Source organism: Palaemon carinicauda, chromosome 28 (genome assembly GCF_036898095.1).
Source record: "Palaemon carinicauda isolate YSFRI2023 chromosome 28, ASM3689809v2, whole genome shotgun sequence".
NCBI classification, from domain to species: domain Eukaryota; kingdom Metazoa; phylum Arthropoda; class Malacostraca; order Decapoda; family Palaemonidae; genus Palaemon; species Palaemon carinicauda.
The window spans coordinates 42,958,681-43,080,065 of record NC_090752.1 but is presented as its reverse complement, the minus strand read 5'-3'; the positions used below and the strand labels follow the sequence as shown (position 1 = coordinate 43,080,065).

Sequence of the window (121,385 nt, the reverse complement as noted above, 5' to 3'; positions counted from 1 at the left end):
AATTCGATTTTCTCGAATTTGAGAAATATACACGCAGACTAGAGAGAGATAGGGTAAGGAGAAGTTCTTCTAGGTCGGTAGATTTTTCCTCTCCACATGCCCCTGAACCTAATCCTTCCCCTGTAGTGGTTGTTCCTAACCCCCCTCCTAGCACTCAGGAACCATCGATGCAAGACATGATGCGTGCTATCCATGCCTTGGGGGAGAGAGTTGAGGCCCTAGCAAGTGACCGGAATCAACTCATGGCGGACGTAAAGGAACTAAAGTGCCAAAGTGCCGCGGCGGAAAGTATTAAAGTGCCTAGTGTTTCTCAAAGTGTTGTGAACAGTGTTGCGCTTGAGGGTTCGTCTGTTCGTGCCTGTCGTCCTCCTAGTCCGGGACCTCTTGCAAGCTCCCAAGCCCAGGGGAGAAGCAATGTCGTACAACTCATGGGTTCGAGAGGCCTTGATCAGCGAACAGACGTTCCCTCTATGGTATCAGGCGTATCTCCCCAAGATCGCCCCTACCAACGTAAGACAAGAGAGCCCATTTTTACCTCGTCGTCCGAAGGTGTTTCTCGTAAGAAACCTTGGACCAAGGTCTCCAGACCTTTGAAACGTAAGTCGGTCCCTTCAGGACAAGTCCAACGTCCCGGTTGTAGCCACTGGGACAGTTCGGACTCGTTGCCGTCATCTGATGACTGCTCGCCGCCTAAGAGAGGTAAAGTTGTGCCGCCTCAGTCGCTCACCCCGTCTGTTGCCGCACCTGCTTCCGTAGACCCTAAATGGGTGTTACTGCAGGACATGCAGTCCAAGCTTGCGTCCTTGATGGAGGACTTCAATGCGGAGAAGGTTGCTGCTGAACCTTCTGGCCAACAACCATCCAAGCGGTCTGTTGTGCGTTCTGTTGACATTGAGGTAGCTTTCTCGCGTCAACCAGTTGCGGTAGTACCTCCACCGATGCGACCCAGTGTGGGTTGCCAGCCGCACGTTGACGTTAGGCAACGCACGGAGGTGGTTGTTGACGTTCATCAACCATCAGAGGTGACTTGTTTTGACGCGGTGCGTCAACCTCCGCAACCCGGTATGGTGTTGACTGCACAACCCAGACGGTCTAAACAGTCTCGGGTGGACGCTGCGCGTCCTCGCGCACCCATGGTTGTTGACAGTTCCCAGACTGTGCAGCAGTTCCATGACGCTGCGTCCGGCTCCGTCACGCATGCACCAGTGCGACCGGACTCGGCGAGTCAAACGTTGCCCACTCCTTTGCCGTTTTCTCATCAGTTATCGGATGAGGAACTGTCAGATGAGGACGTTGCTGAACCACAAGAGGATCAACCTTCAGAACTTGATGAGCCTAAGGCAGCTCAACCATCTTTAGACTTTAGAAAAGTCATGGCTGTGTTTAAGGAGTTGTTCCCTGACCACTTTGTTTCTGTGGCTCCTCGTTCGCCGCCGTCGGAGTTTGTATTAGGCGTTCCTGCTACCGTGCCTGCCTTTACTAAACTCGTTCTCTCTCGCTCATCCAAGAGAGCTTTGCGGCTGTTGGGCGATTGGTTAGAGACCAAGAAGAGTTTAGGGAAGACAGCATTTGCCTTCCCCCCATCTAAACTCTCGTCTAGATCGAGCGTCTGGTATGCCACGGGAGAAGTTCTCGGCCTGGGAGTTCCTGCCTCTGCCCAGGGCGACTTCTCAAGTCTTGTAGACTCTCCCCGCCGCCTTGCCATGAGACGCTCGAAGATTTGTTGGTCACCATCGGACCTGGACCACCTTCTTAAAGGTATATTTAGGGCTTTCGAAGTCTAACTTCCTAGACTGGTGTTTAGGAGCCCTGAGTAGGAAAATCTCTTCTGCAGATAAGGATGTTTCCTTACTCATTATGTCCTGCATGGACAAGGCCGTCCGTGATGGGTCCCACGAACTTGCCGCTTCATTCACGGCCGGAGTCCTGAAGAAGCGAGAGTCTCTATGTTCTTTCCTGTCTGCTGGAGTGACGCCATGCCAAAGATCTGAGCTACTCTTTGCGCCCTTGTCCAAGTGCCTGTTTCCTGAAGTCCTGGTTAAGGAAATTGCCTTGTCTTTAGTACAGAAGGACACTCACGATCTAGTTGTGTCCTCGGCTCGCAAAGCTCCCCCTTTGCCTACATTGTCTGCTAGACCGAGGATAGACACTCCAGCGTCTCGGTTTATCCCGCCCTTTCGTGGCAGAGCCTCCAGCAGGGGAGGTGCTCGTGCCGAAGGGAAGCGAGGGAAGAGGAAAGGATCCAAGTCCTCTAAGGGCAGAGTCTGACTGCCCGCAACTTCAGACAGCAGTAGGAGCCAGACTCAAGAACTTCTGGCAAGCCTGGGAGAAGAGAGGCGCAGATCAACAATCTGTGAAGTTGCTCAGAGAGGGGTACAAAATCCCTTTTGTACGCAAACCCCCTCTAGCGACGTCCCCCATCGATCTCTCTCCCAGGTACAGAGAGGAAGAAAAGAGACAAGCCCTGAAACTGGAAGTGTCTCTTTGGCTAGAGAAGGGAGCGGTGGTCAAAGTCTTGGACCTTCAATCACCGGGGTTTTACAACCGTCTCCTAGTATCAAAGAAGACAGGAGGTTGGAGACCGGTGCTAGACGTCAGTGCTCTGAATGTCTTTGTCACAAAGACGAAGTTTTCCATGGAGACCACAAAGTCAGTCTTAGCAGCGGTCAGAAAGGAAGACTGGATGGTCTCTCTAGACCTAAGGGACGCCTACTTCCACATCCCCATTCACTCAAGACTCCCAACCTTTTCTGAGATTCGTCTTCGAAGATGTGGTTTACCAGTTTCGGGCCCTGTGCTTTGGCCTAAGCACAGCTCCTCTCGTATTTACGAGGCTGATGAGGAATGTGGCGAAATTCCTCCACTTATCGGACATCCGAGCCTCCCTTTATTTGGACGACTGGCTTCTCAGAGCCTCTCCCAGTTGTCGCTGTCTGAAGGATCTCAAGTGGACTCTAGATCTGACCAAGGAATTGGGACTCCTAGTCAATTTGGAAAAGTCGCAGCTGGTCCCATCCCAAACTATTCTGTATTTAGGGATGGAGATTCACAGTCAAGCTTTTCGGGCTTTTCCGTCGGCCCCCAGAATAGATCAAGCCCTGCTCTCCATCCAGAAGATGCTGAAGAAAGAACGCTGCTCAGTCAGGCTGTGGATGAGTCTGGTAGGGACGCTGTCATCCCTGGAGCAATTTGTATCACTAGGAAGACTACACCTCCGTCCTCTTCAATTCCATCTGGCTTTTCACTGGAAAAAGGACAAGACGCTAGAGGCGGTCTCGATCCCGATTTCCGAAAAGATAAAGTCTTGTCTGACTTGGTGGAAGGACAATATCAACCTAATAGAGGGTCTTCCCCTGGCAGTTCAGATACCCAACCACGTTCTCTTCTCGGACGCATCGGACTTGGGCTGGGGCGCGACGCTGGACGGTCGGGAATGCTCAGGTCTGTGGAACTCGAGTCAGAGGAGCATGCATATCAACTGCAAGGAGCTTTTGGCAGTTCATCTGGCCTTGAGAAGCTTCGAGTATCTCCTTCGAGGCAAAGTGGTGGAAGTAAACTCGGACAACACCACGGCCTTGGCGTACATCTCCAAACAGGGAGGTACCCACTCACTGACGTTGTACGAGATCGCAAGGGACCTGCTCATCTGGTCAAAAGATCGAGGCATCTCCCTAGTAACGAGGTTCATCCAGGGTGACTTGAACGTCCTAGCAGATTGTCTCAGTCGGAAAGGTCAAGTAATTCCAACCGAATGGACCCTCCACAAGGATGTGTGCAAGAGACTTTGGGCCACTTGGGGTCAACCCACCATAGATCTCTTTGCAACCTCGCTGACCAAGAGGCTTCCAATCTATTGCTCTCCAGTCCCGGACCCAGCAGCAATACATATAGATGCCTTCCTCCTAGATTGGTCACATCTGGATCTTTACGCATTCCCACCATTCAAGATTGTCAACAAGGTACTGCAGAAGTTCGCTTCTCACGAAGGGACAAGGTTGACGTTAGTTGCTCCCCTCTGGCCCGCGAGAGAATGGTTCACCGAGGTACTTCGATGGTTAGTAGACGTTCCCAGAAGTCTTCCTCTAAGAGTAGACCTTCTACGTCAGCCACACGTAAAGAAGGTACACCAAAGCCTCCACGCTCTTCGTCTGACTTTCCTTCAGACTATCGAAAGACTCTCGAGAGGTAGAGGCTTTTCGAAGGAGGCAGCCAGTGCGATTGCTAGAGCAAGGAGAGCGTCTACCATTAGAGTCTACCAATCGAAGTGGGAAGTCTTCCGAGACTGGTGCAAGTCAGTTTCTGTATCCTCGACCAGTACCTCTGTAGCCCAAATAGCTGATTTTCTCTTATACTGTACCTGAGAAAAGGACGATCCCTTTCAGCTCCCACTATCAAGGGCTACAGAAGCATGTTGGCATCGGTCTTCCGGCATAGAGGCTTAGATCTTTCCAACAATAAAGATCTGCAAGACCTCCTTAAGTCTTTCGAGACCACTAAGGAGTGTCGTTTGGCTACTCCTGGGTGGAATTTAGACGTGGTCCTAAGATTCCTCATGTCAGACAGGTTTGAGCCTTTACAGTCAGCCTCCCTGAAAGATCTCACTCTTAAGACTCTTTTCCTGGTATGCTTACCCTCGGCTAAAAGAGTCAGTGAGATTCATGCCTTCAGCAAGAACATCGGATTTTCGTCAGAAAAAGCTACTTGTTCGCTGCAACTTGGTTTTCTAGCCAAAAATGAGCTACCTTCTCGTCCTTGGCCTAAATCTTTCGATATTCCCAGCTTATCGGAGATCGTAGGCAATGAACTAGAAAGAGTCTTATGCCCTGTTAGAGCTCTTAAGTTCTACTTAGCTCGTACTAAACCTTTACGAGGCCAATCCGAAGCTTTATGGTGTTCGGTTAAGAAACCATCTTTGCCTATGTCAAAGAATGCTTTGTCATACTTTATCAGATTGTTAATACGAGAAGCTCATTCACACCTGAGTGAGGAAGACCGATCTTTGCTTAAGGTTAAGACGCACGAGGTTAGAGCTGTAGCAACTTCCGTGGCCTTTAAGCAAAATAGATCTCTGCAAAGTAGAATGGACGCAACCTATTGGAGAAGCAAGTCAGTGTTCGCGTCATTTTACTTGAAAGATGTCCAGTCTCTTTACGAGAATTTGCAACACAATGGGACCATTCGTAGCAGCGAGTGCAGTAGTGGGTGAGGGCTCAACCACTACAATTCCCTAATTCCATATCCTTTTAATCTGTCTCTTGAAATGTTTTAATGTTGTTTTTATGGGTTGTCCAGAAGGCTAAGAAGCCTTTCGCATCCTGGTTGATTTGGCGGGTGGTCAAAGTCATTTCTTGAGAGCGCCCAGATTAGGGGTTTGATGAGGTCCTGTTGTATGGGTTGCAGCCCTTGATACTTCAGCTCCTAGGGGTCTGTCAGCATCCTAAGAGGATCGCGGGGCTCCGTAAGGAAGACGTACTTACAAGGCAGAGTAATCGTCTAAGTCGACTTCCTTACCAGGTACCTATTTATTTTGGTTTTGTTATATTGATAACTGTCAAAATGAAATAAAAAAATCTTAGCTTATACAATGTAAACATATTTAACTGGTCTCTACCCACCTCCTTGGGTGTGAATCAGCTATTATATATTCACCGGCTAAGTTAAATATTTAAAAATGATATTTTAATCATAAAATAAATTTTTGAATATACTTACCCTGTGAATATATAAATTAAACGACCCTCCCTTCCTCCCCAATAGAGACGCAGTGGGATGAGAAGAAATTGAGTCTTTGTTTACATCGAGAGTGGTATCTGACCGACAGTTGGCGCTGGTGGGCACACCCGCAACCTGTATTGCGATCGCTGGCGAGTTTTTACTGTTTTTCGTCTGTCGAGCAACAGAGTTGCAGCTATTATATATTCACCGGGTAAGTATATTCAAAAATTTATTTTATAATTAAAATATCATTTTTCACTATTTTAAAGATGAAGTTAAAGCAAATCGATGGATTTTTGCAAAATTTCGACCACAGATAATCTTAGGCCATTGACGACTTCAATAACCTTTGGCGGAGGTCAGAAATCTCTGATTGCTCTTATTCTATCTAAACAAAGTAGAAAGACCATTGAGTTAGTAGAGACATAGCTACTAATTTGGAAAAACGAAAAACAGTTGGTGGGTATTAGTGTTTCAATGTCAATCATATGTGAAAAGGCAAAGCAAATACTTTCGAACATCAAAAACACCAGGAAAAAGTAATAATGCCTATTATAAGGAAAATTTTAGGGTTAGCCTTGCTTTGACAAATTTAAAAATGGAAGCTGCATCATAGCGTTGTAAGGTATGGTTTGGGGAGGCTGATAGTTCAGACAAACCAGCTTCTAAGAAGTATACATAATGGTTATGCATTAAGTCATATCAGAAACATCTTGAGAAGGAGACAGCGACAAACCTCTCTTGATCAGTTTTTATTTGTGGCATAAAAGAGGGAGCATTCCAGAAGGGCAGTTCCCCAACATGTTTTCTGGAAAAGGGTCCCCTTCCAGATAACATTACTTCCACCACCATCCACTGCCTTTACTGCTTGTAAAGTGAACTTTAGTGTTCATTTATTATAATGCCTATTAAGAAAGTCTTAGGATATTTGGTGATCAATCTATCTTGAAGAATAGTTTTGGTTTATTCATTCTGCTTTGTTTAGTGCACCATATATGGAAGAGATCTTGATGAAGGGTAGATGGAGATAGTTTGGGCATGCTCTTTGCACTCTTCAGAAGAAATTAGTTCACCAAACGTTCAGTCGGGCTCCACAAGGCACAAGAAGAGTTGGAAGACCCAGGCCTACATGGCTGAGGACTATGAAGTGTGAAGTAGGAGATGATGAATGGAGAAGTATTGAATTAAAAGCTCACGATAGAGACGACTGGCGAAATCTAACCGAGGCCCTTTGCGTCAATAGACGTAGGAGGAGATAGTGATGATTGTTCTCCTGTCGGGTCTTCAGCTGCTGAAACTCGTCCTAATTTGTTGAACAGAAACTTAGGGCTATCAGATTTCTTATTTCTGATCTAGATATCAGTCTCTGGCACCAATGTTCAATTCGTTCCAGATGGATTTTGCATAAGATTTTTCTTAATTCTGACCATCCTTTGCATTCTGAGATCCCCGGACAGTACCATCCTGTTTATAATACAAGAAGCTGTATGCAGTTAATTCTAATAGTTTCGCCTTCTCCATCATGGGACTCAATACTGCACTGTATTCTAGAAGTTTTATTCCTGCTGTGACCAAGTGAAATAATCTTCCTAATCAGGTATGTAGTCTAATCAGTGGAACTTCAGAATTACAGACTTGCAGTGAATGCTTTTATGTTTAACAAGCTGACATGAGTCTCTTTTCATAGTTTGTTTATGAAAAATCTATTTTGTTGTTACTGTTTCCAAGATATACTATTTTAATTGTTCATTACTTCTCATGCAGTTTATCAATTTCCTTATTTCCTTTTCTCACATGGCTATTTTTCCCTGTTGGAACCCTTGGGTTTATAGCAGCATGCTTTTCAACTAGGGTGTTAGCTTTGATAGTAATGATGATGATAACCATATTTTTTGATAAACTTTTATCTATACTATATTTTAATTTTGTCAACTTTCTTTATGCCGACACAAGACAAACCTACGCTATTTAATAGGGATTATCTTTTGGCGGAGCTAGAAGATTACCCATTAAGACTTTAATGCGAGGGGGCAACTCACTCAACCACTAGCTAGTGGGAGGGTGGAATGGGTATCCCTGATAACCGGATACCCCCACTCACTGACTTGGTGGTAATCTTTCCCCACTTTTTCATTTCCAGGGAATCTGAGTCCACCACCCAGCAAATCCTTACCAGCATGAGGGTTATCAATGGGTTGTCTAACCCAGGAATAGTTCCTCCTGAAGGTAGAGACACGGTCCTGGACCAGAAACCTTTTAAGATCAGTTTAGTCATGCCCTGGTCTAAAGGTTTGTCAGCAGCAAGGAAGAATGCTATTTCTCAGGTTGCTGGCTCCTCTAGCTCCCTTCAGGCTGGTTCATCATCTTGTCTCCTTCCACCTCCCTTTGTCCAACAGAGGGATGAACCTGTGTCGGCCTTGACATTGGACCACACTCTGAAGATCTTAATATAGGTGTTCTGATTGAAAGGCTTGTTGGGCTTTCATGCACCTCCTCCGCCTCTGAGCTCATTAACATGGGAAAGGCCGCGAAGTATGCCATGGTCTTGGCTCTCATCAGGTGATGAATTAAATACAATGATCAGCATTTCAGTGCTCCTCAAGGATCGAGAGCATCCTCGAATTGCTACTGTCGGAACTTCAGTGCAGTGTTACACAAGGTTAATTCTGAGATCTCTGGTCAACGGAATTCCTTACACACTTGAGACAATAAAATAGGATCCTGCTTTCTGTGCTATCTGCAGATTCTCCCCTCAGCCAATCGAACCAGTAGAGTCAACACTGACAGCAGAGACCCCAATGAAGAGAGACTAGCAGGAAATTCTCAACACCGAGTCTGATACCATGGCAGGTGCATCCATTACCGGCCTCCAAACATCATCATGGTTCAAACACTGGCTAGTTGCAGTCACTGTACTTTTGTCATGACTCAGTACTTGGTGAGCCTTGAAATGAGGTAAAAGTACTCTTGAGTTGATCCTGTAAGGCAATAAGACCAAGGCTTTCCTGGTTCACCAGTCAGCTAACTAGTAGGCCAACCGAATCTTAAAGAGAAGGATTTCCATAGCCTCCTGCTTTGCTAAGCAGATGAGACAGGAGGGCATGGAGAAGTGAAAAAAGTCAAGACAGGACTCCCTCTTCCATAAAACCTTAAGGGTCCAGGCCTTTCAAAAGCAACTTTGGGGAACCCTATCACACCTTTAAGCTGGTGCTTTAGACAACTGCAAACCTATTGGTCCAGTTCTACATCTCCAATTTCTTCCTCCCCTTTAGAAAGGCACTGACAATGTTTTGCTCTCAACTTATCCATTCTAGGGAAGGGGGTAGGGGAAGGAAAGGGAAAGGTTCTGTCAAGACATTGAGCAAACAACACCAACATTGAGCCGAGACAGAAACTCCACCCTCCCCTGGTGATTGCCAGACTGAGATTCGAGTCCCAATCAAACTCGTTAGTTCCTTTGGCCGCTGCAACTTCACTGTCCTTGTGAGCTAAGGATGGGGGTTTGGGGAAGCCTGTAGTTCTATCTTCCGAGTCATCAGCAGCCATTACCTGGCCCTCCTTGGTCCTAATTTGGATGGAGAGGGGGCCTGGGCACTGATCATATGTATATATGGTTAGTCTCTAGGGTATTGTCCTGCTTGATTGGGGAATGTCACTGTCCCTTGCCTCTGCCATTCACGAGTGGCCTTTAAACCTTTAAACCTTCTAACCTTCTGATATTGCCAGAACTTGCTCTAGTGGCAAAAGTGGAAGCTACAGAAGAACACACTTGAAGTCGTCAGAGTCAATTCTCTGTTAGGGTTGAGGAATTCAAAGGTGAACTGGAGACCAGTTATTTTTCTGTTTTTTCCAAACACCATTCAAAATGGAGACAAGAAGTAGCATATGGTCCATTATAAGAAAGAAGATGTCTTTGTTCCTGTGGACCTGAAGGATGCATATCTTCAGTTCTACAGTTTTCTCAAGCCAGTCTAAGGGAAGTAATGCATCGGTTCAAAGACCTGTGCTTGGGCCTAACTACAGCTCTTTAAGTGTTCAGGTTAGTCTCTTCTTGAGCACTTATGAACATCATTCGTTGATTGAATTATCTTGATGATTACCACACATTCGTTTACTAATTATCTTGATTACTATATTCGACCCTCCTATAAGAGAATAGCCTCGGCATTGAGTAAGACTTCTTCTGTGTCATAATCTATAGATCATGGATATCAGAGTAGGACCTGTTGGACTCCCAAGCAAAGGATGGTCCTCCTCTAGGAGAAATTCTTTAGGATTGACACAGACTTACTTCCTTTTGCCATGATCTATGGATCATGTGCTATACTGCATACTGTAGGATGGAGCCACATGGAACATATCTCCAAGTCCTTAGGTCTTTCAAGCGAACCAGCTCAAGCCTGTGATATGAGAGGTAGATAGGCCTAACACTCGATACTTTCTCTACTAGCCTTAGCCTCGATGAAGCGAGTAGGAGAACTGCATAGCTTTTCCCTTGTCACTAATTCTGAAGGATAGGTGGTGGTCTCCCTCACCTTGGCTCAGGAGTTCGTGACTTGGATCTGAAAGTCAGCAGTTCTCGGTCTCTAGTCCTTCATTTCTTTACCAGAAGTGACTATCAAGGATTAACATGACTTGCCTCCCTGTCCTGGGAGGACACTACAACTCGTCCTACAGCAACTGAATGGATAAGAAGGTAGATCTAAGAATACAGTTTCTTTCTGACTTTATGGAACAATCCAGTGTGTTTTTCCTGCAATTGAGGAGACAGAAGGACTATCCAGGATTAGAGTACAGTACAAGAATTCAGAAGTATTAGGTCTATCCTAACTCTTGGGTAGAACCTGTCCGTGGCGCCAGTCTTGAAGACAGGTGTCGTGTAACTCCAGACATCCTTCGCTTCCCACTGCCTATGGGTGTACTGTATACCTAGAAGTACCTGGATATCTTTATCCTTGGCCCAGTGGTAGTTGCTCATCAAATTCTGTAGAAAACCTAGCTCCTTTTTGAATCAAGAAAAATCTCATCTAAGATAATTGTCGCAACATAATACTAGGTATGCAGTCACTTAATAGTCATGCCTTCTCCATCATAAGGCTCAATACTACACAGTATTGTAGTTTTTATTCCTGCTATGACCAAGTTTTAGAATGATCTTTCTAATCAGGCTGTTGAATTGGTGAAACTTAAAGTTCAAACTTGCAGCAAATGTTATGTTGAACAGGCTGACACATTTCTCTCTCTATATACAGTAGTTCATAAATATAAAAGATCTTTGTTCCGTAACTGGAATACAAACCATGCTATTTGATAGGGGTATTACTTTCGGCGTAGCTGAAATGACGAGCCATTAATTTTTAACGAGGGTTTACTACCCACACCGCTAGTTAGCATGGGTAGGGTAGGGTAGGGTAGCTTGCTACCCTCCCCTCTCACACACCTGTACTTGAGCTCACTTTGCTCTCGGGTCGGATGTTGGTCGGACATGTCCGCTCTCATCCTCGCCGTCATATTGGCAGCCATTTAATTGCTTATTCTTTCTTTTTCTAGTTACTGTGTTTGTGAAGTTAGCCTCTACGACCATGCACACCTGCCCTGGTTTTCCCGACCGCCCCTGTGGAACGTTCATGTCAGCAGTCGAGACTGATCCTCACGCCCTTTCCCTTCTTGTAGGGGCCAACGGTGTGATAGGGTCAACAAGTGTAGGGAGTGGTCTGCCTCCCAGTGGGAGAGGTTTTCGCGACGACGGAAGAAGTCCAAGGCCACTTCTTCCGTTGCTCCCACTCGGTCGGTCTCTTTCTAACCAACCTCGGGTTTCGAGAGATGACGTTGCTTCCCCAACCGAAGCAGCTCCACCTCTCCCCCTTGGGGAAGACATGTCACTAACCTCCCTTTTTGAGCTTTGGTCCTCCTTGGGGCTTATGGGTTCGCCCTCCAAGGAGGTTTTGCTTGATTACATCCGATTGGGTGCTGCTGTCAAGCAATTGTCGTCACTGTCAGAGGTTGATCCTCTGTCTCTTGTCGACATTGAGGTATCCAATGCGGTTTCACCCATCTCCTCTTCCACTCCAAACTCTATGGTAGCTGACGGCTTGGTTTCCCCCGTTCCTGATCATCCTACGAGCGGAAAACTAAGTCCATCGTCAGTCTCTCCTGCTAGTGTTTCTCCCCCTTGGGGCCTTGGGGGAGTTCACTTGTAGAGACTCCTCTTCGGAGAACTGCTGAAGGTCAGCTTGCTGATCCAACGGCCCCCAGAGGGCGCATCCGTCAGAAGGCTCGCCTTCCTTCACCTGCGGTGAGAAGCGCCTCTTTGGTTCAATGTCTTCTATGCAGTCCCCCGCAGAGGAGCCTCTAGACCGATCATCCATCACTGCACCTGCATTGGTCCTGGACCTCTCTGCAGATCGTTCGCGATCTCCTTCGATGGAAGGTCGTCCTTTTAAAGGACACGTCGACCTTCCACCCGACAGACCTGCCGACCTGCCGACCTGCCATCGCCATTCCTGCATGGGCCTAACAAGGCTCCACCTGAACGTCCTATTGCGCGCTAACAGTCTACACGTGACGCGCCCACGAAACCTGACAAGCGCTCATCAGTAGCTCGTCAGGTCCCATCACTACAGCACGCTGATCATCCTTCTCACCCTAACACAGGCCATCATCAAGTGGGTATGCGCCAACATGCGCATACACGCCAACAAGAGCATAGCTCCACCACGCGCGCCCTCATGCGCACATGCGCCAATGATCTCCTGTGCACTTTGCGCTTACGCGCCAACGATCTCCTATGCGCCAGCGCCCACCTGCGTTCCAGCACTCACCTACTCACCTGCGCGCCAACGTTCTCCTGCTCGCAAATTACCTGCGCGCCATCGTTCTCCTGCGCAACAGCGATCTCCTGCACACCAGCATTCTCCTACGCGCCAGCGCTCTCCCGCGCGCCAATATTTTCCTGCACGTGCGCATATGCACCCTACATTATACTCTCCTGCGCGCCATGCTGCACAACATCCTACGCGCTAGGTAAAACCTGCGCGCCAACTTTCTCCTGTTAGCAGGCCTACAGATGAGTCAATCATGCTGGCTCCACCCGCGCGCCATCCCTTACCAACGCGCCAGCCTTCTCGTGCGCGCATCCACAAGGATATACTTGCGCGCCATGTGCACGCTCGCCTACCCTCTCTTAGGGATGCGCGCCAACATGAATCTACTCCGCGCTAGGGGACATTCCCTAGCGCACGCACCCCAAGTCTTTAGCAGATGCGTGCGAACACACTCCCGCGCGCCTGTTCCGCCATTCCCCGGGGCGCGAGGGCCGCCATTTTCCTGCGCGCGAGCCTACGTGTCACATTGAACGACGTCCGGAAAGGTCGCCATCGCCTCATTCCCCTCCCCGCATTGTGGGAGAAGGGAAACTTCCAGAGGGATTCAGGATCCCAAAGCTACCACAGGCGAGCCCACCTATTCTAGTGACTTCTCCCAGGGATCCTTCAGTCCCTTTCCCTTCAAGGGGTATGTCTGACAGTGCATCTGTCAGCCAACAGCCCTGGTTCGGTGCCCTCCATGGAGGGGTCTGTTCTTTTCGAGCCTAAGGATGTGGAACAGGGGTTCCCAACCGGTGGGTCGCGACCCCCTGGGGGGTCGCGAAGCCTTGGCAGGGGGGTCGCAGAGCCTTGTTAGAAGTAGCTTGGGATAGCATTAATTCCATTTCATCTTGCTCTGTATCATCGTCTCCATTGAAAAGTAAGTGATGATTATTATTCTCTTGTTTATCATGTTTAAACATTTCTTTTTTTTCTTATGTTTGTGTATTTTGTTTGACGTTTTTTATGTTGTTTCTTAAACGATGGATTAGATTTTTTCCGTCATTTACGGAGTAGATTATTTCACTTTCCCACTTGTGACTTGAATATTGAAGACAAACTTGATTATTCTGACAGTTTTAGTTTTCTCTTTGATTTTTAAGTGACCACAGATTTACTATAAATTTGATGCCTATCTTTATGTGAGTTATTGTTATTTTAGTTCTTGTATGATTTTCTGTTTTTTTGTTAGACAAAATTCATAAAAAGAAGTTATTCCTGCAAAACCTTCGAATAACAATCTTTTAATGTAGAGCTGTTAGCAAAAGTAAGAGCAAAGTTATCAAGAGATAGATGAAAAAGCTGTCTGAATTTTCTATATTTTTTGGTGGACATAACTACTGAAATTTATAGAAAAGAACTTATTCCTACAACACCTTCGAGTAACAACCTTTTGCTGATTACACTTCTTTTTCGCTCTTCTGACAATATGTTTCACGTGTATCTATTTGTTCTTAGTCATGCTTTTTTTCTTTTTTTTTTTTATTTACGTGTCTATTGTATGCATTAAGAAATTTATACCCGGTTCGTAAATTACTCACCACCAGTCAGTGTTCCAAAGCGTGCGTTATTCAACATTTTTACTTTATTTTAACAAGGAGATAAGTAAGCAGTAGAGGTGAGTTGTGTCTGGCAAGCATATTGTTGTGATATGACATTTTGATTGGAAACATGTTTTTATTTAAGTTTCTTGTTTATTTTCTAATTGAATATACAGTGAACCCTCGTTTATCGCGGTAGATAGGTTCCAGACGCGGGCGCGATAGGTGAAAATTCGCGAAGTAGTGACATATTTACCTATTTATTTAACATGTATATTCGGACTTTTAAAACCTTCCCTTGTACGTAGTACTGTTAACAAACCACCCTTTAATGTACAGAACACTTAATGCATGTACTACAGCACCCTAAACTAAAACAGGCACAAATATTAAAGGCGATTTTATATCATGTGTTTCCTAAACACCTAAAAAGCACGATAAAAAATGGCAACCAATGTTTTGTTTACGTTCATCTCTGATCATAATGAAGAAACAAACTCATTTAGTGTACACATATATGTATAGGTTAGTTTTTGCATCGATTATATTGATTATACAGTACTGTATGTTGATTTTTTTATTACCAATGTTTTAGTTTACGTATTTTTCTTAGGACTTCCAAATGAAATCTTTTTCTTTATGACGCCGCCTGAAACGACGGCGTGTACGCTCAGTAAACAACCACGCTCAGAACAAACAAGGCATTTAACGCGCATGATGATAGTGATAAATAATGATACAGTACATACAGTATTTACAGTAAAAGCATTTACAAAATATGTTACCTTACAAATATAAATTATACAGTATTGTACGTAGCAAAGCAGGAAAACAATTTACGAGAGAGAGAGAGAGAGAGAGAGAGAGAGAGAGAGAGAGAGAGAGAGAGAGAGAGAGAGAGAGATTGTTTTACGTACGTAAATGTAAATTTTAAACAAAAAAAATATGATAGGTTACAACATGTAGACTTTTAAAACCTTCCCTTTAACTTAATGCATACAGTACGTACATTACTAAACTATAAAACAGGCAGTAAGAATATTAAAGTAAAAAATAAAGATTGTTACTGTACTCACCACGAAAGAAGTTGAAGAAAAACTTGAATGGTGATGGCGATGAATTTGCTGCACAGTAGAAATGATGATGATGAAGCTGATGATGTGTTCTACTGTGCAGTCGATGATAGTATTTTACGTCTCTTCAGACGGAGGTGTCTTTTCCTGGGACACCTCTTCAACTTCTTCAATTTCTTCCGAAGGCGTACTAGCAGGAGGAACTGGCTCTTTTTTGCGAGGCTGGAAGAACATTGTGATCGGAAGTTGTTGCCGCTGCTTCTTTTTTCGATCCAAGAGCATCCTGTAGGGAGTCATGATGTCATCGACCTTGTTGGAGAATTGCATCGAGCGAACCATATCCTCGTCCCACTCTTGTAACATTTCTTTCGCCTCCTTGATATGATTGCAGAACTTGGCAAGCCGTTCTAATGTTAAGCCCGTTTCTTCGACATTTTCTTGGGTCTCTTCCTGGGTATCACTCTCTTCCTGACTTGCCGATTTCGTCAGGTCTTCGAGGTCTGCGTCAGTTAGGGGCTGGGAATGGCAGTCCAACAACTCGTCGACGTCTTCAGTCGTCATGTCGCCAAACCCGTCACCTCCAATTATGGCAGCCAACTGCACAGATTTCCGTATTGCAGAGTGTTGGATTTCCGACGGAGTAAATCCCTTGTCGTCGTAAACAATATCGGGCCACAACTTCTTCCAGCTCGCATTCACGGTTGCAGGTTTCATCTCTTGAAGTGCCTTCTGAATATTCTGCAGGCACGTGGCTATGGTGTACTGCCACCAGTACGCCTTCAAGTTGAAATCTTCATCCTCGTCATCTTGGGCAGCATCCACACACGCAACGAGGTCCGCCAAGGTATTCTTCGTGTAGAGGGCCTTGAACGCCCTGATAACCCCCTGGTTCATCGGTTGAATTAATGACGTGGTGTTGGGTGGCAGGAACTCAACCTGAACGCCCTCACGCGACAGGTCAGTTGCGTGTCCACCAGCGTTATCCATAAGGAGAAGGATCTTGAATGGCAAGCCCTTCTCTAAGAGATATTGACTGACTTGCGGGATGAAACACTGGTGGAACCAGTTGGAGGTCAGCATCTTCGTAATCCATGCTTTTGGATTATGCATCCAGTACACGGGAAGGAGATTCTTATTTTTATTTTTCAAAGCGCAAGGATTTTTCGACTTATAAATAAGCCCCGGCTTTAACAAAAATCCAGCAGCATTGCCACACATCACGAGGGTAACGCGATCCTTGAATGCCTTAAAGCCAGAGGCTTTGGCTTCCTCTTTGAACAGGAAAGTTCGCGACGGCATTCTCTTCCAAAACAAGCCAGTCTCATCCATATTAAAGACTTGTTCCGGCTTGTATCCACCTTCGGCGATAATATTCTTGAACGTCTGGTTCACGTAAGTTTCAGCAGCGGCAGTGTCAGCGGAAGCAGACTCCCCATGCAGGGAAACGCTTTTCAGGGCGAAGCGTTTCTGAAACTAAGCGAACCATCCTTTGCTTGCGGAAAAACGTTTCTGAGGCTGGGAATCAGTGGATGTCCCTGGTTGAGGATCATCTGCATCATCATCATCTTCAGCATGGTTGCCGTCGTCGTCTTTAGGTTCCTTTGCAGCAAAATTCTCATATAAACTCAAAGCCTTTGTTTGGATGGTGTTCGTATCCAATGCTATGTTCTTCTTCCGGCAGTCGGCAATCCACACAGCTAAAGCACCTTCCATGCGTACGATCGTTTTATTACGCGTTGTAACGACTCGCTTCGCTGATCTGCTAAAGGTGATTGCAGCCGTCTTTCTAATGTTCGCCTCGTCCTTTTTGACATAGCGAACGGTGGATTCGTTGATGCCAAAATGGCGGCCGGCGGCCGCGTAACTTCTACCATCTTTTAACATGTCGAGAAGCGTAACCTTCTCAGCTATCGTCATCATCCTTCGGTGGCGTTTAGGCTCACTACCAGCCTTAAGAGAAGCAGAACGCTTGGGAGCCATTACAGTAGGATTTACGTACAGTACTGTAACAAAAAGTTCAACTTAAAAAGGTCGCACACAGCACAGATTAAACTTCACAAACTTAAGAACGTCTACTCAGCGATACGCGGTAACAGAGAGTGGACGATCCAGCCCCGCGAGAACTTTGATGCTGCGGGTAGGAGATGCGGGCAAAACACCAATCACAGGCTAGATAACAAAACTTGAGTTCTGATTCGTCATCTATCAGCGCTTGAACCAATCACAACCCGTCTTACAGTACTATGATGCGTTGGTTACTCATAGAAGATGCCCCGCGCATACTGAACGTACGTAGATTAAGTACAATACCGTAATAATAATAAATAATGATAATAATACTGTACAGTAATAATAATAATAATAATGATAATAATAACAATAATAATTTTATTAACAACAACAACAATAATAATAATAATAACAATAATAATAAAAATTTACGTACGCTATTTTACGCCTCTCTCTCTCTCTCTCTCTCTCTCTCTCTCTCTCTCTCTCTCTCTCTCTCTCTCTCTCTCTCTCTCGTACGCTTATTCGAAATGTGATTTTTGCAACAAAGAATATTATTGGATGCAGTACTGTACTACGTACGTATACATACAAAAGATTCATGGAAAAGAAGCACATCCATTACAGTACACACCATTCTAATATGGTATGACTGCATCTGATTTGCGTTTCATGTTCGATTTAATTTTACTACGTACTGAATTATCGTATGATCACATTCTCTTTTCGTGTTTTATTTCTTTCTGTGCTGAATTATATATCATATGTAATGCAATGAACAATCAGTAAGAGCAGATATTACTAATTACAGTATTAATGGAATTACAGGTAACAAAATATCGTATTTGGGGGTCTTCAGATTTCGCGGTATTTTCGAATTTTCCGGAAAATCCGCGATATGTATATATATATGGGTTATGGAAAAACCCCGCGAAGTGGTAAATCCGCGATTGTCGAACCGCGAAGTAGCGAGGGTTCACTGTATTCCTAATATCATTTTTATTCTATTCACGGCATTGAGAAACCACAGTGTGTTTTGTGCCATACTATCCCAAGTGCAGAGTCATTGAAACCATCAAAACTCGAGCGTCATCTCGAGACGAAGCATCCAAAACACGCAAAGAAGGATTTGGATTTCTTCAAACGGCATGAACGGTGTCTTAAAAGCCAAAGATTCGATAGAAGTTGGTCGTTTCACCAGCAGAGGGCAACCGTATTGGAAGCCTCATATGAGATTGCATTCGAAATTGCTAAACAAAAAAAGCCTCACACGATTGGAGAAACACTTATTAAACCCTGCACGATGAAAGCAGTAAATCTTATTCTTGGAGAAGCCAGTGCAAAAAAGATGCAGCAAGTATCCCTGTCAAATAATACTATACAGAGGCGCATTTCTAAAATGTCTATGGATGTGAAGGAACAGGTTTTGACTGAAATTAAGGGTTCCCCTTTGTTCCTTTCAGTTCGATGAGTCAACAGATGTAAGTTCATGTTCTCAGTTGCTTGTCTTCGTGAGATACATTAATTCAGGTGACATTAAAGCGAATTCTTATTCTGCAGTGCACTTGAAACCACAACAAAAGCTGATGCTGTCATGGAAAAAGTTTCAAATTTTTTCCAAGAGGAAGATCTTCAATGGGAAAACGTGTGTGGGGTTTGTACGGATGGGGCACCGGCTATGCTGGGATCGAAATCAGGATTCCAATCGAGAGTGAAAAAGCTAGCACCTCAAGCAAAGGGCATCCACTGCATGATTCACCGATATGCTCTCGCCAGTAAGACTCTCCCTGCTTCTCTGCAGGAAGTGCTTGAATCTTTAATAAAAATTGTAAATTATATCAAGACTAAAGCACTTAACACTCGCCTATTCAAAGAACTATGCAGACATGAATGCTGACCTCTTCTACACAGCAGTACGTTGGTTGTCGAAAGGAAACGTTATTAATCGTGTCTTTGAAATGAAAGATGAAATAAAAGCTATTCCTGGAGACTCAAGAAAGGAAAGATCTTGTTGTCCACTTCGAAGATGAAGCATGGAATAAAAGGGTTGCGTACCTAGCCGACATTTTTGACCAACTGAACAAGCTCAATTTGAAGCTTCAAGGAAGGGAAACACATGTTCTCCTTTTTCAAGATAGTTTTCGGGCCTTTGTTTCCAAACTGCAAAACTGGCGTCGGAAAACCAATCTTGGAAACATCGCTATGTTTGAAAAACTTTGTGGAGTGATAGATGAGTCTCACATCCAACTGGATCAGTTCCTCAAGGATGAGATTACCAAACATCTTCAGTCTCTAGAAAAGGAAGTTAAGCGTTACTTCCCTGAGCTTTCACAGGAACAGGAGGCCCTGGTAAGAAACCCATTTTGTACTGAACTTGATGTATCCAGCATCCCAAATGGAATCCAAGATGAATATCTGGATCTAAGGAACGACTCTTCAGCTCGTGATCTCCACAAGGTGAAATCCGTGACTCAGTTCTGGTGCGGTATGTATCAGTCATACTAAAAAATCAGCATGATAGCCTTACGTGTCCTTGTTCCATTTGCTTCTACCTACTTGTGTGAAGCAGGATTTTCCACTCTTGTCAATATGAAAACAAAGAATAGGAACAGATTGGATGTTGGAGATGACATGAGACTGGCTCTAACAAACGTTCGGCCACGAATTTCAAAGCTTGCTGCTGAAATGCAACATCAGGCATCCCACTAGCTGGGTTGGATAGCTGTTCAAACCTCTATTTTAAGAAATATATGTTCTCTTTGTGAATTCAGGTTGGAGCAATGTGATTTAATTTGCTAATAAATAATTACAGCAATTTTAAATGTTTTCTTAGATGTTTCTTTCCCTCTCCTTAACTTAACAGAAAATAAAAGGAAAATTAAGCTGATGATAGTAAGCCCTAAGTAGGGGGTCGCATGGGTTTCAGATTTTTAGCAAAGGGGTCGCGAGTGCAAAAAGGTTGGGAACCCCTGATGTGGAACATGCCGCTGAGAGGTGGAGGAAGTCTCATCAAGACTCCCATCTTCATAGGGCTTTAACATCCAAGCCCTTTAAGCCTCCAGCACCACAGCAGTCCCGTCCAGCCAAGACCACTACGACGACAACAGAGGCGAAGACTATGGTGTCTAAGCCCTTTCCTGTCAAAGAAAGGGAAGGCAAAAAGTCCTCCAGGGGAGGCAAAAATCCTAGAGGGAGCAGCCGAGGCGGCAAAGGCTAGGATAGGCAGTCCCCTTGCATTTCCACCAGTGGGGGGGATGTCTACAAAGTTGCTTAAACAGGTGGAAGCAACTCGGGGGCCGATTCCTGGACAATCTCCAAGATCAGTCAAGGATATCGCATTCTGTTCATAACATCTCTACCTCCCCTGATGACGAATCCAGTGTCATTGAACTCCCTTGCCATGGGATTGGCAAGGGGGCAAGCCCTTCGGGCAGAAGTCCAGACCTGTTGAAGAAGGGCGCTTTCCAGGTCCTCCTCGACGGATCCCCAGGCTTCTTCATTAGACACTTTCTTGTAAAGAAGGCCTCTGGAGGCTGGAGACCAGTCATCGACCTCTCAGCTCTGAACAAGTTTGTCAAACAAACTCCGTTCAGCATGGAGACGGCAGACACAGTCAAACTAGCAGTAAGACTGCAAGACTTCATGTGCACACTGGACCTAAAGGACACGTACTTCCAAATCCCAGTCCATCCGTCTTCAAGGAAGTACTTAAGATTCAGCTTGGACAACAGAAAATACCAGTTCAAGGTGCTGTGCTTCAGTCTTTCCACAGCACCACAAGTCTTCACCAGAGTGTTCACCCTAGTATCATCTTGGGCACACAGGATTGGCTTCTGTCTCCTCCGTCATGTGGACGACTGGTTAATCCTAGCAGACTCGGTGTCAACCCTTCTTCAACACCGAGACAAACTTCTGAGTCTTTGCCAAGATCTGGGGATCATGGTAAATCTCGAGAAGTCTTCCCTGCTTCCCACTCAAAGACTGGTATACAGTACTTGGGCATGATTATAGACACCACTCTCCACAAAGCCATCAGACGACAGGATAGCAAGGCTGAGGAAGGTCGCAAGACCTTTTCTCAGACGAGAAGAACTTCCAGCCCAATCGTGGTTACGTCTCCTCGGTCACCTTTCATCGCTGGCCTGTCTAGTTCCCAATGGTCGCCTCAGGATGAGATCCCTCCAGTGGCAACTCAAGTCCCGGTGGAATCAAGCTTACAACTCCCCGGACATCCAGATCCCCATGGGACCTGCGGAAGTGATGGACCTCCAGTGGTGGGTGGCAGACGAGAACCTACGAAAGGGAGTGGATCTTCTCCCGGATTTGATGCTGTTTTCAGACACTTCAAAAAAAGGGTGGGGGGCCCACCTGCTGCACCACACGACCTCAGGCCTCTGGTCAGAGTCAGAAAAGTACCTCCACATAAATATCCTAGAGATGAAGGCCATCTTTCTAGCCCTTCAACAGTTCCAACAGTACCTGGCAAGTCACTTTGTGGTGGTGATGAGCGACAACACCACAGTAGTGGCCTACATCAACAAACAAGGAGGTACTTTTTCGCAGCAATTATCCCATCTAGCAGTAGATATGAGATGGGCCGAAATCCACTCGATACCACTATTGGCATGCTTCATTCCGGGCAAAAGGAATGTGCTCGCCAACTTGAGCAGAGCATCTCAGATAGTGAGTACCGAGTGGTCTTTGGATCATCTAGTAGCCAACAAAGTCCGGACTTTTTGGGGTTCTCCGACTGTGGACCTCTTGGCAACGGCCCTGAACTTCAGGCTCCCGCTGTACTTTTCCTCAGTCCCAGACAACGATGGGACAACATCGACGTTTATGCCTTTCCCCCGTTCTGTCTGATGAGGAGGGTACTCAACAAGATCAGAACATCGGTCAATCTTTCAATGACCCTCATAGTTCCGCTATGGCATCACGCAGAATGGTTCCCGGACCTTCTGCAACTCCTAACAGAGCCGCCAAGAGAACTCCCTCCACGACACAATCTACTCAAACAACCACACGCCAACATCTTCCACAAAGCCGTAGCTTCACTAAGACTTCATGCCTGGAGACTATCCAGCATCTCTCTGAGAGAGGATTTTTGCAACAGGTTGCGATCAGGATGTCTGGACACCTGCAGAAGTCATCAGCAGCAGACTACCAGGCAAAGTGGAAAGTCTTCTGTGGTTGGTGTCGTGGAAGGGGTATCTCTCCACTCAATGCCACTATTCCAGCAATAGCGGAGTTCCTTGTGTATTTGCGTGAAGAAATGCGCCTATCAATCTCAGCAGTGAAAGGCTATCGCTCAGCCTTAAGCCTTGCCTTAAGGCTGAAAGTAATGGACATTTCTTCATCGCTAGAACTTTCTCTACTCATACTGAGTTATGAACTTACCTGCCCTCAGTCGGAAGTGAGACCTCCCCCATGGAACATGGTTTGAGTTTTCAGGTCTCTTAAGAGACCTCCCTATGAACCATTACACTAGGCATCAGATCGCCACCTAACTTGGAAGACGGTGTTCCTGCTAGCTTTGGCCTTGGCCAAGTGAGTCAGCAAACTTCATGGTCTCTCGTATGACATCGCCCATTCAAGGGGATGGGGGGAGGTAACATTCAGCTTCGTCCCCGAGTTTATTACTAAGACTCAGAACACGGGAGTAGCGGATCCTCGATTCGACTCCTTCCGGATTTCTAGTCTCTGTATTGTAACAGATGAACCAGACTGTCTCTTACTATGCCCAGTAAGGAGCTTGAGGCTGTACCTCAAGAGAACAGCCGCAGCCCGTCCTCGTGTTCCAGCACAGGAAGGACTAAGAGGAGGGTCACCAAGAACACCATCTCTGCATGGATTCGCAGGGTCATTGACTTGGCATTGCAAGACCATTTCTTTTGAGAAGTCATACATTCAGACAACATATCCTACACACGGATATAGAGGTTCTTCTTTGACCATCCACTAGTCTCTAGTAGTGATCTAGCCTAACACCTGCTACATCTTCATACCGAGGTCATTAGGAGGTTGCCCGGAGTCTTCACTTTCGCTCTTTCACTGTACCAAAGTGCTTTGACATTTCCCGGGTAAAGAAAACCAGCCTGTTACCAAAGAACAAATCACTATTTTCATAATTTTTCTTTTTTTAAATCTTGCAACCCAAGTCTTTTAAATCAATCACATCTCAGCCACAGGGCACGTCCTAGTTTCAGGTAACTACCACTTTCTTGTTATAAATTCTACAGTCATATCCAGCTTTTCTAATAATATACTCCTATCTAATAAACGAGTCAGGTTATCATGGGTAGAATAAATATTATGGGTTCTTTTAAAAATAATTTTTTTTTTCTTTTTTAGCCATTGGATTAGGTTTCCCCATGTCTTTTAAAAAATCAAATGTTTTAAAAAGCCTCATAAGTTTTTATACATGTTAAATTCACAACTAGAACATAAATTTTAATATCTTTTACTAATGTAAAAACAAATTACTCTTCAGTGTACTGTACACTTAGTGATAAGAAAGAAATTGTAAATTTTCAAAGATATATTTACAAACATACAATAACATCATAGAGCAATTCGTACTTACAGGAAATCAAGCTTCATTCTTGAATTCAGATTTATCATTCAGTAACTTAATTAAAAACATGGCAGCACCTTTACAATAAATTTATTAACCCTTAGCCACAAGCCGCAGAAGCGCAAGGTTCAAATATAGAAGAGTCCATGTTTCAGGTTGTGCTTTTTAAAATACTGTACATTTGGCATTTTCATAACTGCTCTTTAGGTAAATTATAGCTAAAAGTTATAACCTGGGATACAAATGTTCATGAATGGATTCATGAATGCTTTTCAAAAATTCCAGATAATTACTGTGCAAACTTCTTGAAACTGAATAAGCTATTCAACACCATTTTTGTTCACTGTACCACAGATGATAACGCTCAGAGTTCAAGTACATTAGGCTATTTTTTTTTTTTCTAAGAAAGAGCACATTACTAATTACCACAAAACTGGATAATTTTACATTGACATCAATATAACATTTTATTTTAAAAACTTTTAATACACAAATGAGCAAACTGCACATATATATCATGAAAGCTATTTTTAACCACTACCATATTACAATACTAATGCTAATAAAAATTGTAAAATCTGCACCCATCAATACTAGATGTGTACTGGTTGACTTTTTTGGCAAAATCCACAAATTGTTTGATTGCAATATTCATTCAATTTGGTTTTGGACCCATATTGTTATTAGCTACCCTTTTTTATTGGATTTGAATTTTCTAAAGAACCATCATACATTATTTTAAAGCAGTACTTTGCTGTCAATGCTGTATGAAAGATATGGGCACATTCCTACTCTGAACTTTAATAATATATTATTTTAAAGCCTCAGAAGTCATACAAATAAGCATCATCCCTAACTTTTAACTTTCAGAACCAATATACTACTCCAATTTATGTCTTACCATTCCTCTTTTCTCAATTTAATGCAATGTTGACAGTATGGTATATGTATTTAAAGAGACTAAACCCATGTATGCCTAACTTTGTCTGCACTAAACAGAAAGCCCTTAATCTTGTTGCTTTTTGGTGTTTTTCTATCAAACTCATTGCTTCTTAAATTTCATTAGTCTAGCAATTGTACCAATTCTCCCATTTTTTTGCATGTTTATCAAATATTCACTTCATTGTATTTAAATGATATTCTTCTAACTTAAAAATTTGTCATTTTTATAACATCAAAACCTATTTTTAATATACAGTATTGTGATATAAAAATTTATCAATCTCTCACGATTAAAATGTTATTTTCTACAAGGTATAAATGTCTAAAAAATACAAATAATTAGTAAGCCTCATTTATGACAAAAAAATTTCAGCTAAGTTTATCATATTTTCAGGAGGCAATTATTAATGCTATTACAGCCTTAGAATACATCTATAATAATGACACTGTCATGAAACACTGCAAGGACCTATCACTTATGGATTAATGAGTACAGTTACCAATACATTATTGAAGTCAAGAGAAAAGGGACATTTGAAAAATATCAGCCCTTACAAATTTCTATACGTACTATAATCATTCAGCCTTTAACTGCAACCCCCTATTAGCCTCCTACTTTCTTTTTTCTCCACCTTGCTATTCCACTTTTACTTTATAGTTCAATTACAGAAATTTTGTCATTTGCATTTCAGCACTGAATGACCTCCCAAGACTGTCCAGAGGACCACCATGTTGTATATAGGCACCTTCTTTTTATAACGCTTTAGTAATAATTATCGTACCTTCATTTTCCCCCCTGCTTGTAATAGAATTAACCATTATAAATATTTTCAATTTTTGGTACTTCCTGTTAAAAGGTATCTCAACATGGAGAGTAAATTAGGAATTTTCAAACAAATAGTTGTGCCGTGAGAATAACTAAGATACTATTCATCCTCAAACTAAGTAAAATATTTAATTTTGATAACATTTATTCCAATAGTTGCCTGTGGTTCAACCTAGTTTCTTCGGCACAATCTCTTTTTTTAACATTTATCAAAATTAATCCCTATCTCCCTCACTCCAATTGCCTTCCCTATTACATGTTACTGTTAGCTTCGAGAGTCTGCAATATCTGCATACACTTGCTATTTGAAGACAAACTATAATTATAAAAAAAAAAACCCTGTTGGTATCACTGACCACTGGGGAGGCAGGGAGAGAATTAGGTGAACCACATTTAAGCGAGGAAAAGGGCCTAAAAAATTATCCTAAACTACAAAGTTTCACAAACCAACTTGAGAAATCTTATTTAAATTTAATCAATATTTTATGGATTGCAACACCCTATTAGCAATATAAAACATATCCAATATAATCACCTGATGACCCAGTTACAGTAAAAACCACCTGTTGCTACCAACCCAAGACCAGGTCTCTTTCATAAAGTGATTATCAAATATTAACATGGTATGCCACTGACCTGACGCCAAAGCTAGATTCCTACCAAAAGAGAAATAGCAGCACTACTAAGGTCCCGGACCTTGACTTTCAAATCCTACATACGGCCTGAATTCAACTAAATATTTACTAAGGACACAACCTTTAATAAGGAATAACAGCATACATGGCAAGAGCCCAAGGTTACGATCCCAACAAAAAGTAGATTGGGGACTTCCTGCCTAATTGGAGATGAAAACCTATCTTCTGAATCCTTCCTCACATTCTGACCTAATGAGGGAATATGGAATAGAATGAGAGGTAAACATTGTCTTTATATATCATTCTTGGACTTAAAACTTGCCAGATGAAGTAACTATTTTAACTAAAACATCATCATTCTTTGAAAATTGCAATTTGCTAATACAATCAGCCAATGACAGAGTTAAAAGAAAGAGCATCTTAAAGGTTGAAGGAGTCTGGTTTCAGTTCCAGTCTCATTAGAATAGATGCTCACCAGAACGTCGGCCAAGCAAGCCCAACCTCCCACTGTGGTGCCCAACCACAGCAGTGGTATCAACAGTACCTGGCTGGGATCAATCTGCCGCCGTGCAAATGCTTGGCAAACACGTTACACTGTACTTGGCTATAAGATCATTGAAGGGAGGCGCATTGTTCCAACAGTTTACAACTGACTTTTCCAAATAGTGCAATATACCACATCTCAATTCCAATTAAGTGATTCAATGACAGGAGGCTTTACTGTGGAAAAAAAACCTGATACAATAATACCTGAAGAGGATAAGTCTAATCCAGCATGCTTGAGGACAGTTATGCATTGATAACTAATTATTGTGCTTCTTATCATTGAAGAAATGCAAAAATTTAACTATTGTCTCGGCTATTTTTCTGCACCAACAAAAATATGCATGCCATTGCATCTGGTGTAAACTATTGGTAGAATTACTCTTTTGGAGGCTAAAATAGACTATCTACTAGGGCTTGACAACCCTTTATCCCTCAAAATATGTTGGATATTCTCCATGCACTTAGTTGGATTGCTTGGCTGCAAAACTTGTGATAGTGGTTATTTGAGAAGAATGGTCTTGCTAAGTAACTTTTGGAGAGCCCTGATAACAGATGCCAGAGATATGTGAACCACATTTCTTGAGACAAATAGGGAGCTATCAGTCGCCCTGCTATTCAGCTTTATCTGAACCTTTTTAAATTCCACTCTATTCATTAAAAATGAAGGGAGTGAAGTGCAGTCATGCAATATTGTATCTACCCCCTATGACAAGGGATACTGTACCTAGTAGGAAAAAAAAAACCCTAGAAGTGAAAAAAAACCTCCAAGCCTCCCAACACACCAATGGATGAGACTACCACTTGTTTGTTAGAACCTGACACTTCCTGTTCAACTTGCCTGCAAAGATGAAATTTTCCCCTAGAAAAATTAAGGCTACAATCAAGGTGCCTCCTTTGTCCAAAACAGCAGTTCCTTACCTATACAAAATAATGACTCCAACCTGGTGTCATCCTGCTCGAGGATTTAGGCTAGAGCTGTCACATATCCTCATCACCAGTGGCTCATGATATGGAATTTCCTGAAAAACTGCCAAAAGCTCTAGAAACTTTATGTGAAGAGATGATTCCAGTTTCATTCAGATTTCTGACAGGGGATGATAATAGACAGCAGCTCACCACTATTCCTGGAATAGATTGCTAAAGTGGGGAAAGTTTGGAAAATTTATCTTGAGCAAAACTCAAGAGGCAAATGATGATGACCATCCCACTTTTGAGTAGGTCCAACTGCTTCAGAATAGGGGGGGTTGTATAATCTTTCCGCATCGGATTGCCAAAGTTGAAACAGTCGGGATTAGACACCCGCATCAAAATTAATGTCTTCAGGGAATCCAGAGTTCTGAGAAACCTAATCCACATATGTATCAAAAGAACCTTTACCACTTACCTTATCCCCAAAAGATGTAACCACTCAGAGATTGGTGTCATCACCCTTGGAAAACACTTGAGGAGCAGTTCTCAGGCCAACACTTAAGCATTTGAATTGGCAAACCTTTTTCCCTTTTATAAACGGAGAGCTTTCTGGAATTGATGGGAATAGTTATGTGGAAATAGATGGTTAGGACTGTGTAATTTTTCAGAATCAAGACATCAAGAACTGACTTCCAATAGTCCAAGAACTTTAGTACCAAATAAAATATTCAATTGTTAAAAACTGGGGATGCAGGAATAACTTTACCACTTGTTGCTCTCAACACTTTGAAATTTATAAATCCAAAATTTGATATTTGACAGGGTTACTGAGGTAACTTGGGAATAAAATAGGAACATGCAGACAATGTGGTTGGAACCCAAGACTGACCAGGACAAAGGCTCGCAACAGGAATAGAAATGAACCAATCTTGCTTGGTAGTGACTGCCATCAACTTCCCGTAAATGCAACAAGCATGTCCAACCATAACATGGAAGCAGGGGAAGGAAATTGGAGTGAGGGAGTGGAAAGAAAATACTTTAATTCTTCAATGATAGCCATTGAAAAAAAAAAAAAAAAGAGCTTAGTTGGGAAACCTAGGTCAAATAATTGCGATACGAGTCCTAAAATAAATTCAAGGCTTTTCTATAGATAGTGTCTATAAAATTTGCTAATTATTATAAACTTCAAGAGTAAAATAGAATGGAAGCCACAACAGTTAAATGACATAGCTAAAAGAAACTCTTAAATTAATTATTTTTAGTACAGTAAACAACTTATTTAAACCCTGTTCATCAATAAACATCAAAATACAAAAGAACTACATTAGAAAATACATTTTCCAGTGTTAATACTAAAATTCAATGCAATATTATTTCTGGTGCTTGGCCAATGGCCTAAAATCCATAAAACCAATCCAATTCAAGCTGATATCAAGTCCAACATACCGTAAGAGAAAACTGTCTTATCAAATACATGTTACTTTTATTCTCCTTGTTCTTTTTGCAAATGCAAAATAAAAAATGGTAGCAATATATACGGCTATTTCAACAAAACACGACAAGATAAGTTTAAATTTAAATAACACTTTTAAAATACTGTACACATTTATTTTCAGTAATTATCTATTATTAATACTTTACTACTGATAAAATTACAATTGGAAGTCAAAATCTCTTAATTCATAAAGAACATCAATTTGTCAGCTGATGTACCATGGACCAATAAAATCATTCAAAATACACTTTCATTTGCAAGTTACAACTCTTGCACCAAAGCATTTATCTTGATATGGTGAAAGTAATTTGCATAGCTTCACATAACCAAAAATTGGACTTGAAGTTCAAAAAAGGGAATTTAAGACTGGCTAGTTCTTTGGATAAATGTTTGGACCTCACTACACTTTAGAAGACAGATCAGTTCAAATTATCATCTTGGAAACTGACTGGCTTGAGCAAACAAATTTTTTTATACCTGCATGATTTTTTTCATAATCTTGTTGAGACATATAGACAAACAAATTCACCCATAATGACAAAAATCTACAATATTCAACTAATTTTTAAAGTATGAGCTTAAATATTTACTTCTATATCTAAATATTTGGGAAATAGTGACTGGAGCTTTCTGGCATTCAAGTAAAATAATTCCAAGATTTTTTGTAAACCATGCCACTATCTACACCAACAAATTATAACTCACGTATTTCCAGGTTTTGTAGTTGTGGTACAGTATATGGCAACATCAAATTCTATTCACAAATATTTATCACATAACAGTATCTATAAAAATCACAATATACTGACTCTTGGCTCAAAATAACAGTTTATAATGAATACTATATAAAAAAATTGAATTTTAAGTTATTAAAATTCCGAGGGTTATTAATAGGAAAAAAATTATCTTGTAGTAATTTATGAACTTAAGATAGGCAGTGTCATAGTCCTATTCTGTGCCATTTTCATCATGTCAAATAATATATCACCAAACAGCATTTCTTGCAACCAGCTAAAGTTGTTACTTAAAGCGTCATCCCAGAAATTTTATGATTATTGTACTACTGTTATTCTAACATTAAAACAACCTTTTTCTTAGCATTTCAATCCCTTCTAGAGTACACCGAAATCATTAAAAGCATTATTCAATGATCTTTTAACTATAAAATCTGAAAAAAAGCTACGGCTCAACTCTGAATACTGCATATTATGGTTATTTAGCCGGTTGGTTGCATTCCTACTGTAATTTATTAAAAAGTTCTAATTCAAAAATATCAAGTTTAAAAGGTATTTGTGAAATTTTACATCTGTAGACCAAATACAGAACCAAACCATTTTCATTCTCTCTCACTATGGGTGATACGAAGGTATAAAATAAATTCAGCACATGAACTTAACTGGTTTAAGATAGAAAATAGAAATTATGAAGAATGACACTATAGTCAATATCTTTTATAAATAAAGCAAGGCATCAATAATGTTATAGGTAAGAGGTTATAAAACATCAAATGCACTAAAAATCCATTAATTTTTTACCAATCCAGAGCCTAAAGGTGGATGCTATGGTGACCTCTTAATTGCCTTTACCATTTAGGCTATAATTTTTTTCTGCTGGACCACATTTTCTTTTCCTTTTAGTCAACCATAATCTCCTTGAATTATGGTATGTCTCTCAAGGTTAAGAGCTTCATAATATCTAATTGTTAGTCATAACAGTCATACAGTATATCTTGTGACCTTCAATTATTTTGACCAAGTCCAACACAGTATTTCTCTGGCTCGACAGTATTCCAGAACACCTCTGAAATTACCACTATTACTCAGTCATTTTCTAAGCCTTTAATCCTACTACTGTATTATCTTGCACCTGCTTACCTACATTGTAACTACAATAAAAAAAAAAAAAAATGTACCTAAAATAAATCAATCACCAAATGATGATTCTGACTGCTAATCTTTCACACTACTTCACTTGTCCTAGGAAAGATCATGATAGAAGTATGGACTTGTTAAATGCTTTACTCCACTAGGCAAGGGCTAGTTTCTACTACTTATTCCCATTATCAATCACAGCAGAAATCTACTAATCACTGTAACTAATAGCCATACTTGAAAAACAAAGCAAAAACCTAATTTAATAGTTAATAAAATCTACAATACTGATAATGTCAGATGTACTCTATCACACTTTCTCTTTATAATGTGGAAAAGAGATGATAAAAATGATTCTCTTCACAATAAGGAAAAGAGATAAAAAATTTTCTCTTTACAATTAGGAAGAGATATAATAAAAATGTAATCTCACTATAGTAACTTGCTCTTACCCGGGAAAACTAATGTACAGTATATGGTTTCAACATCAAGAAAAATAATGGTTATGGTTTTAAGATGCTTAAAACAAATAGTTATAACCATTTCAATAAAAAACTAGAAAGGTCTGTAGTGGTATATGAATATCTCTATTGAAAATATATGAAATAAAAATCTGAATAGAGCCAGTGTCACGATCACCTTATTTTGACAATTTTCCAAAGTGACTTCATGTTAAGTTTTTTGAGCTTTTTAAACACACACAGAAGATAGAAATAGTGTTTCTTTGGCAGTTTAAACATTAATATATATCACAATCACAAAGGCACAGATTCACCAACATGATGCTAAGCTATACTATAATACATAATATAAAATCTTATAAAAATACACTGATTATTTTATTACCTTTTCAGTAATTCATAATAACTACTCATAAAGGATTACAACAGATCTATCAATGTGAATAATGGAGTGAATATTAAAACTTGGCACATGCCAAATAACATGAATTTACAATACTGTACTGCAAGATCTCTTTAGTTTACCATGTATTAAAATCCTACACAATTACTTCCATACACTTTTACTCTACGCAACGTTATTTAAACAATTGACATTCTGTCCCATAAGGATAAGAAACAACCAACATCACTTTCATAACTGGCAAGATGAACAGCAAACTACCTTAAAGTCATAATGAGTATTAAGCAAACAATCAAATTACTTACCTTATCGAGTTTATCTCCTCACCTTACCAATTAAAAAACAAGTCTCTTTCCTTGAAAACAACAGGGAGATTTATATAATAGAGAGTCCTAATGACACCAAAATATACTGAATGTAAATACTGTTATCTATTTTTTAATAAACATGAGAAACTTCAGTTTACAAAAATATTTAGAGAAAAAATCTGAATTTTTACTTATGTCAACAATAAAAATTGTATCACCACTTACATGTAAAATTTTTGGCAATTGAAGAGCAATTTCCACTGATAATAGTTTTCTGTAAATACTTAATCCATCCCTTAAAGAAGATGTAACGAGACACTGTTGTACATGAAACATGCAACATCGAATAAGTAACTGGCAGTTACTCGTCAACCGCATAATTTTGGGGATAACCTCTACTGCAGTGAGACCTGGTGTCATTCAGTTGTAAATAAAAATTCTGAAATGATATGAAAATGACTTTATGCTTCATGGAAAATGTTATTTTGATAATAAAATAAATTTTTGAATATACTTACCCGGTGATTATATAGCTGCAACTCTGTTGCTCAACAGACAACTCTACGGTAAAAACTCGCCAGCGATCGCTACACAGGTTGCGGGTGTGCCCAACAGCGCCATCTGTCGTCCAGATACCCAGTACTCAATGTAAACAAAGAACTCAATTTTCTCCTCGTCCCACTGCGTCTCTATTGGGGAGGAAGGGAGGGTCATTTAATTTATAATCACCGGGTAAGTATATTAAAAAATTGATTTTATTATCAAAATAACATTTTTCAATATTTAACTTAGCCGGTGATTATATAGCTGATTCACACCCAGGGGGGTGGGTAGAGACCAGCAATATATGTTTACACTTTTATGAGCTAAGAGTTTTTATTTCATTTTAGAAGTTATCAAAATAACAAAAACAAAATAAATAGGTACCTGGTAAGGAAGTCGACTTGAACAATTACTCTGCCTTTTAAGTACGTCTTCCTTACGGAGCCTCGCGATCCTCTTAGGATGCCGATCGACCCCTAGGATCTGAAGTATCAAGGGTTGCAACCCATACAACAGGACCTCATCAAAACCCCTAATCTAGGCGCTCTCAAGAAATGACTTTGACCACCCGCCAAATCAACCAGGATGCGAAAGGCTTCTTAGCCTTCCGGACAACCCAAAAAACAACAATAAAAACATTTCAAGAGAAAGATTAAAAGGGTATGGAATTAGGGAATTGTAGTGGTTGAGCCCTCACCCACTACTGCACTCGCTGCTACGAATGGTCCCAGTGTGTAGCAGTCCTCGTAAAGAGACTGGACATCCTTTAGATAAAAAGACGCAAACACTGACTTGCTTCTCCAATAGGTTGCGTCCATTATACTTCGCAGAGATCTATTTTGCTTAAAGGCCACGGAAGTTGCGACAGCTCTAACTTCGTGTGTCCTCACCTTAAGCAATGCTTGGTCTTCCTCACTCAGATGTGAATGAGCTTCTCGTATTAACAGTCTGATAAAGTAGGATAAAGCATTCTTTGACATAGACAAAGATGGTTTCTTAACTGAACACCATAAAGCTTCAGATTGGCCTCGTAACGGTTTAGTTCGCTTTAAATAGAACTTAAGAGCTCTCACAGGGCATAAGACTCTTTTTAGTTCATTGCCTACCATATTCGATAAGCTGGGAATATCGAACGATTTCGGCCAAGGTCGAGAAGGCAGCTCATTTTTGGCTAGAAAACCAAGTTGTAGCGAACATGTAGCTTTTTCTGACGAAAATCCGATGTTCTTGCTGAAGGCATGAATCTCACTGACTCTTTTAGCTGTGGCTAAGCATACCAGGAAAAGTGTCTTTAATGTGAGATCTTTCAGGGAGGCTGATTGTAGCGGCTCAAACCTGTCTGACATGAGGAATCTTAGAACCACGTCTAAATTCCAACCAGGTGTAACCAAACGACGCTCCTTCGTGGTCTCAAAAGACTTAAGGAGGTCCTGAAGATCTTTATTGTTGGAAAGATCTAAGCCTCTATGCCGGAAGACCGATGCCAACATGCTTCTGTAGCCCTTGATAGTGGGAGCTGAAAGAGATCGTCCTTTTCTCAGGTATAGGAGAAAGTCAGCTATTTGAGCTACAGAGGTACTGGTCGAGGATACAGAGACTGACTTGCACCAGTTTCGGAAGACTTCCCACTTCGATTGGTAGACTCTAAGGGTGGATGTTCTCCTTGCTCTAGCAATCGCACTGGCTGCCTCCTTCGAAAAGCCTCTACCTCTCGAGAGTCTTTCGATAGTCTGAAGGCAGTCAGACGAAGAGCGTGGAGGCTTTGGTGTACCTTCTTTACGTGTGGTTGACGTAGAAGGTCCACCCTTAGAGGAAGACTTCTGGGAACGTCTACTAGCCATCGAAGTACCTCGGTGAACCATTCTCTCGCGGGCCAGAGGGGAGCAACCAACGTCAACCTTGTCCCTTCGTGAGAGGCGAACTTCTGCAGTACCTTGTTGACAATCTTGAACGGTGGGAATGCGCATAGATCTAGATGCGACCAATCTAGGAGAAAGGCATCTATATGTATTGCTGCTGGGTCCGGGACTGGTGAGCAATATATTGGGAGCCTCTTGGTCATCGAGGTTGCAAAGAGATCTATGGTTGGTTGGCCCCAAGTGGCCCAAAGTCTCTTGCATACATCCTTGTGGAGGGTCCATTCCGTTGGAATTACTTGCCCTTTCCGACTGAGACAATCTGCCATGACATTCAAGTTGCCTTGGATGAACCTCGTTACTAGTGATATGTTTTGACCTTTTGACCAGATGAGCAGGTCCCTTGCGATCTCGTACAACGTCAATGAGTGGGTCCCTCCTTGCTTGGAGATGTACGCCAAGGCAGTGGTGTTGTCCGAGTTCACTTCCACCACTTTGCCTCGAAGGAGAGACCTGAAGCTTTTCAAGGCCAGATGTACTGCCAGCAGCTCCTTGCAGTTGATATGCATGATCCTTTGACTCGAGTTCCACAGTCCCAAACATTCCCGACCGTCTAATGTCGCGCCCCAGCCTACGTCCGATGCGTCCGAGAAGAGAACGAGGTTGGGAGTCTGAACAGCCAGGGGAAGACCCTCTCTTAGGTTGATACTGTCCTTCCACCAAGTCAGGCAAGACTTCATCTTTTCGGAAATGGAGATCGAGACCGCTTCTAGCGTCTTGTCCTTTTTCCAGTGAAAAGCTAGATGGTATTGAAGAGGACGGAGGTGTAGTCTTCCTAATGACACAAATTGTTCCAGGGATGATAGCGTCCCTACCAGACTCATCCACTTCCTGACTGAGCATTGTTCCTTCTTCAGCATGTTCTGGATGCATAACTGGGCTTGGCTTATTCTGGGGGCCGACGGAAAAGCCCGAAAAGCTAGACTGTGAATCTTCATCCCTAAATACACAATAGTTTGGGATGGGATCAGTTGTGACTTTTCCATATTGACAAGGAGACCCAATTCCTTGGTCAGATCTAGAGTCCACTTTAGATCCTTCAGACAGCGACGACTGGAAGAAGCTCTGAGAAGCCAGTCGTCCAAATAGAGGGAGGCTCGGATGTCCGCTAAATGAAGGAATTTGGCTACATTCCTCATCAGCCTCGTAAACACAAGAGGAGCTGTGCTTAGGCCAAAGCACAGGGCTTGAAACTGGTAGACAACCTTTTCGAAAACGAATCTCAGAAAAGGTTGGGAGTCCGGGTGGATGGGGACGTGGAAGTAGGCGTCCCTTAGGTCTAAAGAGACCATCCAGTCTTCCCTTCTGACCGCTGCTAAGACTGACTTTGTGGTCTCCATGGAGAACGTCTGCTTTGTGACAAAGACATTCAGAGCACTGACGTCTAGCACCGGCCTCCACCCTCCTGTCTTCTTTGGCACCAAGAAGAGTCGGTTGTAGAATCCCGGAGATTGAAGGTCCGAGACTTTGACCACCGCTCCCTTCTCTAGTAAAAGAGACACTTCCTGTTTCAGGGCTCTTCTCTTGTCTTCCTCTCTGTACCTGGGAGAGAGATCGATGGAAGACGTTGCTAGAGGGGGTTTCCGTACAAAAGGGATCTTGTACCCCTCTCTGAGCAACTTCACAGATTGTGCATCTGCGCCTCTCTTCTCCCAGGTCTGCCAGAAGTTCTTGAGTCTGGCTCCCACTGCTGTCTGAAGATGCGGGCAGTCAGACTCTGCCCTTAAAGGACTTGGATCCTTTCTTCTTTCCTCGTTTCCCTTCGGCACGAGCACCTCCTCTGCTGGAGGCTCTGCCACGAAAGGGCGGAATAAAACGGGACGCTGGAGTGTCCATCCTTGGTCTAGCTGACAAGGTAGGCAAAGGGGGAGCTTTGCGAGCGGAGGACGCAACAAGATCATGAGTGTCCTTCTGCACCAATGAAGCGGCTATTTCCTTAATCAGGGCTTCTGGAAAAAGGCACTTGGAAAGAAGAGCAAAGAGAAGCTCAGATCTCTGGCACTGTGTAACTCCAGCTGAAAGGAATGAGCATAGGTTTTCACGCTTTTTAAGGACTCCGGACACAAATGATGCAGCAAGCTCATTAGACCCATCACGTACGGCCTTGTCCATGCAGGACATAATGAGCAAGGAAGTCTCTTTCTCTGTCGGAGAGGTCTTTCTGCTAAGGGCTCCTAGACACCAGTCTAGGAAGTTAAAAACTTCGAAGGCCCTAAAGATACCTTTCAAAAGGTGGTCCAGGTCCGAAGATGACCAACATATCTTTGAGCGTCTCATGGCAAGGCGGCGGGGAGAGTCTACAAGACTTGAGAAGTCGCCCTGGGCAGAGGCAGGAACTCCCAAGCCGAGAACTTCTCCCGTGGCATACCAGACGCTCGATCTAGAAGAGAGTCTAGCAGGGGGAAACGCAAAGGCTGGCTTTGCTAAACTCTTCTTGGACTGCAACCATTCTGCTATCACCCGCAAAGCTCTCTTGGACGAGCGTGCGAGGACGAGTCTAGTAAAGGCAGGAGTGGTAGACGGCATGCCTAACACAAACTCAGACGGCGGAGAACGAGGAGCCACAGAAAAAAAAAACTGGTCCGGAAACAACTCTTTGAAGATGGCCAAAACTTTTCTAAAGTCCAAAGAGGGTTGAGTAGACTTAGGCTCGTCCAAATCTGATAGTGGTTCATCTATGTGTGCAGCACCATCATCATCAGAAAGTTCCTCATCCAACAACTGATGAGGAAACGGCAACGGAGTGGGTAACGGCTGGTTCGCTGAGTCCGGTCGCACGGGTGCATGCGTGACTGAGCCGGACGCAACGTCATGGAACTGCTGCCCAGTCTGTGAGCTGGCAACAACCATGGCAGCGCGGGGACGCACAGCGTCTACTCCAGACTGTCTGGACTGATGTGGGTGCGCAGTGGAAATCACACTGGGTTGCGGAGGTTGACGCACCGCGTCAAAACAAAGCAACTCTGACGGTTGTTGAACCTCCGGAACGTCAACTGCAACCTCCGAGCGTCTCTTCACGTCAACATGCGGCTGGCAGATCACACTGGAACGCATGGGAGGAGGAACTCTCTCAACTGGTGTGCGTGAGAAGGTTACCTCAGCGTCCACCGGACGCACAACCGATCGTGTGGAAGGTTGTAGGCTAGGTACTGCACTAGCTGGTGCGGCAGCAACCTTCTCCGCACGAAAGTCCTGCATCAGAGACGTCAGTTTAGACTGCATGTCTTGCAGTAGAGACCACTTAGGGTCTACGGGAGCAGGTGCAGCGACAGACGGGGTTACTGTCCGAAGCGGTACCGCTTTGCCTCTCTTAGGCGGTGAGCAGTTCATCGGATGACGGCAGCGAGTCCGAACTGACCCAGTGGCTACAACCGGGCCGTTGGACTTGCGCTGAAGGGACCGACTTGCGTTTTAACGGTCGTGAGACCTTGGTCCAGGGTTTCTTGCGAGAAACACCTTCCGAAGACGAGGTATAAATGGGCTCTCTCGTCTTAGTTAGGTAGGAGCGATCTTGGGTAGATACGCCCGATACCACGGAGGGAACGTCTGTTCGCTGATTAAAGCCTCTCGAACCCATTTGTCGTACGACATTTCTTCTCCCCTGAACTTGGGAGCTTGCAAGAGGTCCCGGACTAGGAGGACGACGGGCACGAACAGACGAACACTCAAGCGCAACACTATCCACAACACTATCACTCGGCACTTTAGCACTTCCCACTGCACTTTTGCACTTAAGCTCCTTCACATCCGCCATGAGCTGATTACGGTCACTAGCAAGGGACTCAACTCTCTCACCCAGAACCTGGATGGCACGCATCATATCAGCCATCGAAGGTTCCTGAGTGCCAGAAGGGGGCTTAGGAGCAACCACTACAGGGGAAGGAATAGGTTGTGGGGCATGAGGAGAGGATATATCAATAGAACGAGAAGAACTTCTCCTAACTCTATCTCTCTCTAGCCTACGTGTATACTTTTGAAATTCGATAAAATCGAATTCCGAAAGCCCAACGCACTCCTCACACCGATCTTCCAATTGACAGGTTTTATCCCGACAATTGGAACAAACAGTGTGAGGGTCGATAGAAGCCTTCGGAAGACGCCTTGAACAGTCCCTAGCATTGCACTTCCTAAATTTTGGGACTTGTGAAGGGTCAGCCATTTTGAATTGGTCAAAGGGAAATTAAAAAAACTATCAAAAAGTCATCAACAAAGAATCCGTTATCAAAAAGAGTTCAAGGATTTGTGTGAAGAGAAACCCTGCACAGCGAAAGCTCAAAACTAGAATAAAGTACTTCACCAATTAGTTGTGAAAAAACTCCAGTTTAGCAACAGCGAGTAAGTACGTCTTGTCGATAGCTCGACAGAGAGAAAATTGAGTCTTTGTTTACATTGAGTACTGGGTATCTGGACGACAGATGGCGCTGTTGGGCACACCCGCAACCTGTGTAGCGATCGCTGGCGAGTTTTTACCGTAGAGTTGTCTGTCGAGCAACAGAGTTGCAGCTATATAATCACCGGCTAAGTTAAATATTGAAAAATAGCTTTTTGACTGGTATACAACTAAATTACTGTAAGTTAATGCATCAGACATAAAATTATGTGAATATTCAAATATATAGGCTATAAATAGAAAAGGTTAAGGTAATAATAAAAAAATTCAAGAGATAATGACGTTACCCAGAATACTCAAACCAATTTGGAAACTTTATTATCTCAATCACAACACTGGCCCCCATTCATAGGCATTTGCTCAATTCCTGGTGACTTGGGTTTTTGGCTAATGGTAACAAGTAGGATATGCTGTATGTAGTTGGATATTTGAAAATTCATATTATAGTACTACAGTGATACCTCTGGATACGAAAGTTTCTGCTTACGAAAAAATTCAGGATACGAAAAGCTATACAAAGATTTTTATGCCCCAGTATACGAAAAAATTTTCAGGATACGAAAAGCTTACGAGATCCCAACTCGTTGCCAAGAGTACAGTACCTTTTTTTTTAGGGTATCAACCCTTAATTTAGGTGTACAGGTAACAATACACCTTCACTGATCCAAATGCTTTACATACAGTACCATAACTTTTATACAGTATTGAAGAAAATGGACCGTTTTCTTAGGGCTTGGAGGGGATAACTAGGCTAAAACTACATTATTGAATAATCTCATGGTGGTTTCTGGAATGGATTAGGCTGTTCTTAACGGTTGGGTTAATTATTGAATGATAGAAATGGCTGCATTGCATGTTTATTACTACAGTTTAGCGTGTTTATGAAAGAAAAGGTGACTTTTTGTAAGGCTTGGAACGGATTAGGCTATTTACATGTAAAACGCGACTCAGGATACGAAAAAATCATGATACGAAACCGTATCCTGAACGGATTACTTTCGTATCCTGAGGCATCACTGTATATGCACTTCATATGTCAAAAGCTATTAATCTATGGAATAAAAACACCCACATCAATATACTTTTAAGAGTTGAGACTGTTGAACTATTGATACCACTATGGGGGAAACATACACTGAAAATTCCCTCAACTTCAGATGTTAAACTGGAAGCACGAGGCAAAATTTTTTAACCATGCACCATTACATCACCACATACTGTAGTAGAGTAGGCAGCTGATGAGTCCTGTTTCAAGTACAGGGAATGTTGGGCCAAAGGCTAAACAATTTCTCCCACTCTTCCCTCCTTTCATATTTTTTTTATTTATATTTATATTTTATTTGTTATTCACGCATTTCCACTATTCATTTCAGCTTACGTTTATTCCTAATACAGTACTCTTATTCCCTTCCTTTTACCGTATTATCCTTTCTCCCTTTCATCAAGTGTTCCTACAATATTCTATATGCATTATTTTCATTTGATAAAGATTAATTTACTACATTAAATTCTATTGGATTTTTTCTTGTCTTTTACCAAATAAAAACCTGCTTCATGCTTTAGCAGACATTGCTCCTGTGGCTATTTTCAATTACCCCTATCTCTCCCCTACAGACCCAGTAAGCGAGGTACAAAAGAGATTATAAAAAAAAAATTATTTCCTATAAAGTTCTTAATTGAAAATGAAAAAATTAGTGCCTTTTATGAAAAAAGAAAAAAAAATTATTTTAAGGACATACGGTATATCAAGACAAGAAATATCTTTCTTTTCTACTTATGTTCCAATTGATAAGCAGTTTGTGTGAAAGAAAAAAAACCTTAATTCTTTAAATGTTAGGAAAAATACAAATTACTTTCATATTTGTCGTTACAATTTTGTAATCAATTAGCCTCAAGCCCCTAATAATGTTTTATTCTGTTTTTGTTTCATTTAACAGGTGGCTTGGCAGTGCACCCTACTCCCTGTAGGGCTCGGATATGGTAGCGAGACTTACTGTCGCGCAGCTTAGCAGTTCCACTATTTTACCTTTGTGCAGTTTGGTAGGACTAATCAATCATTCCAGAACTGTGTATTCTGGCCATTGTACTTCCTACTGTAGGTGTCCGTACTATGGTGCCTGGCATGGATGCAATGATTCAAAAGTGTCCAGTATTGCCACAAGGAGTGTGTGCAATCCTGAAGCATATGAGCTTTGGTATGAAGTATCATCTGCATATTCCAAATTTTAATTTTGGGAGTGAAAGAATGTTTTGTATTGTTCATACTGGGTTTGTAGAATTCATGAAAGATGCAAGTTCTCTACTCAAATGTAAGATTGAGAGGAGGAAACTAAACATTCGTGTTGCTGCACCTCTTGTAAAGTGTTTCTTGATACGTGCAGGTTAATTAACAGTATGTAGCGGATGCAACTAAATTTGCACATGTTGTAATACCTCAGTAGAGGGAAACCAAAGTGCAATTTTTTTTTTTCTTTATAATACTGTACAGTGTAGGTCTAGACACCTGGAAAAAATTATCTAATGCTAAACTTGTGTTGTTTGTGAACCATGGTTTTTGTCTGTACCTGTAAAATGATGTTTGTGAAGTTAAGAGTATAGGTACAATTTCTTAATTTGCTTTATTCCTTCTGCAGCTTTACCCTTGCATTACCACTAACAACAAGTTTGATAGCTGGATCCTTATACCCAACTCCTCGCTAAAGTAAGCGCATTTAAACTATCATTTTAGTTTGGGTAACTGTTTCATATCATCGACACTCTTTAAAAGATTTCTTATTGGTGAAGTTTCAGCTCACGTGAGCACTTGGATGACAGTGCATTTTAGTTTGCTTACTTTCACAGCTTCTAGTTCATAATTGGTTTACTTAGTATGTATTTTCTTACTCATATCTTTATTAACTAAGAATCTGGCTAAAAAATATAAAAAACCTTTAGTAAACCTATTTAGACGTTTAGCTAAAAGATGTTAAAAAAACTAGATACTGTAACATGGGAGTTAAGGAAACTGGGTGATAATCACCTGGATTAAAGCTACCACAAACATTCACATAATGGAGTAACATTACATATTCTCCATCAAGTGCTAAAAGAACCTCTTCTTGCTAACTTGTGGAAAATAACATACAACTTAAGAGGTAAGAAATCAGCAGTCTTTCTAAAAAAAAAAAATAAAGGAAATATACCATTTGGGTCTACATCTCCATAAGCATCATGGTCCATCAAGAGCGTTTTAATTTCATGGGATCGAAAAGCTAAACTAGTTAGTTTAGCCTCATGAAAACAGTCATTACTCTGCTTACTATCAAACACATCAGCCAAAATGGTTGATAGGCCTCCTATGGACAGTGAGTGATAGACCCATCTGGTTTAATTAAATGAGGAACTGTTGAGCCCACACCAAATAGTGTAGATTTAAGGGTAGTTCACCATTTATGTTTCTGTGTTGTACTATAAAAGGTTTCTTTTATGGCTACATTGTATTCCTTTACAGTTGAAGCATAAACTCTCTGAGCAACACCTCTTAGCTGAGTATGGTTATTCCAAGTCAAATCTGATCTACCACCCTTCCAAAGTTGATAGGCCTCCTGCTTTTTCAAATAAGCATGTCTATAATCATCAATGAACCAGGGTTTGTCTTTCACTCGGTAATTCAGCACACAAGATGGGCTACACCTATCAATTATGTAGACTGGATTCCTGTTCAAGAGACCAACAGGCTCAACACTATTATAAAATTGTGACCAATTCAAATTTTTTAAAAAATGCCTTTCCAGTCTGCTTGAGATTGTATATAAATCTTGAATGAGTATGACACATCAGCAACAGGTTGCTTAGTCTTCACTATTAATGAAATTAAGGAATGATCATATGTCCCGATTGGGAAACCAACCTTACTTGTTATAATGCTGGGGGGGGGGGGGGGAGGTCCTGTGTATTCTAGATCAAAGCAGGTTACAGACCTATGAGTAGCTTCGCATATAATTTGCCTGATTCAGAGACAAGCCAAATCTTAAGCCATGGCGATCAGTAGCACAAACAAAAATTTAACCATTCCCTATGGTGAGCATTAAAATCACAAACAAAAACAAGAGAGGCCATAATGTGAGAAGACAATTGAAGATAGAATAATACAAGTCTGGATTCCGGTAGATCAAACACAAATATTAGTTGTTATGCTGACACAAACTTTTATTGTATGAATGTTATGACAACCACATTCATAACAGGACTTATGAGAAACAAGGTAATAGGTTATAAGATCCTCCGCCATTCCCCTTGCCTAAGAATGGCACCCAGTTTCAAAATTATTGGTTTAAGAACAATAATGAGCTCAGATAAGTGCCTCGTATTAGAAACCAAAGTTTCTGAGCATAAAAGAATATCATACTGTCTGGAGGCAATTGTAAGGTCTTGATTATTGGCATGTAGTCCACAAATATTACAATAGAGAAGAAGATATTGGCGAAGTCTAGTTAAGAATTTTAGTTAATTTGTTGATTGTATGTATGAATATTACTCTACCACTGCATCCTTAGGGAGGTGCCATTACATAGACTTCTATTTCCCCCGGTAGGTACCATTACATATAAATAAAATTTTAACTACAGTATTAGCCTCAACATGTGTATAACACTAACATTCCAGTTATAAATATGATCAGTGCTAAGGCTTGGTGAGCTAGAAATCCTACAATGAACTAACTTATCATGTTTTTGAGGTAAAATCTGATGCAAGTTTTTCATGAGACAATGCACAGCGGTTTCATACCTATACAGTATAGCATTTATATCTTAACTCCCTAATTTTGAGGTGAATAAGACCAATAAGGTTTTTTGGGTAGCTCAGAAATCAACTTCAGTTCACAGTAATAATTCAGGCCTAAACTACCCAGTTTAACCCTTAACAAAAGTTCCCAGGGTTACAGCTAGTGATCTGATGACTTTAACATTGGCTAAACATAAGTGTTGTAGATCAAAGTAGGCTTTGGAGAATAATATGATCTTGTATCTTAACTTTTTTCAGGTACAAAATGTTTTTAAGACTAAAAACCTGCCTCAATTTTTGCACATTCCTTCACTAAAACTGGATAAAGAAAGTTCTTTGTCCAAGAGGAGGTTGTATTTAGACAAAGTTTTTTGTCCAGGAAGAGATTGTATTTGGCCATAATTGCCCACTTACTAAAAATGCTCTGACATTCCAAGTTAAAATTTAATCACAAGCACGCAAGGAATGAGTCATATTAGGAGCTCAACAATTTCCTGATTTCTTTTATGAATCATTCTTCTAGCAGCATCTCAATGGTGTACTAAGTAGGTGAGTGCAAGGCATTTTCTTATAAAAATTACAATACTGTATACAGTAAAGTACTGTATATCTACTTACTTTAGTAAACAATCTGAAACTCTGTATTTCCAACCGTAATCTGAACAGTTTATCACAGTACTGTATTCTAGACAAGTAACCTAGATCATATTAGTAACCCTCAACCTCTTGACATTAATTGTACTGTACTTAAATATCCCCCCCCCTTCTCTCTCTCTCTCTCTCTCTCTCTCTCTCTCTCTCTCTCTCTCTCTCTCTCTCTCTCTCTCTCTCTCTCCCCCCCCTCCAGCAGTGTGAGAGAATCAACAATATGAACATCAGGGGAGATTCACAGAAATGAAAAGATTTAAAAAAAAATCTATTTCTAATCTCATTTGATTTCATATACAGTACATGCCATCAAGAGGTAGGATAATGTTGCGTTCGAAACTGAAGAATAAATTAACAGAAGCAGCATCCTTACCTCTAGAGGGTTCCATTCTCTCGCTAAAAGCATATATTCATTATATCAAAATAAATGGTTAAAATCTTAAAATTTTATGGGTAAATGCCTATCAAACCGAGCTTCTAAAGAAGTAATATGAATGTCAGGCGAGTGTCGAAATAATAAATTTCATTAAAATTTTGTTTTTTCAAATATATAATCGCTGATAATTATCATTAAAAATTTATGAATGCATTGAAAACTGTATGTTTTGTCATGAGAAGTTTATACTTTAAAAAGAAAAATATCACATCAAAAGATTATAAAGACAACGTCAACTGTGTGTGTATACTGTATTGTATATACTATAATCCATTTCTAATAAATTTAAAAGACTGATGAAGTACTGAAATACTGTATATAATTAACAAAACATACGAGTTAGATTATAAACAAAATCACTAAACATTCAATACCTAACTGCCACACTGAAGAAAGTTCACAGTTCTTCAAAGAAGGCCACCCTGGTACGAGTATTTCCTGATCGCGTCCGACGAAGAGTAGAATATTTAGTTTCTCCTGTTCTAAGCTGCTCAAGATATACTTCATCTAAAACGGAATTATTCTCCTCCACTTTTAAAACCTGAAATAATATGGTGGAATGTTTTTAGGGTAAAAAGAAACTAAGAAAGTATAATAATAATTCTCATTTCTAAGTTTTGTCTATAGATTTTACAGTATAGCAATATGTTTTATATCAATCTCACTAGATATAAATCTAGAATTATTTACCTCAATCTCAGATTTTAGCTGTCTCAGCTGTTGCTGGAGATGTCTTGACCTTTCTAAGTACTCCCCTCTCTCTTTCTCAATCTCTAAACTTAATTGCTCAATATCTGTATCACTAAGGAGTTCCATTGATGTTAATTCATGGGTTCCATCAGTTGGAACGAGCACTTCTGAACTATCTAATGTTAGATCAGGCAAGTCTACTGCAGATCCAACAGGCACATCACAGGTGCTTCCTCTTGTCAAACTGAAATATTTTTTACTAAATAAATACTAGATAAAAACTTATCTCGTAAATGAAAACAATTAATTTCAATTGTAAAAACTTGGTACTATAAATTTACATAAATGGCAGTCAAAACAAATTTAAAGGACTAATGATTCAGGAAACAAACCTGTGCGAGTAAGGTGGAGGAGGCAAGTGCGTAGAGGAATTGAAGACGGAAGTATTTAGAACAGAAGAATTTGCAGCTGAATGACTAAAGGAAGAGTTTATATTCTTAACAAAAGTAGTTAGCTTGTCTTTGGCTTGCTTTTCAGATGTCATTGCTCGCAACAATTCTTGCTGAAGACGGTCTGCTTCTGTTGCTCGCCTCTCACCTTCAGAGACCAGCGTTGACACAAGTAACTCTGCCTCCCGAACCTGAATAATGAGGTTTTACATATGATTAACCTGAATTTTATTCAGTATAAAAAAAATGCACTTACCAAAGATTTCAATGATACAAGATTGATATAGATCCTTTAAGGACCCAGCCTTGCTTCCTTCCGTCAAAAACTTAACTTTAATAATATTTCTAATTTACATACTCGCCCGATATTCATATTGCTTCTCCTCCAGTAGCCCAGTTTGTCGAGGTTTACTCGAAAATTTTTCCCATTTTCTCTTTTCAATAGTACATGACCCTACTAGAGTAATGAAACAATTTAGCAGTTAATGGAAAGAAGCAACATCAGTCAAACACTATTGAGTTTTTCCATTGCTATAGTGAGATCAATAAGTACAGTATCCCCTTTCCACATTGTGATTAGTGATTACACTCGGTACCCGTCATCTCCAGTTTTGATTCTTCGCAGAACCTCGTGGTTAGGACTGCTGCATGCAGCATGATGTTTTCAAACAACCTGTGCTTCTATGGTTTCTTTGAACCTGGCTTTCAGGCTGTTTCCCACCCTGCACAACTCCAATTCTCTGTCAAACTCTGTCTCATTGTCCCAGTGTGCTTCATTGCAAAAGTATCTTCCACCAGTGTCAAGTTATCTATGAATTTGCTATGTACTGTACAGGAGTATCTATACATGTAAAGTTCATGATCAATACTTAATGCTACTCTACTGCAACTTATGGAAGGCATCATGCATTACAATTTCATTGCGTATTACTGTACTTCGTAAATGGTAAGTAGTGATGTAAGTGAGCCATACAGACTTTTGCTTATCTTATTTCTACCATTTACTGTAATACATTCATTGAAATAGTACTACTTAGGGCATATTTACATTACAGTACTGCATACAAAATACAGTACCGTACGTAGATATAGGCTACGTATTAGATGACAAGCTATGTTTGTACATTGAAATCTACAATTACCTTGTAATTTAATCTAAATAGCAACACTGTAATAGAAACCATATGAAAACAATGTACGTAGTACAGAGTTATTTAGGGTGATATTCGACCACACATACGCAGCGATAATTTTTTCTGTGTTTTTGCGTGTCGATTCCCTAAGGCACTAATATAACACTGTTTTATGCTCATTGAAGGGGGTCTCTTAACTAAATGCCCATGATTACAGAGACCCGACTGCATAGGTTTTAATAGTCTTCCCCTGTTGGATTTATTAGCATTCCTGCACATGGAAAGTAACGTTTTTTAAATAGCTGATCCGAGGAGTAGGATGTCTCCCTATTCCTCTCAGGGAAAACACATTTCAAACTCATGCCCCACAATAACACACAGAGAGAATGGATCTACACCTTGTTTAGCCATAAATCGGTTGCAACATTCCTCCTTTCCCAACATGTACGTACATTCTTTTTTATTTCACATCCATACTTCACTACCTTATTAATGAAACTAACAACCATTCCAGCTCCACTGAAGACATGTTCCTTATTTCAAAAGGACGAAAGCCTTGTTTACGCGAAGGAACAAAAATGATATTTTGATTATAAAATAAATTTTTGAATATACTTACCCGGTGAATATATAATAGCTGACGTCTCCGGCGGCTCGACAGAAAAACACAAAAACTCGCGAGCGATCGCTATGAAGGTTGCGGGTGTGCCCACCAGCGCCAACTATCGGCCAGATACCGCATATACATGTAAACAGCTCCAGTTCTTCTCATCCCGCTGGGTCTCTATCGGGGAGGAAGGGGGGGCCTTTAATTTATATATTCACCGGGTAAGTATATTCAAAAATTTATTTTATAATCAAAATATTATTTTTAAATATTAAACTTAGCCGGTGAATATATAATAGCTGATTCACACCCATGGTGGTGGGTAGAGACCAGTATTAATACAGTTTACAGCATATATGCTTAGAGTTTTTGACAGTTATATCATAACAAAACCCAAATATATATAGGTACCTGGTAAGGAAGATGACTATGACGATTACTCTGCCTTGTTAGTCTTGTCTTCCTCACGAAGCCCAGCCATCCTCTTAGGATGCTGAAAGATTCCCAGGAGCTGAAGTATCAAGGGCGGCAACCCATACAACAGGACCTCATCAAACCCCTAATCTGGGCGCTCTCAAGAAATGACATTTGACCACCCGCCAAATCAACCAGGATGCGAAAGGCTTCTTAGCCTTCCGTACAACCCAAAAACAAGATTAAAAACATTTCAAGAGACAGATTAAAAGGATATTGGAATTAAGGGAATGTAGTGGCAGAACCCTCACCCACTACTGCACTCGCTGCAACGAATGGACCCAGTGTGTAGCAGTCCTCATAAAGAGTCTGGACATCTTTTAAGTAAAATGACGCGAATACCGACTTGCTTCTCCAAAAGGTCGCGTCCATAATACTTCGCAGAGATCTATTTTGCTTAAAGGCCACGGAAGTTGCTATAGCTCTTACTTCGTGTGTCTTAACTTTAAGCAAGCATCGGTCTGTTTCATTCAAGTGAGAATGAGCCTCTCGGATTAAAAATCTGATAAAATATGACAAGGCATTCTTTGACATAGGTAATGATGGCTTCTTAACTGAGCACCATAAGGCCTCAGATCCACCTCGTAAGGACTTAGTACGAGCTAAGTAGAACTTAAGAGCTCTAACTGGACACAATACTCTTTCAAGTTCGTTGCCTACGATCTCTGACAGGCAAGGTATGTCAAAAGACTTAGGCCAAGGACGAGAAGGCAGTTCATTTTTGGCCAGGAAACCAAGTTGAAGTGAACATGTGGCTTTATCTGTGGAAAAGCCGATGTTCTTACTGAAGGCATGAATTTCACTGACCCTTTTAGCCGAAGCCAAGCACACTAGGAAAAGCGTCTTGAGGGTGAGATCCTTCAGGGAGGCTGAATGTAATGGCTCAAACCTGTCTGACATCAGGAACCTTAGGACCACGTCTAAGTTCCATCCAGGAGTTGCCATACGACGTTCCTTAGAGGTCTCGAAAGACTTAAGGAGATCTTGGAGATCTTTATTGTTGGAAAGATCTAAGCCTCTATGTCGAAAGACCGAAGCCAACATGCTCCTGTAGCCCTTAATAGTGGGTGCTGAGAGGGAGCGAACATTTCTCAGATGTAACAGAAAATCTGCGATTTGGACTACAGAGGTACTGGAAGAGGACACAGATGCTGACTTGCACCAGTCTCGAAAGACTTCCCACTTCGACTGGTATACTTTGATGGTAGAAGCTCTCCTCGCTCTCGCAATCGCACTGGCTGCCTCCTTCGAAAAGCCTCGAGCTCTTGAGAGTCTCTCGATAGTCTGAAGGCAGTCAGACGAAGCGCGGGGAGGCTTTGATGAACATCCTTTACGTGGGGCTGACGTAAGAGATCTACCCTTAGAGGAAGACTCCTTGGAATGTCTACCAGCCATTGAAGTACCTCGGTGAACCACTCTCTCGCGGGCCAGAGGGGAGCAACCAACGTCAATCTTGTCCCTTCGTGAGAGGCGAACTTCTGCAGTACCTTGTTGACTATCTTGAATGGTGGGAATGCATACAAGTCCTGGTGAGACCAGTCCAGTAGAAACGCGTCTATGTGGATCGCCTCTGGATCTGGGACTGGTGAGCAATAGATTGGGAGCCTTTTGGTCAACGAGGTGGCAAAGAGGTCTATGGTGGGTTGACCCCAAGTCGCCCAAAGACTCTTGCACACGTCCTTGTGGAGGGTCCATTCCGTGGGTATCACCTGACCCCTCCGACTGAGACAGTCTGCCAAGACGTTCAAGTCCCCCTGGATAAACCTTGTCAACAGGGAGATGCCTCGATTTTTTTACCATATGAGGAGGTCCCTTGCGATCACGTACAGCGTGTGGGAGTGAGTGCCTCCTTGCTTGGAGATGTATGCCAAAGCTGTGGTGTTGTCTGAATTGACCTCTACCACTTTGTTTCGAAGAATGTTCTCGAAATTCATCAAGGCCAAGTGGACTGCTAATAGCTCCTTGCCGTTGATGTGCATGCTCTTCTGAACTGAGGTCCACAGACCCGAGCATTCCCGACCGTCCAGGGTCGCACCCCAACCCAAATCCGACGCGTCTGAGAACAACACGTGGTTTGGGTTCTTGACTGCTAGGGACAGGCCCTCTCTCAGACTGATATTGCTGTCCCACCAGTTCAGGCATGCTTTTACTGGTTCGGAGACCGGGATTGATACCGTCTCTAAAGTCTTGCCCTTGTTCCAGTGAGAGGCTAAATGGAACTGGAGAGGCCGAAGGTGCAGTCTCCCTAGCTAGACAAACTGCTCCAGGGATGAGAGAGTCCCTACGAGACTCATCCAACTCCTTACTGAACAACGTTCTCTCTTCAGCATTAGTTGGACTTTGAGCAGGGCTTGTTCTATTCGGGTGGCAGACGGAAAAGCCCGAAAAACTAGACTGCGAATCTCCATCCCCAAATATAGAATAGTCTGGGATGGGATCAGTTGGGACTTTTCCAAGTTGACCAAAAGTCCCAACTCCTTGGCCAGACCCAACATCCAATGTAGATCCTGCAGACAGCGATGACTGGACGATGCTCTGAGAAGCCAGTCGTCCAAGTACAGGGAGGCTCGGATTCCCGATAGATGAAGGAATTTTGCCACATTCCTCATGAGCCTCGTAAACACGAGAGGAGCAGGACTGAGGCCAAAGCACAGGGCTCGAAACTGGTACACCACATTCCTGTAAACAAACCTCAGAAACGGTTGGGAATCCGGGTGTATAGGAATGTGGAAGTACGCATCTCGTAGGTCGAGAGAGACCATCCAGTCTCCCTCTCTGACCGCTGCTAAGACGGACTTCGTGGTCTCCATCGTAAATTTTGTTTTCGTAACAAAAACGTTGAGCGCACTGAGTCTAGCACTGGCCTCCAACCTCCTGTATGCTTTGGGACTAGGAAGAGACGGTTGTAAAACCCCGGTGATTGAAGGTCCGAGACTTTCACCACCGCTCCCTTCTCTAGCAACAGAGACACTTCTTGATTTAGGGCTTGTCTCTTTGACTCCTCTCGGTACCTGGGAGAGAGGTCTATGGGAGTTGTTACTAGAGGAGGTTTGCGTACAAACGGTATTTTGTACCCCTCTTTGAGCAACAGAACAGACTCTTGGTCTGCACCCCTCTTCTCCCAGGCCTGCCAGAAGCTGTTCAATCTGGCCCCTACCGCTGTCTGAGGCTGTGGGCAGTCAGACTCTGCCACGGGAGGACTTGGCTCCTCTCTTCTTACCTCTCTTTCCCTCGGCACGAGAGCCTCCCCTGCTGGGAGCTCTGCCACGAAAGGGCGGGATAAATCTAGACGCAGGAGTCTCGATCCTGGGTCTCACAGCAAAGGATGAAGAAGGAGCTCCTTTGCGAGCAGAGGACGCCATCAGGTCATGTGTGTCCTTCTGCACAAGCGAAGCAGCTATATCCTTAACCAGCTGTTGTGGAAACAAGGCAGCCAATAAGGGAGCAAAGAGCAGTTCCGATCTCTGACAGGGAGTAACTCCTGCTGAAAGGAAAGAGCAAAGGGTTTCTCTCTTCTTCAAGACTCCCGACGTAAAGGTGGAGGCGAGCTCATTGGAGCCATCGCGGATGGCTTTGTCCATACAGGACATGATAAGTAAGGATACATCTTGGTCGGCAGACGAGATCTTCCTACTTAATGCTCCTAAAGACCAATCAAGAAAGTTAAAAACTTCAAAGGCCCTGTATACGCCTTTAAGTAGATGGTCAAGGTCCGAGGAGGACCAACAAATCTTCGAGCGTCTCATGGCCAGGCGACGGGGAGAGTCTACGAGGCTTGAGAAGTCACCCTGGGCAGAGGCAGGGACTCCCAAGCCGAGAACTTCTCCCGTGTCATACCAGACGCTCGATCTAGAAGCAAGCTTAGAAGGTGGGAAGGCAAAGGCCGTCTTCCCCAAACTCCTCCTGGTATCCAATCAGTCGCCTAGAAGACGTAAAGCCCTCTTAGAAGAGCGCGAAAGCACTAGCTTAGTAAAGGCAGGCTTGGTAGCAGCTAAGCCTAGAGCAAACTCAGACGGAGGTGAACGAGGAGCAACAGCAACAAAATGATCTGGAAAAAGATCCTTGAAAATCATCATGATCTTCTTAAAATCCATCGAAGGTTGAACAGCCTTAGGTTCTTCTACATCCGACAAAACGTCCAAAGGATTATCATCAGGATGAGGATCAGCAACGTCCTCATCTGAAGGAACCTCGTCCGACAACTGATGAGTCTCGAGCAAGGGAGAGACCTGCCTTGGTGGCAATGCTTGACAAGCAGAGTCCACACGCACAGGAGCATCAGTAGCAGTCCAGGACGCTACGTCATGTAACTGCTTAACGGACTGACTAGCAACAACAACAGGAGCGGGAGGACGCTCGACGTCAACTCGAGACTGCCTTGACTGCCTAGACTGAGCAGTCAAAACAACTCTTGACTGCGGTGCTTGACGCTCAACGTCAAAACAAGTCAACTTCGCTGGTTGGCGAATGTCCTGAACGTCAACACGAGCATGCGGCAGCGTCTGAACGTCCACAAGCGGCTGAAAGTCAACACGGGACTGCATCGAGTGAGGCTCTACGTCACGTGACTGACGTGACTTTGTAACGTCAACGTCAACAGGACGAGCAAAGGCTCGTTTGGGCGGCTGACGGCCAGGATCTCGATCAGCTAAACGGCGAGGATCATCGTGAACCTGCTCAGCAGTATAATCCTCCATAAGAGAGGCAAGCTTATTCTGCATATCTTGCAGTACAACCCATTTAGGATCAACGGGAGTGGGTGCGGTTCGAGACGAGGGTAACGTCTGTGACTGCAAAACATTGCCTACACTAAGACTCTCGGAGCCTGTGTTACGCTTCTGTTTAGGCGGCGAGCAGTCTTCCGATGACTGCACAGGGTCAGAGCTGTCCCAATGGCTACAACCAGGACGCTGGACCTGTCCTGAAGGGACTGACTTTCGCTTTAGGGGTCTCGAAACCTTGCTCCACGGTTTCTTACGCGAGAAGCCTTCGGATGACGAGGAGAAAACCGCCTCGCTCGTCTTATGGTAGGGGCGGTCTTGACGAGACACGCCCGAAACCATAGAGGGAACGTCTGTCCGTTGGTTAAAGCCTCTCGAACCCATAAGTCCTACGACATTACTTCTCCCTGGTGCATGGGAGCTTGCAAGAGGTCTCGGACTAGGCGAACGACAGGCACGAACAGACGAACCCTCGGTCGCAACACTGATAACACTTTGCGCACTAATCACTTTATCCCCACGATTTTCTAATGTGGCACTCTGACACTTTAACTCTTTTACATCCGCCATGAGTTGATTACGGTCCGTAGCTAAAGATTCAACTCTCTCGCCCAAAGCTTGAATGGCACGTAACATATCCCGCATTGATGGTTCATGAGTGCTAGTAGAAGGTTCAGGCACAACTACTACTGGGGAAGGATTAGGTTCAGGGGCATGGGAGGAGGAAAATTCTAATGATCTAGAGGAACTTCTCCTCACCCTATTTCTCTCTAGCTTACGAGAATACTTATCAAACTCTAGCCAGTCGAATTCCGAAAGTACCACGCACTCATCACACCGATCTCCTAATTGACAGGTTTTACCCCGACAATTAGAACACACAGTATGTGGGTCGAGAGAGGCCTTTGGAAGACGTTTGTTACAATCCCTAGCATTACATTTACGAAATTTAGGAATTGGAGAAGGGTCAGCCATTTTGAAAAGTCAAAGAAAGTCCAAAAACAATCCAAAGTCATCAACAATTAAATCTATCCAAAAAAAGAGTTCAAGAGTTTAAATTGAAGATAAAAACACCTGCACTGCGAAAGCTCAAAACCAAAAAGAAGTACTTCACCAAGACTGTTGAAAAACTCCAGGTTAACAGCGAGTAATGGAATCAACTTGTCGACAAGACCGACAGAGAAGAACTGGAGCTGTTTACATATATATGCGGTATCTGGCCGATAGTTGGCGCTGGTGGGCACACCCGCAACCTTCATAGCGATCGCTCGCGAGTTTTTGTGTTTTTCTGTCGAGCCGCCGGAGACGTCAGCTATTATATATTCACCGGCTAAGTTTAATATTTAAAATTATAACTCTGAAAGGCATAGAGGAATGTATGTTTTTTAATACAACAAATATTTGCTGTGTTATTTTTTAATATATAGTATTTCTAAAGTTTCTTTTCTTGAGAGATAAAAATTTATTTCTGTGAAAGAAAGAAAGTATATTTTCCTAAATCGGTAAAACAGCATTTCAACAAATACTGTATACATTGTGGTATCATCAATGGGCAAGTTACACAAGATCAACAGATAGTTTGAACATCATTCAATTTGGAAAGTTAATCCAAACCGACCTTAGAAAAATTATTGAGTATCTATTATCTTCAACTCATTTGTCAACCAAGTGTAAATTCACATTTAACAGCATTAACTAATACAATACATGTTATAATGTAGGGTCTCTATATCTAGGGAAATAAACACACTAAAAAAACTCTTAACTGTCAGATTTGACAACACTAAAGTAAAGAAAACTTTTTAATGTAGAAGAACAAAACAGTTCTAATACAGTATGAGAAAATAAATAGAGCTGATCATGCAATTTTTTTCAATATCTATTATCATTAAAAATTGAACAAAAACAAATCACATTTTCTAAGCTTGAAATGATTAGCAGAGGATTTCTATTTAAGGTAAATTTTTTAATATTCAATTTAATTTCCATACTCACCTGGGTTTCATTGTGCTTCCCTGCCACACTCATCCTTTTTAAACTCTAAAATTAAAGAATTATAACAATTCTCTCTCTACTTCACTCCAATTGCTTTCTCTCCCTAGTATGTTACAGTTCGGGACGTTATCTGTGACACTTCATGATACACAATATCGATTTGGAGGCGCTTCATATTTGAAAGTCAAATTTATACCTAAAGGAACTTTTGATATAACCAATTAGGGGGAGGTGAGAGATTAGGTGAACCTCGGGTAAGTTCTGAAATAAATTTTATTACTAAAATTGTTAACTTGAAAAAAATTTATCTGGGTTCCCTTATTAAATCCCACTTTCTTATAGAGGTGGGCAAGGAAAAAAACCTTAAAGAAACAAGCCTAAATCTAAAAACTATAAACCTGAAATAGATCATCTTTATACTTCAACAATATATATAAGGCTTCACAGAATAAAATCACTTCAGCTAAAACCTTTTTCATTCTCAATACACCCCGATTCCAGTGAGAAAAACTAAAACGAATCTCTGCAGGGGCAGGAAAGCAACTGCAACTTTCAACCTATCCTATAACTAATGCAAAATTACCCAATACACACCTAAAGAACCAGTTAAACTAGAACAGCCGTTGCTGCCATTACAAGACCTAATGCCCAGCAACTTTAATAAGAAAACCAGGCTCCTTCACGTAGTGTTTGGCTAACATGGATCGGGTACACCATTGAGCTGAAGCCAAGATCTTTGAAAGAAATTCAGAGAAACATTATGAGAAGTATCATAAATCTTAATATCATGAACCCTAACTTTCAAGTCCTTAACTTGTCATGCACTTTCACCAATAAACCTTTAAGGATGAACATAACATTCTTTGATAGGTTTTCAAAACCCACAAATTAATTAGTGACTTTTTTCCTGATACAATCTTTGTAGATGAATCTTTCGCAGGATAACTGGACAGAAACCCATCTCCTGAATCCTTACTCACTTTCTGACAACCTGGTTATACGGACAAATTTAGCAATGTAGAAGAGACTCTTTAGCTATGGTAAGCAGCTCTTCTAGGACACTCCGAAATTAAACCATTGTTCTCTATTCTTGGGTAGTGGCATAGCCTCTGTACCATGGTCTTCCACTGCCTCGGGGTACGGTTCACTTGCTTGAGGTTACACTCAGCCACACCATCTCCAAAATAATCTTAGAGATACCGGTGGAAAAAGGGGGTGTTTCTTGAAGAGTTTTAAGTTTTTTGGAATAGAAATATGCACTGGAACATTAGTTTGCCAAATTATATTAATCATAGCTACACAATCAATTTCACAAGGAGTAAGTAAAGTGGCAGGGATGAATGACTCATTAACTTAGATCCTTCAAGCACAAAAAATATTGTAATTAGAGAAATAAATTTAGTCTTATTCTCGGCCGTTCAACTAGTTCTCATTTAACACCTAAAATTATATATCTTCTTGGCCCTTAAACTTTGTAAAAAATTATAAATTAATCTCATCAACAGCAAAGCCCAAATTTTTGGAAATGGCCTGTAAGTTACTCATATTCTTTACCAATGCCAAATGAAGGAGTCTTGGTTGCAAGATCCCTGAATGAAAATCTTTAAAATTGTTCATACTGTGGACTGCATCTAAATCCCAATGAAGTGACCTAATGACAAGAAGTTTTTCAGTATTAAAAACCTTAAAACAAAGAGGATAAACCTAATCTACTATGCCTGAGGATGGTATTAAACTGTGGGCTTTAGCAGTTAAAATAAAGGATGTATATCATGTAAAAAGAAATGTAAAATTTAACAATATTGTCTAAACTGGTCTTGGTGACCAGAATTCCTCTAAATTTGCATCAACCAAAATAAACTTACTATTTCCTTTGGTATAAATAATTAGTGGATTGTCTTTTAGAAGCTAAAACAGACAATCTACAGTGAAAGAAAACTCTTGCTCTCTCAAGATACACTGGATAGTCTCCCTGCAGTTAACTGAAGCATTTGGGGGCTTGACTGCATCACTTGTGATAAAGAGGTTCTCTGAGAACATCGATCTTGCAAGGCAGTCTTTTTAGGAACTGTGAAACAAGAAGTCAGAGATCCGAGAATAACTGCTGTTCGAAGATATTAGGAATGCATTTAGAAGAAAGTAATAAAGTATTTAGAAGAAAGTAATAAAGTACAGGCCCACCAAATCCTGTAATATGGTATCTACTCTCCATGCCAACAAGATCTTAGACTGGGGAACATAACACTACCATTTTCCTGTTGGGGAGGTCACACACACTTCTATTATTGGCTTTTCCCACCAGCTCCAAATCTCTCGATAGGCCAATGGGTTAAGAAACCACTTATTTGGAAGTACTTGCCATTTCCTGTAGAGGTTGCTGTGGCCTGATTGGTAACGACTCTGCCTGGTGTTTGCCAGTCGGGGGTTCGAGTCCCGCTCAGACTCGTTAATGCCATTAATGTCTGCAACCTTACCGTCCTTGTGAGCTAAGGTTGGGGGGTTTGGGGGAGCCTATAGGTGTATCTGCTGAGTCATCAGCAGCCACTGCCTAGCCCTCCCTGGTCCTAGCTTGGGTGGAGAGAAGGCTTGGGCGCTGATCATATAATACATGGTTAGTCTCTAGGGCATTGTCCTGATTGCTAGGGCAATGGCACTGTCCCTTGCCTCTGCCATTCATGAGCGACCTTTAAACCTTTAAACTATTAAGCTAGAATATTAATTTTCCCAGGGGATGAACTGCAGCAGCAGCTAGATATCCCCTCATTTCTGTCCATGACCATAACTCCTTTGCTACATGAAGTAAGATCCAAACCTAGTCTATACCTTTTTGTATGCATACTAGAGCTGTCTTCTTGTACATAAAAACTGTAACATTTCCAAATCACCAAAGGTTCTCAAGAGTGAATTGACTTGAACACTTCTAAAGGGTCCAGGGAGATCATGAGAAGGGGCAAGTTCTTGTTTTGTTCAGTTCCCTGCAATGTGAAGGTAATTTAAAAGAAGTCCCATCCTTCCTTGGAAGCATTGCTGGAGGGAAATATCAGGAACTCTTATCTCTAAAGTGAAAAACATGACAATGGTTCCCCCACCATTTGACTAGGTCTAACTGATTCTGCATAGGGGGAACATATGTTTAGTCACATTGGATCACCTGTTTCAATGATATTCAAAATAAAATTTAAAACTCTCTCCTTGGCCTCCCTTCACTTTGAATTTCTATAAGGAGGCCATAGTTCCTAGAAATTTCCTTCACTTGTGCTCTTTAAGATGAATCCTCACTTTGCAATTCTTCAACAACTTCAGAAATAATCACGCTCTTTCCTCCAATGGCAAAGTACCAAAAGGAACTAAAGCTATCCTAAATTCTAAAAATACAGCACTGTATACTAACCACAACTATAAGGCTCAGATACTGGAGTAACAAAAATAAATTCATTAAGCGTATTGGCAGCCTTAAAATATATTCACATTTGGTCATCTATATACCAAGGCACTTCCCCCAATTTTGAGGGGTAGCCGACATCAAACAAATGAAAAAAAATGGGAAGTTTCCTATTTATGCTCCTCCCAGCCTGACGAGGGACTCTACTGAGTACGGCTGGTACTGCTAGGGTGCCACAGCCAACCCTCCCCCGTTATCCCCTACAGATGAAGCTTCATAATGCTGAATCCCCTACTGCTGCTACCTCCGCGGTCATCTAAGGCGCGGCCGGGCCTACCGGAACTTCGTCACAATCGCTCGCCATTTATTCCTATTTCTAGCACGCTCTCTTGCCTCTCTCACATCTATCCTCCTATCACCTAGAGATTTCTTCACACCATCCATCCACCTAAACCTTGGCCTTCCTCTTGTAATTCTCCCATCAACTCTTGTATTCATCACCTTCTTTAGCAGACAACCATTTTCAATTCTCTCAATATGGCCAAACCACCTCAACACAATCACATTCACTCTGGCTGCCAAATCATTTCTTACACCCATTCTCACCCTCACTTCTTCGTTCCTAACCCTATCTACTCGAGATATACCAGCCATACTCCTCAGACATTTCATCTCAAACACATTCAATTTCTGTCTCTCCGTCACTTTCATTTCCCACAACTCCGATCCATACATCACAGTTGGTAAAATTACTTTCTCATACAGAACTCTCTTTGCATTCATGCCTAACCCTCTATTCTTTACCACTCCTTTCACTGCCCCAAACACTTTGCATCCTTCATTCACTCTCAGATATACATCTGCTTCCACTCCGACATTTGCTGCAACAACAGACCCAAAGTACTTATAAACAGCCATTTTCTGTTTTCATAATTTCTACGCTGTAAAAGGTCTGATACACTGCCAGACAAAAGATTATGCCTTTTAGAAGCTTCCTTATAGGCTAGAGTCAATTTTGTCCACACATATATACCCTGAATTTCCTTATCTCAGCCATAGCGACAACTGAAATCATAACTTGAGAAAAATCATCAATACTTATGTTTATATTCATATTTTATTGTTTTCTAGAGGATACGTTGGGCAACAATAACAATGTGTGTGAGAGCACGTGTTCCGATTAATAAACAACCTTCCTGTTCAGTGCATTACCTGTTGCAACCCTTGAGCACACTATTGACTATATTACTAGCTGATTGATACCATTCCTAAGGGACTCTGCAGGGTATGGGTATAAAACTAACAATAAAAAAGAATGACAGAGAAAGAGGATGTCTAAATATAAGACAAAAAAGAAAAAATGAAACTACGAAAAGAAGGTGAAGACTATAAATCAGGAGCCTTCTAAAGCAACTGAACCTGGCAACAATGAGTAGTTGGCAACTATGAAAAGCCCATATAAGATTTTATTATTACCGGTAATTTTAGCATATCATAAGAGGGTATAATATATCTTTTGAAAGAATGGGACCAGGATCCTTGTAGCTATCACCTAAGAGCTCTATCAGTGAAGGCAAGTAGACAAATCTTTAAATGAGTTTTTCTCAAAACATTATTTTTTTCCTTTCAAATTCTATCTACATTTGTTTTAAAGATTCAAAAACCTTTATAATGCCTGATTGTGGTGTATTTCAAGAAATTAATTTTGAATCTAATCCTCGCTTTTTTTTATCTATGTAATACTGTACTGTAAAATTTTGATGTAAAAAAAATAATAAAAAAAATACATTTCAGTGCTTTGTAAAGTTATTGTTTGCATTCTGTATATCTTATACTCACTAATAAATAGTGATATATTTATTTTTTTTCATAAAATGAGGAAGAGATTTTGAAAAACATGGAATAAAACAAAAAAAAAACTAAATTAATTAAAAAACTATTTGCTCAATTCAGGTAAAATTTAAGGAAATACTTTGTTATAAACACAATCAAACTGTGAATCCCAAAACTGTCGTTCAAAAATAATTTCCGAGCCCGCCGATGCCCTCAAGTACATCGCAGTTTCGAGATGTATTTCTATGCTAATGCTATATTATACATTCATAACAACACAAGAGTAACTTATTTCCGAAAGTCGTGAAAGAGCCGAACCGTGACTTGCCAGTTCTGGCTAATGTTCAATACAAGGCTATCCAATCAATAACTTCATCCCCAGGTTGGCTAAAAAGCTATGGCTCATAAATACAATTATTTAAGAGAAGCCTTAGCCAGTTTTCAGTCCGAGTAGGACCAATCAATTGCTCACTGTGCAACACGAGTAACTGTAAAACTGGCCACGCTCGCTTTACTGATACTGAAGGGACCCGTTCGTGGGAGTGTGACGCCTCTACCTCTTGAAGGAGGACAGCGAAGTCCCATGGAACCTTTAGGAAAAGGAGCTCCTACATGAACATCTTAGTCATCTTCTCACGGAGGAAACGTTCAATGAAGGGAATGGAGAAAGGAGAAAAGTTTGGAGGGGGAAGAAGAGAGAGGATGAACAATCCTTCCTCTAACCGACCATTCTTCCTTGCTGTCACAAAAGGGTCAAGGTCTGGGCGACCAATAAAACATATGCTCTAAGGATGAAACTATAAGTGCTTCCTCCACCTACCGCAACACAAAACACTCAACTATGGGTTTTACTACAAGGGGAACACTGAGACTATTAACTGACACTGCAACACAAAGAGCACTATCTTGGGAACACTGTGGGCAACAGCTGAGAACGCTTCCAAATAATGTTTAATATCAGGCTCCCAGGTACAAGCGATACTTGGTCCAAATCGGGCAATTCACTTCCGAGGTAAGGAAACTACCATGAAGCAAGAGAAGTTACTGTAAATATATAGCATCACCCAGCCAATCTTGTTTATCATGGAGCATAATAGATGGCATCCCAAACTATAACATACTTAGGGGCCAAGCCAATTCAGAGTGGTGGAGAAGGCAACAAGAGTGGTGGGGAAGGCAACTGGAACAAGAGATTGAGGGAGAGAGAAAATTATTTTAATCTTTTAATGTTAAGAGGTCGAAAAGTAGAGGAATTAAACAGGGAAGCTCAGTGAACACAGGTAGGACTCACTGAAATTATGGAGTTCAAGAAGTTTAAACAATTAGTGAGGAACAGAGCAAAAGAGTCTAAATTTAAAGATGAAAAAAGAGCAGTTAGGAGTCCAAAATATAAATAGTGAATGTCATTTGAAAAGTATCTAACAAATGTAAATCATCATTAAATACTGTAGGTATTAATACCAGAGTACAGATTCAGTGTTTCTGAAAATCACTGGGCTGACAAAAAGGATTTGCTGTGGAATTGAAGATAGATATTATTTAGTAAACTGAATTTCAAAAGTTTTACAGGAGAATAATTCTAAGCAAATGAAGATTCTGACTAAATCTCCTTTAATGATGTATATCTAAAGTTTGCCATTCACTGTTGGTAGAAGTTTGGACATTCACATAAAATGTGTGACTGTTAATGTTGACCAGTATTCCTTGCATATAGGAACTGAATTTTGTGAGTTACTCATTAAATATCCATAGGTTAAATGAATGTGGCCCAATAGAACAGGATATAACCACAGTACTAAAACACTATCTTTTTGTTTAAAAAATTCAACTATCCAATGATGAGTTTAATATGTTTAATCTATTGTTGTCAGATTTGCTATTCCTAAAATCTGCCATCCATTATAGCTGAAGGGCTTTAGAGCTGTTAAAAATGTCACTGACGGGAATAATTAGCTTTGATCTGGCATTGATACAGTAATTGTCATTGTGGATGCTTCACTAGCATCTTCCTTTCCCTTTTATGCCCTCATGGCCAGGAATAAAAAATATTTCACCATATATATTAGCTTCATAAAATTCTATAAAGAAAGCTATTAATTAAACTTGGGATTTTTTTCCAAAAGACTTAAGTTTTAAGAAATCACATATAAGCAAAATTTTATCAACAATTTCCATAAGACTTCTATAGCATTGCAAGACTGCTGTCCATTAGTACCACCAAAATACTTTTAACAATATCTTATACTGTACCTTTTGTTCTAAGATTAATTTATCTTCTTGAGATTTTGCAGATAGCAAATGAGCTCTATGACATTCTTGTTCTGCTTCGGATGCTTTTTGAGTTAATAATATAGTTTCTTCTTCAGCAATACGTGACTTCTCTACCAAGAGCTCTGCCGTTTCCTCAGATCTAGAAAAAAAAAATTATTTTTAGCACAAAATGAGTTTAATCATACATACTCATCAACTCTTCTTTGCCTTACTCAAGTGAACAGGAAATATCCAAACAAACACACTGCTTGTAGAGTAGAACCTCGGGTTACAAGTATCTGAATACAAGCAAATTGGAATGCAAGCATACAAACTTGAAATGGGTTACAAGTATTGCATTAGGGTTGTGGTGGCCTATTGGAAATGACCCTGCCTGGTGATCGCTGGACTGGGGTTTGAGTCACGCTCAAACTCGTTAGTTTCTTTAGTGTCTGCAACCTCACCATCCTTGTGAGCTAAGGATGAGGTTTTGGGAGAGTCTATTGGTCTACCTGCTGAGTCATCAGCAGCCATTGCCAGGGCCTCCCTGGTCTTAGCTTGGATGGAGAGGGGTCTTGGGCACTGATATGTAATATGGTCAGTCTCTAGAGCATTGTCCTGTTTGCTAGGGCAATGTCACCATCCCTTGTCTCTGTCATTCATGAGCAGCATTTAATTGGTCAGCAAAGAAAAATTTTGTGCCATATGGGCACTTTTCGTAAACATGTACAAATGAAACTACCATATGATGTGTAGAAAGTAGTCACGAGGGGCCTACATGCCACCCACACAGTGTTCACATGGCTCATTTCCCAGCCATTTTAAAGACAATTCAAAAGCTATCTTCTCTAGAAAGACTCCAAATCCATAGCAGTCTTCTTTAGAAAGGCTCCTTGTGAAAACTGAACATAAGTGTTAAAAAAACAAGTACCCAGAAAGCATAAATATAACATTTGAAAGTAATTTGTATTTTTCCTAACGATAGAAACCTGTACCTATTTACAGTATAGGGATTATCTTTCCGCCAAGCTAGAAGACCAGCCATAAAGACTTTTAAGTGAGGCGGCTATTACCGAACCTGCTAGCTAGTAGCAGGTAGCAGGTTGGCCAAGGCACCAGCCACCCATTGAGATACTACTGCTAGAGTTATTTGGTTCTTTGACTGGCCAGACAGTCCCACATTGCATCCCTCTGACTGTTTACAGCTCATTTCGTCTTTGCTGACACGTACACAGAATAGTCTGGCCTATTCTTTACACATTCTCCGCTTTCCTCGTACACTTGACAACACTGAAATTTCCAAACAATTCTTCTTCTCTCAAGAGGTTAACTCATCATCACCTACTCCTATGCCTATTAATAAAGGGCCTCAAGAGGTTAACTACTGCACTGTAATTGTTCAGTAGCTACTTTCCTCTTGGTATGGGTAGACGAGAGACTCTAGCTATGGCAAGCACCTCTTCTAGAAGAACACTCCAAAATCAAACCATTGTTCTCTAGTCTTTGGTAGTGCTATAGTCTCTCTACTATGGTCTTCCACTGTCTTGGGTTAAAGATCTCTTGCTTGAGGGTACACTATAGCACACTATTCTATCTTGTATCACTTCCTCTTGTTATTTTAAAGTTTTTATCCTCTTGTTATTTTAATGTTTTCATAGTTTATATATGAAAGATTCATTTTAATATTGTTTTAAACTTCTCTTGTAGTTTTCCTTATTCCCTTTCCTCACTGGGCTATTTTCCCTGTTGGAGCCCTTGGGCTTATAGCATCACTCTTTTCCATCTAGAGTTGTAACTTAACAAGTAGTAGTAGTAGTAGTAATAATAATAATAATAATAATAATAATAATAATAATAATAATAATAATAATAATAATATCCACTCTAGCTTCCAACTCATTTCTTACACCCGTTCTCACCCTCACTACTTCTTTCCTAATCCTATCTACTCGAGATACACCAACCATACTCCTTAGAAACTTCATCTCAAACACATCCTATTTCTGTCTCTCCGTCACTTTCATTCCCCACAACTCCGATCCATACATCACAGTTGGTACAATCACTTTCTCATACAGAACTCTCTCTACATTCATGCCCAACCCTCTATTCTTTACCACTCCCTTCACAGCACCCAACAATTTGCATCATTCATTCACTCTCACGTACATCTGCTTCCACTCCACCATTTGCGGCAACAACAGACCCCAAGTGCTTAAACTAATCCACCTCCTCAAGTAACTCTCCATTCAACATGACATTCAACCTCGCATCACCTTCCCTTCTCGTACATCTCTTAACCTTACTCTTACCCACATTAACTCTCAACTTCCTTCTCTCACATACCTTTCCAAATTCTGTCCCTAATCAGCCAAGCTTCTCTTCCGAGTCTGCAACCAGTATAGTATCATCCACAAACAACAACTGATTTATCTCCGATTCATGATCATTCTCGTCTTATCAGTGTCAATCCTCGTCCAAGCACTCGAGCATTCACCTCTCTCACCACTCCATCAACATACAAGTTAAACAACCATGGCGACATCACACATCCCTGTCTCATCCCCACTCTCACAGGAAACCAATCGCTCACTTCATTTCCTATCCTAACACACACTTTACTACCTTTGTAGAAACTTTTCACTGCTTGCAACAACCTTCCACCAATTCCATATAACCTCATTACATTCCACATTGCTTCCCTATCAACTCTATCATACGATTTCTCCAGATCCATAAACACAACATACGCCTCCTTACCTTTTGCTAAATATTTCTAGCATATCTGCCTAACTGTAAAAATCTGATTCATACAACCCCTACCTCTTCTAAAACCACCCTGTACTTCTAAGATTGCATTCTCTGTTTTATCCTTAATCCTATTAATCAGTACTCTACCTTACACTTTTCCAACTACAGTACACTCAAAAAATTAATACCCCTTGAATTACAACACTCATGCACATCTCCCTTACCCTTATATAGTGGTACAATACATGTACAAACCCAATCTACTGGTACCATTGACAACATAAAACACACATCAAACAATCTTACCAACCACTGAAGTACAGCCACACCCCCTTCCTTCAACATCTCGGCTCTCACACCATCCATACCAGGTGCTTCTCCTACTCTCGATGCCCTCAAGTGCCCCCCCCCCCCCCCCCCACAAAGAAGTGCCTTAATCTGTCATTATTTCTTTTAACAGGTAATGACAGCAAGACCCTACACCCAGTAGGGAGACAAGTAGAGGTACAATAATAGGAAGAATATAACATGATCCTGCACCTTTTTATGTTGCTAGTCAGCCTGGTGAAGACTGTTAAAATGTTATTTTTATAATAAAATAAATTTTTGAATATACTTACCCGGTGATTATATAAGCTGCAGCTCTGCTGCCCGACAGAAAAACTCTACGCTCGAAATCCGCCAGCGATCGCTATGCAGGTAGGGGGTGTACTTCAACAGCGCCATCTGTCGAGCAGGTACTCAGTACTCAATGTAAACACAGAACTCAATTTTCTCCTCGGTCCACTGGGTCTCTATTGGGGAGGAAGGGAGGGTCCTTTAATATATAATCACCGGGTAAGTATATTCAAAAATTTATTTTATTATAAAAATAACATTTTTCAATATTAAACTTAGCCGGTGATTATATAAGCTGATTCACACCCAGGGGGGTGGGTAGAGACCAGCATTAATTGTTTACATTATTATGAGCTAAGGATTTCGTATTTCATTTTAGCAGTTATTCAAAATAACAAACATAAAATAAATAAGTACCTGGTAAGGAAGTCGACTTGAACAATTACTCTGCCTTTTTAAAGTACGTCTTCCTTACGGAGCCTCGCGATCCTCTTAGGATGCTGAGCGACTCCTAGGAGCTGAAGTATCAAGGGTTGCAACCCATACTACAGGACCTCATCAAAACCTCTAATCTAGGCGCTTCTCAAGAAAAGAATTTGACCACCCGCCAAATCAACCAGGATGCGAAAGGCTTCTTAGCCTTCCGGACAACCCAAAAACAACAATAAAAAACATTTCAAGAGAAAGATTAAAAAGGTTATGGAATTAGGGGAATGTAGTGGTTGAGCCCTCACCCACTACTGCACTCGCTGCTACGAATGGTCCCAGGGTGTAGCAGTTCTCGTAAAGAGACTGGACATCTTTAAGATAAAAAGACGCGAACACTGACTTGCTTCTCCAATAGGTTGCGTCCATTATACTCTGCAGAGATCTATTTTGTTTAAAAGCCACTGAAGTAGCGACAGCTCTAACTTCATGTGTCTTTACCTTCAGCACAGCATGGTCTTCTTCATTCAGATGGGAATGAGCTTCTCGTATCAACAGTCTGATATAATAGGAAACTGCATTCTTTGACATAGGTAAAGAAGGTTTCTTAATAGAACACCATAAAGCTTCTGACTGTCCTCGTAAAGATTTAGTTCGTCTTAAATAGAACTTAAGAGCTCTAACAGGGCATAAGACTCTTTCTAGTTCATTTCCAACCATATTTGAAAGGCTTGGAATGTCGAACGATTTCGGCCAAGGGCGAGAAGGTAGCTCGTTTTTGGCTAGAAAACCAAGCTGTAAAGAACATGTAGCCGTTTCAGATGAAAATCCGATGTTCCTGCTGAAGGCGTGAATCTCACTGACTCTTTTAGCTGTGGCTAAGCAAACCAGGAAAAGTGTCTTTAAAGTGAGATCTTTAAAGGAGGCTGATTGTAGTGGCTCGAACCTTTCTGACATCAGGAATCTTAGTACCACGTCTAAATTCCATCCAGGTGTAGCCAAACGACGCTCCTTCGTGGTCTCAAAAGACTTAAGGAGGTCCTGTAGATCTTTGTTGTTGGAAAGATCTAAGCCTCTGTGACGGAAGACTGTTGCCAACATGCTTCTGTAACCTTTGATAGTGGGAGCTGAAAGGGATCTTTCTTTCCTCAGGTATAATAGGAAGTCAGCTATTTGGGTTACAGAGGTACTGGTCGAGGATACTGATACCGACTTGCACCAATTTCGGAAGACTTCCCACTTCGACTGGTAGACTCTAAGAGTGGATGTCCTCCTCGCTCTAGCAATCGCCCTGGCTGCCTCCTTCGAAAAGCCTCTAGCTCTAGAGAGTCTTTCGATAGTCTGAAGGCAGTCAGACGAAGAGCGTGGAGGTCTGGGTGTACCTTCTTTACGTGTGGCTGACGTAGAAGGTCCACTCTTAGAGGAAGAGTTCTGGGAACGTCCACCAGCCATTGAAGTACCTCGGTGAACCATTCTCTCGCGGGCCAGAGGGGAGCAACCAACGTCAACCTTGTCCCTTCGTGAGAGGCGAACTTCTGCAGTACCTTGTTGACAATCTTGAACGGGGGGAATGCATAAAGGTCTAGATGTGACCAATCCAGTAGAAAGGCATCTATATGAACTGCTGCTGGGTCCAGGATCGGTGAGCAATATATTGGGAGCCTCTTGGTCATCGAGGTTGCGAAGAGATCTATGGTAGGTTGGCCCCATGTGGCCCATAGTCTCTTGCACACATCCTTGTGTAGGGTCCATTCTGTTGGGATGATTTGACCCTTCCGACTGAGGCAATCCGCCATGACATTCATATTGCCTTGTATGAACCTCGTTACTAGAGAAAGGTTTAGATCTCTTGACCAGGTGAGGAGGTCCCTTGCGATCTCGTACAACGTCATAGAATGGGTCCCTCCTTGCTTGGAGATGTACGCCAAGGCCGTGGTGTTGTCCGAGTTCACCTCCACCACTTTGCCTTGAAGGAGGGACTTGAAGCTTTTCAAGGCCAGATGAACTGCCAGTAGCTCCTTGCAGTTGATATGTAACGTTCTTTGATTCGAGTTCCACGTTCCCGAGCATTCCCGACCGTCTAGTGTCGCACCCCAGCCCGTGTCCGATGCGTCCGAGAAGAGAACGTGGTTGGGGGTCTGAACAGCCAGGGGCAGACCCTCTCTGAGGTTGATACTGTCCTTCCACCAAGTCAGTGCTGACTTCATCTCTTCGGAAATGGGGATCGAGACCGCTTCTAGCGTCTTGTCCTTTTTCCAGTAAACAGCTAGATGAAATTGAAGGGGACGGAGGTGTAGTCTCCCTAACGAAACGAACTGTTCCAGGGATGATAGCGTCCCTATCAGACTCATCCACTGTCTGACTGAACATCGTTTCTTCTTTAGCATGTTCTGGATGCATACCTGGGCTTGACTTGTTCTGGGGGCCGACGGAAAAGCCCGAAAAGCTTGACTGTGAATCTCCATCCCTAAGTACACTATAGTTTGGGATGGGACCAGTTGGGACTTTTCCATATTGACCAGGAGACCCAATTCCTTGATCAGATCTAGAGTCCACTTTAGATTCTCCAGACAGCGACGACTGGAAGACGCTCTTAGAAGCCAGTCGTCCAAATAGAGGGAGGCTCTGATATCCGCTAAATGCAGGAATTTGGCAATATTCCTCATCAGCCTCGTAAATACAAGAGGAGCCGTGCTTAGGCCAAAGCACAGGGCTTGAAATTGGTAGACAACCTTGTTGTAAATGAATCTCAGAAAAGGTTGGGATTCTGGGTGGATGGGGACGTGAAAGTATGCGTCCCTTAGGTCTAAAGAGACCATCCAGTCTTCCTTTCTGACCGCTGCTAGAACTGACTTTGTGGTCTCCATGGCGAACGTCTGCTTTGTGACAAAGACATTCAGCGCACTGACGTCTAGCACCGGCCTCCACCCTCCTGTCTTCTTTACCACTAAGAAGAGACGGTTGTAGAAGCCCGGGGATTGATGGTCCCGGACTTTGACTACAGCTCCCTTTTGTAGCAAGAGAGACACTTCCTGCTTCAAGGCTAGCCTCTTGTCTTCCTCTTTGTACCTGGGAGAGAGATCGATGGGAGACGTTGCTAGAGGGGGTTTGCGGACAAACGGGATCTTGTACCCTTCTCTTAGCAACTTCACAGATTGCGCATCTGCGCCCCTTTTCTCCCAGAAGTTCTTGAGTCTGGCTCCCACTGCTGTCTGAAGAAGGTGGCAGTCAGACTCTGCCTTTAAAGGACTTGGTACCTTTCTTCTTCCCACGTCTCCCTTCGGCACGAGCACCTCCTCTGCTGGAGGCTCTGCCACGAAAGGGCGGAATGAATCTGGACGCTGGAGTGTCCATCCTGGGTCTAGATACGGTAGGCAAAGGGGTGGCTTTGCGGGCAGAGGACGCAACCAGGTCATGGGTGTCCTTCTGAATCAAGGAGGTAGCAATCTCCTTTATCAATTCCTCTGGGAAGAGGCACTTTGAGAGAGGAGCAAAAAGAAGTTCCGATCTCTGGCACGGTGTTACTCCAGCTGACAGGAACGAGCAAAGGTTTTCCCGTTTCTTGAGGACCCCGGAAACGAACGAAGCCGCAAGCTCACTGGATCCGTCACGTATGGCCTTGTCCATGCAGGACATAATGAGCAAGGAAGCTTCCTTGTCAGAAGGGGAGATCTTCCTGCTCAACGCTCCCAAACACCAATCCAAAAAGTTAAAAACCTCGAAGGCTCTGAACACTCCTTTCAACAGATGGTCTAAGTCTGAAGGAGACCAACATATCTTAGAGCGTCTCATGGCTAGCCTGCGGGGAGAGTCTACTAGACTTGAGAAGTCGCCCTGGGCAGAGGCAGGAACTCCCAAGCCGAGAACTTCTCCCGTGGCATACCAGACACTCGATCTGGAAGAGAGTCTCGCAGGGGGAAACGTAAATGCTGTCTTCCCAAGGTTCTTTTTGGACTGCATCCATTCTCCAAACACTCGTTAAGCTCTCTTAGACGAGCGGGCGAGGACGAGTTTCGTAAAGGCAGGCGCGGATGACTGCGTGCCTAAAGCGAACTTAGATGGAGGAGAGCGTGGGGCCGCAGATATAAACTGATCAGGATACATCTCCCTGAACAGTGCAAGAACTTTCCTAAAGTCCAAGGAGGGTTGCGTGGTCTTGGGTTCGTCGATGTCCGTATGCGGGTCGTCAATGTGTGCAGCGTCGTCATCATCAGAGAGTCCATCATCTGAAAACTGAGGAGGAAGCGGCAAAGGAGTAGGAATCGGCTGGTCAGCTGAGTCCGGCAGCACGGGTGCACGCGCGACTGAACTGGACGCAACGTCATGGAACTGTTGCCCAGTCTGTGAACTGGCAACAACCATAGCAGCGCGGGGACGCAAAGCGTCTACTCCAGACTGTCTAGTCTGCTGTGGGCGAGTAGAGGTAACCACACTGGGTTGCGGAGGTTGACGCACCGCGTCAAAACAAAACAACTTAGGTTGTTGTTGTAACTCGCGAACGTCAACGGAAGGTTCCGTGCGTCGCTGAACGTCAACATGCGGCTGGCAGGGTACACTGGAACGCATGGGTGGCGGGACTCTCACAGCTGGAGTGCGGGAGAAGGTAGCCTCAGCGTCCACTGGACGCACAACCGTGGGTGGTTGTAGGCTAGAGGTTGGTGCAGCGTCAACCTTCTCCGCGCGAAAGTCCTGCATCAATGACGTTAACTGTGACTGCATGGTCTGCAGCAAAGACCACTTAGGGTCTACAGTAGCAGGTGCGGCAACAGACGGTGTTACTGCCTGATGCGGTACCGCTTTGCCTCTCTTAGGAGGTGAGCAGTCATCGGAAGACTGCAGCGAGTCCGAACTGACCCAGTGGCTACAACTGGGCCGTTGGACTTGCGCGGAAGGGACCGACTTGCGCTTAAGAGGCCGCGAGACCTTGGTCCATGGTTTCTTTCGAGAAACCTCTTCCGCAGACGAGGAATAAATGGGTTCTCTCGTCTTCGTGTGGGTGGGGCGATCTTGGTTAGATACGCCCGAAACCACGGAGGGAACGTCTGTTCGCTGATTAAAGCCTCTCGAACCCTTTGGTCGTACGACATTGCTTCTCCCCTGGGCTTGGGAGCTTGCAAGAGGTCCCGGACTGGGAGGACGACAGGCACGAACAGACGAACCCTCAAGCGCAACACTATCTACAACACTTTCCACAACACTACCACTCACTTTGTCACTACCCACTGCACTCTTACACTTCAACTCCTTGACGTCTGCCATGAGTTGGTTACGATCACTCGCCAATGACTCGACTCTCTCACCCAGAGCCTGGATGGCACGCATCATATCTGCCATCGAAGGTTGTTGAGTGCTAGCAGGGGGATCAGGAGCAACCACTACAGGGGAAGGAATAGGTTGTGGGGCATGAGGAGAGGAAAATTCAACGGAGCGAGATGAACTTCTCCTGACTCTATCTCTCTCTAGCCTACGTGTGTATTTTTGGAATTCGATGAAATCGAATTCCGAAAGCCCAACGCATTCCTCACATCGATCTTCCAATTGACAGGTCTTATCCCGACAATTGGAACAAACGGTGTGAGGATCGATAGAGGCCTTCGGAAGACGCCTTGAACAGTCCCTAGCATTACATTTCCTGAACTTAGGGACTTGAGAAGGGTCAGCCATTTTGAATTAGTCAAAGGGGAATTCAAAATCTATCCAAAGTCGTCAACAAATAATCCAAAATCAACAAAAGAATGCAAGGATGTATTGAAGATAACGTCTGCAAAGCGAAAGCTCAAAACTAGAAATGTGTACTTCACCAAAATATGTGAAAACCAATCCAGTAAGCAACAGCGAATTTAGTAGGTCTTGCCGGTGGCACGACAGAGAGAAAATTGAGTTCTGTGTTTACATTGAGTACTGAGTACCTGCTCGACAGATGGCGCTGTTGAAGTACACCCCCTACCTGCATAGCGATCGCTGGCGGATTTCGAGCGTAGAGTTTTTCTGTCGGGCAGCAGAGCTGCAGCTTATATAATCATCGGCTAAGTTTAATATTGAAAAATCAGGTTTTCTAGGAGATTCTAGTTTTGCAGCTTAAATTGGGAATAGCATCTTTAATGTTAAAGAAATGACTTATACTGAATCTTATTTTTTGTGTGTGTGACTTCGCAATCAAGAGGGGCCTCAGAAAATTATTATAATTAGTCTCGCCTCTTATCTATTTTCATGGGTGTAGAATAACCATGACATACTGTGTATCACTGAGGATTGTAAATTTTTTTTGTCTTTCCGATATAGAGCGAGAATGTAGTCAAGTCCAATGTGCAACCTTGTTTTATAATCCATTTGATCTTTACACAAGCTCGTACAAATCACAGAATGTATCCCAAATAGATACAGGGTTAGGTGTGCCTTTGTTTATACTTGTAACTGGAACCCATAAGTGTGTCCAGCATGTAAATATTCTTGTTTTTTGTAATTCAAATCATTTTTATCTTGTTATTGTGAGGCTGGAGTGTAAAGGGATACCAGTTTTCCTTTACTTCCTTAGTTGACTTTGACAAAAAATCTTATTGCCAACCTAATTAGTTTTTTCTTATCAAATTTGTTTCTAATAAGTCTTATTATATTTTTTTCTCTCACATTGTGTACAGGGGGGTTTTAGAAGAGGTAGGGGTTGTATGAATCAGATTTTTACAGTTAGGCAGATATGCGAGAAATATTTAGCAAAAGGTAAGGAGGTGTATGTTGCGTTTATGGATCTGGAGAAAGCATATGATAGAGTTGATAGGGAAGCAATGTGGAATGTGATGAGGTTATATGGAGTTGGTGGAAGGTTGTTGCAAGCAGTGAAAAGTTTCTACAAAGGTAGTAAAGCATGTGTTAGAATAGGAAATGAAGTGAGCGATTGGTTTCCGGTGAGAGTGGGGCTGAGACAGGGATGTGTGATGTCGCCGTGGTTGTTTAACTTGTATGTTGATGGAGTGGTGAGAGAGGTGAATGCTCGAGTGCTTGGACGAGGATTAAAACTGGTAGACGAGAATGATCATGAATGGGAGGTAAATCAGTTGTTGTTTGCGGATGATACTGTACTGGTAGCAGACACAGAAGAGAAGCTTGACCGACTAGTGACAGAATTTGGAAGGGTGTGTGAGAGAAGGAAGTTGAGAGTTAATGTGGGTAAGAGTAAGGTTATGAGATGTACGAGAAGGGAAGGTGGTGCAAGGTTGAATGTCATGTTGAATGGAGAGTTACTTGAGGAGGTGGATCAGTTTAAGTACTTGGGGTCTGTTGTTGCAGCAAATGGTGGAGTGGAAGCAGATGTACGTCAGAGAGTGAATGAAGGTTGCAAAGTGTTGGGGGCAGTTAAGGGAGTAGTAAAAAATAGAGGGTTGGGCATGAATGTAAAGAGAGTTCTATATGAGAAAGTGATTGTACCAACTGTGATGTATGGATCGGAGTTGTGGGGAATGAAAGTGATGGAGAGACAGAAATTGAATGTGTTTGAGATGAAGTGTCTGAGGAGTATGGCTGGTGTATCTCGAGTAGATAGGGTCAGGAACGAGGTGGTGAGGGTGAGAACGGGTGTAAGAAATGAGTTAGCGGCTAGAGTGGATATGAATGTGTTGAGGTGGTTTGGCCATGTTGAGAGAATGGAGAATGGCTGTCTGCTAAAGAAGGTGATGAATGCAAGAGTTGATGGGAGAAGTACAAGAGGAAGGCCAAGGTTTGGGTGGATGGATGGTGTGAAGAAAGCTCTGGGTGATAGGAGGATAGATGTGAGAGAGGCAAGAGAGCGTGCTAGAAATAGGAATGAATGGCGAGCGATTGTGACGCAGTTCCGGTAGGCCCTGCTGCTTCCTCCGGTGCCTTAGATGACCGCGGAGGTAGCAGCAGTAGGGGACTCAGCAGTATGAAGCTTCATCTGTGGTGGAAATGTGGGTAGTTGGGCTGTGGCACCCTAGCAGTACCAGCTGAACTCGGCTGAGTCCCTGGTTAGGCTGAAGGAACATAGAGAGTAGAGGTCCCCTTTTTTGTTTTGTTCTTGTTGATGTCGGCTACCCCCCAAAATTGGGGGAAGTGCCTTTGGTATATGGATGGATGGATTGTGTCCTGTTACCAGCCTACATATTTTTTCACTTTCACCTAATGTTCTGAAACTTTACTTAAGCTTGTGGCCATCTTACCTAAAGAAGATAAGAGCTATTCATAAATTCTGCAAACTTCCCAGAAATGAATCAACGGTCATATGTGTTTATTCAGCAAGCTCAAGGCAAGGGAAGATAGGGGGAAGTAAGGTTCTTGCTGGGTCCCCTTGACCAGTATAAGATCAAGGGGTGGTGCCCAGTGCATCCTTGATTGTTTACCTTTTACCCAGATTTATGAGTATTCCGTTTTATATTTTTTGTGTAGTGAACGTTGGAGTGTGGTCGGCATTTGGACACTAGGCAGTCTGCGTGCTACATCTGGCCAAAGTCCACAAACTACCACATCGTTTCATCTAGTGCTCTCCTCACTTCCTCTCTTTTAATCTCTCTCTCATTCTCATCTCCCATCACTGGCACCTCAACACCTGTAACAGCGATAATATCTGCCTCATTATCCTCAACATTCAGTAAAATTTCAAAATATTCCGCCCACCTTTTCCTTGCCTCCTCTCCTTTTAACAATCTTCCATTTCCATCTTTCACTGTCTCTTCAATTCTTGAAACAGCCTTCCTTACTCTCTCCACTTCTTTCCAAAACTTCTTATTCTCAAATGAACGACACAATCCCTGACCCCACCTCATGTCAGCCGCCCTCTATGCCTCGGTTATCTTGCTCTTTACTCCCACATTTTTCTCTTTATATCTTTCATACTTCTTTACACTATTACTCTGCAGCCATTCTTCAAATGCTCTCTTTTCCTCTTCCACTTTTACCTTCACTCCTTCATTCCACCATTCACTACCCTTCCTCATGCTGCCTCCAACAAACTTCTTGCCACACACATCACTTGCAATCCCAAAAAAATTTTCTTTTATTAACTTCCACTCCTCTAAATTACCAGTTTCTCTTATTTTCACTCAGTCATATGCCATTTTTAACCTTTCTTAATATTCACTTTTTACCTCTGGTTTTATTAACTCTTTAACCCTCACTAGCTCCCCACTCTAAAAATAAATAAATAAATAAATAAAAAATAATAAATAATAAAAATAATAATAATAATAATAATAATAATAATAATAATAATAATAATATCGGGGTAGTGGGGGTTTCCAGCTATAGCATTCACTCACACACCAGTGTCTAGAGCGCTTTTGATTGCAGGCAAGACTTACAAAGGGGACAGGTGATGGTGGGACAACTTGTAAATATAGCTACAGGTTTATACATACATATCCCATGGTATTTCCCCCAATTTGGGGGGTAGCCGACATGAAACAAATGAAACATAAAAGGGGACCTCTCCTCTCTACATTCCTCCCAGCCTGACAAGGGACTCAACTGAGTTTGGCTGGTACTGCTAGGGGTGCCACAGCCCACCCTCCCACATCATCCACCACAGATGAAGCTTCATAACGCTGAATCCCCTACTGCTTCTACCCCCACGGTCTTCCACGGCACCGGAGGAAACAGCAGAGCCTACCGGAACTGCGTCACAATCACTCGCCATTCATTCCTATTTCTAGCACGCTATCTTGAATCTCTCGCATCTATCCTCCTATCACCCAGAGCTTCCTTCACTCCATCCATCCACCCAAACTTTGGCCTTCCTCTCGTACTTCTCCCATCAACTCTTGCATTCATCACCTTCTTTAGCAAACAGCCATTTTCCATTCTCTCAACATGGCCAAACCACCTCAACACATTCATATCCAATATAGCTGCTAACTCATTTCTTACACCCGTTCTCACCCTCACTACTTCGTTCCTAACCCTATTTACACGAGATACACCAGCTACACTCCTCAGACACTTCATCTCAAACACATTCAATTTCTGTCTCTCCGTCACTTTCATTCCCCACAACTCCAATCCATACAGCACAGTTGGTACTATCAGTTTCTCATACAGAACTCTCTTTACATTCATGCCCAACCCTCTATTTTTTACTACTCCCTTAACTGCCCCAAACACTTTGCATCCTTCATTCATTCTCTGACGTACATCTGCTTCCACTCCACAATTTGCTGCAACACCAGACCCCAAGTACTTAAACTGATCCACCTTATCTTTCAAATTTCTCATTTGTTCCAACACTATATAAAAACTCTACACTATTTATAGCTATGACTTGCCCATTAGGAGGGTGGAAGCCCAGACCAACTAGCTTGGCCATTGACCCAGGGTTTTCTCATACGGGTTTAGCACATACTATACAGTAACTGATAAAAATCCTGACACTTAACAAAACTTTGTGTAACGTACGGATAGCGGCCTGAGAAACCTGTGTGCTTGTGATACTACCAATGTGACTGTTTAGGAAAGATTTCTCAGAGATAAATAGGAATATTTAGCATCATACATAGATGTTACCCAATACCCTCCTCGCAGGGAGTATGGGGACGTATCAAGTATTATTTCTATACCAGGTTGCACAAGGGAAATGGTTATTACCTGGAGATAGGCGAGGCCAGCTTACAGAGGAGCCATGGGTGCGGTTCCTCAAGAGAGGGGAAGATGAAACAAAGAAAGTTGTCCTTACACATTCATCCAAGACAAATCCCAAGTAACCTTTGTCCTACACCATCTGCTACTTTTCCGTCAATGAGCCTGAGGCATTTCAAACCACTTGTTGTGCAGCCACAATAGGACCAATGCAGAACATACATCTCCATGATCGTAGGGTTATGTCTTGCAGGTAATGGACAGTGAAGGTCGTCTGATGTTGCCACACATGCGCTTGCAGTACCTCCGTCACATTGTACTGTAGTTTCTCTTGAATGCTAGGGACGTTCTGATGCCCCTAACGTCATGACCTCTAGGTCGACAAGCAGGCGAAGGGTTGGGATTCAAAGCGTGGTCTATGATTCTACAAATTAAAGCCAAGATGGTATTCTTCATGACCTTCCTCTTGACCTTCCCCGTGCTGATGTAAAGTGCTGACACTCTGGGACAAGCTACACCTGTGCGTTTAAGGTAATACCTAAAACCCCTCGATAAAGTAACAGTTGATCTGGGTCATCGGTTACAAAACAAAGACTCCCAATCCGGAAGGGCCCGAATCTAAGATCTGCTACTCCCAGATTTTTTAGTCTTGGCAATAAACTCAGGGATGAAGCCTAGTGTTATCTCCCCTTAATAATAGTAAAAAATAATAAATATTATTGTTGTTATTGTTACTGTATCATTATCATTATTATTATTATCATTATTATTATTATATGGAAGGGTGTGTGAGAGACGGAAGTTGAGAGTTAATGTGGGTAAGAGTAAGGTTATGAGATGTACGAGAAGGGAGGGTGGTGCGAGGTTGAATGTCATGTTGAATGGAGAGTAACTTGAGGAGGTGGATCAGTTCAAGTACTTGGGGTCTGTTGTTGCAGCAAATGATGGAGTGGAAGCAGATGTACGTGAGAGTGAATGAAGGATGCAAAGTGTTTGGGGCAGTTAAGGGAGTAGTAAAAAATAGAGGCTTGGGCATGAATGTAAAGAGTTTTGTATGAGAAAGTGATTGTACCAACTGTGATGTATGGATCAGAGTTGTGGGGAATGAAAGTGACGGAGAGACAGAAATTGAATGCGTTTGAGATGAAATGTCTAAGGAGTATGGCTGGTGTATCTCGAGTAGAGAGGGTTAGGAGCGAAGTAGTGAGGGTGAGAACGGGTGTAAGAAATGAGTTAGCAGCTAGAGCGGATATAAATGTGTTGAGGTGGTTTGGCCTTGTTGAGAGAATGGAAAATGGCTATCTGCTAAAGAAGGTAATGAATGCAAGAGTTGACAGGAGAATTACAAGAGGAAGGCCAAGGTTTGGGTGGATGGATGGAGTGAAGGAAGCTCTGGGTGATAGGAGGATAGATGTGAGAGAGGCAAGAGACCGTGCTAGAAATAGGAATGAATGGCAAGCGATTGTGACGCAGTTCCGATAGGCTCTGGTGCTTCCTCCGGTGCCTTGGTAGACTGTGGAGGCAGCAGCAGTAGGGGATTCAGCATTATGAAACTTCATCTGTGGTGGATGATGTGGGAGGGTGGGCTGTGGCACCCCTAGCAGTACCAGCCGAACTCGGTTGAGTCCCTTGTCAGGCTGGGAGGAACGTGGAGAGTAGAGGTCCCCTTTTCTGTTTCATTTGTTTGATGTCGGCGACCCCCCAAAATTGGGGGAAGTGCCTTGGTATATGTATGTATGTATTATTATTACTTGCTAAGCTACAAACCTAGTTGGAAAAGGAGGATGCCATAAGCCCAGAGGCCTCAACAAGGAAAATGGACAAGTGAGGAAAGGATACGAGGAAAAATAAAATATTTTAAGAACAGTAACATTAAAATAAATATTTCCTATATAAACAATAAAAACTAAATCAACAAGAGGGAGAGAAATTAGATAGAATAGTGTGCCCGAGTGTACCCTCAAGCAAGAGAATTCTAACCCAATAGACAGTAGGAGACCATGGTACGGAGGCCTTTTCACATATGATCGTCTCTGTCACGCTATCTCCCGCCAACTGTTTCTCCTTTATCCAGATCAAATGAAGCCTCTCCATCTCGTTGTGAATATCACTGCATAGCTTGGAAAAAGGATGGTTACTCCTTTGGAAGGCTCGGTTCTCTTTATAGCATCCTTCTGCTTGAGGATGGTACATATTGTCGATGTACTCCTCTCATATTGGCACGCCAGCTCAGTCACTCTTCCGCCACTCTCATGTTTTTCGATTATTTCGTGCTTCATACTCCATTGTCATCATACACCTTTTCTCTACACTACCCTTGTTTCCACTCGCTTGCTTTGGACCCATTGCTTTTTCAATTAATTCTGCACTGATTAACGCAAAAAACATGTAAAAAAAGCAAACACTATAGCCGATGCTCAGAGATAACTTTACGCAACGGAGATCCGGCGGGAAAGACTGAGCGATAATGTCCTGGCGAGAAGCCTCTCACACACTCGGCCACCTGGCGGCCGCATAGGGAACTACCTCGTATCAAATTTTTTCTCGTACCTCAGGACAAAAATTTGCTTGGAACTTTCCTCGTATCTCAAATTTCTTGTATGTTGGGACACTTGTATCTCAAGGTATTACTGTACATATATTCACATAGATATACATATATATACTGTGCATATACATTATATATATATATATATATATATATATATATATATATATATATATATATATATATATATATATATATATATATATATATATATATATTATGTTATATATGTTATATATAATAGCTACTAATTGTTATAGCTTTAAAAGAAATGTATGAAAACCATATAGAATTACAGTAAATGTAAATAAATAAGCATGACATTAAAAGGAAAAAATATGTTACTATCTGTTATTTATCGAAATGAAAGTAAAATAAATCGCTAATGTGTTCGATATGCGGAGTAGCATTGTTCATTCGTACATACCAGAATGTACTGTTCATTGTTATTTTTAACTTGAGTCTGTACTTATTGATATAAAATCAATTGTAAAAAAAAACTAAATGAAAGAAAAATAAATTGATAATGCAAATGTGCATACGTAATAGCATTGTGTTCGTACATACCACACAGTACAGTTCATTGTGATTTTTAACTTGAATATGTACTTATTGATATAAAATCAGTTTTAAATAAAAAATAATTATACTAAAATGAAAAATATGTTACAATGTTATTTATTTACCAAAATAAACGAAATATAAATTGCTAATGTGTTTGATATGCATACGTCGTTGCATTGTGCGTTCATACAGACAAGAGTTTTGTTTATTGTGTTTTTTAACTTAAAAATTTACTTTATATAAAATTCATTATAAATACATAATCATGAGATTAAAAGGAAAAAATATATGTGAGAGAGAGAGAGAGAGAGAGAGAGAGAGAGAGAGAGAGAGAGAGAGAGAGAGAGAGAGAGGGGGGGGGGGGGAGCAAGGCAAACGAGCTGACAGCCGACTGTGGTGACAAGAATACTGTACTCTGTCATAAGTGTGAATGGGTAATAACTTTATTTTACTATAAAATAAATGCGAGTAAGAATGTGTGTATATTGTTTCTGTGACCTACAAATATATTGATATTGTGTTAAGTTTCATAGTAACCAAAACTCAAAATAGACAGACTTTTCCAATGTCCAGGAATGTAACACCCCCTATTACTATTATTTCTTATGGAGAAATTATGTCCCATTAACAATATTTCCATTAACAAGACATCACCAGGAACATAACCTTTATGTTAACGGGGAGTTGACTGTACGCCAATCCCACCTGGTTACCGGGATAACTGGGCACCCAACCAGAGACCGTACACAACTGTTCTCCCTGGCTACCGGAGTAGCAGGGGACTTCAGCTGCAGCCCCTGGGACACAAAGCATAGAGCCAGGAGCCATCCACTCGGGTGCCGCAGCCCCTGGGGGACAAGGCACATGGCCAGGAGCCACCCCCCTTGGGTAGTGCAGCCCCTGGGAGATGAGGCACAGGGCTATGAGCTACCCAGTCAAGTACCGCAGCCCCTGGGGGACAATGCACAGGGCCTGGAGCCACCCACTCAGGTGCTGCAGCCACTAGGGAACGAGGAACAGGGCAAGAAGCCACCTAATCAGGTGCCATCCACACTACCAAAAGAGGTGGTGTATAATAAGGAGTCCTTTCCTTATGACTATGGTGGACTGGACTTTCCCCTCCTCTTGGAAGTAGTGTCAGAAACAGAATCAAAAGTGGTAAATACAAGGAGGAGGAGGAGTCTAAGAAGATGGAAGAGGAGTCAAAAGAGGAAGAAGATGCACATTTCTTCCTCTTTCAAACCCTTGCCTCAGGCTCTGTGAACTTCACCTCAGGTTGTGTGCACCTCACCTCAAGCTTTGCAAGCAGAGGTGCCAAAGTCTGATCAACCAACAAGAACAACTCTCCCGAGTTGAAAGACAAGGGTTACTCCAAAAAAAACCACAACATGGGGAACACTGCCCGGGGGAGGGGTAAGCACCCTTACAGGGGAGTGGGTGTTACAGGACCCTGAACCCCAGGCACAAGTGTTGAGGTGACAGCAGAGGGGAAGGGGCAAACAAGGGGTAACCAAGTCGGGGGAGATCCCCGGTTAACGCTTGGACATCACAGGAGTCTATATCGCCAGAGACATACTGACCATGCCCTTCACCACTGGCACTGGAGATCCCAGGGGGAGAGGTAGCCTTTTTTACCTGCTCCTTAACAAGTCATAGAGGCCCATATGAATGACCTAAGGAGGTTTCTAACCTCTGATGGAGTGCTACATGTCACCAGAGCCGGAAAAACCTCAGGTGTAGCAGAGGGCGGCTACTTGCTTCTGACACATACTCCTGAAAGACTGAGCCAAGGGTGTAAGTGCAGGAGGGGTGGTAGCAGATGCACTCAATGAGGGGAAGGAAGAAGAAAAGCTCTCTTCTTCCCCCTCAAAGCAAACCCCTGTCACAACACAGGAGACCACAACCTACACTTGACACATGGGGACGATAGCGAACAATCTTGCCCCTACCAAGAGCTTTTGACAGGTGGGGGGGGGGGGGCCAAGAGCTCCTTGTCCTTGTTCTTACTCACCACATGTCTTTAACTACCTTGTTAACAATTTCAATGGCTGTTCCAGCTTTGCACTGTAAACAAATTCCCTATGTGCATCTGAACAAATCTTTTTCCCATTAAAGTTCAAATTTCAATATCAAAGGAGTAACACTACACACACATTTAATCTTGTTTTAAAAATCCTACCAACCTTCGTAACGCTTCATTTGCCGCTCTCATTTCCTCTTGATACTGCAATAAACGCTGCTCGAGTTCTGCCTTTTGTCTTTCAGCTTCCTCTCGTAGTTGCTTTTCTCTTAAAAGCTTATCTTTTTCTATCTATAAACAAAAATTCTAATGATAAACCACAAATGAATGTTATCAAACAAATATTAAAATATAAGCACTTAATTCTATCCAAATTTTGTAATCTGTATATGAACCACAATATTAAAAGAATGATAATCATAATTATGTCCCACTGGTTCAATTAATCATTGGCTAAAGAATATTTCAGTGACTTGAAAGAAATAAAAAAAATTCATTCAAGAGTTTCAACATCTGCATTAAATTAATTTCATTCCCATTACAGTGTAATAAGTAATGTTTGTGATTAAAATTATTACGGTTGTTGAAGAAGATGATGATAACTTAAAAGAAAACCATAACATGTAAAAATCTGTGGATATTAAAATCCCGTCATAGTTGTATATTCTAAATGAGAACCTTTTGCAATTTTTCCAAAGGCATCTTCAGTTGAATAGGCACTTAGGAATAAAAGTGTGAAAGCTCCTGAATTGGAATACTGTATATAGTATAATAACATAAGTCTTTAATACCCACTGATATATATATAGTCATCAGGAAAACATTCAGCCAACATTACAAGCATGAAAAGGTAAGTAACAAAGTGTAAAATACATTTCATCCATGAATTAAAGATAAATCTTTCATGAAAGCTAAATGTCAACAACGTACCTGTCGCCTTAACTTTTCCTCTCTAGCTGCTGCCTTCATTTGCTGAACTTCTATTGAATCAGGTTTCCTTCGTCTCTTAAACAAATCATGGTTGCCTATACTCAAATCTAAGATCAGTTTATTCATTCGACTATTTTTTGAAAAAAATACAAAATTTGGAGCGGTTTTATCTGTGGGTCTGATGGTGAATTTTTTATCGTCAACACTAATGTTTCTGATTTCCGACCAAGGAAAACTTATCTTTGGTTCTAACTTATTTTCACTTTCATAAACATTAAGTCCAAGAGCAGTTACCCCTGAAAAAAAAAAAAATCTGAGTTACTTCAGAGATAGACTTGCCTACATAAAAAAAAAAAAAATACAAAGTCGAGTTTAAAGTATTTGAAGAAAAATCCAAAATGTTTAGATAACTTGATACCACAATACAAGTACTTATGAAACCATACCAATATACCTCACTCGCATAAAGCCGAAATTCATCATCTTTGGATACTTCAGAGACTGCAGTCTTCTGTGTCAGATATTACATTAAAAAAAACAATAAGGAAACTGCTCAAATTTCACTTAAATCTTACTGTGCAACTTCATCATCCAAAGTATTGTTGTGGCCACTACGCAGCAATAGCCAACCAGAGATGAGATATAGTTTCCAAAAATTTGCTTCCTGGTACAGTTTTTTTTTTTTTTCTTTTTAGAATCTTGCCCTCCAGAGGGAGAGGAAAAAATTGCTCACTGGGTACAGAAGAATACCAACTTCATATCTGTTATACGAGGCCAGAAGAAGAATGGTAAAAGGTGGTGTGAAACTGACTTGGCTGCCTGAAGTTGATATTTTCACCACAAAGTCAGCAGTAAACAACAAAGCAAAACAAAGTCTAAACCTTAGTATTAATTATCTTCTCAAATAGATAGATATCTCACTGACCCATGTCACACAGGTTAAGGAAAGAACAAAGGCAATCTTAGGTGAGATCCAATAGTGAGACTTCTACCAATGGTTCACATGAGTCCCAACAATTTTTGGATAACTTGGGAGAATCTCATTCACAAGGGGCTTATCAGTTTCCTCAGTTACACCGAAGAATCCAAATTTAATCCATTAAGATCAATGATATGCATGAAAGCCAGCCAACCATTGTTGATGACAGATAGCAACTTCTTCAGCTTAAAGAAATGCAAGGAAATCCAATATTAAAAGGGATTATGTACTGACTGAGAGCACAAGGGAAAGTATAGCGGGCCACGTGGGACACACAGGGTCGCACTGAGACAAGGAGAGCGTCGAGATGATATCACGACGCGACCAGAGAACTTACTGAGGGTCGAGACCCAAGCTAACACGCGACCTGGCTCGGGACTAGCCTCAGGGCACGTATCCTTCCGCCTGGGATAGTCCTCACAGAAAACGTAAATAGGGTAAACTACATAAAACTCTGGTCGGTTGAGAGGAGATTCCAGGTACCTCCTAAGAAAGTAGTTCGAGGTAAGTCTCTGTGTTGGAACAATCCAATATTAAAAGGGATTATGTACTGACTAGATTAATATCCCTCTCACCTTACCAATAACACAAGATTCCACTTACCTTGGTGAAAGTTGATAAGTAAAACAGCTAGGTCTAGTCATAGCCCTGAAGCTTTGCTGGATAAATCCACATTTGAAACTGACTCTGCTAGCAGAGGAACTTCTACATGGGTATTCTCCTTGGGTTATTAATCAGCAGAAACATGAGACAGGAAAACCAGGTAGTCAAAAGAGCTACCATGTTCATCGTCTAGCTTTGGAAGTCATACATCTGTACAAGTTTTTCTGGAGAAATATTTTGTTGCCAAATGCCTCTACATCACTAAATTGATAAGCAGGTAGGGCACCATTCTGATGTTAAAGATTAAATCTTGGGCTTGGGGTGCCATCACTGAACTGATTAGCAGGTACCTCAAGAACTACAACTACCAATTTGTCCTAGCAGAAACCTCCAGTTAAAAAGGCACTGTAGTTAAATCTCCAATGAAGTGAAGTAGCATGATTCAAGTTCTCATTTTGTGTCCCCTCAATCTCCAGATATGTTTATCTGTTTTAATTTTCAGGTTTCCTTTGCTTCCTTTTAATAAGAAAAAAATTTCTTAAATTCTTTCCCAATCAAACATTTTTCCTCACAAACAATCAAGTAGTCAGGTAAACTACCTTAAAACTAATCTTGAATCCTCATGTATGGTTTCATTATCCTGGGATATGCCCTTCTTTATTCTGTGTTGCAAAATAAGCAAGCATTTGTGGAAACTTGAAACAAGAAAAATAAATCTCATCTCAACACAACATCAACTCCAATCATTTCAAACAAAAAATTAGCTTAACATTAACATACAAAATATACTTATGCTGTACATGAAATACTGAGGTTACCCTTAGAGTACAGTAAATGGTATCCACAAAGAAATTGTACACAGTATAAAAAAAAAGAAGACCACTAACATAAAATACAAATCCCAAATAGGTACCAACGACATGGTGTATTTCTAAATACAATTACACCTTTATCGATTATTGAATATCACAGTGAAAGTAATAGACATTAACTTATTGAGTCATTACCCACCTATTATCTACAATGATGAATTGATTATTAAAAAGAGATAAATGGAATAGAAAGATTTTAAAGATGCAGTTAATCTGCGTCAACACTGAACCTACAGGTACTTCATTTTCTGGTACTGTATGATGTCATAACTAAATACAGACATTTGAATGCATCTCATTATCTTAACTCTTTAGACATGCAGTACTGTATATGAAATAAAAAATCATAAGTGAAATATTGGAATCCATTTTTCTTAATGTAAGTCATTAAAAAATACACAATATGTAACCTGCATTACAGTAGCGTAAACAATAATACCCCTCATTATATTGGTTCGACATACGTTAGTTCCGACTTTATGACCCTCATCCTTAAATATTAAATACATAAATAAAATCCACACCACACCATTTTACCAAAATTTATGTTTGTCACTACTTCGTACAACAATGGTGAAGTATTGTACCTAACATGGAAACTTGAGTACAGAAGGTTCTAAACTTACAAACTTAATAGGTTACAAGAAACTTTTTAAAGGTCAAATTTTGTAAAACTTTGGCCTAGAGTAGGCCTAACCTAACTCCCATGCCTAAGATTTCCAGGTACATAAGTCAACAAACAGTACCGTTTCCTTTGAAATAAATATCAGGTTATTGCAAATGTTTTGCTTACTGTATTAAATTATATATTGCTTTATAACAGTATTTCTTCATCTTACTACAGTAAACAAACTTTTGATACAAAATCCAGGATTTATGGTTTCAGCTGGATTTGTATTTGTATCTCGGAATGTTTTTAAGTTGAGGACCCTCTGGATCTGGTTTTTACAAAATGATAGCAGGTTATAAGTACTTTTCCATGTTCAATACGTGTAAGGGGAATACTCACCTTATAAGGCAAAAATCCGACCTACATCTTAAACTAACTAACACCAGGACTCTTAGAACCAATCAGCAAAGTAGGGCACAGAACCACTGTAATTTAATTGCTCAAACTTTCACTTACCAAGCCAAAGTTCAGTCTGCTTCTTGTTTGTAATTTTGAAATAATTAACGCCATACATTCCTAAATCTTGGGAAATTTTAAGATATTCCATTTCAGCTTCATCCCTAGTCATTCCACGATGATCGGCATACCAAATTCTGATGCGTTCCTCCCACATCTCCGGAGTCATTTGATACTGGCTTTAACAAAGGAGAAAAAAAAAATATATCCATTATCTCTCCACTAATCATCAAAAATATGGGACAAAGTTCTGTACAAACTTCTGTGAAACAAAAAAAAAAAAAAAAAAACTCATGAAAATATTACAAAATTAAAATTGGACAACCCAATTAAGCTTGAAAGAAGCAAAACAAGAATTCATATTTATTCACCGGGGGAGACAAAATTGAGGAAATACATTTTTTAAATATTCTACAAACTCATATTTTTCTCAACATTAAATTGCATTTTACCTGGGTAAACAAGAAATTGTACAGTATCAATTTTCACAAAATAAAGGAAAAAAATGTTGAGAATAAATGCATATCTAGAATTATGTGTGAATTATTTTCTGAAAAGAAAATGCAGTACATTTGCTTCACACTATTCCAGAGATTAATGAAAGTCTTAGTTTCATTAAAAAAAAAGTTAAGATGCGACTGGGATCAAAATCAGTGAGCAACATTTATTGCACCTCTTAATAAAATGATGAAAATATTTCTAAAAATATTACCTCAGACTAAACATGGCTTTAAATTCTAAAAAGACTTTCTCAATACGTTAATTTTGATGCAACTGATGGAAAGATTGATTAGATTTATACTACAAAAGTAATTTAGTTTTCAAGAATGACCATTAGAATTTCCGAATGAATTGCATGTACTTTATAAAATATAACCTGCACAAATTTTTTTAAATAAATTTTTATTTTTCTTAGTTATACAAACTAGTCCTTTTAACTAGAAGTATCGTCATTATTATTATTATTATTATCATTATTATCATTATTATTTGCTAAGCTGCAACCCTAGTTGGAAAAGCAGGACGCTATAAGCCAAAGGGCTCCAACAGCCAGTTGACATAACTTTCATTCTAGACTTTCATCATGACAGCTATCCGAGACGAGATGTTTCTTGTACTGTGAAGGAGCAAGCTTTGCTACAAAATCTATTCAGCGACGACCACTAGGCCAAGGATACAGCTGTCCATGGACCTGTGGGTATACTTGCATAGGTTACGGGCAGAGACTGTTCTGTCGTTACCATACTCTTCTTCAATAACAGAGCCCCTAAGAGCTCTCCCGAGAGCTGGGAGATATCAGGTATGTCTGACCTGGTCCCTACATCTCCTCACCTGTAGAGAAAGGGTGTTTAACTGACTTTCAAAGCCAGAAAAGAAGTGTTCTAGAACCTTCCTTTTTTCTTTCCATTGTAAAAGGAATCAGTGTTCTTCCAGAACCAGTAGGCAAGTCCTCCTGGCTCCTGCAAGCTACTTCTTGAAGGGAAGAGATAAAGAAGGATATGAAGTCATGAATGGTTGGGTTCTAGGTCCTGTAACTGAACTCCTGAACCCAGATGATAGAGATCCTCCAATCTTCAGATAGACTTGTGGCACTTACTAGCTGAGAATATCAGTGTCAAAGCCTTATCTACGAGTCCATTCTGCTGTTCGAGCAGGGATCTCTTGAGAGGCCTGGATATTTGTGCAAAGTTTCCTAGGGCTTCAGCTCCCTTGGATTTCCTCATTTGAAAACTTGGTTCAAGGGCAGAGTGGTATCTTTCGCTGAAGACCGAGTATATTCCTTGACAAAGGAAGAAATAGCAGACCAGGAAACCATTCAGTTTATGGCTTTTAGGTATCAATCAGATTCCTACAGAACCTTTCTGTCATCAATGGATAATGGTGATCGACGAAACGGAAAAATGGGCAGAAAGTAAGATGTATGTAGAATCCCTATGGATGTTGCTTTGAGTCCTCTAAAGCTGCTGACAGATTGGAACTGAGAAGCCAGAAACTGGATAAGAACAAAGGCATTAAAATCGTCACATTGTTCAAACCATAAATTACCGGAAATATCTAGTCTCACTGGTGTGAAGCTATGAACAGTGCAGCACTTAATCAAGTCCTATCAAGAATATAGGGAGGCTTGCATTCCTGCCCCTTTGCCAAATCCTGATAGACCCCGTAAGAAGACTTTAAGGACCAGAAAACTTATGTTAAGTGAAGATCCTTCCTTACTTGTCTATCAATAAGTTTTCTGGTCATTAAAGTCGTCTTACAGGGTCTACCGGGATCATGCTCTTTTGAATCAACAATATTTCTGCCTGTTGTTGCATTTTAACTCAGCCATATTAAAAATATTTGAAGAACTGGCGAGGCCTGCTTCTAAATTTCTTTACTTTCACAGACAGATAATCAACTGTGATGTAATCTAGTCAGGTTTTGTAAGGAAAATTTAGTAAAATAGTGTAGCTAAGTTTCTTAGATACGTGAAAGGGCCTCTATTTAAAATTTCTTCACCTGAAACATCATGGGTGTCTTTAGTGAATGCTCCCTATTTTTTAATGTTAAGGATCAATAAAGGGTAACAGAAACTTCTTCACCTGAAACATCATGGGTGTCTTTAGTGAATGCTCCCTATTTTTGAAGGTTAAGGATCAATAAAGGGTAACCCCTCTAATATTTATTCTGGAGAAGGTTTAAAATTAGTTACCAATGATACTCGAATATTGTTTCCAGTCTTGACTGAAATGCAGCAGTTTTAAAATAATGCTTAACATTCTGAGGTGGGATAATGCCCATTTTATTTTCAAGGCTTTCAATAACTTTATCAAGTTGAATTGTCCTTTATAAGAGGTAATGTGCTATATCAAGGCTGGAGCATTTTTTGTTGTAATTTTGTCTGCCATATCTATAAGTTTTAGAATAAAAACCCCAAATTAAAAAAAAAATCTATTTTTCCTAGCTATTGGGGTTACTTCTGGGCTTAGCCAGTTATGGCCAGTTTTAAAAATCATCAAGGGTCTGGTAACCTGGTATGGCTGGCTTACCCACCCTCATACTGTATAGGCTATGACATTGTTCATGGCTGATCACTCAATCATCTTCTGATTCGCTTCACATCAGTTAGTGGCCTTCAGTTTTCTTACTTTGTTTAATCTGTTCAAGACCAAGTGTAAAACAGGAGTGTCATGCATACATGTCCTGTTATCAAGGGACACCCTAGTGGGCCCTTAATGAGCTGCCTTGATGTAGATCCTCATCAATTATGTCCTATGAGCTGTGGACATAGCTGCTCATCAGTCTCTCCTTGTGTGTCGAGAGTGGTCTCCCTTCCAATGGGAGAAGTTCCATGGCCAACGGAAGAAAATGGCTAAACATGATGGCTTTCATTTAATTGCTTTGGCTTTGACAGTGAGTAAGAAGTATAAATCTTCTCTTTCGAGCCCACATCTTTCCCTACCTAGTTCTTCGTTACTGGGTATTACCTAAGGCAAATAGGATGGTGACCATGTTTTTATTATAGATTTCAATCCACCTGCCCTCCATTATAGGGCCGAGGATTCTACCTTTATCTCCAATCATTTGGCTTCCAACTTCACTCCAGTCGTTGACATTGTTCTGGCTGATGCTCGCCGATTACTGGCCAAGATGAATCGTCCTCTTCTGTTGCCATCACCTCTTACGAGAGTTCTTGTTTGTACGGGCAGCTCATAATCCCTGACATGAGCTATATTTTATAAGTAATTTTCATTTTTCTTCGCTATATAAACCTGTCTGTCTGCTAAAGAAGGTGATGAATGCAAGAGTTGATGGGAGAAGTATAAAAGGAAGGCCAAGGTTTGGGTGGATGGATGGAGTGAAGAAAGCTCTGGGTGATAGGATAGATGTGAGAGAGGCAAGAGAGCGTGCTAGAAATAGGAATGAATGGCGAGCGATTGTGACGCAGTTCCGGTAGGCCCTGCTGCTTCCTCCGGTGCCTTAGATGACCGCGGAGGTAGCAGCAGTAGGGGATTCAGCATTATGAAGCTTCATCTGTGGTGGATAATGGGGGAGGGTGGGGTGTGGCACCCTAACAGTACCAGCTGAACTCGGTTGAGTCCCTTGTCAGGCTGGGAGGAACGTAGAGAGTAGAGGTCCCCTTTTTCTTTTGTTTCATTTGTTGATGTCGGCTAAACCCCAAAATTGGGGGAAGTGCCTTGGTATATGTATGTATGTATATAAACCTGAGTCCTTTAACAAGAGTAGGAGTTGTGTAAAGCTGAAACGATCATTAAAATTTATGTTACAATAGTTACAAATACCAACAGGTCACAGGAGGCCCAACCAACCCATAAGTCAGCAAGATTAGAACTTTTGACCTTCAAGCCTGGAACTTGCAGGGTGGCTGCAGCCATTTGGTAAGGAGGTAGACCTTGACAAAACTGGGGAATGCAACATTGGACAGCGTACCGCAACCATAAGGGGACGTTTGAAAATTTTCACTTTGGAAAACTTCATTAAAATAACATTTAGGTTTACACCTCCATATAAATCATGGTCAGATAAAAGATTCTTAAATTTTATGGGAAAAAAAAAAAAAGGTATTCCATTGTCATTCCTGTTAGAAGCTGCCAAATTTGTCATGGTCAATTATTGCTTGGGAAAAGAAAGACTTTTCCCTACAGCCTTATACCAAGTCCTGGTCTGAATGCACTGAAAATATTTTAGATCGAGTGACATTTTCCTCTTGTGTAATTTTTTAAGGTTTTCTAATTACTATATAATTTTACTGTGATCTTACTCTTTCCCTTTTTCCTTTAATTCATATGTTTGTATTAAAAACCTTCTTCAAAGTAGACTTTCATCACTCCCCAATAATATACATAATACCAATGCATGCCATCAGTGAATGTCATTTTAGAGCAACAATTCAACATAAAATTACACGAGAGAACTACCAAATGCTGGAAGGGAATGTGAAATTAAAAATGGGTCAAGTTTACCCTACCTTATAACACGCTGAGGAAGTAGCTCCTCCATAGATAACGATCCCGCTTGATATGTAGCTTGATCATAATCCCCAAATTTTGCTTGAACTGCATAAGATGCTAATAGCACCGACATTTCTGGAGGACAATATATGTCCATATTGAGAATAGACTGCTTTACCTGAGAGATGAAAAATTAGGTCATGGTAAAATTATTTCATTTTTGCAATACAGTATTACTGTTGAAGCAAATTATAACTGAAAAATAAATTAACAAAAAACATTACAATAAATGACAAAATTACTTAAAGAGAGTTTATTAGAGGACTTCTTCCATCCCTTGCACATTAACATATGGCGCCTCGCGAGTGCAAGATGCACATATTACGCTGCAATTCTTAAGGAAAATATGATCCTCTACCTTTATTTCCCTAAAAAAAAAAATCAAAGCAATTTCTCAATCATACTGAAATGCTTAATCATAAAAGAAACGATTTTTAATGGAATCTGGAGGTAGGTAAAGTGGAACCTCTTAGGTTGAACTTATTGTTCCAGATGGACATACAAATAGCAATTTGTTCAAACATGGCACGAATTTTCCCATTAGAATGAATGTAAACAAAATTAATCCATTCCAGACCCCATAAATGACTCATCCTCAAAACCTTTTTGCAAATTTCATGGTACCTATAGACATAAATCTTACAAAAAAAAAAAAAGGAAAAACAATAATATGAAAGATATGAAAGGATGGACACGAACACACAATTCACTTTGAAATGGAGTCTTCTTTATACTCTCTGATAGTCCTCAACTTTTATTTTAAGCTCATCACTACCACTACCCTTGTTGGGCTTCCTTGTGTATAAATAAAAAAAAAAGGAAAAATCAATACAAATTAAAAAGAAAAAGCCAACAGTGATAGTTTGCAGATGTGTACTGGGAGAGAGATATTAGGAAAAAAAAGTGTACTTTACAGTAAAACTTTAGTCTCGAAAACAGTTATGTCACTTCTTGTTCTAACTAGTCAAAATTACTCACTTGATCAATATGTATAGTTTGATTTCCAGGATGAAACCATTCAAAAATATTTTTCAAGCACAGACATGTTATAATATATTTTAGAGTATGATTATTAATTCAGAGTAAAAATATATCACTAAATAAATACAATACATCAACTTTGTGAGCTGAGAGGCTAGAAATTTAATTTTACAAATGAAAAACTATAAAATAATGATAATGGAAGAGTAGCTACACTTATATAAGGAAAATGAGGAATCTCATTTCAAGAGATTTAAATCATCATAGCACTAACTGGCATATACTTTATTTAGACAAATTCATTATCAGTAAAGTCATCACTTGAAAAGGTGGATGTACTGTACATGCAAATTCACTATACTTACTTGTAAAAAGAAAAGATGTTGTGTTACTTCTTGCACAAGTTCTTCACTAACATCTTCTGGATAAAATTTTGCTAAAAACCAAAATGGGACTGGTGACATCTTTGGAATATCCTGATCTTGAACCTGATTATAAAGGAAAGAACAAGAATTCCCTTAAAATAAATTCTGAAGATTTGTAACCATACTTTTACTACATTTTAGAATCTTTTATAAATTAAGTTTTTATAATTTGGATATTTTTAATGATTATGAATTGTTTGATATTATCATATTAAAAGTTGCTTGTAATGGATAATTTGATAATATTCATCAATTCAAAAGTTATACAAATAAATAGATTCTATGAAAAAGAAAATCATAAAATCTAATCAATCTCATTGCACCTACCTAGCAATCCGTAATGCTCATAAGACCCTAATTCCTGTTCAAATAAAATAAGAAAAGAAGAGCAATCTTTCATATCACTCAACACCCCCCAGACCCTCGTGCATAAATCACATCATAGTTTGAGACAAATCATGAAACTTGAAGGTTGGCAAGATTGAGCAAGGCACTCAAATGTCAATTGATGGGATTATATAATAGATTAATTACTGGGTAGGTCAGGTGTGATATTAGTCTATGTTCACAAACTAAAGAAGAATAGCTAAAGGAAGGAATAAAGAAAGTGACAACACACTCATCCAGATATAGCACGGATGGAGCAATACCATCCTCTCCAGCAGTTGAATCTATCACTGCAGTATTTGAAGCCTAGGATTTTAGGCACAGATCTGCAGTATGAGGCCTACCCAGAAGTCCTCAACTGACTACTGGGTATACAGTAATCTTTTGCTAAACTTAGTTGAGGAACTTCAGGCCCAACATAGTACAAAATAATCCCCGTAGTAGTGTATTCTGCATGTCATTGGCCAGGATCATAAACATTACAGATGTCAAGTTGAGGATAGAGGTAAAAGGAAAGAGTAGGGGGATGCAATAAACCAATGGCCCTCCATAGACAATTTTGCTTCCTAAGCAGACTGGCAATTCCTTTGAATCTTTGCCTGTCTCTTGCACAAAATAGCAAAGCAACTAAATTCCTTCACTATCTCCACTAACATTCTCACAATGAGGCATTGGCAATTACTGGCAGGTGGCAGGGAAACCACAAGCATATGGTATTCTTGTAGATCTTCCTCAAGAGTCTACCAGTACTAACGAAAAGGCTTTGTAGCTATAGTCTGACAGGCTGCATCTACTTGAAATGCCTAGAAGTTCACAGATATGCTACTTTAAGGCTGATGCAAGGAGAAAGAATGTCTTTGAGAGTCTTCTCTCTAACTGATGCTTGCCATAAAGGTTAACAAGGAATCCACTTGAAGGACCAAATAGCTCCGCTGAAACCTCACAAAGGCATTTCAAGTTTCTATGATGACCAAACTGTCGGAAAAACTTCATTAGCCTTAAAACTCCAACGGAGAGAAAAGATCAAGCTCTTCAGTCTAAAGAACTGGCTCAAGGCTAAGCAATACCTTACCACCGAGACTAAAAGGAGCTTCTCCCAGCGTAGGTAAACTAGAAAATCTAACAACTGAGGGGCTCTGACTGTAAAAGTACTCCTATGACACCAATCAAAGATGATCCCCCACTTTGCCTCATACACATCAGCAGAGGAACTACAAAGATATCCACCCATTTCTGTATTGCCTCGCAAAAATCCTTTTGCTCAGAGGAGATGCTGGATAGTCTCAACTGTGCAGTGATAGGAGATTCGCTGCATTATGGTGCCTTTGCAGGTGGAATTGGCACAGTAAATTGGGCCACCAGGGAAGTGGAGTATCATCAGGTCTGGGTACCATGCAGTGTGTGACCATTTGGGAGTAACAACGAATACTCTTAGATTTGTAATAGTCAGAACCAGAACCTGACGATTAATCGGGTAAAACGGTAGAAATTATTGACGTCAGTGTTATCCCACATGTTAAAAGGCATCCTCTAGGGTTGCTGTTAGCTCCTGTACTACAGAACAAGTAATGGCAAGTATCTAGGTGAGGCAAGTGGCAAACAAATCGATTGATGGCAAAACCCACAAAGTCAGAAGTTTCTTTGCCACAGGAGGATGGGACCACTCTCCACCAACAATTTGTCCCTGTAACCAGAGATTGCTAGCAATTAAATTCCTTTTGTCCAGAATAAACCTTGCTGTCCTATCAGACACTTATAAAATGACTGCATTGTCAGAAGAGCTGCTTTGACTTTCACCCAGTTGATGGACAGGCATTTCATTGGACAAACATCTGGAGGTGGTTTGATTCTTGTGGTATGCATCTCATCCCTCCTTCAACAGGTCCTTAAGGAGAAGCATTTCCAAAGGAATACACTACAATGGATTGCCACCAAACTAGATCATTCCATGACCTATTTCCAGAGGAGTACATGTACACTACAATGGATTGCCACCAAACTAGATCATTCCATGACCCTTGTTCCACCAGAAGCAGAAGGCAAGGATGATCGTTCCCAGCTGGGGGATCTCTGATGAAGAAGCCTATAAGAAATTATATCCTCTAATCATGAGTGCTGTCTGAGCAGCATTTTTTTTGGGACATCCTTCAACTCAGTGGAAATACAAAATTATAACAAAGAGTGTACAGGAACACAACGATTTGTACATTGAAGTCAAGGAAACCGTCGGAGGTCTACGTCCTGTCGTAAGGACGCAAGGAGAACCTGTACACAGTGGAACATCGATGGGCAGAGAGAGACCAGCACTACAGCGAGTTTGCCAAAACAGCCCTTCACTAGAAGATGGGTTCGAACCCCGGGCCGGAGGGAATGGACAATACAGCAAATACAAAACATTTCCGAGTTCTGTGGAAGCAGCGGTCGGAGAAAAGTTGGACCGATCGTCAAAAGATCATCGTGGCGAAGCAGAGAATTCGAGGAAACGCCCATAGGAAAGTGAGGAGAGATCTCAAATTCGTGGAACCCAAGTCATGGGCACATCTGAGAAGACACCTACAACGGAGGTGCTAAGTACCGCCAGTAACTTTGTTCCCGTCCGGAAGGAAGCAACTAGGAGTTTTGTGGATCAGTCACCCACGGAGGACCTGTGGGGTGGAGACCTTAGCGCCCTTAAGTCGAGTCGAGAGGGCCGAAAGAGACGGCGGCCAAGAGAGGAAACTGGAAGAAAACACATTCGTCCTAGAGAGGATGACACGGCAATGTTCCTGTTGGAAGAGAAGACGGTACCCCCTCATGTGCGTCTAGAATCGCCACCGTATTTAGTTTCCCATGGCGGGAGCAACAGCATCGAAAATCGCCGTCCGAAATGGCGACCCAGGACCCTGTCAACGGCAGTTGGAGTGTGTTTGATTAACCTTGCCATAGAGGATTTCGTCGTCCAAGCAGCAGCAGCGGGCATATTGGTAGAAATGGCACGCCCACAATGGCCAAGGACAATCCCGAAAAGTGGAAGAGGTCCCAGACAGCAACTGTAGGACGAGGGACTCAAGGCGACCCACAGCAATCAACCCACACAGAAGTTAAGTAACATGGTACAAAATCTGTAGTTTTATGGTTAACTAATATGTTTTGGGATTTTGTAAAAAGTGTGTAAGGTAACGAATCTATCATTCTGTTCTCTTTACGTAATGTTAAAGTTGTGCTGGTCATATTGCTGGAATAGAAAAGGTCGAGCTATCTTTCCGAGTCTGATGGAAGGGGCTTTGCTGTTGTCATATCTATCAGCATTCACAGCAACTCCAGCCCTGTCTGGTGAGTGAAGGACTTTACTTCACTATTTTCACAAACCTAAGATCATGGAAAAAAGTGAGGAGTCTGTCTGAGTTGAAGCATCTGCCTCCAAGAGGATGAAAGAATCAGCTAGACAGAGTATCACCAGAGACAGATTCCCTTAGCATGACCAGCTGTCATGAGCCTAAGCTGGCAGGAGTGTGGTTTCAGATTGTGTGCTGTCCCATCGAATGGATCTCTATAGCATGGTTTGTAATAGCAGTGTGCTATCAATCCCATTTGAAACTTATTGCACAGAGTAAGCACCAAGGAATCTGTCATGAGAGGAGCAAATACAATTAAACTTTTCTTCTAAAGAAAGGGAACAATACAAAGACACCTCAGCTCTCTTAAGGAAAGATTTTGTAGTCAATGTCAGCAACGTGAAGATCGTAGGTTTTTCTTTCTCTAGAATCCTGAACTGGAGAAGCAGGAATGAAGCAGATGCCAAAAGTTTTCTAACCCAAATGCCATGAGAGTTACAATCACAAGATGTTCGATTGCATGGCGTACAACCAGCGCGGAGAAAATTGTTTCCAAAGTGACTGGAATGCATAGAATCCAGTAACAATAAGGACTGCTGGGTCTGGTTTATGGTCTTTTGAACTTTTCAAAGAGGGAAAGGAGGAGGGTAGTGCTTATCCTCTTGTATTGGGTACGTATGTTCAGTTCTGAACAAGAGCTAGCAGTGCAGAAAGGGGTGTGCCCACCTATCTGGTTACAATACTTCATGATATGATATCTCATCTTCTTTCAAAGGAGAGAACTTAGCAGGAATAGATTCCCAAGTGAAAACACCAAGAGCAAAATTGACTTCATATAACCAGTATGAGAGTGAGCAAGGTGGTTGGTCTAACACCCCACTAACTAGAAGCAAGCTATTATACCTCACTAAAAAGTTCATGGCTAGCTTCATCTTTCGCCGAAGTAATATATCCATAGTAAAGAGTGAAAGGGTTTGTATCAGGTGTTGGAACAAACTAATTTAGTCAGTTACCACAGGCATAACCATCCAAGACGATAAATAAGAATGATCACACGTCATAGCCTCATATATTGCCTGAAAAACATTCCTGTACATGAGACACCATAAATTCAATTTTGCCTAAACATTTAAAAGATCAAGTTCATGTAGCATTATGATTTGTATTTTCATGTAAACTTATGCTTCAGAAGTCTTTAAATGTCTTACCCTTTTGTCCATCTTTAACCAAGCTATGTAGTTCTTTGAATCTTCAAACTGTAGACCAAAGTACCATGTCTCCCTTAACCCAATAGTTCGACCTACAAGGTCAAAAAGGTCACGTCCATTTGCTTTCCATGGCAAATTGAATTCAAGCTCGGCATCTAATGTTAGGATCTTCACCGGGAAGGACTTAGAGGCACTCTTGCCCCGGAAAAGATCCTTCAGTGGCATCCTCACTGAAAGTAATATAAAATTTGATCACTGTATAAATGAATTATAAAATACTGATCAGAATTAAGAATACATCATTTATCTACTTGGAAAGGGTCCTCTTAAGGGGCTCAATTCAGCATTAAGTGATAACAATAAAATGCCATACAGTACACTAAATTAGCAACCATCTTACTCTACTAAATTCATCGAAATGAGGAAAAGACAACAACTTGCATAAGCTATTTTTCGGATATATTCTAGAGACAAATTACACAATAAATAATGGCCCTATTCTGTTTGCACTGTATTCTAATTCAATAAAAAGTTTAAAGAAATTTTCATTTTTCTTAGCTATACAAACCTGAGAGCTTTAAATAGGTAATTCATTAACAAAGTAGTTAACAACAGGTGATGAGTGTGGGTGAGAAGCCCCAGCCCTTCACCTGTCAGAAGATCCTCGCTTCGACCTTTCTGCTCAGGACTGAGAGGCATGGCTGAGAAGGATGGTTTAGCTTGAATGACTAGGCTGTGTATAGCCAAGAAAAATACAAACAACTTAAACTTATTTGTTCCAATGAATACACAAACCTTTCAGCCTTTAAATAGGGAGAGACATTTTGGTGGGTTAGAAGTCACCCTGGAATCAAACTAGCTGGTTCTTTTTCATCCCTGGGAATATCAACCTACCTGGTCTCATAAGGGAGCAAAGGAGACAAATCCAGCAACTTCCAATCTGTCTCACATGGATATGAGTAGACTGATAGGGCCTCTTCTGTCCAAGAGGCTTTGTACATGTCGGCTGAGGTATCCTTTCACCAGAATGGAAAATATTTCCACTGATATACCTAGCATATTAAGATCAATGGGTTGGTACAAGTTCTAATGATGATGAAGAGCCAGTCACTCTACCGTCCATTCTAGAGACATATCTATACGTTACCATAGACAAGAAACATCCTGTCCAATGAGGGAGATGGGCTGGCTACAAGACTACTTGTATTAACACCACAGGACCAACCACAAAGATGTCAAGGGATTTGTGGGTATACTCCTGCTGGTAAAAGGACATGATGGTGGTCTGGCATTTCCAAAACCCAGCCCTCAGCACCTCGCCAACTGACAGATTCCTCTTCAAGACTAGGGTGGGCCCTATACCTTAAACTTTGTGAGCTCTGGTCCTAGCTAGTACCTCAACTCTCTCAGTAGTCGAGTCGTACAACATATGGACCGTCTCACGAAGCCATAAAGATTGTGTTCCTAGACACTTCTTTTTTGGTTCTGCTAGTGGAGAGTCGCAGACACTGACTTAAGGTGTTGGGTCTCCTTTAGATAGCACTGCAGAGCCCTCCGGGGACACATAAGTATCTCTTCATCATCTCCCGATGCTTCGCACAAGGGAGAGGGAGATGGTCTCGAACATGGGGATTGTGTACCGATGGGTTCTGGATACAAAATCAGGTACAAAAGTAAAGGAGACCTCTTTTCACTCCTCAGTGTGAGTGACTAAGTAAGTGAGACTGTGCAACTCACCTACTCTCTTCTTGAAAGACCTACATCTGACAACCTTCTCAAAGGACTGTACAGATGCCAATCCTGTGTGCTCATGATGACACTAGGACGAACACTCTGGTGAAGACTTGACGTGCTAAGTACTTCCTTGAAGACGGATGGATTGGGATCTGGAGGTACGTGTCCTTTAGGTCTAGTGTGCACATGAAGACCTGTAGTCTTACTGCTTGTCTGACTGTGTTTGCCATCTCCAGACTGTGAACAGAGTTTGCTTGACAAACTTGTTCAGAGCTGAGAGGTCGATGACTGGTCTCCAGCCTCCAGACACCTTCTTCACAAGACAGAGTAGACTGAAGAAGCCTGGAGACTCATCGAGGACCTCCTGGAGAGCGCCCTTCTTTAACAGGGTCTGGACTTTTGCCCCCAGGGCTAGCCCCTTTGCTGATCCCATTGCAAAGGAGTCTATTGACACTGGATTCCTGATCAGGGAACGGACAGATGTTGTGAACGGGATGCGATGCCCTAAACGAATCACAAACTGTCCAGGGCTCGGCCCTGACTTGCTTCCACCTATCCCAGCAACTTAGCAGGCATCCCCCCACTGATAGACAAGCGGGGGTAGTGCCTATCCTAGCATTTGCGGCCACAGCCGTTCCATCTATGATGTTTTCTTCCACAGGAGGACTTTGTGCCTTTCCTGTCCTTGGTCAGAACGGTCTTTTTAGACACTGCTGGCTTCGCTGCTGTCGTGTTCGTTCATGTCTTGGCTGGACGGGACTGCTCAGGAGCTGGTGGTTTATAGGGCTTGGATGTCAAAACCCTATGGAGGAGGGAGTCCTGGTCTTACTTCCTCCATCTCTCAGCAGCATGTTCCACGTCTTTTGGCTCGAAAAGAGAGGATCCCTCTGGAGAGGAATTCCTGAGCCTAGCCATATCAGCATTTGGGACCTGATGATGGAATCTCTCAGACACCACATCTCGACGTTTCAGGATGGTGTTCAAAGAAAATCGATGGTGCGAATGCCTGAGAGAATGAATGTTTCCATAGCTTTCCTGGTGCGTGCCTTGGAACGATGTGTACCAGGAATCCCAAGGTCCCCAACCAAAGATCAAGCCACGAAGTAGCCTGCACGGCATACTTCATGACCTTTTCATGGTTGAGTATCTCAGCTGCCGAGAAAGAGACCTGACGGCTCGAGAGCATCTCAAGAGACCCGCCCTTGGTAAGCTCTTCCAGACTGGAGGAGTGGAAGAGCTGGACGAGGGTCATCCAAGACCTCAAAGTACATCCTCTACTGGACGCGAGGAGATGGGAGGAGCTTGGCGGTAGAGCCCGAACATTGAGAGGAGGAGAGGTCGGAGAGCTGTTGGGCACTCTTTGGACGGGCGCTCGTTAGCCCTTGAGACCAGGGAAAGGCTGCACTGGGCTTTGAAGGCTTCCGAGTGCCGAAGACATGATCTAAGACAGTGTCTTTGCCTTCTCGCCGGGTCAGTAAACCCGTTGAGTACCCTGATGAGAGTCAGGACTTGACAAAGGCATGTTCTGACTCTTTCTGCTCACCCTCTGAAGTGGGACTGGCAGCAAAATCTCCTTCTTCTACTCTATAGAGCTCATCTCAAGGTGGGTCGTGAACATCCCTAGAGTGACTGGTGGTCCTTGAAGTGGACTTGGGCAGTTTTTGAGTCCTTCGATTCCTTCCAGGGAAGGAGATAGGACTCTAACATTGATGGCCGCTTGGAGGTGGAGAGCTCTCCATGAGTGAGGAACCTTTCTCCAAAGGTGGAAGGGAAGAATTCTGTCCCTCGTGACGCTCCCTCTGCAGAGGTAAGGCAGAAGAGTGTCGAGAGGAAGAGTCCGGAAGGATAGGCCTTGAAGGCCTAAAAGGAGTCAGTTTCACCCTAGACGTTATCGCCTCCGAGACTCCTCTTTTCCTCTTCAAGGTAGAAGTAGCCAAGGTTCTTTGCAGGTGCTCTGCTGGTGCCGAAGAATGTTGCGAGGTTTCGGAAGTGCAAGATGAAAAAGCAGGCACGAAAGCTTGCACAACTGCTCTAACCATGGCACCGAACCAGGGCTGATTGCTGAGGGTGGCACTGTCAGAAAGACCTCCTGAAGAGAAAGGGATCGAAGGTTCCCTATAAGGAGTCTCTACCGATGGTTGACGCTGTGGGTCTGCCTTCGAAGATGGTATCTTCAGTATCTTGAATCCTTCTGTGGACCCTTTCCCTCTAATGTGTTTGCGAGGAGGGGAATGGGGCGACAGTGAACTGTCAGAACACCTACCTTTCTGTTCCTTGTGACTGCGTGATTTTCTTCAAGTCGGAGAAACCTGTTCCACTATTTTGCGCAGGCGAGTGCTGGCACATCATGCTCGCCGGAGAGTGCTTGCTCGTTGAAGAACGCTGGCGAGCTGGGAAGTGCTGATGCATAGGAGAGCTCTGGGGAGCTGGGGAGCGCTAACACGCAGGAGACCGCTGATGCGCAGGCAAGCGCTGGCGTGCATGAGAGTCCTGGTGCGCACGAGAGCACTGGCGAGCGCTGTCGTGTAGGAAAGTGCAGATGCGCAGGAGAGCACTGTGTTGGTGTACTGGCAAGCTGGTAAACGCTGATGCTTAGAAAGGCGCGAATGCGCGGGAGAGTGCTGGGAACCAGGAGGTCGCTGGGGCATTGAAGAGCGTTGACGTGGTGTTGAGCGCTGAAGAGCTGTAGGCAAGCGCTGGTGCAGGATGGCACGTTCGCGATGGCGAGCGACGTTTGGTCACACCGTGAGTAGGCAGGCATGGAACAGGAGTCACAAACGGAGAAGGCAGGTCAGAAGGTCAGTCAAATGTAGAAGATCGGCGCATTGGATGATCAGGAACAGAAATGTGCCCTTTGGAAGAGCAAACATCTTCCGAAGGGGATCGCGCACGATCTACCGAAGAGTCCAAGGCCGAAGACTGAGGACTAGCTGCAGCGTTGTCAGGAGAAGGTCCAGGAGAGGGGGAAGGTCAAGGTTTCAAAAGACAACAGAAGAGAAGGCTCCTCTGCGGGGGAAGGCTGCAAAGACGAGACTGAAGAGCCGAAGAGGCGCCTTTTCACCTCTAATGCGAAGCGGAGGGCGAGCTTTGCGAGATCGCCAATGCCCTCTAGGGCTGGTGGGTCAGCAAGCTGACCTATGGAAGCAGCAGTCCTCCGCAGAGGAGTCTCTATGAGTGAACTCCCCCGAGGAGGAGAAACACTTGCAGGAGAGAGACCAAAGACTTTGCTTTCCCCTCGAAGGATGATCAGGAACGTGGGAAGCCCAGTCAGCACCAACTGGTGAAGAGTCTGCAGGGGAAGGACGTCAGCAGCAGCAGCAGACGAAGCCTCTGACACCACTACGTTGACACACGACACAGGATCCACCTCCGAAGACAACGAAGGCTGCACACTAGCACCACGGATGACGAGTTGCAGCAAGGAGTCCTTGGAGGGTGGACCTGGAAGCCCCAAGGACGACCACACCTGTATAAAGGGAGTAAGAGGCAAGGCCTCACCCGGAGGGAGAGGTGCAGTCGTTACACAAGGAGAAGCAACACCATCTCTCAAGGACAGTGGTTGACCATCAGTTAAAAGGGCCTACGCTACTACTTGATGGTCTCTCAGAAGAGGATGAACGAGTTGGAGCTTCGGAAGAAGGTATGAAAGTTGAAGAAGGTATGGAAGTGACAGAAGAAGGATTTAGTTGTTTCCTTTCTTTGATCCCTTTGAAGGAGAAATATCCCACTTTGACTTCTTCCCCCGGCGCCCAAACCTTTCCCACTGAGGGGCAGACCACTCCCGTTACTCCCTACACTTAGAGTTTCACTATCAAACTGTTGACCTCTCCAGGTGGGACAAAGGGTGTGGCGATCGGTGTCCAGAGCCAACATGAAAGTACCGCCGGGCCGGTCTTTAAGTCCAGGGCAGGTACGCATAGTCGGCAGACGTCACCACAAACACACACTGTTAAAGAGAAACCACAAACAAAAAGTATTAATGGCAGTCCAAATACTGGTGAGGATGAAGATAAATAAAGACCGTTCACCCTCCGAGCCAATAGCAAAGTGAGCTAAATCACAGGTATGTGAGCAGGAGCGGTAGCAAGCTACCCGCGCTAACTAGCGGAATGGGTAGCTAACCCTCGATAAATTTTAATGGCTCGTCTTTTCAGCTTCGCCGAAATAAATTCCCCTAATAAAAAGCGTAGGTTTGTATTCCAGTTATGGAACAATTACCTGCATTTTCATTCTGTTTAAAATAGGTTAGGTTCTACATTATACTTATAAATAACCTTTAAATAGTTGGGCTCATGAAAACAACTTGTTGACTGAATTGGTCTATACCGGTATTTTACAATAATACAAGGTGCCTTAGATAGATTTTCTACCAATGTTGCATGACTCTGTAAGCTAACATAGACCTAAATAATTAAGAGACTGATTGAGTGTTAGGGTTGTGGTGGCCAATGTGGTAACGTCCCTGACTGGTGAATGCCAGACTGGGGTTCGAGTCCCGCTCAGACTCTTTAGTTTCTCTGGTCGCTCCAACCTTATCATCCTTATGAGCTAAGGATGGGGGATTTGGGAGAGCCTATATGTCTCTCTGTAGTCATCAGTAGCCATTGCTTGGCCTTCCTTGGTCCTAGCTTGGGTGGAGATGGGGCTAGGGCGCTGATCATATGTATAGTATATGGTCAGTCTCTTGGGCACTGTCCAGTTTGATCGGACAATGCCACAGTTCCTTGCCTCTGCCATTCATGAGCTACCTTTAAACCTTTTAGCCTTTACTACGTCTGCGTTACATCCACTCACTTTTTCCAGGTATTGTCACGTGAAGCCTCATCTAAAATGGAGTTTTTATGATAAAACAAAGTTTTATGAATACTTACTTGGCAGTTATATATATATAGTTGAGTCTCTGACTGCGGCAGAATTTAATCGAAAATCGCGGCAACCGCCTTGTGGTGGTTGTGTGGTTAGATGGTTAACAACCCTTACAGGGTGGTACTTGGAATCATTCCCATTTTCTGTTCCTCAGATTATCTTTGCCCGACCTGTCTCCTGAGGGGAGGTGGGTGGGCTTTAAAATATATATATAACTGCCAGGTAAGTATTCATAAAACTTTGTTTTATCATAAAAACTCCATTTTTATGAATAGAACTTACCTGGCAGTTATATATATATAGCTGATTCACACATTTGGAGGAGGGAAACAGACAGAAAAAACATAGTTGGGGAAACAACAAAAGAGTTGTAGGAGAACAAACACCTTGATTCCTTACCTGCTAAGGTAGCTGACTTCAAAGGTAACTGCCTCTAGAGTTGCTTTCCCTTAGGAGTGTTCAGCCAGGAGTAGACCTGCTACGCTGCAAACAACTCAATCGAGTCTGTCAAAGGGGTAGGACCAACAACTTGACTAGACTTCAGAAAACTACCTTCCCATATAAAAAACCTGCAACCTTACTAAAGCTAAACATCTAACCTTGCAGAAATAGATATAAACTATCTATCTGGACTGAGGGAACCGTACCACAGGACGAGGACCTCAGACAACCATAAAAAACACAAACCCAAATACAAGTACATAAACTAAGGTTGAGTGGGGGTAGTAACTCCTTTGCCTAATACAGAAGCCACAGCTACGTATGGGCCCAAGGTATAACACTTGTCATAGTCCACTCTTACCTCTCTGAGGTAATGAGAAGCGAAGACAGAGTTGCTCCTCCAGAACGTTGCGTCCATGATCTGCTTAACTGACATATTTTTCCGGTATGCAAGCGAAGCAGCAATGGCCCTTACTCTGTGAGCCCGTACTTTTAACAGGGCGAAGTTTTCTTCCTCACAAAAGAGGTGGGCTTCCCTAATAGTTTCCCTCAGGAAAAAGGACAAAGCGTTCTTTGACAGGGGTTTTTGAGGATCCTTCACTGAACACCATAAGGAGTTGGAAGCACCCCTCACGCTCTTAGTGTGGGCCAAATAAGCCTTGAGAGCCCTAACCGGGCAGAGGAGGCTTTCCTGTTCCTGACCTACTAGATTCGTGAGGTTAGGGACTTCAAAAGTCCTAGGCCAGGGTTTCGAAGGGTTCTCATTCTTGGCGAGAAAGTCGAACCTCAAGGAACAAACCGCTCCATTTAGGGTGAAGCCTACACGCTTCTCGATTGCCTGGACCTCGCTGATCCTCCTGGCAGTCGCTAGAGACAAAAGGAAGAGGGTTTTCTTAGTCACATCTCGCAGAGAAGCTTGCGAGATAGGCTCAAACTTCCTGGAGCACAAAAACTTAAGCACCACATCCAGGTTCCAAGATGGGGGTCTTAAGTGCACCTGCTTCGTTGTCTCAAAAGACCTAATGAGGTCCTGCAAGTCCTTATTCTGAGATAACTCAGAGCCTCTATGCCTAAAGACGGTTGAGAGCATGCTCCTGTATCCTTTAATGGTAGATACAGCCAGCTTAGCATCCTGCCTGAGGTACAAAAGAAAGTCTGCAATCTGGCTCAGAGAGGTAGAGGACGAGGAAACCTTGCGCCTCCTGCACCAAGCTCTAAAGGTCTCCCACTTTGACTGGTAGACTCTTTGTGAAGAGATCCTCCTTGCCCTGGCAATAGCTTTCGCCGCTTGTGCCGAAAAGCCTCGAGATCTAACGAGCTTCTCGACAGTCTGAAGGCAGTCAGATTGAGAGCGAGGGGGTTTTGGTGAAATCTCTCGAAGTGGGGTTGTCTGAGAAGATCTGGACTTGCCGGGAGTCTTCTTGGAAAGTCCATCAGTAACCCTACCACTTCGGTGAACCATTCCCTCGCAGGCCAGAATGGAGCCACTAGGGTCATTCGTCCCGAATCGAGGAGAGTGAACTTCCTGACAACCAGATTGATGATCTTGAACGGGGGAAAGGCATACATGTCCAGCCCCGTCCAATCCATCAAGAAGGCGTCCACTGCAACAGCTTCCTCGTCCGGGACTAGGGAGCAGTAGTTGGGGATCCTCTTGTTTAGATTGGAGGCGAAAAGGTCTATTACTGGTCTGCCCCACAACTTCCAGAGGCTCCGACAGACATGCGGGGTGAGAGTCCACTCTGTAGGAAGGACCTGTCCCCTCCTGCTGAGCATGTCTGCCCTGATGTTTCTCTGCCCTTGAACAAACCTTGTCAACAGCTGGGTCTCGTTCTCGTTCGCCCAGAGGAGAAGCTCTCTCGCAGTTGAGAACAGGGAGAGGGAGTGAGTTCCCCCTTGCTTCCTTATGTACGCGAGAGCTGTGGTGTTGTCGGAATTGATCTCCACAGTCTTTCCCGACACCGAGGTTTTGAAGGCCTTGAGCCCTAACAAAATGGCCATCAATTCCTTCCTGTTGATATGCCAACTGACCTGACTCCCTTCCCAAATACCTGAGACCTCTTTGTTCCCTAGTGTTGCTCCCCAGCCTGACTCGGACGCGTCTGAGAATAACACTAGGTCGGGGTTCTTCTTGAACAAGGAGATCCCTTTTCCCAACAGAGCTGGGTCCAGCCACCACATTAAAAGATCCTTGATCTCTGTCGGAATGGGAAAAGAAAAAAAAGTGTCCTCCTGGATCTTTCTGTTCCAAACCTTTGCGAGGAAGTGTTGCAGAGGCCTTAGGTGCAGTCTCCCCAAAGGAACAAACTGCTCCAGGGAGGATAGAGCTCCCAGCAGACTCATCCACTCCTTCGCTGAGCATTCCTGCTTCCTCAAAAAGTCTTTGACTTTGTCCAGGCACCTGGTCTGCCTCTCCTGGGAGGGAGAAGCCTGAAAAAGAACTGAATTCAGAACTATCCCCAAATAGAGAATAGTCTGATTCGGCTCGGTCTGAGACTTCCCCCAGTTGACGATGAGTCCCAGGTCCTGAGTGATCGTATAAGTTTTCATTAGGTCCTCCAGACATTTCTCTTTCGACTGTGACCGAATCAGCCAGTCGTCTAGATAGAAGTAGACCCTTATCCCCTCCTGGTGTAACCAGCCTGCCACATTCGCCATAAGTCTGGTGAAAACTTGGGGAGCTGTGCTAAGACCGAAGCAAAGTGCCCTGAACTGGAAGCACTTGCCCTGGAACACAAACCTCAGATATCTCCTCGAAGACGGATGAATGGGGACGTGAAAATAAGCGTCCTGCAGGTCGAGAGAAACCATCCAGTCTCCTGGACGAACTGCAGCCAGCACTGACTGAGTCGTTTCCATGGAGAACTTTGTTTTCTCCACGAAGGCGTTCAGAGAGCTGACATCTAGGACTGGTCTCCATCCACCCGAGTTCTTGGGAACCAGAAACAGGCGATTGTAAAAGCCTGGGGAGGCGAGGTCTTGAACTGGCTCTATTGCTCCCTTGACCAACATCTGGTCGACTAGCTCCAGAAGAGCCTCTCGTTTCCCCGCGTTGGTGTACTGAGCCACTAAGGCCAGGGGAGAGTCTGAGAGAGGTGGTTTCTTTAAAAAGGGGATCTTGTAACCTTCCTTGACGACTGAGAGGGACCTGGTGTCCGCCCCTCTCCTTTCCCAAGACTTCCAAAAACGAGACAGTCTTGCCCCTACTGGTGTCTGGAGGACTTCCATCTCATTTTTTGGACCGGGGCCTAAACGCACCCCTGCTGGTCCTTGGCCCTGACTCTTAGTCTTCTCCCCCTAAAATCCGCTCTCGAGGAGATCCTGCCCTGAAAGGGCTGTTGAAACTTCTTCTCCTCCTTCTTCAGAGGAGCAGGAGCAACAGGTAAGGTCTTTCTAGCCGACCGAGACAAAAGGTCCTGAGTAGCCTTCTGAGCCAGAGAAAGGGAGATATCTCTGACCAGAGCTTCAGGAAGAAGATGACGTGAAAAAGGGGCGTAAAGTAGCTCCGACTTCTGGGCAACAGTCACAGATCTAGAGGTGAAGGAGCACAAAAGGGCCCTCTTCTTTAAGACCCCTGCTGAGAAAAGGGAAGCCAATTCATTAGCTCCATCCCTTAGAGCTTTGTCCATGCAGGACATGATACTCGTCAGGTCCTTTGTGTCCTCCAGGAGTTCATACTTCCTGGCCAGAGTCCCGAGAGACCAGTCCTGGAAGCTGAAAACCTCGAAAACCATGAAAATTCCCTTGACGAGGTGATCAAGCTCCGACATGGACCACATCACCTTGGCAGAGTTTAAAGCATGCCTTCTTGCCGAGTCCACAAGAGCCGAGAAGTCACCTTGGGAGGAGGAAGGCACTCCTAACCCCAAAGGTTCCACTGTCTCATACCACATACCGGCCTTGGAAGCGAGCCGGGACGGTGGAAAAGAAAAGGTGGCCTTGACAGCTTGTCTCCGTTCCTTCATCCAATCATCCACTTTAGCGAGAGCTTTCCTGGCCGAAATTGAAAGTTTCATTTTGATGAAGGCCGAAGACTTAGTAGCTTTCTTCCTGGTAAATTGAGACTGAGGAGAACGAGGGGCCGAAGGTTGAAATTCCTCCTCATAAAGTTCCAAAAGAGAGCGAGAAAGAACCTTGTAATCGCTAGAAGAGTCGGCAGGTTTTTCTTCATCTTCCGAAATATCTTCGAGGTCCTGCTCAAGGATAACATCCCGACGAGTTGGGCTGCCAGCAGTCTGGCAGCGAGAGCTGTTTGAATCCTGGCGCCGAGCGCCGCTAACATCCAGTCGGCGAGAGGCGGTATCGTCACGATGATGAGAAGCGGTATCGTCACAATGACAAGAGGCAGTATCGTCACGATGACGAGAAACGGAAGCGTCCTGAAGATGCAGGCTGCCGTCGCCTTGAAAATGCAGACTGCATTCATCCTGTTTCCTAAGAAACGAGGCAGTAACGTCCAGGCGTTACGAAAGGGAAACGGAATCGTCACGGCGCCGAGAACGAGAGGCAGTATCGTCCTGGCGGCGGGAGAGGGGGGAAGGAAATTCCTGGCAGCATGCCGATGAAGAGGGTGTACGTTGTTGTACGGCCGACGAAGTGCGCAGAATTTTCTTGGGAGAGATACTGAAATCTCTCTTAGAAGAAGATCTCTTAACAGGCAAAGAGACGTCCTTACGTCTGACGGACTGAGAAGGGTGGCTGAAAGCTTTAACTAACGATGAAAGTTGTTCCTGCATAACAACCATGAAAGCTTTAGCAACCTCCGCTGGCTCTTGCGGTGCCGAAGACGGCAGTTGTCGTACGGCTTGACTGGGAGCGCTGGCAGAAGAAGCAGGGAGTCTAGCAGGATTAACTGGGCTAAGGACTCTCTGTTTCGCCCTTTTAACAGGAACATCGAAATCGTCTTCCGAAGGATCAGGGTCTCTGCTACTCGAACCGGGAGAGGGAGAGCGAGACTGCACGTCCCGGTTCCACCCTATCTTCGTTGGTCTTGATTCGTAACGCCAATTACGTCTGGGAGAACGATCAGGCGAAGACACAAACGTATCCGACACGCCTTCCTACGGCGGTCAAGAGCAGCCCGGGAGATCGCAACAGGACTGTCTGAGGTGACGACTGACCGAGGATAATCACCTCTCACCCCCTTTCGGCTTTCGACGTACCTTCTCCCTTGGTCCTGGGAGCTTGGTAGAGGTCTAGACCTAGGGGTATGACAGATTCGATCAGTCATCACCTCCACTGCACTTTCACAAGCACTAATTTCACCTACACCCTTACCTTTAAAGGCCTCCAACTGTGCTTTAATGGCCTCCAATTCAGCAGCTAATTTAGCATACCCAGGGTCATCCGTAGGCACAGGTCCTGTAGAAGGGTCAGGAGTCACTACATTTGGGGAAGGAATATCTTCCAAAGGGGTTACAAGCAAAGGGTCAATAGATAAATCTAAGCTAGGCTCACTAGCAGACTTTGACTTTGATTTAGCTCTTCTAACTCTATCAATCTCAAGTTTGCGCACATAGCGCTGCATAGCTAACCAATCATTATCACTTAAAACCTCGCATTCCTTGCACTTATTATCTAAAGCACATTCAAACTCCCTGCAACCCATACAGATAGTGTGAGGGTCAACCGAAAGTTTCGGCAACCTCACCTTGCAAATATCATTCGCACTAACACGATAATGAATTTTCTCACTCATGATAATAAAGGAAAAAAGACAAAAAACAAAAACAACACGATTGCCAAATCCCAACACAGTGTACTTCACCAAAAACGAAGTCCAAAAAGGCGATGAAGGGAAAGCGATCCGAAAAACTCTGAAAGGCGGACCAACGATGTTGTCGATCCGGCCGGCAGAGATAATCTGAGGAACAGAAAATGGGAATGATTCCAAGTACCACTCTGTAAGGGTTGTTAACCATCTAACCACACAACCACCACAAGGCGGTTGCCGCAATTTTCAATTAAATTCTGCCGCAGTCAGAGACTCAGCTATATATATATAACTGCCAGGTAAGTTCTATTCATAAAAAGGGAAGTTCAATACATTTCAAAATTTGATGCAGTTTCACCTATTTCGGTAATTAATTACCCAGTATACTGAAATGCTCTGTTCAGTATAGAGCTATTGTTGCTCATCTGAAAGTAAAAAATATTCCCAAAAATAATAACCCACATAATTGGCATGAGCAGCTCAATCATGTACTCCTTCCCTGAACAGAGAAGCAATGAAATTACGTTTATTTGCGAGAGATGCAAGCCACCGCAGAGATTTGAGGGACATGATATAAATTATAGATAATTATGATATTTGGTAACCAAAGTGGATAGCATGCGCAGCAAAACCACGTACCGCTTGCCAGAACAGAGGAATAGTGATATGTTTATTTGGGAGCAAAGCGAACCAGGCAGTGCAAAAACCATCCAAGGGACAGGATATGAGTTATATGCAATTAGGCTATGATACTGTACTTTAATTTCCTGCCACTTACATGAACCATATATTTTTTCTCCTGGTTACCTTGTGTTTATTATGCATTTCTGACCAGCGCTATCTACAGTGACTTGAAGGCGGCGCGCTCTCGGGGTGACGCGGGGGAGAGTTCAGTCGATCCTACGACGGAGGAGTTCAAGGCGTCTCGAGGTTGGTTCGAGAAATTTAGGAAACGGACGGGGATTCATTCAGTTGTTCGTCATGGAGAAGCTTCGAGTTCGGACACCAAGGCTGCTAAAGACTTTGTTAAAAAGTTCGAAAGCATCGTGGCGGAGGAAGGTTACGTAGAGCAGCAGGTGTTCAACTGCGATGAAACCGGTCTGTTTTGGAAAAAGATGCCTAGTCGAACGTACATTACCGCCGAAGAGAAGAAAATGCCTGGACATAAGCCAATGAAGGATCGGTTGACTCTTGCGCTTTGTGCCAACGCCAGCGGGGAATGCAAAATTAAGACTTTGTTAGTTTACCATTCCGAAAACCCTAGGGCATTTATAGCACAGAATTAATAAAGACCTGCTACATGTTCTATGGCGTTATAATTCTAAGGCTTGGGTTACTAGGCATAGCTTTGTGGAATGGGTAAACGTAGTTTTCGGCCCTGCTGTCAAAAAGTATCTTCAGGAGAGGAATTTGCCTTTGAAGTGCTTGCCTTGTTTGGACAATGCACCCGCTCGATCGATTAAAAGGTGATGTCTATTTTGAAGTCTAATTCCTTTGTTTACTTTTAGGAAACAAATTAGGTGTTACTGAGCATGAGTTGTTACCATTCACTTTAGCAAACTGTTCTGATATTTATATGACGTAATCATTACCAGGCTTTTTTAGCCAATTACGAGCTTCCAAATACTCATGCAAAAGTTCTTGGATGTTGGTTTTCGACGTACTGTATATGTTTTTCCCACCTTCCCCTTTAGTTCCAGCATGACTACAATCACATGAAGATTATCTCCAAAGGGGAAGAACAATACATTTTAAAATTTAGTGTAATTTCATCTATTTCCGTTATTGATTATTTTGAAAACACTTTATTCTGTATATACTGTAGCTTTTGTTTTTCAGGTGAAGGTATAAATATCCCCGAAAAAATGGACCACGGAACTTATATACGCAGCACATTCATGTACCGCTTGCCAGAACTGAGAAGCAGTGAGGTAATGCAAGCAACAATGGAGCAAAAACCATTAGAAGGCCATGAAGTGAATCAGCGATAGCATTAATACTTTAATTTCCGGTTTCATTGTAGTGTATTACAGGGCAATGTAACCTAGGAAAACAACTACTTTTTCTTATAGAAAAAATTACGCTCTCTTCGAAAATGACACTCGTTCCCGTCGCAAATGAATAGTTTCAGAAATACATATACATCTATATCCTCCGATAATGGGGGACCCCCAGTGGGAACTCGGGGTTTTGGGTGGGGAAAACATACTGGGGATTCGATATATAAACGTAAAACAAGCCTTTTCTTCTCTATACATTAGCTTCTTGTATGTATCATAACCGAAGGAAAATACAAAACAGTATAACTGGGTAAACTTTGGAGGAGCCCTTGCAAAGATTATTTCATGAAAACATACAGTAACCAGTGCTGCCATCGTCTGATGTAGATCAAATGTTAGCATTCCCTGCTAACATTAGCACCCATTTGTACGTTCGTTCGTGCATACCAGTTTTCGGTCTGCGCAAATATCACTCCCCGTGCGCAGAAGCTTGCCCCCCCCCAATTACTCTTTTTATTATCGTATTATCATCTCATTTTATATTCCCATTCAATATTATTTATCATACATTCCATTTTATCTTCCTATATTGGGTTAATTTCTTTGGTTATTTCCTTTTCTCTCCCCAGTTTCACATAAATACTTGCTCTGGACTAGTTTCCCTATCCAGTTCATTCACAGTATAATCATCTCATTTTATATTCCCATTCAATATTATTTATCATTCATTCCATTTTATCTTCCTATATTGTTTTTATTTCTTTTCTTTTGTTATTTCCTTTTCCCTCCTCTGTTTCACATAAATGCTTTCTCTGGACTAGTTTCCCTATTTAGTTCATTCATTTTTACCCGCTAGTCTCCTTTGTTTTTCCCTTAACCAATCACCAACCGATGCCTATTCAAAGTTTACACATGGGGGTTGTCTACAGATATTTCCCTAGCCCCCCCTTCCTTTATCTCTTTGAGTCGTCTGTTCATGCCCCTTCCTCCAATCCCTTTTGCGTTGTAACCTTTGTCCTAGTAAGGTGTCCGTCATTTCAAGTGAGATTTATTTTGTTGTATTTTTCGATGGAGGAAGTTATAGAAACTTGTAACGGCTGCAGTATTCCGTACCTAAAAGCAGTGGCTAAATTCCATGGTGATTTTTATGATTCTTCAGCCAATGTTGATTATTTCCTTAAATCACACAATGTAATTCCTCATCGTTTAAAGTGCCCCAAGTGCCGTTCTCTTTTATCTTATAGGAAAGACATTCACGTGTTTTATTGTAATTCTGAATCCATCATACCTAAAACTAAGAAGAAACGTCGTTGTGGTTATACCGTTACTGCCTATAAAGGTACATTTTTAGGAAAAGTCGTCTACGAGTTAATCCGTCAGTCTCACCCTCCCGTGACCCACAAGTTTCGTCGTTTTCTTCATAAAAGTAAGTCATTCCTCAATAGTCATTATATGTTTTGTGACCGGGGTACTTCTAGGCCAGGTTAGGTGGGTTTGTTAGGTTCTGTGCCCATTTTGTACTATTTTATATATTGTGTAATAGTTATATGGAAGAATTATTTAAAATACGTATGGAAATATTTAGCATTTCTACCGCTAGTAATGTCATCGTGTCGTTGGTAACTCTGTGTACCATTCGTCATCGTTGGTAGCACTGCGAATCATTGGTAACGTTGCTAATGTTATCGTTCTCAGTACAACGTTGATCAAGTGCTTATATTTAAATATTTTAACACAACATATATGTCAACAGTGATAATATTTAACCATTTTAACAGAAAATATATGTTTTCCTGTAGGAAATATCGTGATTTAACCGGTTTTCACCTTCATTTCATCCATAATAACATCAACCAATTCGTCAACTTAAAGTTAGTCGGACTGGTTGATCTGTTTGATTCCGGTTGAAATGAAGGTCAAATTCGGTTAAATCACGTTATTTACTATAGGAAATCATACATTTTCTGTTCGAAATCACACCCTGTAATACAATACAAATTTACCATTATTGCTGTCAAACACTCGTTTATGACATTTCCCCACTTAGCAACCCCGTTTCCTACTGGGGTCCCCCATAATTGTCTTTAGATAAGCGGGTCCATAAACTTGAACGTGATTTCCCCAATAATCATGGTCAGAAATATCTAAAACACAAGGCAGTGAGTATGAAAAATAAGAGGTTCATGTATTTGCCAAAAAATTAAGAGTATATTTTCCAATCAAATTATCTAATATTAACCCTGGTCAGTCCAAAGAATGAACTATCAATATAGTTATCTTAATCTCATCAAATTTTTTATTATGACTATACTAAGCAAAACAGAAAATGTACCTCAGCTTAAGTCCATTTGCATGGGTAGGTTAGACCAGAAGTTTTATTATAGTTCCGGTCAGGGAAACATTTATTAATAAGAACGACTATTATACAATTTATGAACTTCATGACCATTGCAAGTCAGGTTAATCCATGGAAAATATACAAAGTATGCACAAAAGGATGATTCATAAGCATGATGTGACAAGTGGGCGGAGTAGTACGAATTTTGTCAACACTGGAAAAAATCACACCCGGATCCTCAACTTTAAATAATATAAGATTCAAAGCGATACAAAAAATTAATCCTTTTTACCCGGGGACCGTCAAATATAACTACTTTAATATCCAGTAAACTCCAAAGACATATAAACGATAAAAAAGACAAAAATTTACAACTCACCCTCACCTTGTTTCTCATCACGGCTGTTCAAGATCCGTTTGTTTACAAATTGGTCAACTACATCACCGAGTTCTCTAAAGATAAGGTAAAACTGGTCTACATCACTCGTCTTCTTTCTTTGAGTTTTGACGTCATTGATCACCAAAGTGTAATTACCTAAACTAATGATTAGTTGTTCGGCTGTTGATACATTCTAATTTTTTAAATTATACGACATATGAGTATATACTTTTTCTTTCCACTTCAAGCTTTCAAAATAGATATTCGGTTATTCGGTACGTTGGCATGCATTCAGCATGTCAGTTTGTAAGTAGTGAGTGTACCCTGCATATTATCAGGGAAATTCATATTCCATTATCTCGAGAGTGTATATATATATATATATATATATATATATATATATATATATATATATATATATATATATATATATATATATATATATATATATATATTCTAAGAACTCATTTAGGTTATATATTTGCACTAAAGGCTAACATGCAATGAATTTTGTTCACCATTTAGCAATGTGGTTACGTGAAACATTTATAGAATGTTCTAGATTTTGTCGCAGATAGGAATCAAGATTTATAGAATTTCCTATATTTGAAATACCCATTACTCGTGTGTCTTTTCTTTCGTATACTATACTGTAGAGTTATCTACGGAATATATTAAATCAGTGTGCAAAAGACCTTGCTTTCGGGTGAAATATGTGTTACTACTTACCTTGTTATTATTATTATTATTATTATTATTATTATTATTATTATTATTATTATTATTATTATTATTATTATTATTACTTGCTAGGCTACAACACTAGTTGGAAAAGCTATAAGCCCAAGGACTCTAACAGGGAAAATAGCCCAGTGAGGAAAGGAAATAAGGAAATAAATAAACTACAAGATAACTAATTAACAATCAAAATAAGATATTTTAAGAACAATAACAACATTACAATGATTTTTTTTTCATATATAAACTATTAAAACTTCAAAAAACAAGAGGAAGAGAAATACAATAGAATAGTGTGCCCTCGAGCATGAGAACTTTATCCCAAGACCGTGGAAGGCCGTGGTACAGAAGCTATGACGCTGCACAAGACTAGAGAACAATGGTTTGATTTTGGAGTGTCATTCTCCTAGAAGAGCTGCTTTAACTGCTGACCATAGCTAAAGAGTCTCTTCTACCGATACCAAGAGGAAAGCAGCCACTGACCAATTACAGTGCCGTAGTTAACCCCCTGAGCGAAGAAGAGCTGTTTGGTAATCTTACTGTTGTCAGGTGCATGAGGACAAAGGAGAATATGCAAAGAATGGGCCAGACTATTCGGTGTATGTGTAAGCAAGGGGAAAATTAGCCGTAACCAGAGATAATGATCCAATGTAGTACTGCCTGCAGTCAAAGGACCCAATGACTCTCTAGCTGTAGTATCTCAGTGGGTGCCTGGTGCCCTGGCCAACCTTTATCAAAGAAAAAGAAGCAAGTGGATTTTATCATTTAGTTTAAACAGACAATAGAACCATCTTTCTATTCCCTTAAAATGCTTGGTTGAAGAATTCATTCTCAAACCAGGGGAAAAATTTCAAACGAATTTAAGTAGACTGCAGAATCTTTTCTATTGGGGGTTGCCCGCCTGTACAAAACCACAACATACGTAGTCGTTTTTACTCCAATGCAGGACAAATGCCTCAGACGTGTCTTGTTTATGTCTGTGGTCAGGCCATTTTCATCACCCCGCTGGCCATTAGGGATTGTGTGATGATGAGATACAGTAATTTGATCTGATCGCTCACTGGAAACCAACTTAATATGGGTGTCATTGAAAGGTGTTCCAGATTATCAAGAATTAAGTTCATATAGACAGACCTATTTGTCTTCCAATGCCCAAATAACTAATGTAGTAAAAGCTGTTGGGTATCATCTTAGAAATATTGCTTTTATAAAGAGCTACCTAGAAGAACATTCTGTAAAAAAAAAAAAAATGGTGATAAACTGTGTTATTACCAGGATTGACTACTGAAACTTCATCTACCCAAAAGTACAATTTAAGAAATTACAAAACACAATAAGCAGAGGAGCAAGACTAATAAAACGCGCTCATCTTGAGAAAGGATCACTCCTGTGATAACTGATTTACACTGGCTGCCTTTTAAAGCAAGAATTGTGATTAAGATATGTACAATATGCCATCAAGTTATCAGAAGCGGACAACCAAAATATCTAAGAATTGCTACATATTGGGCAGCCAACAAATCGTGTTAATGCAAGAATAGTTACAGATAGTTTCAGATTATTGGATCCAAGATATGTTTACTGTAGGTTCTAGAGCTTTCGAATATGTGCTCCCAAGACTACAATAAGCTCCCACTAGACATCCGAAAGACTGAAGATATTAAGCCTATCAAGAGGAAACTGAAGACTTATGTTTTCTAAGGGCTTCGATAATGTAGATTTGACAATAAACGAAAATTGTGCGGTGTGAACGATTGAATGCCTTGGAGTGTAAACGATAAAATGAACTCTGAAAGGGCCTGTAGTCTGGAGTAGGGTTTCCCTGCAGTAAAGGACCAGAAAATCAGTCCTTTAAGTAAAGTAATAAAGCTTTGCTGTTCATGACGATACACAAAATACTAACAATTATATTCTATGACCAAAATCCATAAAATTAAGAAAAGCCATTCCAAAAAAAAAAAACCCTTACTGAGGTTCAATTTCATGAAATTTGACATGATATTTTCTTTATTATGGTAGATATAGATGGAGATGGTTTGGGCATGCTCTTCGTACTCCCCAAGAGAGATTAGTTCATCAAACGTCTAACTGGGCTCCGCAAGGCACTAGAAGAGTTAGAAGACCCAGGCCTACTTGACTGACAACTATGAAGTGCGAGGAGGGAGATGATGAGTGGAGAAGTATTGAATTAAAAGCTCAAGATAGAGACGACTGGCGAAATCTAACTGAAGCCATCTGTGTCAATAGGCGTAGAAGATGGTGATGATGTAAATTTTAACTTTACTTTAAGGACTGCTTTTCTGGTCCTATGTAGCAGGGGAACCCTACTCTCTACAGAAAAAAAATTCCCATTGAGAGAGAGAGAGAGAGAGAGAGAGAGAGAGAGAGAGAGAGAGAGAGAGAGAGAGAGAGAGAGAGAGAGAGAGAGAGAGAGAGAGAGAGAGAGAGAGAGAGAGAGAGAGAGAGAGAGAGCATGTTTAAAAGAAGTTTTTAAGAATTTAGATTAGGACAATGCAGGAATTAACATTAATGGTAAATACCTGAACAACTTAAGGTTTGCAGATGACATAGTTCTATTTAGTAAATCATAGGAAGAATTACAGAAGATGGTAGGAGATTTGAATAGAGAAAGCGGAAATGTGGAACTGAAAATCAATATGAGTAAAGCTAAGACAATGTTCAATGAAAATGAAAACAACAAATAAGGGTTATGGACGAACCTCTAGAGACTGAGAATGAATAGGCTATACGTACTTAGGTTAGGCAGTAAATGTTACTTCAGGAGGTGAGACCGAAATTAGAAGTAGGATAAGCATGGGAGAAAATATAATATAATACCCCATCGTCATCTGGTGGTAGCCTATTGGAAACGTTCCTGCCTGGTAATTTGATGGAAGGGAGATCGATTACTGCTCAAACTTGATAGTTTCTTGTAGTGTGTGCAACCTAACTATCATTGTGAGCTAAGGAAGGGTGGTTTGAGGGAGGTTATAGGACTACCTGCTGAGTCATCAGCAGCCATTGCCTGTCCTCCTTGGTCCTAGCTTGAGTGGAATGGGGGCTTGAGCGCTGATCGTATGTATATATGGTTAGTCTCTAGGGCATCGTCCTTCCTCTAGGATATTGATACTGTCCCTTGCCTCTGCCATTCATGAATGACCTTTAAACAAGGACGGCAATATTATAAGGAAACATATCCACATACCATCATCAGTATTGTGATATCTTAAAAGTCATTCGTCTTCACCAGAATTCTCATTGGATAGAGCAGATGATTTGGTTTGTGCATTACAACAGTCTTTTGCGTCGTGACATCCACAGAAAAAAAGAGCATGACAGTCTTGCGACAGAACGACGTAACCTGGATATTGCACGAGGTCGAGCTGAACTGCAGCCACACCTGATCATCTTGAGTACTTCATCAGGCACACATGTGACATCTGGAGGTAAAGGCAATAGTACCAACGTTTTGGAGGCCTCATCTTTCGTTTACCTGTGAGTGTTCAAATACTGGTGGGATAGCTTCCAGTGTTGTGCACCATATTGCTGCTTGCACATGTACTTTGTGGACATACTTTGTGAATGCCTCAGTTGTTGGTGGAAGGGTCTTAAGATGTGGTACAGTAGTGATTCTTTTTTTAAATCTTCTGTGACCAAACATCAAAGCTAACTGTAGTCACGCTGTCTCTCTCTTTCAATCCATAACAGGCAGCAAGGAACAATGTCACTTCTAAGATGATGTCATATATATATGCATTTAAATGTCCCTAGGTCTTAAGCTGGATTTCACAACCGTACCTTTTCCTATTCCCCACAGGTACAAAACAGTGTCACACCCTAAGATAACATGTACTGCCAGGGTCTCGAGGACAAAGTCTGCACACTTCTGGGTTGTAGCCCTGATATCAATTGATACCCTGCCATGGCTGGTACCTACCATAACAAGATCGCAAGTGAATGATTCTGACTTGAAGAAGTGAAACAACAACACAAAGACATCAGTGTCGTTAAAAATGACTCAAATACTTTGAGCTCCTATCAAGGCTATGTGAACCATTTGCTGGACAATCACATCAGATTCCTTATGTGTAGTGTGGATGTCATGTCGTAATGTTACCTTTCTATTGGACACCTCAACAGGAGTTGGATCTTGCCCAGTTAAGGCCAGCAATTCTGCATGGTCCTTAATTTAAGTGCATAATAGTAGGTTGGCCAGGGCACCAGCCACCCATTGAGATACTACCGCTAGAGAGTTATGAGGTCATTTAACTGGACAAACAATACTACATTGGATCCTTCTCTCTGGTTACGGTTCATTTTCCCCTTGCCTACAAACACACCGAATAGTCTGACCTATTCTTTACATATTCTCCTCTCTCCTTGTACACCTGACAACAGTGAGATTACTAAACAGTTCTTCCTCGTCCAAGGGGTTAACTACTGAACTGTAATTGTTCAGTGGCCACTTTTCTCTTGTTAAGGGTAGAAGGGACTTTTTAGCTATGGTTAACAGCTATTCTAGGAGAAGGACACTCCAAAATCAAACCATTGTTCTCTAGTCTTGGGTAGTGCCATAGACTCTGTACCATGGTCTTCCACTGTCTTGAGTTAAAGTTCTCTTGCTTGATGGTACACTCTGGCATACTATTCTCTCTTATTTCTCTTCTTCTTTATTATGTTAAAATTTTTATAGTTTATATAGATGATAATAATTTTAATGTTACTGTTCTTAAGATATTTTATTTTTCTTTGTTTCCTCTCCTCACACTGGGTTATTTTCTCTGCTGGAGCCCCTGGGCTTATAGCATTCTGTTTTTCCAACTAGGTATGTAGCTTAGCAATCAATAATGATAATAATAATAATAATAATAATAATAATAATAATAAAAATAATAATAATAATAATAATATCCATTTGATCAGCTGCCCCTTGCATTCCATTATATTCAGGATGACTTTTTGGGTAGGAAGCGGCATGCAGGTCCAGTTTGTGTTGGCAGCTTGCCTCCTTGCAGCATGTGTTGTGCGTATTGCATTCTTTATACTGTACAGTTCTAATAGTGTCTGTCGAACCCCAAGTATGTATCCCAGGACTTCAACCTTTCATTCACATAAGAAAGCAGGTTCAAGATGAAGTTCTCTGCTGTTCCCTTGGTTGGCACCTGATTCACCTATAGCACTGCACAAACATTGATGATGAATGCTTCGGGACTGTAGGACAATCGATCGGATACCTCTAAGTGGAGTTTCTTCTTCAAGACTGAAGAGAACAATGGTTTGATTTTCGAGTGTCCTAGAAGAGCTGCTTACCATAACTAAAGAGTCTCTTCTACACTTATCAAGAGGAAAGTAGCCACTGAACAATTACATTGCAGTAGTTAGCCCATTGAGCAAAGAAAAAATTGTTTGGTAATCTCAGTGTTGCCAGGTG

The 121,385-nt window shown here is 41.9% G+C and overlaps 1 protein-coding gene across 4 annotated transcripts; it reads right to left on the bottom strand.

Annotated features, from left to right (window-relative positions):
* Nucleotides 1-23,722: 23,722 nt before the first annotated feature.
* Mer (ezrin/radixin/moesin family protein merlin) lies at nt 23,723-115,347 on the bottom strand. 4 transcript variants are annotated; one of them, XR_011040252.1, is made up of 13 exons: nt 115,217-115,336; nt 97,746-97,975; nt 92,777-92,899; nt 91,388-91,548; nt 86,419-86,597; nt 82,839-83,134; nt 82,072-82,199; nt 62,404-62,563; nt 45,952-46,199; nt 45,560-45,803; nt 45,244-45,410; nt 32,398-32,611; nt 23,723-32,219 (listed from the first exon to the last, which is right to left on the bottom strand). XR_011040252.1 is itself a non-coding variant. In XM_068351888.1 (12 exons), the coding sequence occupies exons 2-11, from the start codon at nt 97,968-97,970 to the stop codon at nt 45,267-45,269; spliced, it is 1,908 nt and encodes a 635-aa protein (XP_068207989.1). In that variant the 5' UTR covers nt 97,971-97,975; nt 115,223-115,347; the 3' UTR covers nt 23,723-32,611; nt 45,244-45,266. The 4 variants fall into 4 exon arrangements, 3 of the variants coding, with proteins under 3 accessions (XP_068207989.1, XP_068207988.1, XP_068207990.1); XM_068351888.1 differs by having other exon boundaries at nt 23,723-32,611; nt 115,223-115,347; XM_068351887.1 differs by having other exon boundaries at nt 23,723-32,611.
* Between the last annotated feature and the right edge of the window lie 6,038 nt (nt 115,348-121,385).

Excerpts from the sequence above, each read along its gene's own strand:
- Mer (XM_068351888.1), bottom strand. The coding sequence starts at position 97,970 with ATGCCACTGAAGGATCTTTTCCGGGGCAAGAGTGCCTCTAAGTCCTTC. Across the intron at positions 92,900-97,745 it reads GGTTAAAGATGGACAAAAGG|GTTCAAGATCAGGATATTCC; the intron begins GTAAGACATTTA and ends CTTTATAATCAG. Across the intron at positions 91,549-92,776 it reads AACATCTTTTCTTTTTACAA|GTAAAGCAGTCTATTCTCAA; the intron begins GTAAGTATAGTG and ends TTCATCTCTCAG.